A 144,179-nucleotide genomic window follows, 5' to 3' on the forward strand; every position below is an offset into this window, starting at 1 on the left:
CTTCCCAAACAATTACAGACTCAGATAGAAGTTTAATTTCTGCATATGCTTCCCTAACTTTGCCTTCATGCTACCACGAAAATGAACTTCTTGCACAATTGATCTTGCTATGTCTTCTGGTGTCCTCTTTTTTTGTTGGAATATATTGTAGTTCCTCTCTTACCATATGTGATAAGTAGTACAAGCCAAGCTCATTCTATAGATTTCTACCAGTGAGTTTTTGGCATTAGCTTGCATTCTAGCCCAGCTTATCTCCTCCCTCCATCCCACAGGACTTCTTCTGATGCCGAGCCACTTTAAAATATACATCCGTACCTTTGCGGATATGCAGCAGTTGAAAAATAAGTGTTGGTGACTCTCTTGCTCAACTTCACACGTTGCACAAATAGTATCATTCCGTATACCCCATTTTATTAGTCTATTTTTGGTGTACATCCTCTCTTGTATCGCTAGGAATAATATGAATATCTACTTTGGGTTTGCTTGAGTGTTACAGATCAACTTCTTCCAGCTTACTTTAGGGAAGTCCCCACTAAGCATGTTGTACATTCTCCTTATAGAGTATTTTCCTTCTACCACAGCATCTTCAATCTTCAAGGTTGCCTTCTCCAGATATTTCTTCGTATTAATAATCTTTCGAATGGTCCACGAGGCATTCTTAACATCCATAGCACTAATATCCCTACCTTTCACATAATAAATGTGCACCCACTTAATTCATAACTTGTCCATCTTTTGAGACAAATTCCAGTAATGTTTCAGAATTGCAGCTCTATTCCATACTTGCACATCTGTGATGTTTAGTCCCCCAGATGTCTTAGGTAAATACAATTGATTCCATGCCACCAATGCCTTTTTCTTAGATTCTGTATTTCCCATCCAAAGGAAAGTTCTACATACTGCTTCCACTTTGTTAATGACCTTCTTAGGCAGTAGAAAAATCTGAGACCAGTAAGTGAATTACTTTTAGCACACTTTTAATTAATTGCAACCTCCCTGCATATAATAGAAATTTTACAGTCCAATTGGTTATTCTTCCAAGCATTTTGTCAATCAATGGTTGGCAATGTGCTACAGTCAGCCTTGTAGAGCTTAATGGCACTACAAGGTACTTAAAAGGCAAGGTACCAACAGAGAAACCAAGTTGTTGTACTATCTCATGCTGCACCTGGTTAGGCACCCCTCCAAAGTATATGCTACTTTTGTTTATGTTTGCTATCAGACCTGATGCCTTGAAAAACTGTTGAAAATATTCAAATAGCAGCTTAGCTGATACCACATCACCTTTGCAGAACATAAGGAGGCAAAACCTAGTTGTATTATGCCTAGTTTTTCACATCGAGGATGATAACTGAAGTTTGGCTCCTCCTTTAGTGTTCTGAGCAGTCTAGTAAGATACTCCATGGCAAGTACAAATAAGTATGGGGATAATGGACCCCCCTGCCTGAGTCCATTTTTATCCTCAAATGGTGGTGTTGGATTTCCATTTATAACTATCGAATAGGAAACTGTTCTGATGCAGCTTCTAATCCATGTGATGAACCTTTCTGGAAAATTCATACTTGATAAGATCTGCTCTAGAAAACCCCATTCCAATGAGCCATAGGCTTTTTGCATATCCACTTTGATCATAATCCTTGGTGATACTCCTTTCCTCTCATATCCTTTAATAATTTTATGGCTTAGAACCACATTGTCATGTATCACCCTTCCGGGAACAAAAGCATTTTGGCTGCAATCTACTAGTGAATCCATGACCTGTTGTAATCTGTTGGTAATCATTTTGGAAATGATTTTGTACAATATTGTGCAACAAGAGATTGGTCGATACTCCTTGATAGTGGCAGGTTCTTTACCTTAGGTATCAATGTGACTGAAGTGCAGTTTATAGGTCTATACATATCAGCTGTTTCAAAGAACCTAAGTACTTCAGTTGTTACCTCCTCTCCCAGTATGTGCCATATTTTCTGAAAGAACATTGAATTAAATCCATCACACCCTGGAGCATTCAGAGTGTCTATCCCTTCCAATGCTTGATACACTTCTTCTTTTGTGAATGGACTTATTAGTTGAAACTGTTGAGCTCTGTTCAATATTGGTCCCTCCTTCATGATCTTTGGATCGATGGCATGTATGCAATTCTGGCTTGAGCCTAATAGGCCTTTGTAGAAGCCAATTATCTCTTCTTTGATCTCCTCTGGCTTTTGCAATATCCTTCCTTCCGTGGAGGATTTAAGTTGCTTTATATAATTTTGTGCTCTTCTTCCCTTCATGTTGGCATAGAAGTATGCTATATTGGAATCACCCAGCTTGAGTCATTGGACCCTTGACTGTTGCCTATAAATGCTTTCTTCTATTATACTCTACTTTTCAAGTTGCTTTTTTAGTTCCTTCTCTTCCTCAAACTTTCCTATAGAATAGCTGATTTCCCTCATTTGTGCTTGCAATTCCTTCAGCTTGTCCCTAATATTCTGAATTTTGTTCTCCATTCCTATAAACTCCTTGATGTTTAAGCTCTTCAAGGCTTCTTTAATTGTCTTCAGCTTTAACCATATGCTCATCATGCCTTGTGCATGCCTTTGACTTGACCACCTGCTCTTGACTTTATCTGCAAACTCAGGATGGTTTGCTAGGTAATTCAGAAATCTAAAAGGCTTCTTACTTTTATTGTTGTCCTCTCCAATCTCAATACTTAGTGGAGTAGTCCGAGAAGTATATATCCTTGATATGGACTTGCAAAGGAGGCATGGTATTCATCCACTGTGCATTCACTAGTGCTCTATCTATCTTACTATAAACATGGCTATTGGTCCATGTAAATGTTCTTCCAGTGGTTTGAAGCTCTGCAACCCCACATTCTTCTATGAACCTTCTGAAATCCCTGGTTTCATATTCTTGTACCTCATTTCCTTGTGTTCTGTCCTCCACATCTAGGACTGAATTAAAGTCCCCATTATCATCCCAGGGTAGATCATTAGCTCCTCTATTTCCTTCAGTTTCCTCCATAGGTCTTTCCTAGCCAGAACATTATACAATTCATACACTGGTGAAAATTGAATGATTATATTAGTATGTCTAGATTGTATTATCCCATGAATTAGCTAATCATGGATCTTCATGACGGTAAATTTAACTTCAGTAGGGTCCCATATTATCCATATATGATCTCTAGTTATATTAGATCCGCTGGTGCACCATTCCCAGCCATAAGCTATTTTGCTTACTATCTTGGCAGCCTTATTGCTATTAACTCTATGCTCTGAGATAGCTATTAAATTTACTTTATTCTCATTCAAAAACTCCTTCAACTCCTTTTGCTTGTATACTTTGTTTATTCCCCTAACACTCCATGTGACGATCTTCATGTGGAATGCTGAGATGATTGGGGTCTTCCTTCATTCCTACCATAATTACATAGCCCTTCCATATCTACTTTCCCTTTGTCTGCTTGTGTATTGGTTTCTCACAGTGGATCAAAACCATTGTTAGTAGGCATTTGGCTTGTTGCTATACTAACATTTTTATTGCCTTTGTTTGCAGACTTCCTTCTTACTTCTTGCCATCCTTCATCATCCTTGGGATCATGCTGTTGAGTTGGTTCAATACCCTCTCCAATCCCATGTTTCTGTACTATCACCTGGCTATGTGGCTGTTTGGTCTGCCATATCCATTGCTTGGTCTGATTCTTCTCCCTTGGATTTTGATTTCTCTGCTTTAACTCCTTCCTTGTCTGATGTTGTTTATTTTTTGCACAATAATGTCCAGCTTGCAGGCAGGACTCACAAAATTTCGGCACCCAGTCGTATTGTATCTCCTGCATAAACATCTTCCCATGTGGATCCTTCACGATAATCTTATGTGGTAAGGTCTTTGTTACATCCATCTCAACCAGTATTCCAACATATGATATTCTGTCAATTTTTGTGGTGCAATCATCTATGTACAGTGGGTTCCCAATAGCATTCCAATGCGACTTAGAGTCTCCATTTCCCAGCAATTCAATGGGAGATTTAGCAGCTTAACCCATAGGGGAATTGTTTTTAGGATCTCACTATTGAAATTGAAGTTTGCCGCCCATGCTTTGATGATTATTGGTTTGTTGTTCATCATATGTGGACCCGATGCTATCACTTTATCTCTTTCCCTCAAACTATTAAATCGAAAATATCCCTCATTTTGGTAGTAGATTTTAGGTTTGGGCGTAAATCCCCATTGACCTTCTATGAATCGTTCTACAGTTCCAATTGAGGGATCATCTCCAACAACATAGAAAATCTACTACCATAATGAGGGATATTTTGTAATTTGATTAAATGCACTTCTCCGTGCCTTTCTCAATTTCTGCCAGTTGAAGTTCTACAATTTGTTCACCATTGTGAATCGTTGGAGCTATGAAGCTTAGGCTCATTCCCCTGGTAGCAAATCTGGTGTTGCGCTTTTGCATCAGTGAGGCCTAATCCTTTCCTCACCGCTTCGATTATCAATCCTACATCTATCGCTTTGTTGTTCATTTTTCTCGGCCGCCCTCTCGGCATTTTCTGGTGGTGCGCACGGTAGTTAACTCTAACATGCGCCTGGAGAATTTAACGCTTGTTAATAAAATAAATATGATATTTAATTTTTCATGATATGTTAAGCTACACTAATGTGTAAAAAATCTTTGCACTAACAATTTAAGTCATGTACTCTTACCTAGTAATGTACTCTCTATATTTTGAAAATGGTTAATGACGCTTTTTGGTCCCTCGATTGTTGATAAATTCTGATTTTAGTCCTTGTGAAACCTCACTATGCACATTTAATTTTCAATCAATTGAAATATGCACTTTTGATCCGTTTGCTTGTGAATATTCACCCATTTACCATAAAAATTAACCCTTCCACCACGTAATTGCCCGTGTATTATGTTTAACTTGTATTTTGCTCCATATTTGATGGTAATATAGTTTACCTTTAATGAGGAAATACAAAGACCAAAATTAGAATTTATGAATAATGAGGGACTAAAAGTACTATTTTTCCTTTTGAAAATTTTGTGTGATTACTCATTTTATTATTCAAAGACGATTATAATGTTGTTTAATGCATAATAAACCCCAAAAATATCATAAAAATATAAAAAGCCAAAACCGAGATCCCCAACACTCATACTTAGGGCATCTCTAATGTTAAGCACTACTAGTATCCGTACCCGTGCGATGCGCGGATCGATTCAAAAAAAAAAAGCGAAAAGAGATACATGTATATTGCAGATTAAATTTAGCGATCGCAATCAAAACAATTAAAATAAAAAATAAATAGATGAATTTCATCATATTGTCTCTATATTATTGTTGGCAAGGACTACCAATTCGAAGTGACTTGTTAAAAATGGGCCTAAGCGTGAAATATTTGGTCTTGTTTTTTTATGTAAAACATTTGTTCCTCATTATGAGTTAAAAACTTAGCAGCAGAAGAAGAATCTAAAAGCTTAATTTTTTTCGCGAAAAATCAGCTAACTCATTTAGCTTTGCTAATATATCCAACGGCTTGCTTCTTCCTTTTAATAAGCTACATGACAAAAAAAAAAATTAAAGAGACACCAAATATATACTCCTACTAATCCATAAGGACTTAGAGTATGTTCTACATTTCAATAGAGTTTTTAAATACCTCAAATATCATGGGTTAAATTAGATAAGAACTACTTCATTATAGTGTGCTCTATTGAAGGCAATAGTCTGGTCATAATCTTGTAACCAGAAAAGTTGCTACTGGCATATGGAGCTTATCCGATATTAAAGAATAGATGTGATTTAATGAAGAGGACGAATCTCCAGTAAATTATCCAATCTCCGCAAGAAATAATAGTACTTCTTTCCAATCCTTTCTTCATCAAGGATATCAACTAACGCCGAAAGAATAGTACTTGTTTGCAAGAAATACTTTACAATTTGTAAAAGCAAAAAATGTGATTAAATGACAAATAATATAAGATTGCAATTTGCAATCCAGTCTAGAACATAAGATTTACATCACCTTCGTCTATTAGAATTACTAAAAACATGAAGCAAATGAACTGCTTTAATCGAATTCAATACTCACTGCTACAACCGCAATATCTTAAATCAGAAATGTATAATTACAGTCTGCATGATCAAATTCATATCTTAATAAGCAATTCTTCTCGCGAGAGTAAACGGAAAATCAAAAGCAAAAAGTAAACATAAACTATGAGGAGGAAGTTATATTCTTAAATCTTATTAGCCTTATGCTCTGTTTCAACTACCATTCGCTGCCAATTATTTATTTCCTCTCTTAGAAGATCAAGCCCACCTTCCTTCCTTGGTGCGGTGGGGGAAGGGTGGGAATGAAAGCATTATGGACAATGAAAAAACATACTCATGAAAATATCATTTTCTAACAATATGACATTTGCTTGATATTTTGTAAAATAATTAAAAGCTCACTTCTATAAATACTTCGTATATAATAGAACACATAGATGAAGTTGTGCATGATAATCATAGTCCTATTTCTGATTATATTTCATATAATTGAGTAAAAGAAAAGAGACTATTAAAATGTAAAATGTGAGATAACTTGGAGGGAGAAGTCTGGGTAAAGAAAGTTATAACATAAACTTGAACAAAGAGTCAAAGAGATCATGGCTAAACTTGGAAAGTAAAAGAGTAGAAATCCTACTATGGCATACATAATGTTCAAAATAAAGAACACCACCCTGAGCTAGGGTCCAATACAGAGTGAAAGATAGAAGTTTAAGGGGAAAAGAATGTAGACGGCAATATTTGCAACCAAGATTTATAGCAAATTGACCTGAAAAATCAAGCTGAAAATGAAGAAGTTGTTACTAAAAAAAATGTACTATAGTTTCTGAAAAATCAAGCTGAAAATAAGCAAATTGATTCACCAACTCCAACCTCTAGCAATTCTTTTATCAAGATGCTATATGGAAAATCTAGTTTCTACAGAAAAAAGTGCAAGCAGAATATCAAGAGTGGCCTAAGATTCACATAGTTGACTTCGTGGGTTTATCAAAGAACTTTTCCGTGAGACTTATCCTCTGATTGTGGTGAATGGAAGGGAAATTAGAAAGAGGGAAAATAGAAAATGACTTTTACGTTCGAAACTTGTCGAAGGAAAAAACTTGGTATTTAAATGAAGGGTAGACAACAACTTTGCTTCAAAAAGTTGGTTAGTAGAAGTATGTCTAATGGCTGCTATAAATATTTTGTACTGCTTCTACAGATCACAAAAGAAGAAAAAAAAAGAGGAAAAAGAGCAACCCTCTTTTGTACTGTTTTACTTACTAATAGTAATGATGCAAGCCAAAACAACAAAGAGATTCACAAAGGACACCTAAAAGTAATATAAGTTCAGAATAAAAAGGTAATATTTTTAGTACGTGTCCAGATCAAGGATTGGACTATACACAAGTATTTCCGAAGTAGCTACAATAAAATACCACGCTTGATTGTAGCAAAGTGATTCTGCAAACCAAAACATCCTTGTATATGTTTCTAAGAAGATAAAGAGAAGGAGAAAGAATGATGCAACTTTGCTTTAAAAAGTTAGTTAGGAGAATTATGTCTAATGGTTGCTATAAATATTTTTGTACTGCTTATACATATCACAAGAAAAAAGAAAGAAAATAAAGAGGAATAGGATCAAGCCTCTATTGTACTGTTTTACTTACTAACAGTAATGATGCAAGTCAACATTCTAAACATCAGCATTCCTAGGGAAATAGCAATATAAATATAAAGTAGCTAAATACTTTCAAATAGCTATATTGCTATTTGAAAGGATCTGATAATTCTGTATCAAATAGCTATGTTGCTAAACACTATATATTTATAATATGTCCTTATTTAACTGATTAAGAGGGTACATGCACTTTATAGAATTCCGAAGGAATAGAATTTGCTAACATTTCTTTTCGTTTAGTCCTTCTCATATGTCAGCTTTATTCCAAATAAATGTTTACATTCTGAATTATGCCATGAAAATAATATGAAAATTTAACACCATAACAGTTTGATTTTTAAATTCAAATAATTCCATTATATCTTTACTAATAAAACTTATTCTGACTACTATGTCATACCTTGAAGCAACCAATGAAAAGTGAAATGATGGTTGCTAGTCCTTCCTGCAACTGTACAATTTAAATAAAGTGATTGCCTGCAAATATAGATAAATAATTTAACATTAAAAAAATATCATTTTACTGAAAATTTTCAATAGAGATTTGTCAGATTACACATTCATATACCAACAAAATAGAACGATGTAATATTATCAAGCTATTTTTTTAGTCTACAAAATTTATTTTTATGACGTTGTTTATTCTCCCAAGAAAAGAAAAGTAAAAGATAAAAGTGAAGATGAAGATTCAACAAATTATCTACACAATTGTAAGAGGACCAAACAACTCAAAACACCAAGTCATCTACTAAATTACGATATATGAAAAAGCATAGTACAGCAAAAACAGAATACTAAAGCTTAAAAATCATAGCAGAAGGAACTTTAAATGATAAACAATAGTAACCATGTAAACGGCCTATGTTACTGTCATTCATCATACGCAAGAATTCATAAGAAGCATCAAATTTTCCCATTTTACAATACCCATCAATGAAAGCAGTATAGGTAAAGTTTCCCACTTCAAGTGTCTTTCCTAAAGAAATCCTATGTGTCTGTTCATTCTATAGCCTTCCAAACAATGAGTTGTATACCACCATAGTAAATATAGGATGGGGAATTAAGTTCCTAAAAATTTACTAAAAGATGTGTAACTAACAAAATAAAAATTATCAATGTTCCTTTGTTAGAGTTTTCATTTGTCATGTGATGTCATTCTGATCATTAGCTAAAATAGATGTACAAACCCATTTCCTTAAGTTGTTGCTTGAACTTTTGGATAAGAGATCTGCCAACACTTGCGTGAATGTGGTCGCCCTACAAAAATACTCAATTAGTTAAATGAAAAAGTTATTCCGTATATGACTTTTATAGATGAAACTCAATTCTTAGTAGTGTATTTCTAATTTTATTGAACAATTTAGAACAGAAAAGAAAGAAGCAAAAAGAACGAAAAGCGAAATATTGCTTGTGAAGTGGATAGGGGCAGTGAGATAAAGAATTGACTTATTTCCCCACAACTGTGATATCCCACAATAGATAGACGTCTACCTGCTACGAATTAGGCATTGTGTTTAAATTAAAAATTATAAAAGCTATTGAACTTTGTGGCTGTGTCGACGACAAAGCAAACATACCTTCATAAACGCATATCAAACATTGCAGCATCAATTAGTAGGAGAACCATAATATGCTTATAATGTACCAAATCATCTATGATAACATGGTTCAGTGAACTTACAATGAAAAAGATAGAATAGCTTCTATCCAGAATTCCCACTTGATGTTGTCACAACCCGAAATTTCCCACCAACGGGACCGTGATGACACCTAACATTTCACTTGCTAGGCAAGCCAACGTTAGAGATTATTAAACCAATTCCTTATTTCCATTCAGTAATTAAAAATACTTAACTAAAATGAAATATAATGAGTGCGAAATATCATAAAAACTGTACTAATCACTACCACCCGGATCTGGAGTCACAATTCACAAGCATTTTAGAATTTACTACAAATAGTAGTCTGAAGAAATACAACTGTCTAAATGAAAGAAACAGAAGAACACAAAAGAAAGACGGGGACTTCAAGATCTTTGAACGCCGACAGGTCTACCTTGAGTCACCGGACAGCGGACAAATAGCAAAATCTCGATCAACCCGAGCCGGTATCAAAATCTGCATAGAAAGTGCAGAATGCAGTATCAGTACAACCGACCCCATGTACTGGTAAGTGTCGAGCCTAATCTCGATGAAGTAGTGATGAGGCAAAGGCAAGGCACCTACAAATCAACCCGTATAATTTAACAGTATATATACAAATAACATAAATGAAGAACTAAACAGGAAACGTTGGGAGGGAAACATACTGAGGGGAATACAAAATAAAAAACTACAACAGAATGATCACCGGAGCAGTCAATATACCATGAATCAATAGGAATAGTGAATACATTAAGGAAAAATGCACGGCATCACCCTTCGTACTTTTACTCTCAATCTCACCATAAAATTAATAGAAACGGCACGGCATCACCCTTCGTGCATTAACTCTCAAAATATGGCACGACATCACCCTTTGTGCATTAACACTCACAATATGACACGGCATCACCCTTCGTGCATTAATATTCACAATATGGCATGGCATTACCCTGCGTGCATTAATACTCACAATATGGCATGGCATCACCCTTCGTGCATTAATACTCACAATATGGCACGGCATCACCCTTCGTGCATTAATACTCACAATATGGCACGGCAAGACCCTTCGTGCATTAACACTCTCCCTTACCATAATACAATACATAAATAACAACAGGGAGATAGAATAACAAGTACAAACCTTACTTCCACATTTGGTTCCATAACATCAATCTCAACTTTGAAATAAAAACTCAATTATCACAAGAAAATCCGTAAACATGATAATGACGATCAATTGAACAACACTTGTATAACACATCGCAATTAGGCATAGGAATGAGACAATATAAGAAAAATTGAGAAACATGAAAAATAGATAAATTGGCAGTGCATAAGTACTCGTCACCTCACATATACACCGCTCACATGAATTTCACTTAGGAAGTAATCTAAGGTTCCTAATTCCCTCAAGTCAGGGTTAGACACAACACTTACCTCGCTCCGAAGGCCACTTAATTCTCAATCACAGCTTTTTCTTTGGAATTCACCTCCAAACCACTCGTATCTATTCAAATATGACTCAATAATATCAAATATTGCTAAAGGAATCAATTATATTGCATAAATTAAATTTCCTAAATTTCCCTCCAAAAAGTCGTAAATCGACCCCGGACCCGCTTGGTCAAAACCCGAGTTTCGGACCAAAATAAATTTATCCATTCACCCCCGAGTCCGAATATATAATTAGTTTTGGAATCCGGCCTCAAATTGAGGTCTAAATCCCCAAATTTCTGAAATTTCTAGTTTCTACCCAAAACCCCTAATTCTACCATGAAAACCTTAGATTTTAGGTTAAAATCTTGTAAAATGTAGTGAAAGATTAAAAGAAACCAGTTTAGAATCACTTACCTATGATTTGGGGAAGAGATGGTCTTTGGAAAATCGCCTCTTGTGTTTTAGGTCTTGAAAATTTGGGAAATGAATAAAAATTCCCGTCCAAAAGTCATTTTGTTCAGCTGCAGACGTCGCATTTGTGACTTGAGCTGCGAAGCTCACAATTGCGAAAGGGCTATCGCAATTGCGAAGCCTTCATCCCGCTGCCCTTCGCAAATGCGAGGAAAGTGTCGCAATTGCGATCACTGACCTCGCAAATGCGGACAAAAGATCACATTTGCGATCCATACCCCTCCGAGACTCCCTTCACAAATGCGAAGAAAAGTTCACAATTGCGAACACAGGCTGGCCCAGCTTCTCTTCGAATTTGCGATGAGAAGTTCGCAAATGCGACCTCAACAGTGATCGCAAATGCTAACCCTGACCTCGCATTTGCGAGGTCTGAGGCCTGCAACACAGCTGAAGCACACTAGCTATTTTTCTAAATCCAAATCACTCCGTAGCCTATCCAAAACTAACCAGAGCCCTCGGGGCTCCAAACCAAACATGCACGCAAGTCTAAAAATATCATACGAACTTGCTCGCGCGATCAAATCGCCAAAATAACACTTAGAACTATGAATTTAGTACTAAATCAAATGAAATTCTCAAGAACACTTTAAAATTTCTATTTTCTTAACTGGACGTCCGAATCACGTCAAATCAACTCCGTTTCACACCAAATTTCATATACAAGTCTTAAATATCATAATGAACCTGTACCGAGCTCTGAACTAAAATACGGACCCGATACTAACAATGTCAAATATCAATAAATTCTTAAAAATAAATAATTTTCAGACTTTCAATTTTCATTAAAAATTCATAACTCAAGCTAAGGACCTCCGAATTCAATTCCGGGCATACGCCCAGGTCCCATAATTTGATACGGACCTACCGGGACCGTCAAAATATGGATCCGGGCCTGTTTATAAAAAATATTGACCGAAGTCAACTAAAATCAACTTTTAAGGCAAAAATTCTTATTTTTATTAGTTTTCAACATAAAAGCTTTCCGAAAACCTCCCCGGACTGTGCACGCAAATCGAGGAGGGTAAAATGAGATTTTTAAGGCTTAAGAGCGCAGATGCGAGTTCTAAAACATAAGATGACCTTTTGGGTCATCACAATCTCCACCTCTAAAACAATCGTTCGTCCTCGAACGGACATAGAAAAGTACCTGGGCTGGTGAAAAGGTGGGAATATCTACTCCGCATATCGGATTCGGACTCCCAAGTAGCTACCTTAATAGGCTGACCTCTCCACTGCACTCGAACTGAAGGGCAACACTTTGATCTTAACTAGCGAACCTGCCGGGCTAGAATAGCCACCGGCTCCTCCCCGTAAGTCAAATCCTTGTCCAATTGGACAGATTTGAAATCTAACACGTGGTACGGGTCACCATGATATTTTCGGAGCATAGACACATGGAGCACCGAATGAACCGCTGATAAACTAGGTGGTAATGCAAGCTTGTAGGCTACTTCACCCACCCTTTCAAGAATTTCAAAGGGTCCAATATACCTAGGGCTCAACTTGCCCTTCTTTCCGAACATCATTACACCTTTCATAGGTGAAACCCGGAGCAATATTCTTTCTCCAACCATGAATGCAATATCAAGATCTTTCCTGTTCACTTCAGTTGTGCTCCTTCAGAGGACCCCTAGGAGTATCTTGACAGTTGTCACGAGGTTCTATGAAACATGGGTATAGTGGAGACCAATAGGGTCGATTTTGCTGCATTTCAGATGACTGATTCCGCCAAGAAATGGTGGAGAGATTATTTGTTGACTAGACCAGTTAGGTCGCTTGCTCTTACTTGGGACCAGTTCTCTCAGCTCTTCATAGAGAAGTTTCTGCCTATCACATTGAGAGAGGAGTGTCACCGTCAATTTGAGCGTCTCCAGCAGGGCAGTATGACTGTTACTCAATATCAGACCCGTTTTGTGGATTTGGCCCGTCATGCTATTCTTCTGCTTCCCACCGAGAGAGAGAGGGTGAAGAGGTTTATTGATGGACTTGCTCAGCCTATCAGATTGCAGATGGCTTAGGAGACTGGGAGTGAGATTTCCTTTCATGCGACTGCTAATGTCGCCAGACGAGTCGAAATGGTTCTTACTCAGGGAGGTCAGGGGTCTGACAAGAGACCTCTTCATTCCGGTGAGTTCAGCGGTGCCTCACCTAGAGGCAGGAGTACTTTTGGTAGAGGACATCCTCCCAGGCTATTTCATTCAGCGCTTCAGGCATCCCACAGTGCCTCAGGTGGTCGTGGCCCCCAGATGCATTATTCCGACTAGCTAGCCTATAGTGCACCACCAGCTCCTATTAGTGCACCTCCACTCCAGAGTTATCAGGGTGGTTATTCGGGTCGACATGGTCAGTTTCAAGGTCATCAGTCACCGCAACTGAGGCTATGTTATACTTGTGGTGATCCGAAACATATTGCTAGATTTTGCCCTCGAGCAACGGGTAACTCACAACATCAGAGTTCTTGTGCTATGGTTCCGGCACCAGTTGCTACACCACCTGCTCAGCCAGTCAGAGGCAGGGGTCAGGTAGCCAGAGGTAGGGGCCAGGCAGTTAGAGGTGGAGGTCAGGTCGTTAGAGGTGGAGACCAGCCAGTTAGAGGCCGTCCCAGGGATGTAGTTCAGGGTGGTGGGGCCCAGACCTGGTGTTATGCTTTCCCAGCCATGCCTGAGGCTGAGTCATCTGACGCTGTTATCACAGGTACTATTTCAGTTTGCAGTAGAGATACTTCAGTTCTATTTGATCCGGGATCTACTTACTCCTATGTGTCATCCTATTTTGCTTCCTATTTGGTTGTGCCCCGTGATTCTTTGAGTGCTCCTGTGTATGTGTACACACCAGTGGGAGATGCTATTGTTGTAGATCGTGTTTATAGTTCATGTGTGGTTGCCATTGGGAGTCTTGAGACTCATGTAGATCTTCTACTTTTTGACATGATTGATTTTGATGTCATACTGGGTATGGATTGGCTGTCACCTTATCATGTTATATTAGATTGTCACGCCAAGACGGTGACCTTAGCCTTCCAGGGGTTGCCTCGATTAGAGTGGAGAGGGAATCTTGGCCATTCTGCCAGTAGGGTTATCTCTTATGTGAAGGCTCGGCATATGGTCGAGAAGGGGTGCCTAGCTTATTTGGCTTATGTCCGCGATTCTAGTGCGGAGGTTCCTTCCATAGATTCAGTGCCGGTTGTTCGTGAGTTTCCAGAGGTGTTTCCTGCAGACCAGCCGAGGATGCCACCCGATAAGGATATTGATTTCTACATTGATTTGGCTCTGAGCACTCAACCTATTTCCATTCCGCCATATCGCATGGCCCCGCCAGAGTTGAAAGAATTGAAGGAGCAGTTGCAAGATTTGCTTGATAAGGGCTTCATTAGACCTAATGTCTCACCCTGGGGTGCACCCGTGTTGTTTGTGAAGAAGAAGGATGGATCGATGAGGATGTGTATAAATTGCCGAGGATTGATGATTTATTTGATCAGCTTCAGGGTGCCAAGGTGTTTTCAAAGATTGATTTGAGATTTGGCTACAATCAGTTGAGGATTAGGGCATCCGATGTTCCTAAGACAGCTTTTCAGACTCGGTATGGGCATTATGAATTTCTAGTGATGTCATTTGGGCTAACAAATGCCCTAGCAACATTCATGGATTTGATGAACCGGGTGTTCAAACCCTACTTGGATTCCTTTGTGGTTGTGTTTATTGATGATATCTTGATCTACTCCCACAGTCGAGAGGAGCATGAACAGCACCTTCAGATCGTTCTGCAGACTCTGAAAGACAGCCAGTTATATGCTAAGTTCTCAAAATGCGAGTTTTGGTTGAGTTCAGTTGCTTTCTTGGGTCACGTTGTATCAGCAGATGGTATTCAGGTGGATCCTAAGAAGGTTGAGGCAGTTCCTAATTGGCCTAGACCTACATCAACTATAGAGATCCGTAGTTTCCTGGGTTTGGCGGGCTATTACCGTCGATTTATGGAGGGGTTTTCATCCGTAGCAGCCCCGTTGACCAGATTGACCCAGAATGGTGCCTCGTTCAGGTGGTCAGACGAGTGTGAAGCGAGCTTTCAGAAGCTCAAGACAGCTTTGACTACGGCAACGGTATTGGTATTACCCACAGGTTCAGGATCTTATACAGTATATTGTGATGCATCTCGTATTGGTCTGGGTGCGGTGTTGATACAGGATGGCAAGGTTATTGCATATGCTTCGCGGCAGCTGAAGGTTCACGAGAAGAATTACCCTATTCATGATCTAGAGCTGGCAGCCATTGTTCACGAGCTGAAGATTTGGAGGCACTATCTTTACAGAGTGCCATGTGAGGTATTCACTGATCATCGAAGCTTACAGTATTTGTTCAAGCAGAAGGAACTCAATTTGAGGCAGAGAAGGTAGTTGGAGCTATTGAAAGACTATGATATCACCATATTGTATCATCCCGGGAAGGCTAATGTGGTGGTCGATGCTTTGAGTAGGAAGTCAGTCAGTATGGGCAGCCTTACATCTATTCCAGTTGGTGAGAGACTGTTTGCATTGGATGTTCATGCCTTGGCCAACCAGTTCGTAAGGTTGGATGTTTCTGAGCCCAGCCGTGTTCTAGCTTGTACAGTTGCTCGGTCTTCTTTGTTTGAGCGCATCTGAATCGGCAAGATGACGATCCTCATTTACTTGTCCTTAGAGACATAGTGCGGCACGGTGGTGCCAAGCAGGTTACTGTTGGAGATGACGGAGTTTTGAGGATGCAGGGTCGTATTTGTGTGCCTAATGTGGATGGGCTTCGTGAGTTGATACTTGAGGAGGCTCACAGTTCTCGGCATTCTATTCACCCGGGCACTGCCAAGATGTACCAGGACCTACGGCAACATTATTGGTGGAGGAGGATGAAGAAAGATATAGTTGCTTACGTAGCTCGGTGCCTAAATTGTCAGCAGGTAAAATATGAGCATCAGAGACCCGGTGGTTTGCTTCAGCAGATGGAGATTCCTGAGTGGAAGTGGGAGCGTATCACTATGGACTTTGTTATTGGACTCCCACAGACTCAGAGGAAGTTCGACGCCATATGGGTTATTGTGGATAGGCTGATTAAGTCAGCGCACTTCATTCTTGTGGCAGTTACCTATTCCTCGGAGCGGTTAGCAGAGATTTATATTCGTGAGATCGTCCGTCTTTATGGTATGCCCGTGTCCATTATATCTGACCGAGGTACGTAGTTTACCTCACATTTTTGGAGGGCTGTACAATGTGAGTTAGGCACGCGGGTGGAGTTGAGTACAACATTCATCCACATACAGACGGACGGTCAGAGCGCACTATTCAAATATTGGAAGATATGCTCCACGCTTGTGTTATAGACTATGGAGGTTCTTGGGATCATTTCTTGCCACTTCGGAGTTTGCTTATAATAATAGCTACCAGTCGAGCATTCAGATGGCTCCATATGAGGCATTATACGGAAGGCGATACCGATCGCCAGTTGGTTGGTTTGAACCGGGAGAGGCTCGGTTGTTAAACTTGTCCAATCTCCATAAAGCCTCAGAAGACATAGTTGGCCCATCTCTGAACTGTACCCCAATAATTAGCTGAACTAATCTGACTGGCTGAGCTGCTGGAGCCTGATACTGGGGAGCTATTTGCTCCGGAGCGAGGGTGGTAGGAGTCTGGGCTCTTCCTCCAGCATGAGAGATCGTTGGTGCCATGGGAAATGCGCCAATCTGGGCCACACTCTCCATAAAGCCCACCAAACGGACCAAAGCATCCTGAAGTACTGGGGTAGCAATGAATCCCTCCGGAACCTGAGCTGGTCCGGTAGGAACAGTCTGGGCTGGAACCTCCTCGTCAAGCTCTATCTGAGGCTCCATTGTTGGGGCTGCTGCTCGGGCTCTAAGCTGAGCCTTGCCCTTGCCTCGGCCTCTGGCACGACCTAGGCCTCGACCTCTGCCCCGCGTAGAAGCTGCCACTGGAGGCTCTGGCTGCTGCTCAGCTGAGGAAGCGATACGTGTTCTCGCAATCTGTGAGAGAATATGAGTAGAAGAGTTCAATCAGCATTGAGGGAAAAAAATCGCACGACAGAGAAGAAAAGAAGTGAAACTTGTTCCTAAACTTCATAGCCTCTAGAAGATAAGCACAGGTGTCTCCGTACCGATCCCCAGACTCTACTAAGCTTGCTCGTGAATCGTGAGACTTAGGCAACCTAGTGCTCTAATACCAACTGTCACGACCTGAAATTTCCCACCAACGGGACCGTGATGGTTCCTAACATTTCACTTGCTAGGCAAGCCAACGTTAGAGAATTATTAAACCAATTCCTTATTTCCATTCAGTAATTAACAATACTTAACTAAGATTAAATATAATGAGTGCGGAATATCATAAAAACTGTATTAATCACTACCACCTGGATTTGGAGTCAATATTCACAAGCATTCTAGAATTTACTACAAATAACAGTCTGAAGAAATACAACTGTCTGAATGAAAGAAACAGAAGAACAGAAAAGATAGACGGGGACTCCAAGGTCTGTGAACACCGACAGATCTACCTTGAGTCACCGGACAACGGACCAATAGCAAAATCTCGATCAACCCGAGTCGGTATCAAAATCTGCACAGAAAGTGCAGAATGCAGTATCAGTACAACCGACCCCATGTACTGGTAATTGTCGAGCCTAATCTCGACGAAGTAGTGACGAGGCAAAGGCAAGGCACCTACAAATCAACCCGTACAATTTACCAGTATATATACAAATAACAGAAATGAAGAACTAAACAGGAAACGTTGGGAGGGGAACATACTGAGGGGAATACAAGATAAAGAACTACAACAGAATGATCACCGGAGCAGTCAATATACCATGAATCAACAGGAATAGTGAATATAGTAAGAAAAAATGCACGGCATCTCCCTTCGTGCTTTTACTCTCAATCTCACCATAAAATTAATAGAAACGACATGGCATCACCCTTCGTGCATTAACTCTCATATCATGGCACGACATCACCCTTCGTGCATTAACACTCACAATATGGCACGGCATCACCCTTCGTGCATTAATACTCACAATATGGCACGGCATTACCCTTCGTGCATTAATGCTCACAATATGGCACGGCATCACCCTTCATACATTAATACTCACAATATGGCACGTCATCACCCTTTGTGCATTAATACTCACAATATGGCACGGCAAGACCCTTTGTGCATTAACACTCTCCCTTACCGTAATGCAATGCATAAATAACAACAGGGAGATAGAATAACAAGTACAAACCTTACTTCCACATTTGGTTCCATAACATCAATCTCAACTTTGAAATAAAAACTCAATTATCACAAAAAAAAATCCGTAAACATGATAATGAGAATCAATTGGACAACACTTGTATAACACATCGCAATTAGGCATAGGAATGAGACAATATAAGAAAAACTGAGAAACATGGAAAATAGGTAAATTGACGGCGCATAAGTACTCGTCACCTCACATATACACCGCTCATATGAATTTCACTTAGCAAGTAATCTAAGGTTCCTAATTCCCTCAAGTCAGGGTTAGACACAACAATTACCTCGCTCTGAAGGCCACTTAATTCTCAATCACAGCTTTTCCTCTGGAATTCACCTCCAAACCACTTGTATCTATTCAAAAATGATTCAATAATATCAAATATTGCTAAAGGAATCTATTATATTGCATAAATTAAATTTTCTAAATTTCTCTCCAAAAAGTCGAAAATCGACCCCGGGCCCGCTTGGTCAAAACCCGAGGCTCGGACCAAAATCTATTTACCCATTCACCCTCGAGCCCGAATATATAATTTATTTTGGAATCCGACCTCAAATTGAGGTCTAAATCCCCAAATTTTCGAAATCTCTAGTTTCCACCCAAAACCCCTTAATTCTACCATGAAAACCTTAGATTTTAGGTTGAAATCTTGTAAAATGTAGTGAAAAATTGAAAGAAACCGGTTTAGAATCACTTACCTATGATTTGGGGAAGAGATGGTCTTTGGAAAATCGCCTCTTGTGTTTTAGGTCTTGAAAATTTGGGAAATGAATGAAAATTCCAATCCAAAAGTCATTTTGTTCAGCTGTAGACGTCGCATTTGCGACCTGAGCTTCGCAAATGCGAATCTCACAATTACGAAGGGGCTATCGCAATTGCGAAGCCTTCACAATCCTACTGCCCTTCACAAATTGAGGAAAGTGTCGCAATTGCGATCACTGACCTCACAAATGTGGACAAAAGATCGCATTTGCGATCCATACCCCTCCTAGACTCCCTTCGTAAATGCGAAGAAAAGTTCGCAATCGCGAACACAGGCTGGCCCAGCTTCTCTTCGCATTTGCGATGAGAAGTTCGCAAATGCGACCTCAACAGTGATCGCAAATGCCAACCCTGACCTCGCATTTGCGAGGTCTGAGGCCTGCAACACAGCTGAAGCACACCAGCTATTTTTCTAAGTCCAAATCACTCTATATCCTATCCAAAACTCACCTGAGCCCTCGGGGCTCCAAATCAAACATGCACACAAGTCTAAACATATCATAAAAACTTGCTCGCGCGATCAAATCGCCAAAATAACACCTAGAACTACGAATTTAGTACCAAATCAAATGAAATTCTCAAGAATACTTTAAAATTTTTATTTTCTCAACTGGACGTCCGAATCACGTCAAATCAACTCCTTTTCTCATCAAATTTCACAGACAAGTATTAAATATCATAACGAACCTGTACCAGGCTCCAAAACCAAAATACGGACCCGATACTAACAATGCCAAATATCAATAAATTGTTAAAAATAAATAATTTTGAGACTTTTAATTTTCATCAAAAATTCATAATTCAAGTTAGGGACCTCCGAATTTAATTCCGGGTATACGCGCAGGTCCCATAATTCGATACGGACCTATCGGGACTGTCAAACTACGGATCCGGGTCTATTTACCAAAAATATTGACCGAAATCAACTAAAATTAACTTTTAAGGTAGAAATTCTTATTTTCATTAGTTTTCAACATAAAAGCTTTCTGAAAACCTGCCCGAACTGTGCACGTAAATCGAGGAGGGTAAAAATGAGATTTTAAAGGTTTAAGAGCGCAGATTCGAGTTCTAAAACATAAGATGACCTTTTGGGTCATCACAGATGTGCACAAAGGAGAAAGAATTACTGATTGTTAAAGTAGAAAACTGATTTCAAAAGGAAGTGAAATCATATTACTGAGAATCCCAGCAGAAGAATGGGTGGGTTAGGAGTTAGAAATCGTGGTGTGAGATTGTGGAAATAAAAGTCGAATCTGTAGGAATTGATATGTTTCAGGTTTCACGCGTGGAGGGAGGAGTTATATTAAGCGTGGGTTTCAGTATATAATTTTAATTTGAAAAAACTATTTCCTTAAAAAAAACATAATATTTAATTATTTTGAAATTCAAATTTTAAAAATAAACTAATTTTACCTAACTTAACTAATATTGTCTCAAAACTGTCACATAACATTTTCTTCACACGACACTTGGCAAAATCTCATGGCTCACTTCATTCCTATTAATAATAGATAGATTATTTTGAAATTCAAATTTTAAAAATAAATTAATTTTACCTAACTTAACTAATATTGTCTCAAAATTGCCACATGGCATTTTCTTCACACGACACTTGGCAAATTCTTATGGCTCACTTCATTCCTATTAATAATAGATAGATTTTTTACACCAAAATGATATAAACACCAATATAGTGAAAATTAACTCCAACCCATTACACTATTTTTTACATAAAAAAAGAATATCCCTTTTATGTACTTCTCTCTTCTATATAATATTATTTTCTTTTATTTAAATTTTAATTTCTTACTTCATAAAACAAATCCTTTTTTTTACATATTCATCCCATATAATTCATATTCCTTTCTTATATAACCATTTAATATAAAATTATTTATAACATAAAATTTTAAATAATATAAATTGTGAGCTAATATTATACATTATACATATTAACGGATAATTCAAATAAAAGTAAAATTATTTATAAAATATAATTAAATTTATAATACATTATGGTAAAATGTATTTTAATTTTTACATAAATATTCAACTTCCAGGACTAGTATATTGCTCCCATAAATGCTCTATTCATTTTTGTGATGGTTATATTTTTTTATACAATTATAACTTATAATAAAATTAACTTACAACTTTATATAAAAGTAATATATATGAAAATTAGTTTATAAAAATTATACACCAAAATTAAGATGTAAAATTAATATTATAAAGATATTACATAAAAAATAATTAGAGACCTAAATGAAAAAAGTAAAATTTATAATATGTTAAATTAAAAGTGTTATATAATAAAAAAATAAAAAAAATATTGATAAAGTGTAACACTATTTACACACTAAAATAGTGTAGGAAATGATATTGGGTTGGAGCATCAAAACATCAAATATTACACCAAAATAAGATTTGGTGTAATATTTAGGGTAAGGTTGGAGATGGTCTTAAAGTTGCAACTTTAACCATAACTTTACTGTACGTTGCATCACCAGTTTCCCTCAAATGGGCTCTCTTTTTCAACTCCAAAAAGCTTAAGAAACTCAATGTGCTTAATAAGGAAACACAAGGACCACAATTAAAATGTACGAATAATGAAGGACTAAAAGTGCAAAAGTTTCTCTTTTGGGAAATTAGTGCGATTACGCAATTTACATTGGAGGCGGTTATAGTGCTGTTTAATTCATAACAAACCCCAGAAATATCAGAAAAATATATAACAACCCCTAAATATTCAAAAGCAACTTCTAACAACGAAAAACAGGATCCGTTTCATTTTGCGACCTGGAAAACGGGATCGATGGCGTCGCCGGTGGTGGCAAAGGCGGCGGAGAGAATCGGGAATGCAGTGCGGCGGCAAGCCATAACTCTTACGGACGCCGCCGCAGCTAGAATAAGCAATCTCCTTCAGCAACGGCAGCGCCCTTTCCTTAAGCTCGGCGTTAAAGCTCGTGGCTGCAACGGCTTATCCTACACCCTCAATTACGCCGGTAAAATTATCTTATTTTATACTGTATTGTGAAATTTCTATGTTTAAATTAAATGTTTATCTTTTGTGTTACAATAAATCAGCTTTCATTTTGCCAAAATTTGGTCTTAACTTTGTTGGAAGTTAGAGATGTTGAATATTTGGCGTAGGTTTTTAGAGGCGAATTCAGGACTTAGGTGTTGCAAATGTGATCCTACTGCTAGTCATCAACAACAACAACCACAACCACGTTACCCTAATATTAAACTTATCTTATGCCAATATTATGCAAATACAAATAAAAAATATTAGAAGAATAAAACGTATTAGAAATATTAGAAGTTTTAGAAGAAAGTATATTAAACAAGAACATGTTGAAACACTATGATAGTCATTTACTTAATAATGGTGGTGTCCGTGCTCTTTGACTATTCCATTGGGTAGCTGATACTCCCTACAGTACATGTGCTGGATAACTCAACCCAACAAGGCTGAGCCAGATTGGAAGAAATTACCTACTAATATTTGCCTCTGCTGGATGAACTCTGCTCTTCCATGATTTTCACGGACTTTATTGATTGATAGGCTACACCCTTTGATGCAGTGATTTAGTGATTTATTTATCCGTTAAACAGTTATAGCAGGAAATTAATCTAAGGAAAATGGAATAATCTCTGTACTTTGCGTAAAAGATCCAGCTGATGTTATAATTCAAGACATAAGGAGAAGTTACAGTAAATAGTGTTTAGACTGGGCAGACTATGATCATGGATGTAACTCTGGCAGATGGTATAACATGATAATACTAACACCTTTCGTCTTGACAAGAACCTTGTTTAACAATGCTCATCCGTTATTGCAACTCCGCTTTCAAAGACGTCGCGCATGGCATCAAAAAGCCTTGGCTGAATGCCTTTGTTACGGAATTGGTTTCCCAGTGGATATGCCTACAACAAAATTTGGCATATGAAGTGGGTCAGTTGATAGGGACTAAGTTTTTTTTATTGTCAAAAGAGTGAAAATAGTTAATAGCAGGCATGAAGCTAGTGGTCGCCCCTTGAATTTTAAAATTTTTGTCTATGATCAGTAGTTCCTTACTTCCATTAATGTCAAGTAGAATATATCTTTTTGATAAGTACAACAACAACAACAACATACCCAGTATTATCCCACACTGTGGGTCTGGAGAGGGTAGTGTGTACGCAAACCTTACCCCTACCTTGTGAGGATAGAGAGACTGTTTCCAATAGACCCTCGGTTCAGGAAAGTATAAGCACCACATTAATGAAAATATAGACAAGAAGGGACAGCACCAAAAGCCATATAAAAGCAGAATAAAGACAACAAGATAGTAAGATATGTTTGTACTTCTTTCGTGATAAGTAATTTAAAAAAAAAGTATTTTTGTACTTCTTTCGTGATAAGTGATGTTCTCGATATGGCTTTTCTTCGTTAGGTTGATCCTTCTATATCAGTGTAGTGAAGCAGAAACACGGCTTACCATGACATATTCTGCCCACACCTCTTCAGGGGTACATACTGCATTAGTTCTTCTATCCCATTGGACTCCTTTGCTGGCCAATAAAGTTGAAAATAACCTGTATTTTCTCTTGAGATGTCTTAGTTTTGCCTTCATACGACTAACCGTAAAGTGTGGATGCTTTCTCCGTATCTGCTCATTTACGAACTCCCAGCTTTCCTCTCTGAATGTAGATCCCCATATATAATCTTTATTGATCACCACCGCCAACAGTTTAAGTAACTCGTACTGCTGTTCCTGAGACCAAACTGTATACACTATTGGGCCCGGTAGGTCCATCTGTAGTAAAGTAGGGAAAAGTGTACTCATTATGAAGCATTTTCTTGCAGGAATAATGAAATAGATTGCAAAACTTTTGGTTGCGTCACTGTCTGGTTATAAGATGATGTTTTTACTCTTTCTAATATAAATGCTAAGAAGGAGCTCATTGCTAACCATCAAGAAAATAGAAGAACCTCGATCTGGTTACATAGTACTGACAGAGCAGATTTAGGCTCATAATATGCCCTTGCTACAGCTTTGTTCTTTTTGAGCTAAATGCATTTGAATTTTGACGCATAAGCTACATTTGGGTCTGTTTGTGTCGGGCATCCCTGACTTTGTTCAAGCTTCGCGTGTTAGGTGTAGAGGAATAAAGAAGTTGGCATTAATGGGCTATTCAAGTGGTATGATGTAAGCTACTTTAAAGAACTTGAATGGCATTTAATCAGGTAATACCTCTGCCTAGCTCCTTCCCAAAGAAAGCACTAAGGCGCAAAAAACAAATGCCAAAGAAAAAAAGAGGAACAAAAAGGAATGTGTAACATTTTGAAGTAAATTTTACTTCATGATGGAGTCCACAAAACTGTTCTGTAGCTTTCACAGAAATGAAACACTTATATATGGAAAATTTAAGGGAATTTGTGTAAAGTTGCTATCATGTGACCAGGAGGTCACGAGTTCGAGCCGTGGCAACAACCTCTTGCAGAAATGCAGGGTAAGGCTGCGTACAATAGACCATTTGTGGTCCGGCCCTTCCCCGGACCTCGCGGATAGCGGGAGCTTAGTGCACCGGGCTGCCCTTTTTTTGTGTAACTACTATTTGCTTAAGAACTTGATGCTTGAGGTAAGAATTTAAGGTTTTCGTTTGATGGTCATTTTTGCCCCCTCGTGGCTCTAAGTCCTTTGGGTTTTTTTCCAAGCCAAGTAAAACTAGTAGAAAAATATGAAATGATGTAAATATTTTTGTAATTGTAATCTGAAGATAATCAATGGGTGATAATACGCTTAACCAATGAAAAGAATAAAAGGCAGTGCGGTAAATATAATTTTAAAAAATTACAGTATGAAAAAAGGAACAAGGACAGCATATAAGATAGTGGTGCAAACAGAATATGAGTATCACATACAATTTTTTATAAATATGTGTATCACATTCATTAATGGCTAGATATAACATTAAGTTATTGCTCAATAGGAAGGGAGGTTTATAAGCTGGCTTCCTTGAATAGCTCTGGCACTTGGGGAAGTAAATAATTTAAATACTTTAATCAGAGAAAGCAAATCAGAACACAAGGAGCAAAAATTCCTTCTATCCTGGAATTATCATTGGCCAACCTGAAAAGGAAAAAAAGAACAAAACACGGGGAAGCATAGAAGTGTATGCACTAAAATGTTGAGAAACCATTCCCACCACCAATGAGATTGAAGCTTTCGAAGCAAGAATCTGCTGAATATTTTTTGCTTGAAGCCCTTTATTTGTTTTTTTTGGGGGGGGGGGGTTAGCGTTCCATACCAAAGGGGACTCCATTTTCAGGACTCGATCCGAGATATCTGGTTAAGGGTGTAGGAAGCTTTAGCATTCCACCACTCTTTTGGTGGTAAATATGTAGAATATTAAAAATTCTCATAAAAGAATATATAGAATATTAAAACCCTATGATGCGCATACCAAATGAGTGTAACATAGATTGAGCAAGGAATTTTATCAATATCCTTTAATCGATAATAAAGAGTTGTCTTTGGTAGTTAAAGAAGGAGATCTTGCCAATTGTATAGGATCTATATTGTGGATTTTCATATTGGAAAAGCCTATGCTAGGGTTGTCGTTTGGCTGGGGCATGGATGTATATATTAATGGAAAGCATGATCTAAGGTTATCATGAAAACATGTTGAGATGTAGGAGATATCATTCATTAAGAATTAAAGTCACATTTGGAGAAATATGGTAAAAAAGTGAATAAACGAAAGGAGAGATCCTGTGTCTTATCTAACAAAGATTGTAGAAAAGAAATCGTAAAATGGGCATTGATCAGAAAAAGAAAGCAAAACATTCTTAGCAAAAGGAGATCAATAATTTAGTTACATTCTAAAATACCCTAGATTTCATTTGGATCGTTAGAATGCTGAGAAGAGAAAACTCAGATAACTCACCTTGTTCAGTCGAGAGGTCCTTTCTTGTTGGCTGGAAAGATGATAGGAGTGCGGTTGCAGCCTGTGGACTCCTTGGTTCGATGTGTTCAATTGAAGTCACCGGCCTCGTTTTTATCGCTTGCAATCATTGTATTTTGTGAGCTTCCAAGATTGGTTACATGTTAATAGTAGCAGTCCTGGTCGTAATTAATGCATGATGGAATGACAAAATCCATCAAGATTACAGCACACGCTCTAGAAGAAATTCGTGAGGGCCCTACAGGAATTTTGAAATGCAACATTTTGGTTTTGTAAAAGATTCCAAATGGAATATATTAGAAATATTGGTTTATTGGTAAAAATTTTATCTTCAACTAGCAAATTGTGAAGCAAGAATTTCATGAAACCGAAGTGCCAAAGGAGAATTGGGTATTCTTGTTTTTCCTTTTTCTGTGAGATAGGAGAGCATTGGCATTTGCCTTTTTGTTTCAAATAGCGCATTACATTTTCCTTTTGAGATGTAAATCTGCTGACCAAGTTTTCTTGATTTGCAAAATATTTATCAATCAAATAATAGAATGAAATTTGCTGAGGAAAAGCATGTAACTGAATCTTTCTAATTTATGCTCAACCTTTTATCTTTTTTATTTTTATACTAATTATGCTCCTTCAGCGGTACTTGCTCTGCTCGATAAGGGGTTTCCAGACTGTTATGATCAACTAGCATAGCTTCCTTGTGTTTCTCGACATTAGAAACAACATACGCTTAATAAGTCATTAACTTCTTGTTTCCTATAGGACCGGACTTTCAAAATTCCCAACTTCCATGGCACAGTTAATTTCGCTGTAAAAACTCAAGAACAATAAATAAAATATTGGAGAACAGAACAAACGGCATAAAAAACAACTTATATAGAAGAGCACATGATAGAATCTGAGTTTTGGCCTTGGTTTCTCTGGAGATAAGAATGCTCCCCAGTCTGCTGCACCCGGCTTGAAATAGGTCCTATATCGTAACCAATTTATCTTCGTTCCGTTTCTGGCAGATAGCAAGTCCATCCGATGATTAATAATCATAACTATGAGCTATCAATCAAAGGCGAATCCATGATATGGAGGTTCTAGGTGCTACACTGCTTTGAACAGAGATGTTGCTATTTACATTGTCCATATAGGGTATTATTACACACACACACACACACACACACACATATATATATATATAGAGAGAGAATTTTCCCCGAGGTTTACGGGTGCCTGTGCACCCTCTCCCTCCTTAGTAGATCCACCCTTGCTATCAATATTTTGTGGTCTAAGATTTTTACTGTTATTAAAGATTACTCAGGACCTATATTTGCCGGTTACTAACAGATTATTTGAGATTAAAAAAATCGTAATGGATCATGTGTTATGGTAAAACATTTAAGAGGACTTTCATGACTTCATTTAGTGCAGATAATTTTCATCCATGTCAAGAATGTCAATAACTTAATTTCATTTCGAGTTGTTTTCACTGACTAAAAAGTCTTTGGACTTTCATAAAGCATGTTCAATTATATCATATTTTTGCCTTGCACTTTAGAGTGGCTTTCAAACTTATTTTTGCTCAGTTTACGACTATTATCGTCTACAAACTTTAAAGCAAATCATGCAAATACCTCCTCTCCCCTCCCCCCACCTAACCAAAACGTGGGTCGATGGGAGGAGTGAATTCTGCCTCCAATATTATGTGGATTTTGTCCTGGAATTAGTACTTGCATGAAAAATATGCTTCTTCATTTGTTTGCGAACTAGTGGATTTAAAGGTTTGCTTGAGGCACATGTAAACTCTTTAAGTATAGGTACAGGTCAGGTGTCTCCGTCATTAAGTGGCGTTAAGTGCATGCAGGCAGCAAGGCACTAATGTCTTATTTCTCATTGACAAGCTTAACGTAGGTATAAATCCGCTGAATTTGTGGATTCTGGAAGAGTAAAACATCAAAAAATCAAAATAACTGGCAAAGTGGTATATTAATTGTAAAACGTTACGAACTTAGGAATATAGAAGAAATTTATAAGAAATTATTTGTTAAACTTGAATTGTAACTTAACTGCATTTTGCATCAGATCATAAATTTGAAATGACTTTTAACTTAAATCTGTATGAATTTTATTTCACGTGTTTCATGTAATAGCAGTATCAGTTCCTATATATTTATAAGTGTTTGTTTGTGACTTTGTGTTTATATCAGCTCCTATATGTTTATCTTATTCCTATTTGCACCATTCTTTACTGAAGTTCATGCTTTAAATTGGTTTATACTTGTGCCATCGCAAACCTTAGTTCTTCTATGCTCTTATTGATAACATTGTTGCAAATTGTCACTTACCTTCTTCTTTTTTTTTGGGGGGGGGGGGGGGGTGCTGAAGTGTCAGGTATTTGGTTTTTTATTGCGCTCTCTCCTTTGAGCCTATTCAATGTCGTATGCACACAAAAAAATCCATCAGCAAGACTAATTAGTCTATGGCGTTGGGGGATTCTAATGTTGTTATACAACTTCAAACTGATTGTTATATGGATTTTTGTTGTGGTTTCGTTTCTAATCACAATCCTTTGAACATTCTAGATGAGAAGGGTAAATTTGATGAACTGATTGAAGATAAGGGAGTAAAAATACTTATTGATCCTAAGGCACTGATGCACGTGATTGGTACCAAGATGGATTTTGTAGATGATAAATTGAGGTAAGGGATTTACTTGTCGATATCTGTATTGCTGGTTGCTTTTATTAAGTCGACTCTCAAACACTTTAGGTACGAATCCTGTTAATTTTGTGGACAAGTGGTTCATTTTGCTATTTTGGATGAAATGCACTGAAAGGTACTTAGTATTAGTAATCTCGCACAATGAGTGGATGGCACAATTTGACCCCTCTGCAGCTTTGTCACTTGCTGCTTCATCCAACTCCTACCTGTTGCCGCTAATTTTTCTTAGGGTGTTTATTTTTGTGTTTTTTTTTTTGCTTTAGTTTATACTAATTCCATGTAACAAACCTTAATAAATGTTCTAATGTCATTTAGGATCTGATTATTGTTTATTTATGTGCAAATTATGCTGGGAATATTTGCAATTATAAATATAGTTTTGAGAAATATGAAGTTGTCAGTCCAGAAATCCTTTGTGTGAAGACTTAAAGTGGGATAAGGGAGACATTCTTTTGTATCTTCTAATTTTCTGGATTTTCTAGTTCAGGTTAGTTTTACTCTAACGAAGGATCATTTTGTGGTTAGCTAAACTATGTAACTGTGAGATATGCTGGCGCAGAAGATTTCAGGGGGGCCGGGGTCCAGAAAAGAATTAAAACATTTCTGGCATCAATTGCTCAGTTGTGGCAGTCCTATGAACCGCTGCTACAAATCTTTTTATGACATTTTGACTTGTCCAAAGCTGTCTGAGTTAGTGACTTATTTTAACATCTTATGCGCAGGTCTGAGTTCGTATTTATTAACCCGAACTCCAAAGGGCAATGTGGTTGTGGCGAGTCTTTCATGACAGCAGCTAGTAGAGGAGCTGGAAAGTGAGATGATTTTCACTGAGACATTGATGTTTATAATCTACTTTCACGAGGATAGACAAAGGATGAAATAAAGATTCTGCTGGAATTATTTGCTGTACTAGTACATATGTTCCTATTGTATCTATTGGATGTGAGAAATGCCAGTTTTGGCGGTTGTATAATCTACTGATCCTACAGAAGTGGAAAGATTCTTTTGGCAATCCTTGCTTTGAAGTTCTGGAGTTACGAACTGCCAAACAGTAAAACTTGCATCTTGTCTTAGCGGTCACGTGGATGAAACGAGACCTTAGAATCTAGCAAAGACAAATTAAACATATCAACAACAACAACAACAACAACAAGAAGAAGCCTAGTATTTTCCCACAAGTGGGGTCTGAGAAGGGTAAGATGTACGCAGTCTTACCCCCACCCTAGAAGAATTCAAATTAAACATATATGTATAGTTCTTTTTAGTAACATTGTGAATCTTACCATTGATCAACCAAATGATTACACCTATAGAGCACTTTACATCATAATCACCTTCTCAGTAAGGTACTATGAATGTTCAATCTCAGCATAAGTGTATACATCAGTGATATTCCTCAAGAAATCTCTACATCTACTTGCCTTCTTTGACATATGTATATCATTTAATCTAACTAATGTTTCCTTCTAACTAATGTTTCCTTCTTTATCTGCTCCGCAACCTCTGCAATATTTACACTTACTCCTTTAAAGATTTTCCAATTTCTTGCCTTCCACGTATGATAGAAGATAGCTCCCATTGTAGCTGCAACCACTTCTTTCTTTAACTGTTTCCATTGCTTCTTTTTAATGTTGTTCATTGTGCTCCCTATGTTCCCTTCTTGCAGTTGTACACCAAACCATTGCAACACCTCGGCACGATCATTCTTTATCCAATTGCATTCCACAAATAGATGCTGATTGGTTTCAGTTGTTTGTTCTTCGCATAAACAACAATTCATATTTTCTACTTGAATCTGCAACTTCACCAACCTCTCCCTTGTAAGTAGTCTCCTTTGAGCTCCAAGCCACAGAAAAAACCTGTGTTTTGATTGTGCTACGCTGCTCCATATCAGATCCGCTATATGTAGTCTTTGCATTCCCCCTAATAATGCAATATAACTCCTAGTTTACTCAGTTTGTATACTCCTTGTTCATACCACCCATACATGTCCTCCTTCAGAGAATTAATTTTCTTCCAATACCAACTGCAGTCAACTTCTTATGAGTCCAAATGTTAGTATACGTTTTCTTATAGAATCCATGCACCCACTTCACCCATAGAATTTCTTTATTATTAAGCAACTGCCATAATAATTTTTCCACAAAGGCCACATTCCATAGTTTACTGCCTTTAACATTTAGCCCACCAAACTTTTTAGGAAAACATATTCTTTCCCATGCCACCAGTGCTAGCTTTTTTCTATCTTCAGTACTCCCCCATAGATAGTCCCTGCATATATTGTCCACATCTTTTACTACTGCCTGAGGTAAAATAAAAATAGAACTCTAGAAGTTGTAGATGGAGAACAACACAAAATTAACTACTTGCAATCTGCCTGCATATGACAGTTGCTTAGAGTATCCAATTTTTATCCTCTTAGTTATTCTGTCTACTAGTTGAATGCAATCCAATTTGTTCCATTCCTTAGATGAAAGGGGAAGCCCAAGATATCTAATTGGGAAAGAGCTTTGAGTGAATCCTATTTTTGCTATCAACTGATCCTTAGTCAATTCATCCACCCCAGCAATAAAAATATTAGATTTATCTTGATTAGCAATAAGTCCTGATGCATCACTAAAATGATTTAAAGCTTCGACCACCCTAATAACTGATGCCAAATTTGTTTACCCATAAAATGGTACAATTGAATTTATACGTGGTTTCTAGACAAGTGAATTAATTTGATCCTGAAATAATAAAATAACCGAAGAATTATGCAATACTTAGCCTTAGGATGTAGACAAAACAACAGAAGAAACAGTTCCCGGAACATGGTTTCTGGACACAACAACAACGAAATCAAAAAGCAAGAAGATAAGATTGTATTAAGCTTTGTATAGAATGTAGCATAAGTTTGTCAGAAAATTTGTATCCCTCTACAATGATAACTGAGCCCACTATTTATAATTATGTCTTGGGAAGGAGGTCCTAATATCGTGCCCTTCTTTAATGTCAATTATGAGGGTCATTGATGAAGATATAACAGTGAACATACCAAATTCCATGTAACGGGTAATCGCTCTTAATGTCATGGAATATTCTCTATTAAATACTATCGGGCGAAAAGCATTTATCATATCTTTATGAGCATTATTCTTTCCGGTGACAAATGAAACAGTTGCCTTCAATCTTTAGCCATCCCCCCATCTTGGGTTTCACGTGTCTTTTTTTTAGACGGTCACGTGTCATAGCATATTTTATCCTATACAGATAGTCCCCCTGCTATCTGGTGACATAACTTTGTGTTACCGAAAAGTTGGTAGAAATACTCTTTTGGCGGGAATTACTACAATTCCCTCTGAAAGCTTCTGATGGTTGATTAGACGCACGTCTCTCTGTATTTAATGCCCCGAACATGTGTCATCCCACGATTCAGCACACCTTTTGCCGATTATCGAGGTAATCACGGCCATGAATTTAGCTGCCAAAACTTTTACTTATACGCATCAACCTTCTCCCTTATACTCCATAATTATTCAAGCTTCATGTATCTGACTTGCATCTTGCTCTTCATCTTTTCTTTAATTCTCTTCAAACAAAAACCTTCTCCTTCTTCCATACAATGGCTTCTTCCTCAAAGCGTACCGATTTTTCCAAGAACAAGAAAAAGACCGAGGATTCCGCTCCTCCAATAGTGGGCTCCATCATCCCTAGAAGTCTTATTACCACAAAAGACTTCGAAGAGAAATTCTCTACTGCTAACTCTCGTACATGGGTCGTCAGTAGGTATCCTTCTTCCATCTGTCCTTCTAACATTCCTGCTGTGAAGGAAGACTGTCACTGCCATGACTTGGATATTATTGCTCTTGATCTATCGGAGCAAGTGACCCTACTCAAGGAGGGTTTTACATATTTTTACACGTATCCCTTTACTTTGGGTGCATTCTCTTTGAGCATAGAGCTTGACTCCGTGATTGTGGAGTTTTGCCTTCGCTACCAAGTGTGTTTGGCACAAGTAAGTCCTTCTGTGTGAAGGACGGTTTCTTGCCTTCGGCGTTTGTGCCATGAGGCTGGAGAAGAGCTAACCTTAGCTCATATGATGAATCTCTATTCTCCCAAGATCTTCCACATGGGAATAATAAACCTCTTCAAGCGTGGCCACCATGCTCTGTTGTCTAACATGGATGATGACAACGATCGTGGGTGGATGGAACTGTTCGTTGCAGCTGCCACCAACGACATCATTCTAGCAACGGCTTCATCCTTTCCGGTAGCTTGGAATCGCACTTGTAAGCTCTTTGTTTAATATTTCCTTTTACTAAATATTCTTCTATAGCCATATTGATACTCCATCCTTTGCCTGTTTCAGCAACTTAATGGATCCCACCGGCGGTTGAAGGTTTGGATAGGTGGGTAAAAAGGATCTTAGACGTTACGACGCCCGAAACTCGCTTGTGGAAAGAACTGGCCCTTAAATACGGTGGAAGGCCAAGAATCACGGTAATTCAAACTCACCTTGTTTTAATTTTTCATGTGAAGAACTTGATTGATCCCTTCTAACTTTTCTATGAAATTAGGTCTACCTGTGGGCTCTGTTGCTGTTCCCGAGGAGGACGTCTTGGCTGATTCTGCTGATGCAACGAAGCTGCTTTATGAGGCGCTTACTCGAACTGGTGTCTCCGGGCCTGCTTTAGGCGTAAATGTTTCTTTATGTAGTCCCCGATGGGAGGACAAACAACCAAAGAGAAGGCGCTCATCCGCGGCCGGGGAAAAGAATAAGAGGGCGATGACCGATGCCCCTGAGTCATCTCCGGTAGCGATGGTGACTGGTCCTCTTTCCGGGCCGGTCATAGACACTATGACGATTGGCGATAATGAAGAATCTAGTGATGAGGGAGCTTCTCTACATAGAAGAAGGTGATCCTCATCATCTCAATAGGATGCTCGACCTGTTGAGATAGTTACACCAACCGAGGACGATGCCTCGGCACTTTGGGGAGAGTTTGATTTGGTAGATAATGTCAATTCTCGTTTTCAAGCCCCGATTGTTGTGCCCGGTGCTGCGAGGCTGAGTATCGGGTCCCTGCCGTCTTTGGTTGGCGAGTATCCAACAACCAGCACTGCATTTGATGCAGCTGCTTCTCACTCTTCAACTCCATTAGCTTCATCTCCATCTTCACCAACACTAACAACTGCTACATCACTTTCATCTCCATCCACTTCTCCACCAGCAACTGCTATATCATTTCCATCTTCATCCACTCTTCCACTAGCAACTGCTACATCATCTCCACCGGACGCACCTGACCACGAAGAAGGTGTTCCTCTTTCCCAGTTCCAGTTCATGGGAATCTGGGACAAAATTATGCTGCCCCTTCTGAAGATCCACCGAATGCAACTTGCTATCCCGACCGGTGGAGCTTGCTAATTATCTGAAGTCTTTGGCTTCAGAGAAAGATTGGGAAAAGATTCAGGCACTCTCGGGAGAGTGTTTGTTGAACAACGCCATGCACAACACCACAGCGGTACGTTCCTTTCTTCCTTTATTACTTCTTCTATTTTTGGTATAAACATATTCTGAATTTTACCCTTCTTGCTTTGTAGGCCAACTTTCTTGCTTCTGAGGGCCTTCAAAGGTTGATTTGTGAAAAGGAAGAGACTGCCTCCGCATGGGATTAGCTTTTGGCAAAGCAGGAGCAAAATGTCGCTCGCCTTTCGGAGCTGGAAGCTAAAGCTGCTGAGGTTGTTGTATTGGAGGCTCGTTTGCAGCAAAGCGAACAAGAAGTGGTAACCCTTAGCCAAGAAATAGGTCCGCTGAGGGTTAGATTTGATGAAGCCAGGGCCAAATGGGCTGAAGTCCATAACGTCGTTCTTGCTGCAACCGAATGCGAGGCTGCCTCCCCTGAAAGAGTGACTAACTTAGAGGCAGCCTTGAACTCCAAAATTGAAGAACTTGCTGCTGCGGGGGCGAAACATGCCCAGCTGGAAGAGAAGTACAAGAAAACTATCGAGCATAATAGGCTCTTTAGTTCAACTGTCTGTGACCTTGATGTTAGCCTCAGATCTGTTAGGTCCTCCTGAGAAAGCCTTTCTGCCGAGGTAACCCAACTCAAAGAAGAACTTAAGCGCCGAGCGACTTCCCTCGTTGTTAAGAAAACTTACGCTATGTACAACATGAGGAGAAAAACCTTGGAAGAGGCCAAAGCTAGTGTCATTGATTTTGATGCCGAAATTGCTAAGGCCCTTGAACTTGAGTTAGCTGCTAAAAGTGGACTCCCAGTGAGGTCTGATGCTCCTGGTCCTTCTGGTTCCGGTTCCAAGTTCTCGGGAACTGAAGAAGAATCAGAGGATGATGATGCTGAAGGCCAAACTGGAGAAAATGTTGAGCCATCGGTTGATCCATCTACTTCTCCCGGGGGCGCGGATACTTATCTTCCTCCTGGTTCTGGAGATACCGCAGTTTAGCTTTTCTTTTCTTTTTCCAATCTTGTACCTGTGCCGTTTTGGCATTTTTTGTAAATAAAAATATTTTTGCTTAAGTATTGTTTGAGTCTTTCTTTTGTTTGAATATTCATGCAAGTCTTTAATCTTTGCATTTTTTTCCTTTTGCTTAAGAATTTTGCGCAAGCGTTTTTGTTTTGCGTCTAATTATATGAAGCCTTGGATGTATTCTCCCCGAAAGTATTTTTGGCTCTGGGCATTAGCCCTTTTTCGTGAGGGCTTTGATAAGTATTTGCGCAAGTTTAGTTTTTGCGTCCTTTCGTACACGGCTTCGGGTGTATCTTTCCCCGAAGGCATTTTGATTCCGGGCATAAATTCTTCCGAAAATCCTTTAACGTGAGGGTTTTTATAAGAGGGGGCCCTCTTATGTTTACGGTGCTCTTGAATAGGACGTCTCCTGTTCATTACGGCACTAGCATTTGAAGTACTTGTTTAACTTTCAAATGACAAAGTTAATTCATCATTCATACAAGAAACAAGATAAAAACAAAAGGATTTCATTTCATTTTATTCCTTCTATTTTTAAAAAGTACATAAGCATTTGCTATGATGAAAAAAAATTGCCATTACTTGTGGCTAACTTGTACAACTTGTTTCTACGGGGCTAGCCGCACTGTCCCCGGTCCCGATGATGTAATTATGTTTTCGGTTTTTTGTTTTTCGGTCGACATGGCAGTCATTGTTGCTGTATCCTCATATCATTCCCCCAAGTGTTCGAATGTGAAGAGTGCGAATTGGAATAGTAGAAGTCTTGTATCTTCGAAGATTTCACTAACGAATTGCTAGATAATCCTTAACTTGGTAACATACTTTACTTCCTCTCAGGAATTTATGCTATCGAGCGAAGGACTATCTAACAACCCTCTAGTGGTTTGTGCTCGTGAACGGTCAGGTAACCTTTGCTCAATAGCAAACTTAACTTCCCGGTGGGAATTTGCTATAGAGCAAAAGATTATCTAACCCTCGCTGAGTGGATCTTTGCTTGTGTGCCTTGCTATTAAAGGTCTTATTACTGTTGTCTTCGTAATATGCTTTCTGTTGCTGCCTCGTTAAAAACCCTACCAGAAAAACCCAATTAGGACAAAAACTGAACTAAGGGAAAAAAGAATGCAGCACATACTTTCTAATCAGATAATGTTTATTAGCAATAATATCTTTTAAGGCGCGCCACATTCCAATTGTTGGGCAACTTTTCTCCATTTTGGTTTTCCAACTCGTATGAACCTTTCCCGGTGATAGTTGAAACCCAGTAGGGGCCTTCCCACGTTGGACCTAGCTTCCCCGCATTGAGCTCCCGGGTGTTTTGAGTTAATTTCCTTAGGACCAAGTCTCCTACTTTTGAAATAATAGAGGTTGGCTCTTCGATTATAATACTACTCCATTCTCTGCTTTTGAGCTGTCATTCTTACATGCGCCAAGTCTCTACGTTCATCAAGCAGCTCCATGTTGACTAACATTACTTCATTGTTCGATTCTTCATCTGTTTGGAAATATCTCAAGGTGGGTTCCCCTACTTCCACCGTGATTAAATCTTCTGCACTGTACATGAGGGAAAAGGGAATTTTCCCTGTGCTCGACTTGGCCGTTGTTCGATATGCCCATAGAAATTCGGGTAATGCCTAGGATAGTTACCCTTAGCCGCTTCCAACCTTTTCTTGAGGTTTTGAATAATCACTTTGTTCGTTGACTCTGTTTGACCGTTTGCACTCGGATGATGGGGGTGCAAGTGTGATCCTCTTTATTTTTAAATCTTCGAGAAACTTTATAACTTTTGCGCCGATAAACTGTGGCCCATTGTCGCATGCTATATATTTTGGTATTCCAAAATTGCAAATTATATTTGCCATAAGAAATCTACCATTTCACGTTCTCCGATCTTCTGATAAGGACCTGCTTCCACCCACATAGAAAAATAGTCAGTCAAAATTAAAAGAAATCTTACCTTTTCGGGAGCTGGTGAAAGTGGTTCGACGATGTCCATTCCCCATTTCATGAACGACCACAGGGACAGAACCGAATGTAAGGGTTCTGCCGGTTGATGCACCAGTGGTGCGTAGCGTTGGCACTTATCACATTTTCGTACGAAGTCTTTGGCGTCTTGTTCCATGCGGGGCCAATAATATCCTACCCTTACCAACTTCTGCACTAAGGAATCTGCGTCCGAGTGGTTTCTGCATATCCCTTCATGAACCCCTCTCGTGACATAGTTAGCTTCGGATGCCCTTAAGCATCGGGCCAGTGGGCCTTGGAAAGATTTTCTATACAATTGGCCTCTCTTGAAGCTATATCGCGCTGCTTTGGCGCGCAGCACTCTGGATGCTTTGGGGTCTTCGGGTAGCTTCCCGTGTTCGAGATAATCGATAATTTCATTTCTCCAGTCCCAGACCAAATTAGTCAAATTTACCTCAAAGTAACCATCTGTATCCAGGACTGAGTTCATCAGTTGTACTACCATCCCGGACTCCGATCCCTTTATTTCCATCGATGATCCTAGGTTTGCCAATGCGTCTGCTTCTACGTTATCTTCCCTTGGTATATAAGTAACTAACCACTCTCGAAATCGCACCAACAGAGCATGCACCTTTACCACGTATTGTTGCATATACTCATCTTTGGTCTCGAAGATCCCGTAGACCTGATTTACCACCAGTTGTAAGTCGCATTTGATTTCGATGACCTCAGAGTCAAGTCCCCGGGCCAATTCAAGCCCTGCAATCAAAGCTTCATACTCTGCTTCATTATTAGTTAAAGGGACCGTTCTGATGGCCTGCCTTAGGGTTTCCCCCGAAGGCGTGATTAAGACTATACCGAGCCCAGAACCTTTTACATTGGAAGCTCCGTCCGTAAATAAGGTCCAAACCCCTGATGTCGATTCCGACACCATTACTGCCTCCTTGGTTGCCAAAGGCAATAATCCTGGACTAAAATCAACCACGAAGTCAGCCAAGACTTGCAACTTAATTGCAGTTCATGGTTTATATTCTATGTCGAATTCACTCATTTCGACAGCCCATTTGGCTAATCTAACCGAGAGCTCTGGTTTATGGAGGATGTTTCACAAAGGGAAAGTAGTCACCACGGCTATAGGGGCATTGGAAGTAGGCCCTCAGCTTTTGAGCGACGACTATGAGAGCTAATGCCAGTTTCTCCAAATGGGGGTAGCGAGTTTCTGCTCCCGTTAAAATTTTACTAACATAATAAATGGGGGATTTCATACCTTTGTCCTCTCAGACTAAAACTGCACTTACCGCAACTTCCGAGACCGCGAGGTAAACTAGCAATGTTTCACCTTCTTTTGGTTTTAAAAGCAATGCAGGGCTTGGCAAGTACTTCTTTAAATCCCTCAAAGCCTTCTGGCACTCCGGGGTCCGTTCGAAATTATTTTTCTTTTCGAGCAGTGCGAAGAAATGATGACACTTTTCTGATGACCGGGAAATGAACCTGCTCAAAAGCTGTCAATCTCCCCGTAAGCCTTTAGACTTCCTTCACGTTTGATAGTTGGTCCGGGATGTCTTCTATGGCCTTGATCTTATCGGGGTTTACCTTAATTCCCCTTTGCGATACCAGAAATCTCAGAAACTTACCAGAGCTGATCCCAAACGCGCATTTCTCGGGATTAAGTTTCATATTATTCTTACTTAGGATGTCCAAAGATTCATGCAGATGTTTAAGATGATCACCTGCATTTAAAGACTTAACGAGCATATCATCTATATAAACTTCCATAGTTTTTCCTATTTGATTTTCAAACATCCCGTTCACGAGCCGTTGATAAGTGGACCCGGCATTTTTAACCCGAAAGGCATCACATTGTAGCAATATATATCAAAATTCGTTATAAACGAAGTCTTTTACTGATCCTCAGGGTTTATCTTAATTTGGTTGTACCCGGAATAAGCATCGAGAAAACTCATTAACTCGTGCCCGACTACGGCATCAATCATTTTATCGATGTTTGGCAGTGGGAACGAGTCTTTTGGGCACGCCTTATTAAGATCTTTATAATCTACACACATGCGAAACTTATTATTCTTTTTAGGAACTACTATTACATTGGCTAGCCAGTTTGGATATCTTACCTCTCAGATCGAACCGATATTAAGTAAGCGGGTTACCTCTTATTTGACGAATTTATTCCAGGCTTTGGCAATTGGGCGTTTCTTTTGTCTTACCGAAGGTATATTGGGATCCGAGCTTAACTTGTGTAAGACTACCTCTGTTGGGATGCCTGTCATGTCCTCATGTGACTATGCAAAACAATCTGCGTTATATTTAAGGAATTTAATAAAGTCAGACCTGAGTTCTGGGTGCAGTCTTGTCCCAAAGTGGAATTTCCTTTCTAGGAATTTTTCGAACAATGCCACTTGCTCTAGCTCTTCCGCTGTGGACTTCGTTGCATCTGTCTCTTCTGGAACTTGGAAATATCTCGGCACCTGATAATATTCCGACGCCTCTACCCCCGGGCTAACTTCATCTAGTTCGGGAGTAGGTGTCGGTCCCTATAATTGCTATGCCACATGTTCCTTTCCTTTGCTACTGGAGACCGAAATTGCATTCATCTCCCTTGTCGCCGGTTGATCACCCTTTTTTTGCTTAATTCCTTCGGGCGTTGGAAACTTCAGCAATTAATGAAGTGTTGATGGTACGACTTTCATCTCGTGCAACCATGGCCTTCCCAGAATGATGTTGTATCCCATATTACCATCTACCACTTCGAAAAGAGTTATTTTCATTACTCCTTCGACGTTCGTGAGTAATAAAATTTCTCCTCGGGTTGTCACGCTTGTGAGGTTGAATCCGGCGAGGAGCTTTGTGGCCGGAATAATGCTTTTGGTGAGTTTAGCTTGCTCCAATACTCTCCATTGTATGATATTAGTCGAACTTCCTGGATCCGCTAGAACACGTTTAATCTTAAAATCTAACACATTTAAAGAAATTACTAGTGCGTCGTCGTATGGTAGCAGCAATCCGTCTGCGTCCTCCTCCGTAAAAGTGATATTGTCTTCCCGAAGCCTTTTGCTATGAGTTATTGATACTTTTATCTTCTTTGCTGATGAAAAGGTGACCCTGTTAATCTCGTTCCCTCCGAAGATCATGTTGATTGTTTGACGCGGGGGATCTTCTCCTGCTCTCGAGGGTTCTGCGTTTTCCCGGTTACGACCATAATTGTTCTTAGCTCGGTCACTCAAGAATTCTCTGAGGTGACTATTCTTCAATAATATTGCCACTTCTTCCCGGAGGTATCAACAGTCCCCTGTCTAATGGCTATTCGTCCTGTGATATTCATACCACAAGTTGGGATCCCTCTGGCTAGGATCAGATCTCATTGGTTTCAGAACCGTGCTTCTTTGATGTTTCTCATGGCTGACACCAATTCCACTATACTGACGTTGAAGTTGTATTCCGATAACTTGGGGTAAGAAGGATCCCGTGACCCTGACGCTTCTTTATCCTGCAATGATCTATTGTTATGACCGTGATCAGTACTCCTATCAACGACGAACCTGTCCGCTGTCCGAAAACCTCTGTTGCGGCCTTCAGTCCTTTCGTAGGGCAAAAATCGGCCCCTCGAAGTCCGTTTGTCCTTGTCATAATCATCCTTTGATTTTTCTTTGTTCTTTTCCCGTCCTTTGGTCGATAATGGAAAACCAACCTGATCATCTTTGATCCTTATTTTTGATTCGTACCGGTTCTGGACATCCGCTCAGGTCGTTGCTTGAAACTCAAGTAGGCTTTCCTTCAATTTTCGGGAAGCTTATGAACTCCTTGGATTCAATCCCTTGGTGAATGCTTCAGCCGCCCATTCATCCAAGACAGCCAGGAACAATATTCTCTCCTTTTGGAATCGGGTAAAGAACTCTCGTAGAAGCTCGGGCTTTCTTTGTGCAATCCTAAATATGTCGGCCTTTCGGGTATGTATTTTTCTGGCTCCGGCATGAGCCTTGATGAAAGAGGCCACGAGCATTTCAAAGGAATCTATGGAATGCTCGGATAACAACGAATACCACGTCAAGACTCCCCTCATTAGGGTTTCTCCAAATTTCTTTAGCAACACAGATTCAATTTCATGAGGAGCTAAATCATTTTCCTTCACCACCGTTGTGTAAGTGGTAATATGCTCCTGCGGGTCTGAAGTTCTGTCATATTTTGGCACTTCAGGCATTTTGAACCGCTTCGGGATTAATTCTGGTGCCGCACTTGGCTTGTATGGCAATTGAGTATACGTTTTTGAGTCCGGGCCTTTCAACACTGGTGGCATTCCCGGGATCTGGTCCATGCGGGCGTTCACTTTTCTCATAAACCATAAAAGTTTATTCTTGAAAGGATCATTCTCATTATTGAGGCCGGATCCGCTCCCCCTGCCCAATCAGAGACAATTTTACCCATGGGAGTGTTGTTGTCGACCCTCTGTGTTGTTTGATTCGCGGGAGCCCCGGGAGGAACCAGATCTCGTTTGTTTGCATTATTCGCAGCTCCCGACAGCGCCTGCTTCAACTCTGCCATAACCTTTTCATGTCACGTGAGGTGGCCTAGAATGATCGCATGTTGCTCTTGCAAGACCCTTACTGTGTCGACGATATGTTCCTCATCAGCATCATCGGGAGTTGTCTCTCGAACATATTGAGGATATTGCCTATCATGCACTGGTATGGCGCCATTCCCCTCATTTGTGGGTGTCGCTGATTGAGTCCTCGAAATGAGATTGATCCCCTCAAATCTCGGGGTTGTGCGTGTTGTTAAAAGTGTTATCTGCCATTTTTATGATTTTTTCAAAGACAAAATAATCAAAACACGTTAGTAAAAAAAGTAAGGATCAATTTAACTGCACGACTGTCTAGGTCCCACGGTGGGCGCCAAATTATTTACCCATAAAATGGTACAGTTGAATTTATACGTGATTTCTAGATAAGTAAATTAATTTAATCCTGAAATAATAAAATAATCGAAGAATTATGCAATACTTAGCCTTAGGATGCAGACGAAACAACAGAAGCAACAGTTTTGGGAACAAGATTTTCGGGTACAACAACAACGAAATAAAAAGCAAGAAGATAAGATTATATTAAGCTTTATATAGAATGTAGCGTAAGTTTGCCAAAAAATTCGTATCCCTCTACAATAATAACTGAGCTCACTATTTATAGCTATGTCTAGGGAAGGAGGTCCTAGGATCGTGCCCTTCTTTAATGTCAATTATGAGGGTCATTGATGAAGATGTAACGGTGAACATAAATACCAAATTCCCTGTAACAGGTAATCGCTCTTAATGCCATGGAATATTCTCTATTAAATGCTACCGGGCGAAGAGCATTTATCACATCTTTATGAGCATTATTCTTTCCAGTGACAAACGAAACAGTTGCCTTCGGTCTTTAGCCATCCCCCGTCTTGGGTTCCACGTGTCCCTTTTCTGGACTGCCACGTGTCATAGCATATTTTACCCTATACTAGATTATCTTTGCAGGAGATCATGAGATCATCTACAAAGATCAAGTGAGTTAGCTTCCACTGTTTGCACATGGGATGAAACTGAAAATCTGAAAGTTCACTCATAGTTGAAAGAACTTTAGACAGGTATTTCATTACTAACACAAATAGTAGAGGAGACATATGATCTCCCTGCCTTAGTCCCCTTCTCCCCTTAAAATAACCATGTCCTTCACCATTTACTTTGATAGAGAATTTAGTAGTTGTTACTCATACCATAATCAAGTGAATGAATCTCTGTGAGAACCTAAACCCAACCAGAACTTCTTCAAGAAACCATAGGTCCACCATATCATAAGCCTTCCTTAGGTCAATTTTCATAAGGCACCTTGCAGAGGTCTTCCTACTGTAATACCTCAAAAGATCATGGCATATATATGTGTATACATATATATGTGTGGAGTTCTTGGGCTCCTTATATGATCTTGGGCAATCCTCACCCCATGAGCTAGCTTTTGAGATTGAGTTAGGTCCAAGGTCCATTTATCATGGTATATATATATATATATATATACACACGAAGAAGTAATAACTGCACCAATTTTCGGTAATCACTATTCACTAATACAACATACTATTTCCCTTCCGTTGGGTATAGTAATGGAGAGCAGAAGTGTTTGAACATAACTATTAGTAATTAGTGCCAACTAGAGTTCAAAACCTGTCATTTAGGGGTGGGTATAGTTTGGGCAAACCCGAAATCCAAACCGAAATACGAATATTTTGAAATTTTGGTTTGGATTTTCGAATTACGGGTTAGATTTTGAATTTAATTTTTAAAAATTTTGGATTACGGATTGGATATTGGATTTGATACTTCAAATTTTTGGATATCCGAAAATTCAAAATTCTTATACTTTATATTTAGTCCATTATCTATTAGATATTATCTCATATTCAATATTAATTACTAAGTTACTGTAAGAATACTTTCTATTTGGACATGGTTTTACTATTTCTACTTCTTATCGGCCGTATTAATGTCTCTATTGTATTTTTTTGATAATAATTTCATTACTTGAATACTTCATTTGGATGATTGTGACGAGAATGAGGAACTTTTCAGGCAATTTAATATGAGTACCTAATTTGGATATTCATTTTTTGTAAAAAGAAGAAACACATCAATTTATAAACTCAAAACCGAAAATTCAAAATATCCAAACCGATTAATCCGAAACCGAACTTAAAATCTGATCCAATTTGAACTTATTTGGATTGAATTTGAATTGTCATTTCTTCAATTAGAAAATCAAAAATCGAAACTGAAATTTTTATATTCTATCCGAACTGTCCGAACGCCACCCTACGGTGTCATTTTGTCACGAGTATGCCTTTTACTTTCTTATGCTGATTCATTTGAAGTTTGTCTTTCTCCTTTAGTTGGACTTTTCTATGAAAGGCCACCAATAAAAACCATCCACTAACCCATCTTTCAAAATGTAAAGAACCCTCCAATCGTATCTCTTATCCTTTTCCATTAGGTGTAATTTCATTGGTGTGCGTCAACTTCCATTTTTGTTATTTAATTTTGTTAGTTCCTATGATTATGCACTTGGACGATTTTTTTTTGTTTTTTACGTGACTAAGTCATGCATAACTCGACTAATTTATTAAATATTTATTAATTTTTTTCGAGAAAAGATACAAAATAACTATGTCGAAAAAAATTCATCAATTTAAAAAAAAAAAAAGTATTTCTTACATAAATTTTTGAACAATAGATTGATTATTTTTTAGAAAATGGTGACGGTTGAAAAGAATAGGAAAAATGATACTATATAATCGCTGTAAAAATAATAGTAAAAAAATAAAATAAAATTTGTATATTTTTTGTATATATATACATTATGTATGTTATATACAAAAATCATATAAGTTTTATACACTTTTTCGGTTACCAAATATAAATAGTTTCTGACGCGGGCTAAAAATGATAATACCCCCAAAAGTATAAAACATAGTATAAACATTTAGTCATGGTATTAAGTTAAGTTCTATACTAAAAAGCTCTTATTAAAAAGCAAAAAGAAGAAAGATAAATTCATTCCTAGTTATTACTGCTTTATTTACATAAATGATTTTCAATTCCAGGAGTGGGTTTCTACTGTTGTGTACTATGATTGGGAGGTTGAATGTCCAGAGTGACATAGATTCTCACGTGCCACCCACTTTTCACGCACTAACACACAGTACTGTGTGTGTCTTTTGTCTCTCCCACCACCCCCACCATCCTCTCTATTCTCTGTACCTTCTCTATTTCTTTTTTGATCGAATGGTTTCTTATTCCTTGTCTTGATCATAATCCGGTGATGATTCATGTGGTAAGCTTCTTAAAGTTCTTGGATTTTTGCATTTTACAGTTTATTTATTTATTGTGTTGTGTTATGGTTTTTCAGGATTGGAAATTGATGAGTTAAAGCTGAGATCTTTTTGCTCCTCAAATATTGCTCCAAAGGTCAAAACTTTAACTTGGTATCCTCTGTATCTTTTGAGAAACCAGATTCTTGATTTAGTTATTTATTGTGTTGTGTTATGGTTTTTCAGGATTGGAATTTGATGACTTAAAGCTGAGATTTTTTTGCTCCTTATTGCCCCAAAGGTCAAAACTTTAGCTTGGTGTCCTTTGTATCTTTTGAGAAACCAGATTCTTGATTTAGTTACTTATTGTGTTGTGTTATGGTTTTTCAGGATTGGAAATTGATGAGTTAAAGCTGAGATTTTTTTTCTCCTCAAATATTGCACCAAAGGTCAAAACTTTAACTTGGTAAATTTGTATCTTTTGAGAAACCAAATTCTTGATTTAGTTATTTATTGTGCTTTGTTATGGTTTTTCAGGATTGAAAATTGATGATCTAGGCTGAAAGAGCGTAGTTTTGACCTAAGTTCCTTACATTTAAGGTTCCTCTCCTTCGCGGGATAGGGCACATTCGGCCATAACCACGCTTTAAACCTCGATCCAGTTCTCAAACTATATGAAAGCTGAGATTTTTTTGCTCCTCAAATACTTCCCCAAAGGTCAAAACTTTTACTTGGTATCCTCCTCTATCTTTTGAGAAACAAGATTCTTGATTTGGGGTTTTGCCTGACTTGTGGTTGGAATCAAGAAAATCTGTGTGGTTTTATTACCATTTGCTAATTGACTAAAAAGGGTCTCTGATTGTTCCATTTTTTGGTTGATTTTCCCTCAAGATTATCTGGGGTTTGATTAGCTTTTGAAATCTTTCCCTTAAGAGATTACTGAGAATAACCAGATGTTGGGATTTAGATTCCTTGAAAAGTGTCCCTTGGATAATATGGTAATGCAGTTTGGAGATATAAGCTGTGTAATTGTATTGTTTGGATTATAGCATTTGTTTTCTTGGGACCCTTTTGAGATTGTTGTTTTATTTGAGGGTATGATGGAGTACCTTCCTGTTGAGGTCATTGGTAACATTTTATCCCGGCTCGGAGCTGCGCGGGATGTTGTAATTGCATCATCTACTTGTCGGAAGTGGCGAGAGGCTTGGCGGAATCATCTTCATACACTCACCTTTAACTCGAATGACTGGCCGGTTTATCATGAGCTCACAAGGAGCAGACTTGAGATAATTATAACTCAGACTATTTTCCAGACTAATGGACTGCAGTGCCTTTCAATCATAATGGACGACGTCGATGAGTTCACTGCTGCTCCGGTCATTGCTTGGCTAATGTATACCAGAGAAACGTTGCGCCAGTTACATTACAATGTTAGGACTACCCCGAACATTAATATACTCGAAAAATGTGGTCGCCAGAGGCTTGAAGTGTTGGCTCTGGCCCACAACACAATCACGGGTGTCGAACCTAGTTATCAAAAATTCCCTTGCTTGAGGTCTCTTTCACTGAGTTATGTTAGTATATCGGCTTTAGACCTGAGTCTTTTCCTTACAGCCTGCACGAAAGTTGAGGTTTTGAATCTTGTCAGTCTAGACATTGTTATGTCTGATCCACAGGCAACAATGGAGCTGAGTAGTAACTCTTTGAAAGATATCTATGTTGAAGCCATTAGTTTGGATAAAATCATACTTGAGGCAGATAGTCTCGAGAAGCTGCATTTGAAAGATTGTACGCTCGAGGTCTTTGAGCTTGTCAGCAAGGGGAAGTTAAGACTCCTTAAGATCGATGACGTTAGCGTCATCCATCTTGATATCGGCGAGAGTGCTGAAAATCTTGAGATTGTGGACGTCAGCAATTTCACGATCATGTGGTCCAAATTCCATCATATGATAGCGAAATCGTCAATGCTGAGAAGACTGAGGCTATGGGGAGTTGTATTTGATGATGATGATGAGGTTGTCGATATTGAGACAATTTCTGCTTGCTTTCCTCAACTAAGTCATCTATCATTGAGCTATGAACTAAAAGAGACAGCACTTCAATATGGATTGCAAGATTCTTTTCGATTGGAAAATGTGGTCGTCTTGGAGCTAGGCTGGACAGTGATTAGCGACCTGTTCTCGCATTGGGTAGCAGGACTACTTGAAAGGTGCCCTAACTTGAGGAAGTTGGTAATTTATGGGGTCGTCTCAGAAACCAAAACGCATGAAGAATGTCATACATTAGCCAACTTCACATCTTTCATTGTAAGGCTTATGAGGAAGTATGCGGATGTAGATGTTCAGTTTGAATATGAATAGACTTTAACAATTGTTCCCTACGGTGGAGTTCAAACCTTTGTCTAATCTCGGCAATGCAAGGATGTACATGATCCTTAGTGGTGATTGTCTTTTTCTTATATTAGTACAACACTGTAATTTATGATAAATTTTGCACTCGTCTTATTCCTTCAATTCAGGTAAACATAGCATTTGTATTTCTTGTTAGCCTCTTGTTATTAGTTTGTGCATTCATGCGCACTCTTTCCGTTATTACGAATTTTCCTCAATTCTGGTTTTTTTTTTTTTTTTTTTTGGAAGCTTCCTGACAGTTCATGTTGTAGTTCATTGGTACATATGCATGATGTCAACATGTTAAACTGACTGAAGAAATGAGAGAAATAGAAGAAATATTGGTTAATTATTTGACAAAGGGAAAAAACCATAGAGCTAACATTACTGTTCAACTACTCTGAACAATAGCACTGCTCAAGGTAAATGAGCAGTGCTTATGCCTCTGTGGTATTGGTTAGAAAAGCTGTTAGAATTTCATCTTTCATAAGATCCTCTTCCTAAAAGAATGGTTGAGGTTCATTTAAGAATGGTTCATTTAACTAGCCAGAGAACTACTCATGAACGTTTAGATTGAAAAAATCTGGTACAAGTGTTCGTATTCAGTAGGTTGGTTGTTTTTGTGCAACTTGAAACCCAGAGATTAGAAAGCTTCGGAAGAATGGATTCTCTCTCTACAGCTGCTTTGCAAGTTCCAGCTTTCATGGTGCCCCTTATTGTTGGTATTGTTCTCTCTTTCTCTCTGTTTTTTTATACATTGAATCTTTTGGTAGTGTCTTAACCAACAAATATTACTGTGAAGGCATGCTAGAAATCGGTACTGTGGTGGGAGACGGATATGTGTAGATATGCATTTTTGAAGAAAAGGCATAGCTTCTGATTCCTAACTTTTATCTGGAATCTGTTGCATCATTAAGGATTACCCTTAACATTTGAAGACCTAATTCAAGTGAATTCTACTGCTGATCAGTTTTAGAGCCTCTTTTTTTTTTCTTCCTTTTACTCCTATTTGTTAGTATAAAAATTGCATATGGAATTTGGCGTGCAAAAGTTGGTCCAGACACCACTATTATAAAAAAAATTATTGCAAAATTTGTATTGGGTAAAATGCTGAAGGGAGATAAAGAAAGAGCGAAAGATTTCTTGGTAAATGTGAATTAACTAGAGGAGTCGGCCTTAGTATTCTTGGAATGTTGTTTTCTAGACTTTGAGTGAGCTGAATTAATTCAGCATCTAGCGTAGGAAATATAAGTTATTGTGCCCTCAAAAACAGAACCCATCATTGAAGGTGGACGCGCCTTAGCACCTTGATACCTACACCAGAGCGCCAATTAATCTAAGACAAAGCGCACAACCTGAACTTCACCGAGCTTCAGGGCTTAAGCGCACTTTAAGCGAGCACAACAGTCAATCAACTACAAAAACATCTTAATTTTCTGTTTAGATTGACAAGATATATATTTTTTCTAATCTAGTTTTGTTGACTAGTTTTATTTCTAGTTTTTGATTTCCTATTCAATCATTTACATATTCATATATCATGTTTCCTTAACAATTGATGTAACATTTTGTCGGCTACTTCAAGTGGGGGCTCATGAGACTCATAGATTAACTAATTTCTTAAAGTTGTTTGTTGGCTGGTTTCTGCTGAGGCACGCTTGGTGTCAATTTGCAGTCTTTGCTGAATCACCACTTAAGAGACATAAAGTGCTCAACCGATCTCAAGTACACGCTAACAACACTCAATAGAACAAATAAACAGCAACAGATGAATATTTATAACATGAGGACCTTGTGTAAAGCTTGAGTTGTTAAACGAAATAATCTATGAAACCTGTGAAGGTTGGATAAAATATTATTAGTTGTAGAAGCACGTCAAAGATTTTGAGATGCTTAGAAATGGAATGTGTACCTAAATTAGTAATTGGTCCTTCCCTGCCAGTTGAGTTCTTTTTGGTTTTGGTTGCTTTTAAATATCGAGACCAAGTTGCTTTTCCATTCAAGAAATCATCTGCACTGCAGTGTTAAGGTGCGGTTTCTTTTATTTTGTCTTAGCCTTAGAGGGTGCTCCCCCTTTCTCGCGTAAAAGCAATCAGAACTCGAATACGCCGCGTTTTACTGGGAAAGATCGAACCATGGGAATGAATCCACAGGGCTATCACGTTTTACCTATGCCATGATGCTCATGGGCAGCTTATCTCTAATTGAATTTCCTTTTCTAACTTTCGTAAATTCTCTGTTGCTTACATGTCTGTCTTAAGAGTTTTGAGCAAATGATTGAAGCCATACAAGTCCTTGCTGGGATTGGATATATCCTGTTGTATCATCTTCGGTTGTTAGTAATTTATGTGGCTCTTGGTTTTCTTCAGTTTCTATCCCACTTGACTTCCCAATTGGAGAAATCATGTCTTTGTTACTGTACTGAGTACCTAATTACTCCACTTAACAGCACTTTCTGCTTGAGTAAATTACAACAACTACATGCCCAGTATATTCCCACATGTGGGGTTTGGGGAGGGTAGTGTGTACGCAGACTTTATCCCTACCCTATGCAAGTAGAGAGCTGTTTCCAGAGACCCTCAGCTCAGACAAGCACAGTTAGAACAGTAAAAGAAATTGAAATATAGCAATAGTAAAGAGTCATTAGGAGCAGAGATAGTAGCACAACGAGCTAGTAACTAAATCGATTCTGCTTGAGTAAATTGAAATGCTGAAAGTTAGAATTTTTGAAGGCAAGACTTGAATGAAAGGGAGACAGGATGAAGGTAAATTCTTGTAATAATGTGCTTGATTTTCATCACTACAGTAGCTTTTGCTGCTCCGTCATAGTACGAGTTTTCAGTATTTTCTGCTCTCTAAATTGTTCTAGAGCAAGATCGACCTATCAAAAAAGAAAAAAATGTTCTGGAGCAAGATCTTTTCCCTATCCCAACAGCATAATATGAAGCCTTTTCTTTCCCAGTGATCTGATGAACCAAAAGGTCTCTCGGACCTATTGTTAAGAATAATGAGATACTATTTTCATTAGTAGCATTTAACCAACGCTGCAACCAGATGCTTCGACCTGCATTAAATGCTAGCTCATATCACTTTATCCGGATGTAGCAGAGTAGTAGCAACTGCTAGTCGGCATGAGATGCCGGTTTTTTATTAACAGTCTTCCTTACTCCTAATGATGTGGGAATGCCACATTTTCTGTACAATGTTGTGTATAAACAATGTGCAATATAGGAATGAGATCATTAGAATGTAGACTTTATCTTTTACTTTATCAAAAACAAAAATGGATTTGTTTCTAATTCAAGTGTCATTTTGTATGCCTGCCTTTTGGATATTGTATCTTATTTTTGCATTCTTGCAACTCTCCTACTTGCTCGGAAACAACCTCTCTACCTTCACAAAAGGTAAGGGTAAGGTCTTCGTACTCATTACCGTTCTCAGACTCCACTTGTGAAATTACACTAGGTTTGTTGTTATTACAACTCTCCTCCTTTTCACGCAGAGGATACTTAATGTGAGTATAGTTTTCTGATAAAAAAAACATAGGGATATCAGTACTTTCTTTATTATGTATCTCTTTATATATGTCCAGTTTTCCCTACAGGAAATTGACTAACAGGGGAAGGCATAAGATCCATCTGCAAAATTTAGAGGATGTCACCCCTTTTTTCTTTGTGAACATTTGTGGTTTCTGCCCACGGTTTGATGGGTACAGTTATTCAGTATCTTTGTGGGTGGAAATACAAATACTCTATTGAATTGTCAAGGTGCTTGCAAGCTGCCAAGGGCTTACACACCTTGGCCGAAGCAGTGTCACGTGATACTGCTTCGTCGAATTGGCAAATACTCTCTGCTGGTGTAGATGCAAATACTCTATTGAATTGCCGAGGTGCTCATAAGTTGGCAGGGGCTTACACACCTTGGCCGAAGCAGTGTCACGTGATACTGCCTCGTCGAATTGGCAAATACTCTCTGCTGGTGTAGATGCAAATACTTTATTGAATTGCCGAGGTGCTCATAAGTTAGCAGGGGCTTACACACCTTGGCCGAAGTAGTGTCACGTCATACTGCTTCATCCAATTTTTTAATTAAATATGTATGTATAGATAAAAAGCAATACGAAAACATTGGGTATCATTATAGTGATATAATTTTTTGTTCACCTTTTCAAATGTTGGCACTACTTACAGAAATTCCTGCGTACGCTCCCGACACTATTGTTATAAGAAAACATTGGTGGCTTCTGTACGGTATCTACTTATGGTGGCACTAGCAGAGTTTAGAGAGAATCAAACACTAACATTTTAATATTTATTTGGTAGGGCATAAAACATCTTTTACCTAAGATATTTTTTCCTAAAACATGCTTTGAAATAAATAATTTTTAGTTTATTCTCCAAGTTTAATTGGCTCAAATAAAACAATTTGTTTGAGACCGAAGCATAATTGTTGTTGTTATGTCCAAGTTTAATTGAATGTAATGTGTAACAGTAGTGGGGATGTGGGGAGAGTCTTGTTTATTCCATTTGTTTATGATGTTTACAGAAGAAAAAAATTCAACAATATAAAAAAACCAAAATTTAATATAAATAGATTCGGCAAATATTTGACTTAAGTCATGTTTGGTGAACTCCAGATTTTTAGCTGAAATTTGAAGAAGCAGCCACTTGATTTTCTGCTGAAATTTTAAATAAGAGCAAAAGAATTTTAAATATGAGCAAAAGTACATCTCAGATTTATATTTGTTTTGGATCCGAACATTAAGGTAAGAGTTTAAATTATATTATTATCTTAAACGAAGCAGATCCAAAATGGGGATAAAGTCCAAATTTTGCAAAATTTGAACATTATTTTATTCTGTAGTGACAGTTTCTCTGTTGGAAAATAGATGCAACTTTAAACTAACCAAAGCAGCAAATAGTATTATTTATTATACTTCATATATGGGGTTTTTATCTGTCGTGGTTTAGTGGACAAAATTATTAAAAGATAGTAATAGCTAATGAATAAAATTAATATGGTTCGATGTAAATATCAAGTCCGAATAATATTTATCTACTTTATATATAAGGATTAATCTGGCATGTCTTAGTAGAGAGAACTCAATTATTTATATACTAATAAAAGGTGATAGATACCGAATAAAATTTCTAAGCATGTATAAATTGATCGGGGCGTTATAAAAGAATTACATATATATATATATATATATATATATATATATATATATATAGTGATATCCTAGGCGAACTTCACATTGTAAAACACGGGAGATATGCTAGGTATATAAGTAAACAAACCTTAGACCCTAATGACGCGTTTTAAAGTTGTGCAAGCCTAGGCCCAAAACGGGCAATATCACTAGTGAGCTGAATTGTTACATATGATATCAGAGTCACTCCGCGTGTAACCTTGAACAATGATGGGGCAAACCTCGGCGATCAATTGACTTTAAGCGAATATCACATCTTTGAAAAGGTGGTGGGGCAAACCTCAACGGGGACGCTAGGTCCCTAATGGGGGGTGTATGTGACACTCCGGGCGATTCCCATATCAACAAAACACGGAGAAGATGCTGAATATATAAGTAAATAAGCCTTAGACCTTAGTGTCGCATTTTAAAACCATATAAACTTTGGCCCAAAACAAACCATATAACCTGTGGATTTGACCGTTAGAACATGAGACCTTATTGTACACTTTAGCTAAAGTATCTTCTAAATTACTTGAACGTTTTTTGGGTGCTTTGTTTGCGTAAGCAATCAAAGTAGATTGTGAATGGAATTATTGGTGAGATGGAGGTAGGTGTGCGAATGAATGATAAAGACAAAAGAAAACAAAATGACAAAACTATTTCATTGACTAGAAAAATATTCTGAAAATATCTTCTTCTTTTTTCCTGATAAAAAGAGAATCTTTCAGAATCTTTTATTTTTTTATAATCAACGAAACAGATCCAATATTTGTTTTCGACATAATTGTTCCTTAGCTAAGATAAATAATAAAGAATACGACATCTGTTTCTATTTGGTGATATAATTTGGATTGCGACGGAATTTAAAAAAGAAATATATAATATTAAATAAGTTATATTATTTGTGTGACTATAATACTTTTAAAATTGTAACCTTTAAATATACAATAACATTTATTTAGCTATAAAAGTCACTTATTGAGAATAAAATGAAAAATAAATTTCAAATATAAAAAGTGCGTTTAAAAAAAATTAAATTAATAAAAAATAGTGTCAAATAAACCGAAATAGAGCGAAATATTAAGAATTAGTAAGAATCAGATAGAGATTATGTCACGACCCAGAATTTTCACCGCCGGGATCATGATGGCACATAACATTTCACTTGTTAGGCAAGCCAACGTTAGAGAATCATTAAACCAAATCCTTATTTCTATTCAGTAAATAACAATAATTAGCTAAGATGAAATATAATAAGTGTGAAATAATATAAAATTGTATTAATTACTGCCACCCGGATCTGGAGTCACAATTTACGAGTATTCTAGAATTTACTACAAGTAATAGTCTGAAAGAAATACAACTGTTTGAATGGAAGAAACAGTAGAACAGAAAATATAGCCGGGAACTTCAAGGTCTGTGAACGCCGACAGATTTACCTTGAGTCTCCGGATAGCGGTCCAATAGCAAAATCTTGATCAACCTGAGCCGGTACCAAAATCTGCACAGAAAGTGCAGAGTGCAGTATCAGTACAATCGACCCCATGTACTGGTAAGTGTCGAGCCTAACCTCGACGAAGTAGTGACGAGGCTAAGGCAAGGCACCTACAAATCAACTTGTACAGTTTAACAATGTATATACAAATAACAGTAACAAAGAATTAGACAGGAGATATCGGGAGGGAAAAACATGCTGGGGGAAAATACGAGATAAAGAACTACTGCAGAATGATAACTGGAACAACCAATATATTATGAATCAACAGGAACACGAATACAGTAAAGGAAAAATGTACGGCATCACCCTTCGTGCTTTTACTCTCAATCTCACCATAAATCAATAGAAACGGCACGACATCACCCTTCGTGCATTCACTCTCATAATATGGCACGGCATCACCCTTCGTGCATTAACACTCACAATATGGCACGACATCATCCTTCGTGCATTAACACTCTCCCTTACCATAATGCAATGCATAAATAACAACAGGGAGATAGAATAACAAGTCCAAGCCTTACTTCAATATATGGCTCCACAATATCAATCTCAACTTTGAAATAAATTCTCAATTATCACCAAAAAATCCGTAAACATGATAAGAACGATCAATTTAACAACACTAGTATAAACACGTAGCAATTAGGCATAGGAAAGAGACAATATAAGAAAAACGGAAGAAACATGAAAAATAGGTAAATTGGCGGCGCATAAGTACTCGTCACCTCACATATACGCCGCTCACATGAATTTCACATAATAAATAGTCTAAGGTTCCTAATTCCCTCAAGTCATAGTTAGACACAACACTTACCTCGCTCCAAAGGCCACTTAATTCTCAATCACAGCTTTTCTTCTAGAATTCGCTTCCAAACCACTCGTATCTATTAAAAAATGACTCAACAATATCAAATATTGCTAAAGGAATCAATTATATTGCATAAATTAAATTTCTCAAATTTTCCTCCAAAAAGTCAAAAATTGACCCCGGGCTCGCTTGGTCAAAACCCGAGGTTCTGACCAAAATCCATTTACCCATTCACCCCCGAGCCCGGATATATAATTGCTTTTGAAATCCTACCTCAAATTGAGGTCTAAATCCCCAAAATTTTGAAATCTCTAGTTTCTATCCAAACTCCAAATTCTACCATGAAAATTCTAGATTTTAGGTTGATAATTCATGAAACGTAATGGGTAATTGAAAGAAAATGGTTTAGAATCACTTACCAACACTTTGGGGAAGAAAATGACTCTTGAAAATCGCCTGTCACCGTTTGGTTTTTGAGAAATGATTTTTTTTGGCTAAATCCCGTGTTTGGATTCTGTTAAGTGCTGGGCGACACTGTGCATCGCGTTCGCGAAGCCACTATTGCGTTCGCGAAGAGCATTGACTGCCAAGCCTTCGCGTTCATGAGTCAGTGTTCGTGTTCACGTAGGCTACCCCCTGGACTTCGCGTTCGCGAGACATTGCTCGCGTTCGCGATGAAGGAAAGGCTGACTCCCCTTAGTGCCTAACACTATGCATTTGCGATGAGCTTGTCGCGTTCGCGAAGGGTAGTGCCCCCATCGCTTCGCGTTCGCGACCAAGCCTTCACATTCGCGAAGAAGAAAATTTCGGCCTCATCAGTTTACTCTTCGCGTTCGCGAGAAGACCTTCGCGAACGCGAAGAAGGACATGCCAGAACACCAGAATCTGCAGAAAACCAGATTTTCCAAAGTCCAAAACATCCCGTGACCTATCCGAAACTCACCCGAGCCCTCGGGGCTCCTAACTAAACATGCACACAAGTCTAAAAATATCATACGAACTTGCTCGCGCTATCAAATTGCCAAAATAATACCTAGAACTACGAATTTCGCACCAAATCAAATGAAATTCTCAAGAACACTTTAAAATTTCTAACTTCTCAACTGGATGTCCGAATCACGTCAAATCAACCAATTCTTAAAAATAATTAATTTTTAAACTTTTAATTTTCATAAAAAAATTCATAACTCGAGCTAGGGACCTCCGAATTCGATTTCGGGCATACGCCCATGTCCCATAATTCAATACGGACCCACCGGGACCGTCAAAACACGAATCCTAGCCCATTTACCAAAAATATTGTCCAAAGTCCATTAAAATTAACTTTTAAGGCAAAAATTCTTATTTTCATCAATTTTCAACATAAAAGTTTTCCGGAAACACGCCCGGACTGCGCACGCAAATCGAAAAGGATAAAAATGAGATTTTTAAAGCTTAAGAGCGCAGATTCGAGTTCTAAAACATAAGATGATCTTTTGGGTTATCACATTCTCCATCTCTTAAACAACCATTTGTCCTCGAACGGACATAGAAAAATACCTGAGCTGGTGAAAAGGTGGGGATATCTACTCAGCATATCGGACTCGGACTCCTAAGTAGCTGCCTCAACAGGCTAACCTCTCCACTGCACTCGAACTGAAGGGTAACTCTTTGATCTCAACTGGCGAACTTACCGAGCTAGAATAGCCACTGGCTCCTCCTCGTAAGTCAAATCCTTATCCAACTGGACAGAGCTGAAATCTAACACATGGGACAGATCGCCGTGATACTTTCGAAGCATGGACATATGGAATACCGGATGAACAACTGTTAAACTAGGTGGCAACGCAAGCTTGTAAGCCACCTCTCTCACCCTCTCTAGAATCTCAAAAGGTCCGATATACCTAGGGCTCAACTTGCCCTTCTTTCCGAACCTCATTACACCCTTCATGGGTGATACCCGAAGCAACACTCTCTCCCCGACCATGAATGCAACATCATGAACTCTGCGATCGGCATAACTCTTCTTCCTGGACTGAGCTGTGCGAAGTCGATCCTGAATAATCTTGACCTTATCCAAGGCATCCAGTACTAAGTCTGTGCCCAACAATCGAGCCTCTCCCGGCTCGAACCAGCCAATTGGCGACCGACAATGCCTACCATAAAATGCCTCATAGGGAGCCATCTGAATGCTCGACTGGTAGCTGTTGTTGTAGGCAAACTCCACAAGGGGCAAGAACTGATCCCACGATCCTCCGAAGTATATAACACATGCGCAGAGCATATCCTCCAAGATCTGAATAATGCGCTTGGACTGCCCATCCATCTGAGGATGAAATGATGTACTCAACTCAACCCACGTACCCAACTCATGCTGTATTGTCCTCCAGAAGTGCGAGGTAAACTGCGTACCTCGATCAGAAATGATAGACACGGGCACACTGTGAAGACAGGCGATCTCACGAATGTAAATCTCTGCCAACCGCTCCGAAGAATAGGTAACTGCCACAGGAATAAAGTGCGCTGACTTGGTCAGCCTGTCCACAATGACCCAAACTGCATCGAGCTTCCTCTGAGTCCGTGGGAGTCCAACAACAAAATCCATAGTGATACGCTTCCACTTCCACTCAGGAATCTCTAACCTCTGAAGTAAACCACCAGGTCTCTGATGCTCACACTTTACCTGCTGGCAATTTAGGCACCGAGCTACATATGCAACTATGTTTTTCTTCATCCTCCTCCGCTAATAATGCTACCGCAAGTCCTGATACATCTTGGCAGCGCCTGGATGAATAGAATACCTGGAACTATGGGCCTCCTCAAGAATCAACTCACGAAGTCCATCCACATTAGGCACACAAATATGACCCAACATTCTCAAAACTCCGTCATCTCTAACAGTAACCTGCTTGGCACCACCGTGCCGCAATATGTCTCTAAGGACAAGTAAATGAGGATCGTCATCCTGTCGATCTCTGATTCGCTCAAACAAAGAAGACCGAGCAACTGTACAAGCTAGAACACGGCTGGGCTCAGAAACATCCAACCTCACAAACTGATTGGCAAGGGCCTGAACATTCAATGCAAGCGGTCTCTCCCCAAATGGAATATAAGCAAGGCTACCCATACTAGCTGACTTTCTACTCAAAGCATCGACCACCACATTGGCCTTCCCGGGATGATATAATATGGTGATATCATAATCTTTCAATAGCTTCAACCACCTTCTCTTCCTCAAATTGAGTTCCTTCTGCTTGAACAAATACTGCAAGCTCTGATGATCCGTGAATACCTCACATGGCACGCCATAAAGATAGTGCCACCAAATCTTCAGCGCGTGAACAATGTCTACCAGCTCTAGATCATGAACAAGTTAATTCTTCTCGTGAACCTTCAGTTGCCGCGAAGCATATGCAATAAACTTGCCACCCTGCATCAATACCGCACCCAGACCAATACGAGATACGTCATAATATACTGTATAAGATCATGAACCTGTGGGTAATACCAATACCGGTGCCGTAGTCAAAGCTATCTTGAGCTTTTGGAAGCTCGCCTCACACTCGTCTGACCACCTGAACGGGGTACCCTTCTGGGTCAACCTGGTCAACGGGGCTGCTATGGATGAAAATCCCTCCACAAATCGACGGTAGTAGCCCGCCAAACCCAGAAAACTACTGATCTCTGTAGCTGATGTGGGTCTAGGCCAGTTCTGAACTGCCTCAATCTTCCTAGGATCCACCTGAATACCCTCTGTTGATACAACGTGACCCAAGAAAGGAACTGAACTCAACCAAAACTCGAATTTTGAGAACTTAGCATATAACTGGCTGTATCTCAGAGTCTGAAGAACAATCCGAAGGTGCTGCTCGTGCTCCTCTCGGCTGTGGGAGTAGACCAAGATGTCATCAATAAACACAATTAAAAAGGAATCTAAGTAGGGCTTGAATAGCCGGTTCACCAAATCCATGAATGTTGTTGGGGCATTTGTCAGCCCAAATGACTTAACTAGAAACTCATAATGCCTATACCTAGTCCGAAAAGCTGTCTTAGGGACATCGGATGCCCTAATCCTCAACTGATGGTAGCCATATCTCAAATCAATCTTCGAAAACACCTTGGCACTCTGAAGCTGATCAAATAAATCATCAATCCTCGGCAATGGATACTTGTTCTTGATGGTGACTTTGTTCAACTGCCGATAATCTATACACATCCTCATCGATCCATCTTTCTTCTTCAAAAACAACACAGGTGCACCCCAGGGTGAGACACTAGGTCTAATGAAGCCCTTATCAAGCAAATCTTGTAATTGTTCCTTCAATTCTTTCAACTCTAGCGGGGCCATGCGGTATGGCGGAATGGAAATGGGCTGAGTGCCCGGAGCCAAATCAATGTAGAAATCAATGTCCCTGTCGGGTGGCATTCCCGGCAGGTCTGCAGGAAATACCTCTGGAAACTCACGAATAACTAGCACTGAATCCATGGAAGGAACCTCCGCACTCGAATCGCGGACATAAGCCAAATAAGCTAGACACCCCTTCTCGACCATATGTCGAGCTTTCACATAAGAGATAACTCTGCTGGTAGAATGGCCAAGAGTCCCTTTCCACTCTAATCGAGGCAACCCCTTCAAGGCTAAGGTCACCGTCTTAGTGTGACAATCTAATATAGCATAATAAGGTGACAGCCAATCCATACCCAATATGATATCAAAATCAACCATTTCGAGAAGTAGAAGATCTACACGAGTCTCAAGACTCCCAATGGTGACCATACACGAACGATAAACACGATCTACAACAATACATCTCCCACTGGCGTGGACACATACACAGGAGCACTCAAAGAATCACGGGGCACAACCAAATATGAAGAAAAATAGGATGACACATAGGAGTAAGTAGACCCCGGATCAAATAGAACTGAAGCATCTCTACTGCAAACTGAAACAGTACATGTGATAACAGCGTCAGATGACTCAGCCTCAGGCCTGACTGGGAAAGTATAACACCGGGGCTGGGCCCCACCACCCTGAACTACGTCCCTGGGATGGCCTTTAACTGGCTGGTCTCCACCTCTAACGGCCTGACCTCTACCTCTAACAGTCTGGCCTCTACCTCTAGCTGTCTGACCCCTGCCTCTGGTTGGCTGAGCAGGTGGTGCAGCAATTGGTGCCGGAACCATGGCACGAGAACTCTGAAGTTGTGAGCTGCCCTTTGCCCGAGGTCAAAATCTAGCAATGTGCCTCGGATCACCATAAGTATAACATAACCTCGGCTACTGTGACTCCTGACCCTGAAACTGACCCTGTCGACCTGAAAAACCACCCTGATAACTCTGAAGTGGAGGTGCACTAATAGGAGTTGGTGGTGCATTGTAGGCTAGCTGGTTGGAATAATGCATTTAAGGGCCACGACCACCTGAGGCACCGTGGGATGCCTGGAGTGCTAAATAAAACGACCTGGGAGGATGGCCTCTACCAAAAGTACCCATGCCTCTAGATGAGGCACCGCTTAACTCACCAGAATAACGAGGTCTCTTGTCAGACCCCTGACCTCCCTGAGAAAGAACCATCTCAACTCGTCTGGCAACATTAGCAGCCGTCTGAAAAGAAATCTCACTCTGAGTCTCCTTAGCCATCTGCAATCTGATAGGATGAGCATGTCCGTCAATAAACCTCTTCACCCGCTCTCTCTCTCTCTCTCTCTCTCTCGTTGGGAAGCATAAGAATAGCATGACGGGCCAAATCCACGAAACGGGTCTCATACTGAGTAATAGTCATACTGCCCTACTGGAGACGCTCAAACTGACGGCGACACTCCTCTCTCAATGTGATAGGAAGAAACTTCTCTATGAAGAGCTGAGAGAACTGGTCACAAGTAAGAGCAGGTGACGCAGCTGGTCTGCTCAACAAATAATCTCTCCACTATTTCTTGGTGGAACCAATCATTTGAAATGCAGCAAAATCGACCCCATTGGTCTCCACTATACCCATGTTCCGTAGAACCTCGTAACAGCTGTCAAGATACTCCTGGGGATCCTCTGAAAGAGCACCACTGAAGTGAACTAGGAAGATCTTGGTAAACCTGTCCAACCTCCATAAAGCCTCAGAAGACATAGCTAACCCATCACCGGTCTGTAGCGCAACAACCGGTTGAACTACTCTGACTCGATGAGTTGTTGGAGCCTGATACTGGGGAGCTATCTGCTCCAAAGCGGGAGTAGTGGGAGTCTTGGCCCCTCCTCCAGCCTGAGAGACGGTTGGTGCTATGGGAAATGCGCCAGTCTGGGCCACACTCTCTATAAGGCCCACCAAACGGACCAAAGCGTCCTGAAGTACTGGGGTGGCAATGAACCCCTCCGAAACTTAAGCTGGTCTGGCAGGAACAGCCTGGGCTGGAACCTTCTCGTCAAGCTCTATCTGAGGCCCCACTGCTAGGGCTGCTGCTCGGGCTCTGGGCTGTTCTCTGCCCCTGCCTCGGCCTTGACCTCTACCCCGCGTAGGAGCTACCACTGGAGGCTCTGGCTGCTGCTCATCTGAAGAAGTGGTACGTGTTCTCGCCATCTGTGAGAGAATAAAAGTAGAAGAGTTCAATTAGTATTGAAAAAATAACATCGCACGACAAAGGAGAATAAAAGTGAAATTTGTGCCTAAACTTCATAGCCTCTGGAAGATAAGCACATATGTCTCCATACCGATCCTCCAAACTCTACTAAGCTTGCTCGTGAATCGTGAGACCTAGGCAACCTAGTGCTCTGATACCAACTTGTCACGACCTAGAAATCCTACCGTCGGGACCGTGATGGCGCCTAACATTTCACTTGCTAGGCAAGCCAACGTTAGAGAATCATTAAACCAAATCCTTATTTCCATTCAGTAAATAATAATAATTAGCTAAGATGAAATATAATAAGTGTGAAATAATATAAAAACTGTATTAATTACTACTACCCAGATCTGGAGTCACAATTCACGAGCATTTTAGAATTTACTACAGTCTGAAAGAAATACAACTGTCTGAATAGAAAAAATAGTAGAACATAAAATATAGACGGAGACTTCAAGGTCTGTGAACGCCGACAAATCTACCTTGAGTCTCCGGATAGCGGTCCAATAGCAAAATCTCGATCAACCCGAGCCAGTACCAAAATCTGCACAGAAAGTGCATAGTGTAGTATCAGTACAACCGACACCATGTACTGGTAAGTGTCGAGCCTAACCTCGACGAAGTAGTGACGAAGCTAAGGCAAGGCACCTACAAATCAACTTGTACAGTTTAATAATGTATATACAAATAACATTAATGAAAAATTAGACATGAGATATCAGGAGGGGAAAACATGCTGGGGGGAAATACAAGATAAAGAACTAATGCAGAATGATAACTGGAACAACCAATATATTATGAATCAACAGGAACACGAGTACAGTAAAAGAAAAATGTACGACATCACCCTTCGTGCTTTTACTCTCAATCTCACCATAAATCAATAGAAACGGCACGGCATCACCATTCGTGCATTAACTCTCATAATATGGCACAACATCACCCTTTGTGCATTAACACTCACAATATGGCACGACATCACTCTTCGTGCATTAACACTCACAATATGGCACGACATCACCCTTCGTGCATTAACACTCTCCCTTACCATAATGCAATGCATAAATAACAACAGGGAGATAGAATAACAAGTACAAGCCTTACTTCAACATTTGACTCTATAATATCAATCTCAACTTTGAAATAAATTCTCAATTATCACCAGAAAATCCGTAAACATGATAAGAACGATCAATTTAATAACACTAGTATAAATACGTAGCAATTAGGCATATGAAAGAGACAATATAAGAAAAATGGAAGAAACATGGAAAATAGGTAAATTGGCGGCGCATAAGTACTCGTCACCTCACATATACGTCGCTCACATGAATTTCACATAATAAATAGTCAAAGGTTCCTAATTCCCTCAAGTCAGGGTTAGACACAACACTTACCTCGCTCCGAAGGCCACTTAATTCTCAATCACAACTTTTCTTCTAGAATTCGCTTCCAAACCACTCGTATCTATTTAAAAATGACTCAACAATATCAAATATTGCTAAAAGAATTAATTATATTGCATAAATTAAATTCCCCAAATTTTTCTCCAAAAAGTCGAAAATCGACCCCGGGCTCGCTTGGTCAAAACCCGAGGTTCAGACCAAAATTCATTTACCCATTCACCCCCGAGCCCGGGTATATAATTAGTTTTGGAATCCGACCTCAAATTGAGGTCTAAATCCCCAAATTTTCGAAATCTCTAGTTTCTACCCAAACCCCAAATTCTAACATGAAAATTCTAGATTTTAGGTTGATAATTCATGAAATGTAATGGGTAATTGAAAGAAAATAGTTTAGAATCAATTACCAACACTTTGGGGAAGAAAATGACTCTTGAAAATCGCCTCTCACCGTTTGGTTTTTGAGAAATAATTTTTTTGGGCTAAATCCCGTGTTTGGATTATGTTAAGTGCTACGCGACAGTGTGCATCGCGTTCGCGAGGCCACTGTCGCGTTTGCGAAGAGCATTGGCTGCCAAGCCTTCACGTTCGTGAGTCAGTATTCGCATTCGCGTAGGCTACCCCCCGGCCTTCGCGTTCGCGAGACATTCCTCGCGTTTACGATGAAGGAAAGGCTGACTCCCCCTAAGTGCCTAACACTACGCATTCGCGATGAGCTTGTCGCGTTCGCGGAGGGTAGTGCCTCCATCGCTTCGCATTTGCGACCAAGCCTTCGCGTTCGCAAAGAAGAAAATTCCGATCTCATCAGTTTACTCTTTGCGTTCGCGAGAGGACCTTCGCAAACGCGAAGAAGGACATGCTAGAATACCAGAATCTGCAGAAAATCAGATTTTCCAAAGTCCAAAACATCCCGTGGCCTATCTGAAACTCGCCCGAGCCCTCGGGGCTCCAAACCAAACATGCACACAAGTCTAAAAACATCATACGAACTTGCTCGCGCGATCAAATTGCCAAAATAATACCTAGAACTACGAATTTAGCACCAAATCAAATGAAATTCTCAAGAACACTTTAAAATGTCTAACTTCTCAACTGGACGTCCGAATCACGTCAAACCAATTCCGTTTCTCACCAAATTTCACAGACAAGTCTTAAATATTATATTGGACCTATACCGAGATCCGAAACTAAAATACCGATCCGGTATTAACAAGGCCAAACATTAACCAATTCTTAAAAATAATTAATTTTCAAAAATTTAATTTTCATAAAAAAATTCATAACTCGAGCTAGGGACCTCCGAATTCGATTCCAGGCGTACGCCTATGTCCCATAATTCAATACGGACCCACTGGGACCGTCAAAATATGAATCCAGGACCGTTTACCAAAAATATTGACCAAAGTTAACTAAAATCAACCTTTAAGGTAAAAATTCTTATTTTCATCAATTTTCAACATAAAAGTTTTCCGGAAATATGCCTGGATTGCGCACGTAAATCGAGGAGGGTAAAAATGAGATTTTTAAAGTTTAAGAGCGCAGATTTGAGTTCTAAAACATAAAATGACCTTTTGGGACATCACAGATTACCGCACATACATTTTGACTTTCAAATGCATCTTGCGGAATAAAATTCATTATATCAAATCATTGAATATTTTTTAATGATATTCAAATGTTTTCGTGACTGAAATACAAAGGTATTCAGAAGTATTTTTCTACTTATTTTTCTATTTGCATCCTGGCGTATATAATGTTTTCTCAACTTGACATAGATTGCAACCTAAATTCGTTGTATAACAAAGGCATGTTTCTTGATTTTTTTTGGTAGTTGGGAGATGGGGGCGTGGGATGGGCCCCAAAAAAAACCTTTAGTGTTTATTATATCAACTAAATTAATATTATGGTTCGTAATATCGAACTCGGTGTGCTTTTAAAATTATGATTCACATGTAAATATTTACTAAATAATTTTGTAGATTTTCAAATTAAAATTTATACTTCATGTCAGAAATACTAGGTTCGGATGAATCTAGGGCCGAAACACTGGATACAATAACAACAAACTCAGTGAAATTTCATAAATATGATCTGGGAAGGGTAGAGTGTACGTAGACCTTACCCTCACCTTTGTAAAGATAGATAGACTGTTTTTCATAGACCCTCGGCTCAGATGTCGAAACATGGATCCGTCCCTAATTAAGTAATAAGAGAGTATGTAAATGACACATGTTATTTATTTATCGGATTAATGAAGTAAACATCCGGGGAGACTAAGCAAGCGTTTGAACATAGATTTGGTTGAAACTTGAAAAATAAATTTTTTAAGATAAGATGAAAAATAATTTTTGAAAGTTGAAATTGTGTTTAGACATGCATTTCACTTGAAAAGAATTTAAAATTTTGTGAATACAAAATAACAAAAACTATTCTAGAGCTGTTTTGGGGATTTAAAATTTTTGTTTTCAATCTGCAAAAAAAAGAAGTTAAAATCTATAAACAAACATATATTTGAAAATAAAATTTGAAATAAAAACTCCAATTTAAAGGTCAGGATTAGAGCATATATAGAAGACTTTAAGCAACTGTGAGGTCACAATTAGACAAATCATTTTCTCTTTACTTGCAAGCAGCTAGCAAAATGGAGGGATCTTTTACAAATTTTGATCAACTTCCAGAAGATATAATCATGGAAATATTCTCAAGATTGCCTGTGAAATCTCTATTGAAACTCAAATCTGTTTGCAAATACTGGTACATACTAATTCAAACTCCTATTTTTATTACCAAACATTTTTGCCACAAAACCAATCATGCAATTCCTTTTATTCATCTCTATTTCTTAGACAAAAAACAATTATCTCTCTCAACTAATGAATACCCTTTATTCCAAGATCTTTATATTCATAAATCCACATCTTTAAAGCCAGTAATTGGCCCCTTAAATGGCTTATTTTTTGTCTACAATCTTGATATGAATGAAATGGCTATATGGAATCCAGCAACAAAGGAAATCAAGAATATAATAATACCAAGTCCATCTTTTTATCCTTATTTTAGGTCATATGCTCATCATTTTGGATTTGGAATTGACCCTTTGAGTAAAGATTATAAAGTTGTATGGATAAGAGATTATTGGAAAGAAGAAACATTTACAAGAAGTAAATCAGCTGTTGTTTCAGTTTACACACTAAGTACTGATTCTTGGAAACATTTTGAGGATAACACATTTTGGAGTAGTCATATAGTTATGTCTTATTTTGGTACATATTTAGATGGATTTTATTACTGGAAGATGATTAACAGCGAACAACAACATACTCAGTGTATTAACGGCCGACAAAACTGTGAAATTCTTGCATTTGATTTGACAAATGAGGTTTTTCAAGTGATTCAAACTCCTAATTTGTTCAATTCAAATTTTGGAACACTTGGTTTATATGATGGTTTTGTTTCTATGTTCTTTCATTTTCTTGTTCAAGGCAAGACATGTATTGAGATTTGGGTAATGGAAAAGTTGGGATTTTGGACTAAAAGATTGGTTATTGAATCCCATTTTATTGTTAAGAGACCAATTGGATATGGGGTTAATGGTGAGATTTTTCTTGAAACTACAACTTCAAATCTTGCTATGATTGATCCAACAACACAAGAAATTATTAAGTGCACTGGACCATGGGAAAATGGCTACCCTTTGCAAGTTCTCGTTTACAAAAACAGCTTAGTTTCAATCAAGAAATTGAGTAGTGGTGACTTGGGAAAAATATAAACTTCTGGTATTTTCTTGTAATCTTATTTTGTTTTACCTCTATTTATTATATGGTTGTTTCTGAAGGGGAGTCTTGAAGTAACGGTAAAGCTGTCTCTATATCACCTATAAGTTACGGGTTCGAGTGTGGAAGCAACCACTAATAGTTGCATTAGAATAGACTATCTACATCACACCCCTTGAGTGCGACCCTTCTCGGGATCCTGTGTGAACGCGGGATGCCTTGTGCTTTCGCACTATCCGTGTTACTGTATGGTTGTTTCTAGGTGTAATTATCGATAACTAATTATATGGTGCTCAATTTTTAATGTACGTGTAACTCACATATAATCGCTGCGCTCTTGCTACTATATCAAATTTAAATTATTGATCTCAATAGTTTTGATTAGTTAGTAAAGGAAAACATGTTATGTATGCTTCCTACCATGGGCGAAGCTACGTGCAAGCAAGGGTGGTCAAGTGACCACCCTTCGCCGGAAAATTATACTCCGTATAAGGTAAAATATTATTTGTTATTGATTAAAAATAAACTTTGAATACTCTTACATCGCTCACTGGCAAAGGTTTGAACACCTTTGTTGAATTTCCTGGCTTCGTCACTGCTTCCTACAACTATCCTAATAATTTCTTCTATTCAATTAGGATAAATTTTCATATATTTCCTCGTATGTTGGAGTATTAGCATTTTATCGCCTTTACTTTCACCTTTTCACCTTTAACAGTAAAACTTTTCGTTTTCACACCATTAACCAAATGGTAAAAATTAAGGTAAAAAATAGGAGTGGGAAAACTAATGAAACAAAAAACTTGAATACCTCTAACATAATGACACAAGTTGCAAATCCTTTCAGCAAGTAGGATTTTGTTCAAAATATTTGTAGTCTTTTAAATTCTTTTTTAACTTTTTAAGAGAACCTTGGCGCAATAAGTAAAGTTGTTGTCATGTGATCAGAAAATTACGAGTTTGAGCCGTAAAAATAATATCTTACATACTGTGTATAATAAATCTTTGTTCGATTCTTCTTCGGACATAAAAGCACACAAAATTATTGATGTTTATCTTGATTCTTGGATTTAGGCTGTAAATAAAATAAGTGGAGCAACGACAAATTTGTATTAATGATATGGTCCTTTTTTTCCCAATAAGTTTAACTTGTCAGAAAAAATCTTAACATATGGGGCAATTTTTTAACAATAAATTAATCATATATTTAGATTATTGCATGTATCATAATCAAAAGAAAAAGGGATCCTCTTCTTATGTAAACACAACACATACATTTTAACTTTCAAAGTCATCTTGCGAAATAATATTCATTATGTCAAATCATTGAATAATTTTTTTAATGATATTTAAATGTTTTCGTGACTGAAATACAAAGTTATTCACAATTATTGTTCTTCTTATTTTTCTATATAATTAACAAAGGCACGTGTCTTGATCTTTTGGTAGTTGGGAGATGGGGGGGCGTGGGATGGGCCCGAAAAAGATATCAACTACATTAATATTACAGTAGTTTTTAGCACCGAACTCATTGTACTTTTAAAATTATAATTCACATATAATCTTTACTGAAAAATTTAGTCGATTTTCAAATATAAATCCATACTTTACGTCAAAAATATTGGGTTAAAATGAACTTAGTCCCGAAGCACTAGATACAACAGCAAAAACCCAGTGAAATCCTACAAATGAGTTCTGAGGATGGTAGTGTATTCGCGGACATTATCCTCACCTTGTAAACGTAGAAAGACTATTTCCAATAGACTCTCGGCACAAATGCCGAAGTATTTGATACGCCCCTAATTAAATAATAAGAGAGTATGTAAATGACACATGTTATGTATTTATCGGATTAATGATGTAAACATCTAGGGTGACAAAGCTATCGTTTGGACATAGATTTGGTTGAACCTAAAAAAAATAAGTTTTTGAAGATGAGATGAAAAATAATTTTTGAAAGTTGAAGTCGTGTTTGTACATGCATTTTACTTGAAAAGAATTTGAAATTTTATGAGTACAAAAGTTTAAAAACTTTAGAAACTATTCTAGAGATGTTTTTGGGATTTGAAAATTTTGTTTTCAATATCTACCAAAAAAAGTTAAATTTTATAAACAAACAAATATTTAAAAATAAAATTTGAAAAAAAGCTCCGAAATTTTATAGCCAAACGGGAGCTAAATTCTTAAAAGGTCAGGGTTGGAGCATATATAGAAGACTTTAAGCAGTTCATTTCCTCTTTACTTTCAAGCAGCTAGCAAAATGGAGGGATCTTTTAAAAGTTTTGATCAAATTCCAGAAGATATAATTATGGAAATATTCTCAAGATTGCCTGTGAAATCTCTACTGAAACTCAAATCTGTCTGCAAATATTGGTACATACTAATCCAAACTTCTACTTTTATTACCAAACATTTTTGCCACAAAACAAATCATGCAATTCCTTTTATTCATCTCTATTTCTTAGACAAAAACCAATTATCTTTCTCAAATAATGAATACCCTTCATTCCAAGATATTTATATACATAAATCCACATCTTTAAAGCCAATAATTGGTCCTTTAAATGGCTTATTTTTTGTGTACAATCTTGATATGAATGAAATGGCTATATGGAATCCAGCAACAAAGGAAATCAAGAAAATAATAATACCAAGTTCACCTTTTTATCCTTATTTTAGGTCATATGCTCATCATTTTGGTTTTGGAATTGACCCTTTGAGTAAAGATTATAAAGTAGTATGGATAAGGGATTATTGGAAAGAAGAAACATTTGCAAGGAATAAATCAGCTGTTATTTCAGTTTATTCACTAAGTACTAATTCTTGGAAACATTTTGAGGATAATACATTTTGGAGTAGTCATATAGTTATGTCTTATTTTGGTACATATTTGAATGGATTTTATTATTGGAAGATGATTAGCGGTGAACAACAACAACATACTCAGTGTATTACTGACGAACAAAATTGTGAAATTCTTGCGTTTGATTTGACAAATGAGGTTTTTCAAGTGATTCAAACTCCTAATTTGTTCAATTCAAATTTAGGAACACTTGGATTATATGATGGTTTTGTTTCTATGTTCTTTCATTTTCTTGTTCAAGGCAAGACATGTATTGAGATTTGGGTGATGGAAAAGTTTGGATTCTGGACAAAAAGATTGGTTATTGAATCAAATTTGATTGTTAAGAGACCAATTGGATATGGAGTTAATGGTGAGATTTTTGTTGAAACTACAACTTCAAATCTTGCTATGATTGATCCAACAACACAAGAAATTATTAAGTGTATTGGATCATGGGAAAATGGCTACCCTTTGCAAGTTCTTGTTTACAAAAAGAGCTTAGTTTCAATCAAGAAATTGAGTAGTGGTAACTTGGGAAAATTGTAATCTTACTTTGCTTTACCTTTATTTAGAGTATGGTTATTTCTGGAGGGAAGTCTTGGAGTAACGATAAAGTTATTTTCGTGTAATTTATAGATTACGAGTTATAACCGTGGAAGCAGCCACTTATACTTGTATTAATGTAGATTGTCTACATCACACCCTTTAGGGTACGACACTTCTTGGGACCCTATGTGAACATGAGATGCCTTGTGTTTCGGGCTGTCCTTTTTACTGTATGATTGTTTCTAGGTGTAACTATCGGCAACTAATTGTATGGTGCTGAACTTGTGATGTATGTCTAATCCACATATAACGTTGCGCTCTTACTATTATACCAAATTTAATTTATTGATCTCAATAGTTTAACTATTGCATAATTTCATGATCAAAAGAAAAGTGGATCCTCTTCTTGTTTTTAAATACAGGTTGTAAAAACATAATTATTGGAAGCTTATGTAAACACAACACGTGTATCTATTAAATACACAGATTCAATCATCAGTGTCTACGATGTGCTTCCCAATATCAATAAACATTTTTATAGTCAGCCTGCATTGAACATTGGCTAAGCATCTATTGTTACACATTGTTTAAGAGACCATTTGAACTTTTTCAATTTGTTTATTTAAAACAGTGTTTGGTTATCAAAATTTTATAATTTTTTCAATCTCACTTAAAAATATATTTTTAAATTTGAAAAACTGGTGAGAAGCAGTTTTTCAATTGAAAATGGGAATGTTGCTAGTTTTTAGTTGCAAAATATATTGAAATAAGACATCCAAATATGTTACAAATATTATAACCAAAAACACTTTCATCTTCAATTCAAATTTTAGTGAAATTCTAAATTTGAAAAAAAAAAATGGAATTCTTGTCCAAACGCCTACTAAATTACACCCACAAAATAGATCTGGTTTGCTTTTAATAAAGTGCATTTTGATCAAATCTCTTATTCGAATTACAAAATCAGCCTTATGATATTATTCAATCTCTATGACTTCTATTGAACTTTATTCTACAGTAACCAAATACGAGATGAAACATTCTGTAGAACTTTCCCAACTGGAATTATTCATCAAATGTACTACTTGAGAATGGCAGAAATAGGATATTTTGGTATTATTATTAATTTTTGACCTCTGAAGTTTGAGAGAAAAGCCCTATCAGAATTTTAAAGTCTGCTCGCAAGGATTTTTCTTTGATCACTAGATTTTTAAATCACGCAACAGTTATGGTGATCGTCAGGAGTTTGTCATAAATTCTGATGAATCATCGGAATTTTTCAGTATTGTGGTTGAAAATTGCGGTGCTTCAAAATTCTGAGCTGAAAATTCTGGTGTTGTCAGTACTTTTGGTGCTTCAAAATTCTAGCGGATACTTTAAAATTCTAGCGGATACTTCAAAATTCTGGCAAGCGTGTTTTAAAATTCTGACACGGGATACTTTTTCCAAAACTTTTCTTAGTGAGGTCAATATATAAATAATGGTTTAGAAAAGATCCATCCAGCATAATTTTTAGGGGTATTATCATTTTTAGCTCGCGCTAGAAACTATTTACAATGGTTGCCGAGAAAGTATATAAAAAATATATACTTTTTTTGGGGAGAAATTAAAAAATAGCCAGATTTACAAGTGGTAATTGAAAAATAGTCACAGTTTCAAAAGTAATCGAAATTTAGCCACTTTTCATGTAAAGATAAATCTGAACGAAAATATTATTCAAAATCCGAAAAATATTTCAGCATAATATGCTGGAGTTCCAGTATAATATACTGGAGTTCCAGCATAATATGCTGGAGTTCCAGTATAATATATCAGTCCAACATAATATGCTGAAAGTTTATACACAGGTGATCCAATCTCCAGTATACTATGCTGAAACTTTTCGCTTGTTGGAGTTCCATCATAATATGTTGGAAGTTCATACACATATGTATCAATCTCCAGTATATTATGTTGGACCGGTCCGTGTTGCAGCAAAATAGTGGCTATTTTTCAATGACTTTGCAAACGCTGGCTATTTTTGAATTACAAGTCCGAAAGCTAGTTAGCCCGTGCTATTTTTAATTTATTTTATTATTATTTTGAGAGCGACTATACAATATCATTTTCCCTAATTTTTAGTCTACTCTATCCCGTTTGCCCAGGACAAAAGCCCAATAAGTTGGTATAGAAGTAACAGCCCATTTTGTAGAACACTGGGAGGGGACTGGGCTAAACCCCTTAATCCAAAAGACCCAAAATTAATAAGCTGGTCTAGAAGACATTAGCCCGTTAGACACTTTTTCCCAAGGAATTTGTTTTCCTTCCTATACAATTTTTGAAACTTATTTACCAAAATTATCCAAATTTTATATATTACCCGCCCTAAATAAGGATTACTTACAAACTATATACAATCCATTATTAATGCCTTAAATTAGGGGATTTAGTTATATATTTTTCCTATTTTCTCTCCTCTTTTCTTTCCCTATTCTCTGTCACCTACTCAGTTACATCTCCTTATCATTGGCAACCCCAATCTCCTCCTGCCCGTAATTAGCTATAGAAAAACTAAAACGAACATTTAGATGCAAAGGAAAACTCTACGTACTAACTTTAGAAACAATAACTCTACTATCTATCTCTACTTGGAATAATATTGCGTGACACAACAATTAAGCCTTCCTCATTACTTGTCAGTATAGCTTTGCCCAATTCATCCCCATTCAACTTGGTCTCATAACAATTCAAAATCCCAGCAGCTTTCTTGTTGTAACTGGAATTTGCAGCGTAATTCATGCCCAACTTCTTTTTTCTTTGGTTCAATTTATTAGGAGAAGTAGACCTAGGTTGCCGATCTTGCAACTATAATATCATATAACTTAAATATAATATCATACAACTTAAAGCATAATTGAGGAGATTCAAAGTTTTAGCAGATTTCAAATTAAATTCAATCGCCTTCAAACTTCGGATTCAATTTTGTATTAGTATTTCTAACAAGAATCTATACTACCCAGTTAATTTCTCACACAAAATTCAAATCTCACATAAAACTCAGTTTCGCCGAAGTGCGACGATGACGCTTTTAATGTAAAACTCAAAATTTCTCCACCAAATTCATTCAGTTCCCATCAATATTCAAGTTTTTTCCATTCAAACAAATGTGAATCAGTGCACATGAGTAGATTTGGAATTCATTCTTTACTTTTCTTTCCTTAATAAATCAATTGAGAAAGAACAATATATGGTACATCAACATATAAATTAAAAATAAAATCCGTACAAATTTAATACAAATTTGAATATCTACAACAACATACATAGTAAAAATAAATTTTATACAACTAATTATATGATGTACAACTTATATACAACTTTCATACATTATTTCTACCCAGTTAAATACAACTACATCATACAACTTAAAAATAATTTTCATACAGATTTATACAATATATCTTTTGTATGTATTTTATATATAATTTGTATATATTTTGTATGCGGTGTGTGCTTCTTCCTCTCTAAAACTCCAATCAAAACTTTTTCTCTTAATACAATTTTGATACATATCAACAAATTTATGTAAAAAGATAGTATTGATAACTTAAATACAAACTTTATATAATGATTCATACATTATACAATATATATATATATACACTACTATAATAGAATACAATTATAATAGAATAGAATACAATTTACATACAATTATAATATAACTTTACTACAATTTCGTAAGTGTATTGTATGTCATGTGTTCTTCTTCTTCTTCTTTTTCTTCTTCTTCTTCTTCTTCTTCTTCTTCTTCGAGTTTCAATCTGAAATTCAACCAAAATTAAGTCTAATATTCATCAAAACACCCTCAAAATTGAGAAATAAACTCCAAACAATATTCCCAATTGTTTGCAAAAACACCCAGTCCAAACAAATAATGATTTTTGAAAAAACAAATTCGGTTTCAAAGCTTTCTAATGGCTGTCAATGGTGGAGAGTCAAACACCTTCAAAATTTATTGATTGACAATTTTAATTTGAACACCAATTGTGCAACATGAAAGAAAATTGCTAAGTTAAAACGATTGAAATCCATTGATGAATTCTATTAAAACCCTATACAACAAGAAAACATAAAAAATAAGGAACATCAAATAAAGAAAAATGGGAAAAAAAGAGAGAAGGAAAGTAAAGAGACGAAGAGAGAGAGAGAGAGACAAAGACAGAGACAGACAGAGAGAGAGAGAGAGAGAGAGAGAGAGTCATAGACAAAGAGAGAGAGAGAGAGACGGAGAGAGAGAGAGAGAGAGAGAGAGAGAGAGAGAGAGAGAGGGCAAGTATAAAGGGATAAGAAAATAACTAATATTCCTTATTCAATTCCTAATATAAAGGGATACTTATTTAAAACTTATTTGTACATAATTGATAAATTGTATATGACCATGTAATTAAATTGAAACTTGAGTAGGAATGGTAATAAGGTTTCAAATAGTATATAGGAAGGTCAAAATTCCTCGATATTTTTCGGAAGAAAAGACAGAAATTGGAGGTGGAAGCTTGGGCCCATTAGGCCGCCTAGCCCTATCGAAGTTGGGTTTCCACATGAACTTATCATAGTTGGGTTGGATCAGCACAAACTAGAGGTAACTCTGAAGCCCAACCAAAGCACATCCTCTTGTCTACTAATGATTTGGACCTTGTGTTTCCTCTCGCTTTATTTCAAATATTTTACACAAATAGCCCTCCAAATTTAGTGTTTACTTTTTCTAGCCGGTATACAAAGATTATACATTGATTATACATGATAATACATATATTTTACATGGATATATATTATATATTTGATGGTTATACATATATTAACCAATAAATATATACTATACATCTGCTGGTTATTTTTAGTTTAAGCAATTGAGTGAGGGGCCGCTTCGATTAGTTCTTCCCTTTTGTTTTGTGATGAGTTCGGGTTGGGTTTTCTGAAGTGGACCAGTGGTTTCTACTTCTGTAAATTGAGGAACCAAATGAACTTGCCCAATTATTAGAGGCAGACTACAAAATTGAACGATCGATCAAAACTAATTGTATTTGTCAAAAAGCATATAAATTATATATATTATATGTATATAATACACATATATACAAAAAATATATATATTTTATCGGCTATTTGCAGGGAGCGACTAAAAATATGTATTTGTCACTTATTTATTAGCGTGTATAGTGCAATGGCACCAATGTGAGATTTTCACATAATAGGTATGGATTTGATTTTTTACTATCACCTTCTTCCTTCCCTTTCTTGATTATCCACTGTAATAGAAAATTTTGAAGAATCTTTGCTTAATTTAAACTTGTTGAGACGCAACCATTGAAGTTTCTAGATCCAGAGAGAAGAGTGAAACAAAGAAGAAGGGAAAATATCAGAGAATCTCATTTTTCACTATATCTGTTATGACCTGTACACATATATTTATACACAACTAACTTCCACTAACTAACAACTAATTCACATAATTAACTATAGTTATCACTAATCAATCGTCTGACTAACCCACGTCATTATTCCTCCTAACACTCCCCCTTAAGTTGTGTAGTGAGAAGAGATTGAACACTCCCAGCTTGGACAATAAGAAATCATGTTGTGATTTACCAAGCCCTTTTGTGAGAATGTCAGCTAGCTGCAGATTTGATGGCACATGAATTGTTTGAATGAGACCCTCATACACCTTCTCTCTAATGAAGTGACAATCAGTTTCTATGTGCTTAGCCCGTTCATGGTATATGGGATTTACTGCTATTTGAATTGCTGCCTTACTATCACAAAATAGCTTTACTAGCAAATCTACATAAAAAATCAGCTCCTTGAACAATCCTACTAACCAGACTATCTCTGCCACAACATTTGCCATGCTTCTATATTCTGCCTCTGCTGAATTCCTTAAAATGGTGTTCTGCTTCTTCGATTTCCAAGAGATCAAAGAATCTCCCAGCTTCACTATAAAACCACTGACTTACTTCCTTGTCATCGGACAAGTTGCCCAATCTGTATCACAATGCACTATGAGTTATGATGAAGCCTCAGCTAACAATAGTATACCTAGCCATGGTGCATTCTTTAGATACCTTACCACCCTTAGAGCCACTTCCATATGAGACTTCTTTGGTTTGTTCATGAACTGACTCAAATTCAGCACATCATAAGCTATGTCTGGTCTAGTCATAGTGAGATATAGCAGCTTTTCTACCAGCTATTGATAACTGGTGGGTGGAGGTGTTCATAAAAATCCGAAAAATCGAACCAAACCGACTAAAAAATTGATACTTTTTAGGTTTGGTTTGATTTTGGTTTTAAATTTTAAAAACCGATCAAATTTGGTTTGGTTTTGGTTTTAATAAAAAAATAACCAAAAAAACGAACCAAACAGACTATAAAAGTAGCTATATAAAATTATTATATATATATATATATATATATATATATATATATATATATATATTTGTATATAAAGTTTTTGAAATTTTATGGTACATATTAGTCATTTGTATTTTTAGTCTAGTTCTTTGCTATTATAATAATCTAATCATTTGCCTTCTAGTTTGATTGGTAGTTTTGTTTTGCTAAGTATAAAAATTTATTTCATGTTAAAAATAATCGATTTTTAATTGAATACTTAAATTATTCATCACTATTTGAGTCAATTATCATCAATATATCTTGTTAAATGATAAATTTCTCAAAGAACAATTAGTTTGATAGTGTTACGTTGAAAATGTAATTGCTGGAATATGCGTTTGGTAGTGTATGTTTCATATTTAAGAAAAAATCGATAATAACCGAAAAAACTGAAAAGCTGACAAAACCCGACAAAAACTGAATCGATAAAAAATTAACTTAATTGGTTTGGTTTGGTTCCAATATTTAAAAAATCGACTTACTTTGTTTGGTTTCTTTTTAGGGAAAAACCGACCCAAACCAAACCATAAACACCCCTACTGGTGGGATCAGACAACAGTTCATCATGGTAGGTACTACAGGTTCCTCCTTTATCAAACTCCACACTAGTAAGCCTTTGATTCGCCTCCAGTGGTGTACGTGCTGGTTTAGATCCAGCTAGACCAAGATCACTGATCAAGTCAAGAGCAAACTTTCTTTGACGAACTAGAATTCCCTGTTTGCTTCTAGCAATTTCAAGACCAAGGAAGTACTTCATCTGCCCCAGTTCCTTGATCTTGAAATGTTGTTGCAGCATGAGTTTAGCAGCCTCTACCATGGTAGGATTAGATCCAGTGGTCAGAAGATCATCAACATACACTAGCACAAGGACCTGATCATGGCCAGAGTGCAAAGTGAAGAGAGAATAATCATGAAGGCTTTGGACAAAACCAGAAGTTGTTAAGGCCTCACAGAGTTTGAGATTCCATTGCCTAGAGGTTTGCTTGAGGCCATATAGGGACTTTTGAAGCTTGCATACCTGATGGGACTCCCTCTGGATAACAAGGCCAGGTGGTGGAATCATATATACATCCTCCACCAAATCTCCTTGCAAGAAAGCATTGAATACATCCATCTAATGAAGCTTCCATCCATGCATAGCAGCCACTGATAAAACTGCTCGTACAATCACCATCTTGACCACATGGGAGAAGGTTTTCTGATAATCAAGGCCTTCCTGTCGCGTGTAGCCCTTGGCCACCAGCCTTGCCTTGTATCTTTCCACCTCACCTTTGGCATTATACTTGACCTTAAAGACCCACTTGCAACCTATTGTCCTTTTTCCTACTGGCAGATTCATCATGCTCCAAGCGTTGTTGTCATTCAGGGCCTTCAGTTCTTGATCCATAGCCTCAATCCACTTAGGATTATGCATGGCCTCTGCATAAGAATTTGGTTCTTTGACTGCTGAAAAGTTGCACACAGACTTGAAGTAGGAGGCTGACAATGAAGTATAGGACATATATGATGAAATAGGATATAGGGAAGCTGAGCCTGCAGTAGAGTCTCCAGAAGGCATTCCTGTAGGCACTTGGTGCACAAAACCATGAAGCCAGCCTGGTGTCTTGGTTGGCATGGAGGATCTCCTAACTGCAGTAGGTGGTGCATCAATGCTCCTAATGCTTGTTGTAGGAGTAGCAGCTGGTGTGAATGGCACTGGTGATTCTACAGGATAAGGAGCAACTGCTGACTCTCTGTGAACTGAAGCATGATGAGTAGCAGGTGAACTTTCAACTAGTTTAACCATAATGGGAGAACTACCACTGTGATCAACCAGTGCATTGTCTGTGACAGGAATGGACAAAAAAAACTCAGAATCTGCTGCTTGAGAGAAAGGAGTTAGAGTTTGTGGGTTCGAGATTCTAGTTCGTTTATGTTACTGGATTCTAAATTAACATTTTATTCATATTCAATGGATTTTTTAAGATAGATACAAGATTTGTACCAAAGTTATTGATTTCGGTCGAACCACAAATCCTATGCTAGCTCCGTCCTGAGTAAAATATATAATAAATCAAAAAAAAAAGTCTAGATTATAGTTCTGCAATTATAAACACCTCAACAAACTCACACCCATATCATTTATCCAAAGGCAACTCTCAACTAAAATAGTAAAAACCCCTCCTCATCCACCACCCTTTCTCTCTTTCTTTTTCTTTTCTCTATAACTTTCTGTTTTCGCCAACTTTAGGAAAAGGTCCCCTTACTTTCGACCTTCGGCCTACTTAGCTTCTTCCAAAAGACTTATTTCTACTACTTATCTATAAGCGGTAAGATGTAATAATTTGTAAGATTGATAGAATCTCTCCACGTATGCTCTAAAAATATTGAATTGTGTATTTGGTTGAATATTGAGTTGTTTATTCAAAGAAACATGATTGAATTTATCTCCCTTTCTTTAATGGTACACTCATGTTTTAAAAGTTTTAGATCCGCCTAATATACATAGAGATTATAAAAGAAAGCAAAGAAAAAGGTATAGAGTTCCTAATAGGTTGTTTGGATGGAATTTGGACATCGAGTAATAAGCTGGATTTCAGTATCTCAAGGATAATACAGCCAAAAGATCCCTTTTATCTAATAGAATATGGCCACTAACCCTACATTTCCTAGACCTTTAAATTTGCCAGTGGAGCTTTGCTCATATCTGTGTCATCTTGCGTTCATCCTATAACATATTGTAATATGTTATAATAATTATATTTTTAATTTGAAACTAGTTTGAAACCGATTTAGATGAACAATAGTTATCTATTTAAATTGGAAAAAGATATCCACAATATTTTGCAAAAAAAAAAAAGATTTAGCAGCATGACGATGTAGTTTTCCACGAGAATTCGTATCACAAAAATAAAGCTTGCTAATATTTGTATCTCTTAAACGAGAAACGATGTAGGAAATATGAAAATGATAACTAGGAAACCGTTTTCAAATATAGAGGACAAACATAATAGATTCAAAACTGGAGGATGCCGTTTAGATATTCCCTAGTTAACATAAATAAATAAGAAAAAGAATCATATTTACCCTTTTTTTAGTGGAAACTTGAACATCGTTACCAGAAAAGAATTGTAGCAACAACTAAACTAAGGGAACTTTTTTTGGGTGTATCACATGGTTTACACAAAGCAGCGCGCATTATAGCCAAATCATTTTTTGTTAAAATAATTCTAATTGTACTTTGTTTTATGTAAAAGATACAATACATAAATGACTGAAATTCAAAAATGGCCAGATTTACAAGTGGTAAAGTCACAGTTTCAAAAGTAATTAAAATTTACCCATTTTTCATGTAAAGATAAATCTGAATGAAAACACAGTTCAAAATCCGAAAAATATTCTAGCATAATATACTAGAGTTCGAATTTTTTACATGTGAACTTCCAGCATAATATACTGGAATCGCATAATATACTGGAGTTCAAGTATAATATACTGAGTTCGAGTATATTATGCTGGAACTCCAGTATATTATGATGGAGTTCCAGTATATATGCTGGAAGTTCATACACATGTGCTCCAATCTCCAGTATATTATGCTGGAACTTTCCATGTGTTGGAGTTCCAGCATAATATGCTGGAACTTCATACACAGATGCATCAATCTCCAGTATATTATGCTGGAACTTTCCGTGTTGCAGCAAAATAGTGGCTATTTTTCAATGACTTTGCAAACACTGGCTATTTTCAATTACCAGTCCGAAAACTGACTAGCTCATACTATTTTCATAAATGTACTGTTACAAGTATTATTATCAAATTAAATGGTACTCCTAGCATAATGTTAGATCTGACACAATCTATGGAGTTGTACTGAATAGGCTTTTTAGACTATAAAAATACTGGTAAAAATGGTGTGTGGTAGCCACTAAATAAGGTGGTGTTTATTTTTTATTCACCAATTCTAATGTTGAGAAAAAATAGTCACTACTCTATTAAAATTAATATGAAAAGATATTTTTACCCTTTCTTCTATTTCTTTTATTCCCAAACCCTTCCTTTATACTCTTCCTTTATACCCTCCTTTATACGCTTCTCTCATTTAAGTTCAGAGCCAAAATTTTATAGGCAAAATTTCGCTCCCTCAATATAGTTCCTGCATACAACTCTCTTCTCTCGATTGAAGTTCAGAGCCAAAATTTGCTAAGCAAAATTTCGCTCCCTCAATATCGCTCCTGCCCAGCCCATAATAATTTTTTACGTATACTTTGTCCAACTTAATCTCTTCTCATTTGTCATCTTCTCTGCAGCGAACCAACGTACTGGTATATTTTCGATTTTGCTTTTATGCATTTTTCTTTTTGTATATCTCTAATCGTGATCAATGCTATATTTGTTATCAAGTATGTGTGAAATATCCAAAATAATGATTATAACTTGATTCACTGAGGAATAAGGTGCAGATTTTGTGAGAAAGTTATTGAGAACCTTTTGGTATTGAAATGTGTTTGTGGTTCAATCAATATATTGATTATGTAAGGACATTTCAGAAAAATAGTCCTAAAAATTTATAAGCTAACTATGTTTAGAAATTTTAGTTAACTGTGCTTCTATTAAAGATGCATCTAATTAGGTCCTGGATTTTAGTTTAAATATTAAGGACATTTCAGAAAAATAGTCCTACGAATTTGTAAGCTAATTTTAGTTAATTGTACTTCTATTAAAGATGCATCTAATTAGGTCCTGGATTTTAGTTTTTTAGTTTAAATATTAAGGACATTTCAGAAAAATAGTCCTAAGAATTTGTAAGCTAAGTTTAATTAATTGTGCTTCTATTAAAGATGCATCTAATTAGGTCCTAGATTTTAGTTTTTTAGTTTAAATATTAAGGACATTTTAGAAAAATAGTCCTAAGAATTTGTAAGCTAATTTTAGTTAATTGTTCTTCTATTAAAGATGCATCTAATTAGGTCCTGAATTTTAGTTTTTTAGTTTAAATATTAAGGACATTTCAGAAAAATAGTCCTAAGAATTTGTAAGCTAATTTTACTTTATTGTTCTTCTATTAAAGATGCATCTACTTAGGTTCTGGATTTTAGTTTTGTAGTTTAATTATTAAGGATATTTCAGAAAAATAGTCCTAAGAATTTGTAAGCTAATTTTAGTTTACTGTTCTTCTATTAAAGATGCATCTACTTAAGTCCTGGATTTTAGTTTTGTAATTTAAATATTAAGGACATTTCAGAAAAATAGTCCTAATGTTTACGTTCTATTTCCTTCTTTGTAGTGTGCTAATGGAAGGAAATCGTGTTTTCGAGTTTGATGATTGGCATAATTCGATGAGCTATTGGAAAGGAGATTTTCAGTATAAGGAAACAATAAAAAGTTTCTTGTCGAACACGCAATGGAAGAAGTTGAGGGATGGTATTTCCGAAAACTTTTTCCGATTACAAGGTGTGAAGTTCTATGGTAGATTTATTCATTGTGTGTTGCTTTCAGAAATTATAAGCAATGACTCGCATTCAATGACATTCAAGGTTTTTGATCATGAAGTGAAATTTACACGTAAAGCATTCCAGATAATTACTGGGTTGAAATGTTCTTCTTCAGTGGACTTCAAAGTTTTACGTGAAAGAGAGAATAGGCTTTCGAAAGTCTACTTCCCTGGAAAGGATAGAATCGAGTTAGTCGATTTGTGGCATTTTATTACTAGTCACTCATATGGTACAATTGCATCATTTGTAGGCAGCCATGACGATGTGGTGAAGTTGGCAACAATTTATTTTGTTGAAATTGTGTTGATGGGGAAGCGCAAGAATCGGAATGTGTCTGAGCGGGTAATGAAAATCGTAGATGACGATGAACTCTGCTCTTCTTTCAATTGGGGCTCTCTTTGTTATAAAAAGTTACTAAAATCATTGAAGAGCTTCTTGAAGCCCAAACAAAATACTTCAGACAATGAGAATGAGAAAGAGAAAGATAAAGAGAAGGACAGTTATACTATACTTGGCTTTCCTTTCGCCTTCTGTGTTTGGATTATGGAAGTATTCCCAATTTTTCAGGAAAAACAATTTGTGAACTTTAGAGAATGTGGGTTCCCCCGGATGCTATGTTATTCAGATATAAAATCTCCACATTATGACACTCTTCGAAACCCATTTGCACACAACCAAGCTATCTGAACCGAATCTCTCTAACTCAACCCAACCACGTAGGTTGCTAAAATCCAAGAGCATTACCATGAAACATCTGTAGAGTCCTACCACGTCATAAGTACCCAAAGAACCGATCATACCCATTACTGTGCTAACCCAACCTACTACCACGCTGTCCTATTTCTCTAAGTCCCTTCCAAATTGCCTTTAAGTTGATTCTTCTCCTTGCTGGAGCACCACGATCCTTAACCAAAATTCACCACACAAGAGGCCCTAGTATAAAACCACCACGCCCTAAGGGCCCATAAGCCGCTAACTTCCCTAATAAGCACCCCAAAGCACCACAACCGAGATACCCACTCTAAAGAGACCTTATGTAAACCTAAAACTGTTTCCTTCACCTCCTTAATACTGAAATGCATAATCCACCATGATATAAAAATACCACAAGTCTCGACACCATCCCATGCAAATATCAGATCCTAGCCATATACCAATCCAAAATTCTCAATTTCTACATATAATTCTTGAATCCATTAGAACCATTCTCGAGATTCATCCACTCTACTCAAATCTCAATTGAACTGATCAAATGGACCGAATGACGTGTTCCCCATTAGTACACCAGCACCCAAGGGAGCAGGCTATACTCCTAAGCAATCGAGCAAATTCCTACTCCATGTACCCTATATCCTTCGCGAATAACCACTGAATTATTTTATGATTCCCATATACCCATAGAGCGTAATATAACCTGTATCCAAAAATTCCTTTACCTGAGTCATCCTCGATCTCGACCTCTACAAGTCATAACTAATTCACCAGTATACCCCAAACTGAAACCAATACGACACATAACCGTGCAAATAACTCGTCGATAGCAGACTCCCCCACTTAGCTCAAAGCCATAGAACAAAATAGTCGATAACATCACGATACCCATACTCTATTACTTCCAGAATCCTGCACTGAAACTTAACTAAATCCTTCGCAAGCCCATGTAACACAAACCATATAATACCTCAAATCGTCTGCAAATCTCGCATGCACCCTTGTAATAGTCAAGCCAACTTCCACAAGCGATCCAAACTCAAATTGCAACATATATCATTCACTGGTAAAAGAGAACTCTCTACAAAACATCATAAGGACCACAAAACCTTAGGACACCTCGCAGGAGATAACCTGCCTGCTCTGCCTCAAACCGATATCCCTCTATATCCTTCCACAGTCACGACTACTATGCAATCACTTAATCCTTTTGATTCTTAACTCATCAACAAGACATGAGAATCTACTTTACTCCACAACTAAACAACACAACACACCCATAACTCGAGACCATACGCCAAATCAAGACATAAATTAAACACCACATAGTCCTTGATAGATCTCAAGTAAACTCTTCTCGTCACATTCGAACTATCCGAACACATCTCGCAGTCACATCATACTCACCACATAGCCATTTCACCGCTCATCGAGCCACATAGTCACATCATACAAGTTACCACTGAAGATACTGAGCTCAAGGTCTGGTCTAACCATTGACTCAAGTCCTCCAGACTGACCCACCACCAAAACAAAGAATACACATCTCGAACCTCGTTCATAGAATCACAAGCCGCCTGCGCACAACCGATTATGAGTGCTCACATATGTATACGAATGCGTGGAAGGAATTCAAAGAGTTACGCTTCAAGTTGAATCAATGCTGCACGATAAGGAAAGAAAGATGGGAAGTATATCCTAAATGTCATGTAGCCTCTCGAAGATAGGTATGGACGTCATCATACCGATCCGCAAGACTCTACTAGACACTTGCTTATGACTTGTAGAGTCTATGAACCTAGAGCTATGATACCACCTTGTCACGACCTAAAATCCGACTAGTCGTTATGGCACCTAACCCAGCCCGCTAGGTAAGCCAATTAACCACTAACCAATTCCAATAACAATTAATAAATCAATTAAGTAAAGAAATATCTGAATCTAATATATTCCCCAAGAACTGGTAGTACAAATCATGAGCTTCTAAGAATAAAGTTTACAAAGCGAAAATGAAATAAATACATAGTCTATTTGAATAGTACATAAACAGAGTTTTACAGATCTAAAGCTACCACGAACAAGAGGCAGCTACAGCCGGAACGCAGGTACTTCTTCAATCCAGCTCCCATCGAACACAGCAACATCAGCAACCAATATCTGCACACAAGGTGCAGAAGTGTAGTATGAGTACAACCGACGTCATATACTCAATAAGTAACAAACCTAATCTTAGGTTGAAAGTAATGACGAGCTAACAGAAAGGTCGGGTCCAACATCAATATTCCACAACAGTTCATAACAGTATATACACGTAACAAAAGAGTATCTCAGAATAAAAGTCTCAGTTCGTTCACAGTTCCAGAAAAATAGGCATTTCTTTTCAAGTATCTCAGTGAAAATCCAAATCTTTTATCGAAAAAGCCAAAATACGAGTAAGTTCGAAAACTGTGATTTTTCCCAAAACTCATTTCAACAAATAGTGAGATGTTTTATTTTCAGGTAGCATGAGGGAAGTACTTCTCTATGCCTACATGTCAAGATACAGGTAAAATCATAAATGTCCCCAAAACCGAGTAGCGGAAGGAAATGCTCCTTTATGCATGTATCTCAAGTACGCATGTCAAATGAAATGTATCTCGATGATGAGCTCATGTACTCACACTCTCAGAGTACTCAATGTCACTGTCTCGCATCCTTTTTCACTATGCTCAATGCTCAGCACACTCAATCACTCAACGATGTACAATACCCGTTGCAGCGTGCAGCCCGATCCACACACACACACACACACACATATATATATATATATATATATATATATATAGTCATTTGCGCTCACTGGGGGTGTGCAGACTCCGGAGGGGATCCTTCAACCCAAGCGCTATATTATTGCGGTGTGCAACCCGATCCAATATTATTGCGGCATGCAACCCGATCCAATATTGTTGTGGCGTGCAACCCGATCCATTATCAACAAATTTATGTAAAAAGATAGTATTGATAACTTAAATATAAATTTTATACAACGATTCATACATTATACAACTATTTTTCAACTTTCATACAACATTCAAATAAAATATATATATATATATATATATATATATATATATATATATATATATATATATATATATATATATATATATATATATATATATAACTACAACAAAATACAATTTACATACAATTATAATATAACTTTACTACAATTTCATAAGTGTATTGTATGCCATATCTTCTTCTTCTTCTTCTTCTTCTTCTTCTTCTTATTCTTCTTCTTCGACTTCTTCGAATTTCAATCTGAAATTCAGCCAAAATCAAGTCTACTCTTCACCAAAATACCCTCAAAATTGAGAAACTCTAAATAATATTCCCAATTATTTGCAACAACACTCATTCTAAATAAATAATGGTTTTCGAAAAATCAAATTCGATTTCAAAGATTCAAAGCTTTTTAATGGTTGTCAATGGTGGAGAGTCAAACACCTTCAAAATTTATTGATTGACAATTTCAATTTGAACACCAATTGTGCAATATGAAAGAAAATTTCTAAGTTAAAACGATTGAAATCCATTGATGAATTCTATTAAAACTCTATACAACAAGAAAGCATAAAAATAGAGAACATCAAATGAAGAAAAATTGGGGAAAAACAGAGAAGGAGAGTAAGGAGACGGAGTGAGAGAGAGAGAGAGAGAGAGAGAGAGAGAGAAAGACAGAGAGAGACGGAGAGAGAGAGTGGGCAAGTATAAAAGGATAAGAAAATAATTGATATTCCTTATTCAATTCCTAATATAAAGGGATACTCATTTAAAACTTATTTGTACATAATTGATAAACTGTATATGACCATGTAATTAAATTGAAACTTAATTAGGGAGGGTAATAAGGTTTCAAATAGTGTATATGAAGGTAAAAATCCCTTGATATTTTCAGAAGAAAAGACAGAAATTGAAGGTGGATGCTTGGGCCCATTAGGCCGCCTAGCCCTATCGAAGTTGGGTTTCCACATGAACTTATCATAGTTGGGTTGGATCAGCACAAACCAGAGGTAATTCAGAAGCCCAACCAAAGCACACCCTCTTGTTTACTAATGATTTGGACCTTGTGTTTCCTATCCCTCCAAATTCATTGTTTATTTTTTCTAGCCGGTATACAAAGATTATACATTAATTATACACGATAATACATATATTTTACTATATATATATATATATATATATATATATATATATTACATCTGCTGGTTATTTTTAGTTTAAGCGGTTGAGTGAGGGGGTGCTTCGATTAGTTCTTCCCTTTGTTTTTTGATGAGTTCGGGTTGGGTTTTCTGAAGTGGACCAGTGGTTTCTAATTCTGTAAATTGAGGAACCAAATGAACTTGCCCAATTATTAGAGGCAGACTACAAAATTGAACTATCGATCAAAACTAATAGTATTTGTCAAAAAATATATAAATTGTGTATATTATATGTATATAATACATATATATACAAAACAAAATATATATTTTATCGATTATTTATAGGGAGCGACTAAAAATATGTATTTGTCACTTATTTATTAGCGTGTATAGTGCAATGGTACCAATGTGAGTTTTTTACATAATATGTATGGATTCGATTTTTTACTATCACCTTCTCCCTTCCCTTTCTTGATTCTCCACTGTAATAGAAAATTTCGAAGAATATTTGCTTAATTTAAACTTGTTGAGACGCAGCCATTGAAGTTTCTAGATCGAGAGAGAAGAGTGAAACAGAGAAGAAGGGAAAATATCAGAGAATTTCATTTTTAAATATAGTTGCCATGCTTCTATATTCTGCCGCTGTATAACAACTAACTCACATAATTAAATATAGTTACCACTAACCAATCGTCTGACTAACCCATGGCATTATTCCTCATAACACTCCCCCTCAAGCTGTGTAATGAGAAGAGATTGAACATTCCCAGCTTGGACAATAAGAAATCATGTTGTGATTTACCAAGTCCTTTTGTGAGAATGTCAGCTAGCTGCAGATTTGATGGTACATGAACTGTTTGAATAAGACCCTCCTGCATCTTCTCTCTAATGAAGTGACAATCAGTTTCTATGTGCTTAGTTCGTTCATGGTATATGGGATTTGATGCTATCTGAATTGCTGTCTTACTATCACATAATAGCTTTACTAGCAAATCTACATCAAAATTCAGCTCCTTGAACAATTCTACTAACCAGACTATCTCTGTCACAATAGTTGCCATGCTTCTATATTCTGCCTCTGTTGAACTCCTTGAAATGTTATTCTACTTCTTCGATTTCAAAGAGATCAAAGAATCTCCTAGCTTCACTACAAAACCACTGACTAACTTCCTTGTCATCGGACAAGTTGCCCAATCTACATCACAATGCATTGTGAGTTGTGATGAAGCCTCAGCTGACAGTAGTATACCTATCCGTGGTGCGTTCTTCAGATACCTTACCACCCTTAGGGCCCCTTCCATATGAGACTTCTTTGGTTTGTTCATGAACTGACTCAAATTCTGCACAGCATAAGCTATGTCTGGTCTGGTCATAGCGAGATATAGCAGCTTTCCTACCAGCTGCTAATAACTGGTGGGATCAGACAACAGTTCATCCTGGTAGGCACTGCATGTTCCTCCTTCATCAAAATCCACACTAGTAGTGTGCCTGCTGGCTTAGATCCAACTAGACCAAGATCACTGATCAAGTCAAGAGCAAACTTCCTTTGACAAACTAGAATTCCATGTTTGCTTCTAGAAATTTCAAGACTAAGGAAGTACTTCATCTGCCCCAGGTCCTTGATCTTGAAATGTTGTTGCAGCATGAGTTTAGCAGCCTCTATCAAGGTAGGATTGGATCCAGTGATCAGAAGATCATCAACATACACTAGCACAATGACCCGATCATGGGCAAAGTGCTAAGTGAAGAGAGAATAATCACGAAGGCTTGTGACAAAACAAGAAGCAGTTAAGGCCTCACAGAGTTTGAAATTCCATTGCCTAGAGGCTTGCTTGAGGCCATATAGGGACTTTTGAAGCTTGCATACCTGATGGGACTCCCCCTGGCTAACAAGGCCAGGTGGTGGAATCATATATACATCCTCCACTAAATCTCCTTGCAAGAAGGCATTGAATACATCCATCTAATGAAGCTTCCATCCATGCATAGCAGTCACTGATAAAACTGCTCGTACAATCACCATCTTGACCACATGGGAGAAGATTTTCTGATAATCAAGGCCTTCCTGTCGCGTGTAGCCCTTGGCCACCAGCCTTGCCTTGTATCTTTCCACCTCACCTTTGGCATTATACTTGACCTTAAAGACCCACTTGCAACCTATTGTCCTTTTTCCTACTGGCAGATCCATCATGCTCCAAGAGTAGTTGTCATTCAGGGCCTTCAGTTCTTGATCCATAGCCTCAATCCACTTAGGATTATGCATGGCCTCTGCATAAGAATTTGGTTCTTTGACTGCTGAAAAGTTGCACACAGACTTGAAGTAGGAGGCTGACAATGAAGTATAGGACATATATGATGAAATAGGATATAGGGAAGCTGAGCCTGCAGTAGAGTCTCCAGAAGGCATTCCTGTAGGCACTTGGTGCACAAAACCATGAAGCCAGCCTGGTGTCTTGGTTGGCATGGAGGATCTCCTAACTGCAGTAGGTGGTGCATCAATGCTCCTAATGCTTGTTGTAGGAGTAGCAGCTGGTGTGAATGGCACTGGTGATTCTACAGGATAAGGAGCAACTGCTGACTCTCTGTGAACTGAAGCATGATAAGTAGCAGGTGAACTTTCAACTAGTTTAACCATAATGGGAGAACTACCACTGTGATCAACCAGTGCATTGTCTGTGACAGGAATGGACAAAAAAAACTCAGAATCTGCTGCTTGAGAGAAAGGAGTTAGAGTTTGTGGGTTCGAGATTCTAGTTCGTTTATGTTACTGGATTCTAAATTAACATTTTATTCATATTCAATGGATTTTTTAAGATAGATACAAGATTTGCACCAAAGTTATTGATTTCGGTCGAACCGCAAATCCTATGCTAGCTCCGTCCCTGAGTAAAATATATAATAAATCAAAAAAAAAAGTCTAGATTATAGTTCTGCAATTATAAACACCTCAACAAACTCACACCCATATCATTTATCCAAAGGCAACTCTCAACTAAAATAGTAAAAACCCCTCCTCATCCACCACCCTTTCTCTCTTTCTTTTTCTTTTCTCTATAACTTTCTGTTTTCGCCAACTTTAGGAAAAGGTCCCCTTACTTTCGACCTTCAGCCTACTTAGCTTCTTCCAAAAGACTTATTTCTACTACTTATCTATAAGCGGTAAGATGTAGTAATTTGTAAGATGGATAGAATCTCTCCACGTATGCTCTAAAAAGATTGAATTGTGTAATTGGTTGAATATTGAGTTGTTTATTCAAAGAAACATGATTGAATTTATCTCCCTTTCTTTAATGGTACACTCATGTTTTAAAAGTTTTAGATCCGCCTAATATACATAGAGATTATAAAAGAAAGCAAAGAAAAAGGTATAGAGTTCCTAATAGGTTGTTTGGATGGAATTTGGACATCGAGTAATAAGCTGGATTTCAGTATCTCAAGGATAATACAGCCAAAAGATCCCTTTTATCTAATAGAATATGGCCACTAACCCTACATTTCCTAGACCTTTAAATTTGCCAGTGGAGCTTTGCTCATATCTGTGTCATCTTGCGTTCATCCTATAACATATTGTAATATGTTATAATAATTATATTTTTAATTTGAAACTAGTTTGAAACCGATTTAGATGAACAATAGTTATCTATTTAAATTGGAAAAAGATATCCACAATATTTTGCAAAAAAAAAAAAGATTTAGCAGCATGACGATGTAGTTTTCCACGAGAATTCGTATCACAAAAATAAAGCTTGCTAATATTTGTATCTCTTAAACGAGAAACGATGTAGGAAATATGAAAATGATAACTAGGAAACCGTTTTCAAATATAGAGGACAAACATAATAGATTCAAAACTGGAGGATGTCGTTTAGATATTCCCTAGTTAACATAAATAAATAAGAAAAAGAATCATATTTACCCTTTTTTTAGTGGAAACTTGAACATCGTTACCAGAAAAGAATTGTAGCAACAACTAAACTAAGGGAACTTTTTTTGGGTGTATCACATGGTTTACACAAAGCAGCGCGCATTATAGCCAAATCATTTTTTGTTAAAATAATTCTAATTGTACTTTGTTTTATGTAAAAGATACAATACATAAATGACTGAAATTCAAAAATGGCCAGATTTACAAGTGGTAAAGTCACAGTTTCAAAAGTAATTAAAATTTACCCATTTTTCATGTAAAGATAAATCTGAATGAAAACACAGTTCAAAATCCGAAAAATATTCTAGCATAATATACTAGAGTTCGAATTTTTTACATGTGAACTTCCAGCATAATATACTGGAATCGCATAATATACTGGAGTTCAAGTATAATATACTGAGTTCGAGTATATTATGCTGGAACTCCAGTATATTATGATGGAGTTCCAGTATATATGCTGGAAGTTCATACACATGTGCTCCAATCTCCAGTATATTATGCTGGAACTTTCCATGTGTTGGAGTTCCAGCATAATATGCTGGAACTTCATACACAGATGCATCAATCTCCAGTATATTATGCTGGAACTTTCCGTGTTGCAGCAAAATAGTGGCTATTTTTCAATGACTTTGCAAACACTGGCTATTTTCAATTACCAGTCCGAAAACTGACTAGCTCATACTATTTTCATAAATGTACTGTTACAAGTATTATTATCAAATTAAATGGTACTCCTAGCATAATGTTAGATCTGACACAATCTATGGAGTTGTACTGAATAGGCTTTTTAGACTATAAAAATACTGGTAAAAATGGTGTGTGGTAGCCACTAAATAAGGTGGTGTTTATTTTTTATTCACCAATTCTAATGTTGAGAAAAAATAGTCACTACTCTATTAAAATTAATATGAAAAGATATTTTTACCCTTTCTTCTATTTCTTTTATTCCCAAACCCTTCCTTTATACTCTTCCTTTATACCCTCCTTTATACGCTTCTCTCATTTAAGTTCAGAGCCAAAATTTTATAGGCAAAATTTCGCTCCCTCAATATAGTTCCTGCATACAACTCTCTTCTCTCGATTGAAGTTCAGAGCCAAAATTTGCTAAGCAAAATTTCGCTCCCTCAATATCGCTCCTGCCCAGCCCATAATAATTTTTTACGTATACTTTGTCCAACTTAATCTCTTCTCATTTGTCATCTTCTCTGCAGCGAACCAACGTACTGGTATATTTTCGATTTTGCTTTTATGCATTTTTCTTTTTGTATATCTCTAATCGTGATCAATGCTATATTTGTTATCAAGTATGTGTGAAATATCCAAAATAATGATTATAACTTGATTCACTGAGGAATAAGGTGCAGATTTTGTGAGAAAGTTATTGAGAACCTTTTGGTATTGAAATGTGTTTGTGGTTCAATCAATATATTGATTATGTAAGGACATTTCAGAAAAATAGTCCTAAAAATTTATAAGCTAACTATGTTTAGAAATTTTAGTTAACTGTGCTTCTATTAAAGATGCATCTAATTAGGTCCTGGATTTTAGTTTAAATATTAAGGACATTTCAGAAAAATAGTCCTACGAATTTGTAAGCTAATTTTAGTTAATTGTACTTCTATTAAAGATGCATCTAATTAGGTCCTGGATTTTAGTTTTTTAGTTTAAATATTAAGGACATTTCAGAAAAATAGTCCTAAGAATTTGTAAGCTAAGTTTAATTAATTGTGCTTCTATTAAAGATGCATCTAATTAGGTCCTAGATTTTAGTTTTTTAGTTTAAATATTAAGGACATTTTAGAAAAATAGTCCTAAGAATTTGTAAGCTAATTTTAGTTAATTGTTCTTCTATTAAAGATGCATCTAATTAGGTCCTGAATTTTAGTTTTTTAGTTTAAATATTAAGGACATTTCAGAAAAATAGTCCTAAGAATTTGTAAGCTAATTTTACTTTATTGTTCTTCTATTAAAGATGCATCTACTTAGGTTCTGGATTTTAGTTTTGTAGTTTAATTATTAAGGATATTTCAGAAAAATAGTCCTAAGAATTTGTAAGCTAATTTTAGTTTACTGTTCTTCTATTAAAGATGCATCTACTTAAGTCCTGGATTTTAGTTTTGTAATTTAAATATTAAGGACATTTCAGAAAAATAGTCCTAATGTTTACGTTCTATTTCCTTCTTTGTAGTGTGCTAATGGAAGGAAATCGTGTTTTCGAGTTTGATGATTGGCATAATTCGATGAGCTATTGGAAAGGAGATTTTCAGTATAAGGAAACAATAAAAAGTTTCTTGTCGAACACGCAATGGAAGAAGTTGAGGGATGGTATTTCCGAAAACTTTTTCCGATTACAAGGTGTGAAGTTCTATGGTAGATTTATTCATTGTGTGTTGCTTTCAGAAATTATAAGCAATGACTCGCATTCAATGACATTCAAGGTTTTTGATCATGAAGTGAAATTTACACGTAAAGCATTCCAGATAATTACTGGGTTGAAATGTTCTTCTTCAGTGGACTTCAAAGTTTTACGTGAAAGAGAGAATAGGCTTTCGAAAGTCTACTTCCCTGGAAAGGATAGAATCGAGTTAGTCGATTTGTGGCATTTTATTACTAGTCACTCATATGGTACAATTGCATCATTTGTAGGCAGCCATGACGATGTGGTGAAGTTGGCAACAATTTATTTTGTTGAAATTGTGTTGATGGGGAAGCGCAAGAATCGGAATGTGTCTGAGCGGGTAATGAAAATCGTAGATGACGATGAACTCTGCTCTTCTTTCAATTGGGGCTCTCTTTGTTATAAAAAGTTACTAAAATCATTGAAGAGCTTCTTGAAGCCCAAACAAAATACTTCAGACAATGAGAATGAGAAAGAGAAAGATAAAGAGAAGGACAGTTATACTATACTTGGCTTTCCTTTCGCCTTCTGTGTTTGGATTATGGAAGTATTCCCAATTTTTCAGGAAAAACAATTTGTGAACTTTAGAGAATGTGGGTTCCCCCGGATGCTATGTTATTCAGATATAAAATCTCCACATTATGACACTCTTCGAAACCCATTTGCACACAACCAAGCTATCTGAACCGAATCTCTCTAACTCAACCCAACCACGTAGGTTGCTAAAATCCAAGAGCATTACCATGAAACATCTGTAGAGTCCTACCACGTCATAAGTACCCAAAGAACCGATCATACCCATTACTGTGCTAACCCAACCTACTACCACGCTGTCCTATTTCTCTAAGTCCCTTCCAAATTGCCTTTAAGTTGATTCTTCTCCTTGCTGGAGCACCACGATCCTTAACCAAAATTCACCACACAAGAGGCCCTAGTATAAAACCACCACGCCCTAAGGGCCCATAAGCCGCTAACTTCCCTAATAAGCACCCCAAAGCACCACAACCGAGATACCCACTCTAAAGAGACCTTATGTAAACCTAAAACTGTTTCCTTCACCTCCTTAATACTGAAATGCATAATCCACCATGATATAAAAATACCACAAGTCTCGACACCATCCCATGCAAATATCAGATCCTAGCCATATACCAATCCAAAATTCTCAATTTCTACATATAATTCTTGAATCCATTAGAACCATTCTCGAGATTCATCCACTCTACTCAAATCTCAATTGAACTGATCAAATGGACCGAATGACGTGTTCCCCATTAGTACACCAGCACCCAAGGGAGCAGGCTATACTCCTAAGCAATCGAGCAAATTCCTACTCCATGTACCCTATATCCTTCGCGAATAACCACTGAATTATTTTATGATTCCCATATACCCATAGAGCGTAATATAACCTGTATCCAAAAATTCCTTTACCTGAGTCATCCTCGATCTCGACCTCTACAAGTCATAACTAATTCACCAGTATACCCCAAACTGAAACCAATACGACACATAACCGTGCAAATAACTCGTCGATAGCAGACTCCCCCACTTAGCTCAAAGCCATAGAACAAAATAGTCGATAACATCACGATACCCATACTCTATTACTTCCAGAATCCTGCACTGAAACTTAACTAAATCCTTTGCAAGCCCATGTAACACAAACCATATAATACCTCAAATCGTCTGCAAATCTCGCATGCACCCTTGTAATAGTCAAGCCAACTTCCACAAGCGATCCAAACTCAAATTGCAACATATATCATTCACTGGTAAAAGAGAACTCTCTACAAAACATCATAAGGACCACAAAACCTTAGGACACCTCGCAGGAGATAACCTGCCTGCTCTGCCTCAAACCGATATCCCTCTATATCCTTCCACAGTCACGACTACTATGCAATCACTTAATCCTTTTGATTCTTAACTCATCAACAAGACATGAGAATCTACTTTACTCCACAACTAAACAACACAACACACCCATAACTCGAGACCATACGCCAAATCAAGACATAAATTAAACACCACATAGTCCTTGATAGATCTCAAGTAAACTCTTCTCGTCACATTCGAACTATCCGAACACATCTCGCAGTCACATCATACTCACCACATAGCCATTTCACCGCTCATCGAGCCACATAGTCACATCATACAAGTTACCACTGAAGATACTGAGCTCAAGGTCTGGTCTAACCATTGACTCAAGTCCTCCAGACTGACCCACCACCAAAACAAAGAATACACATCTCGAACCTCGTTCATAGAATCACAAGCCGCCTGCGCACAACCGATTATGAGTGCTCACATATGTATACGAATGCGTGGAAGGAATTCAAAGAGTTACGCTTCAAGTTGAATCAATGCTGCACGATAAGGAAAGAAAGATGGGAAGTATATCCTAAATGTCATGTAGCCTCTCGAAGATAGGTATGGACGTCATCATACCGATCCGCAAGACTCTACTAGACACTTGCTTATGACTTGTAGAGTCTATGAACCTAGAGCTATGATACCACCTTGTCACGACCTAAAATCCGACTAGTCGTTATGGCACCTAACCCAGCCCGCTAGGTAAGCCAATTAACCACTAACCAATTCCAATAACAATTAATAAATCAATTAAGTAAAGAAATATCTGAATCTAATATATTCCCCAAGAACTGGTAGTACAAATCATGAGCTTCTAAGAATAAAGTTTACAAAGCGAAAATGAAATAAATACATAGTCTATTTGAATAGTACATAAACAGAGTTTTACAGATCTAAAGCTACCACGAACAAGAGGCAGCTACAGCCGGAACGCAGGTACTTCTTCAATCCAGCTCCCATCGAACACAGCAACATCAGCAACCAATATCTGCACACAAGGTGCAGAAGTGTAGTATGAGTACAACCGACGTCATATACTCAATAAGTAACAAACCTAATCTTAGGTTGAAAGTAATGACGAGCTAACAGAAAGGTCGGGTCCAACATCAATATTCCACAATAGTTCATAACAGTATATACACGTCACAAAAGAGTATCTCAGAATAAAAGTCTCAGTTCGTTCACAGTTCCAGAAAAATAGGCATTTCTTTTCAAGTATCTCAGTGAAAATCCAAATCTTTTATCGAAAAAGCCAAAATACGAGTAAGTTCGAAAACTGTGATTTTTCCCAAAACTCATTTCAACAAATAGTGAGATGTTTTATTTTCAGGTAGCATGAGGGAAGTACTTCTCTATGCCTACATGTCAAGATACAGGTAAAATCATAAATGTCCCCAAAACCGAGTAGCGGAAGGAAATGCTCCTTTATGCATGTATCTCAAGTACGCATGTCAAATGAAATGTATCTCGATGATGAGCTCATGTACTCACACTCTCAGAGTACTCAATGTCACTGTCTCGCATCCTTTTTCACTATGCTCAATGCTCAGCACACTCAATCACTCAACGATGTACAATACCCGTTGCAGCGTGCAGCCCGATCCACACACACACACACACACACACATATATATATATATATATATATATATATATATATAGTCATTTGCGCTCACTGGGGGTGTGCAGACTCCGGAGGGGATCCTTCAACCCAAGCGCTATATTATTGCGGTGTGCAACCCGATCCAATATTATTGCGGCATGCAACCCGATCCAATATTGTTGTGGCGTGCAACCCGATCCATTATCAACAAATTTATGTAAAAAGATAGTATTGATAACTTAAATATAAATTTTATACAACGATTCATACATTATACAACTATTTTTCAACTTTCATACAACATTCAAATAAAATATATATATATATATATATATATATATATATATATATATATATATATATATATATATATATATACTACAACAAAATACAATTTACATACAATTATAATATAACTTTACTACAATTTCATAAGTGTATTGTATGCCATATCTTCTTCTTCTTCTTCTTCTTCTTCTTCTTCTTATTCTTCTTCTTCGACTTCTTCGAATTTCAATCTGAAATTCAGCCAAAATCAAGTCTACTCTTCACCAAAATACCCTCAAAATTGAGAAACTCTAAATAATATTCCCAATTATTTGCAACAACACTCATTCTAAATAAATAATGGTTTTCGAAAAATCAAATTCGATTTCAAAGATTCAAAGCTTTTTAATGGTTGTCAATGGTGGAGAGTCAAACACCTTCAAAATTTATTGATTGACAATTTCAATTTGAACACCAATTGTGCAATATGAAAGAAAATTTCTAAGTTAAAACGATTGAAATCCATTGATGAATTCTATTAAAACTCTATACAACAAGAAAGCATAAAAATAGAGAACATCAAATGAAGAAAAATTGGGGAAAAACAGAGAAGGAGAGTAAAGAGACGGAGAGAGAGAGAGAGAGAGAGAGAGAGAGAGAGAGAGAGAGAGAGAAAGACAGAGAGAGACGGAGAGAGAGAGTGGGCAAGTATAAAAGGATAAGAAAATAATTGATATTCCTTATTCAATTCCTAATATAAAGGGATACTCATTTAAAACTTATTTGTACATAATTGATAAACTGTATATGACCATGTAATTAAATTGAAACTTAATTAGGGAGGGTAATAAGGTTTCAAATAGTGTATATGAAGGTAAAAATCCCTTGATATTTTCAGAAGAAAAGACAGAAATTGAAGGTGGATGCTTGGGCCCATTAGGCCGCCTAGCCCTATCGAAGTTGGGTTTCCACATGAACTTATCATAGTTGGGTTGGATCAGCACAAACCAGAGGTAATTCAGAAGCCCAACCAAAGCACACCCTCTTGTTTACTAATGATTTGGACCTTGTGTTTCCTATCCCTCCAAATTCATTGTTTATTTTTTCTAGCTGGTATACAAAGATTATACATTAATTATACACGATAATACATATATTTTACATATATATATATATATATATATATATATTACATCTGCTGGTTACTTTTAGTTTAAGCGGTTGAGTGAGGGGGTGCTTCGATTAGTTCTTCCCTTTGTTTTTTGATGAGTTCGGGTTGGGTTTTCTGAAGTGGACCAGTGGTTTCTAATTCTGTAAATTGAGGAACCAAATGAACTTGCCCAATTATTAGAGGCAGACTACAAAATTGAACTATCGATCAAAACTAATAGTATTTGTCAAAAAATATATAAATTGTGTATATTATATGTATATAATACATATATATACAAAACAAAATATATATTTTATCGATTATTTATAGGGAGCGACTAAAAATATGTATTTGTCACTTATTTATTAGCGTGTATAGTGCAATGGTACCAATGTGAGTTTTTTACATAATATGTATGGATTCGATTTTTTACTATCACCTTCTCCCTTCCCTTTCTTGATTCTCCACTGTAATAGAAAATTTCGAAGAATATTTGCTTAATTTAAACTTGTTGAGACGCAGCCATTGAAGTTTCTAGATCGAGAGAGAAGAGTGAAACAGAGAAGAAGGGAAAATATCAGAGAATTTCATTTTTAAATATAGTTGCCATGCTTCTATATTCTGCCGCTGTATAACAACTAACTCACATAATTAAATATAGTTACCACTAACCAATCGTCTGACTAACCCATGGCATTATTCCTCATAACACTCCCCCTCAAGCTGTGTAATGAGAAGAGATTGAACATTCCCAGCTTGGACAATAAGAAATCATGTTGTGATTTACCAAGTCCTTTTGTGAGAATGTCAGCTAGCTGCAGATTTGATGGTACATGAACTGTTTGAATAAGACCCTCCTGCATCTTCTCTCTAATGAAGTGACAATCAGTTTCTATGTGCTTAGTTCGTTCATGGTATATGGGATTTGATGCTATCTGAATTGCTGTCTTACTATCACATAATAGCTTTACTAGCAAATCTACATCAAAATTCAGCTCCTTGAACAATTCTACTAACCAGACTATCTCTGTCACAATAGTTGCCATGCTTCTATATTCTGCCTCTGTTAAACTCCTTGAAATGTTATTCTACTTCTTCGATTTCAAAGAGATCAAAGAATCTCCTAGCTTCACTACAAAACCACTGACTAACTTCCTTGTCATCGGACAAGTTGCCCAATCTACATCACAATGCATTGTGAGTTGTGATGAAGCCTCAGCTGACAGTAGTATACCTATCCGTGGTGCGTTCTTCAGATACCTTACCACCCTTAGAGCCCCTTCCATATGAGACTTCTTTGGTTTGTTCATGAACTGACTCAAATTCTGCACAGCATAAGCTATGTCTGGTCTGGTCATAGCGAGATATAGCAGCTTTCCTACCAGCTGCTAATAACTGGTGGGATCAGACAACAGTTCATCCTGGTAGGCACTGCATGTTCCTCCTTCATCAAAATCCACACTAGTAGTGTGCCTGCTGGCTTAGATCCAACTAGACCAAGATCACTGATCAAGTCAAGAGCAAACTTCCTTTGACAAACTAGAATTCCATGTTTGCTTCTAGAAATTTCAAGACTAAGGAAGTACTTCATCTGCCCCAGGTCCTTGATCTTGAAATGTTGTTGCAGCATGAGTTTAGCAGCCTCTATCAAGGTAGGATTGGATCCAGTGATCAGAAGATCATCAACATACACTAGCACAATGACCCGATCATGGGCAAAGTGCTAAGTGAAGAGAGAATAATCACGAAGGCTTGTGACAAAACAAGAAGCAGTTAAGGCCTCACAGAGTTTGAAATTCCATTGCCTAGAGGCTTGCTTGAGGCCATATAGGGACTTTTGAAGCTTGCATACCTGATGGGACTCCCCCTGGCTAACAAGGCCAGGTGGTGGAATCATATATACATCCTCCACTAAATCTCCTTGCAAGAAGGCATTGAATACATCCATCTAATGAAGCTTCCATCCATGCATAGCAGCCACTGATAAAACTGCTCGTACAATCACCATCTTGACCACATGGGAGAAGATTTTCTGATAATCAAGGCCTTCCTGTCGCGTGTAGCCCTTGGCCACCAGCCTTGCCTTGTATCTTTCCACCTCACCTTTGGCATTATACTTGACCTTAAAGACCCACTTGCAACCTATTGTCCTTTTTCCTACTGGCAGATCCATCATGCTCCAAGAGTAGTTGTCATTCAGGGCCTTCAGTTCTTGATCCATAGCCTCAATCCACTTAGGATTATGCATGGCCTCTGCATAAGAATTTGGTTCTTTGACTGCTGAAAAGTTGCACACAGACTTGAAGTAGGAGGCTGACAATGAAGTATAGGACATATATGATGAAATAGGATATAGGGAAGCTGAGCCTGCAGTAGAGTCTCCAGAAGGCATTCCTGTAGGCACTTGGTGCACAAAACCATGAAGCCAGCCTGGTGTCTTGGTTGGCATGGAGGATCTCCTAACTGCAGTAGGTGGTGCATCAATGCTCCTAATGCTTGTTGTAGGAGTAGCAGCTGGTGTGAATGGCACTGGTGATTCTACAGGATAAGGAGCAACTGCTGACTCTCTGTGAACTGAAGCATGATGAGTAGCAGGTGAACTTTCAACTAGTTTAACCATAATGGGAGAACTACCACTGTGATCAACCAGTGCATTGTCTGTGACAGGAATGGACAAAAAAAACTCAGAATCTGCTGCTTGAGAGAAAGGAGTTAGAGTTTGTGGGTTCGAGATTCTAGTTCGTTTATGTTACTGGTTTCTAAATTAACATTTTATTCATATTCAATGGATTTTTTAAGATAGATACAAGATTTGCACCAAAGTTATTGATTTCGGTCGAACCGCAAATCCTATGCTAGCTCCGTCCCTGAGTAAAATATATAATAAATCAAAAAAAAAAGTCTAGATTATAGTTCTGCAATTATAAACACCTCAACAAACTCACACCCATATCATTTATCCAAAGGCAACTCTCAACTAAAATAGTAAAAACCCCTCCTCATCCACCACCCTTTCTCTCTTTCTTTTTCTTTTCTCTATAACTTTCTGTTTTCGCCAACTTTAGGAAAAGGTCCCCTTACTTTCGACCTTCAGCCTACTTAGCTTCTTCCAAAAGACTTATTTCTACTACTTATCTATAAGCGGTAAGATGTAGTAATTTGTAAGATGGATAGAATCTCTCCACGTATGCTCTAAAAAGATTGAATTGTGTAATTGGTTGAATATTGAGTTGTTTATTCAAAGAAACATGATTGAATTTATCTCCCTTTCTTTAATGGTACACTCATGTTTTAAAAGTTTTAGATCCGCCTAATATACATAGAGATTATAAAAGAAAGCAAAGAAAAAGGTATAGAGTTCCTAATAGGTTGTTTGGATGGAATTTGGACATCGAGTAATAAGCTGGATTTCAGTATCTCAAGGATAATACAGCCAAAAGATCCCTTTTATCTAATAGAATATGGCCACTAACCCTACATTTCCTAGACCTTTAAATTTGCCAGTGGAGCTTTGCTCATATCTGTGTCATCTTGCGTTCATCCTATAACATATTGTAATATGTTATAATAATTATATTTTTAATTTGAAACTAGTTTGAAACCGATTTAGATGAACAATAGTTATCTATTTAAATTGGAAAAAGATATCCACAACATTTTGCAAAAAAAAAAAAAATTTAGCAGCATGACGATGTAGTTTTCCACGAGAATTCGTATCACAAAAATAAAGCTTGCTAATATTTGTATCTCTTAAACGAGAAACGATGTAGGAAATATGAAAATGATAACTAGGAAACCGTTTTCAAATATAGAGGACAAACATAATAGATTCAAAACTGGAGGATGCCGTTTAGATATTCCCTAGTTAACATAAATAAATAAGAAAAAGAATCATATTTACCCTTTTTTTAGTGGAAACTTGAACATCGTTACCAGAAAAGAATTGTAGCAACAACTAAACTAAGGGGACTTTTTTTGGGTGTATCACATGGTTTACACAAAGCAGCGCGCATTATAGCCAAATCATTTTTTGTTAAAATAATTCTAATTGTACTTTGTTTTATGTAAAAGATACAATACATAAATGAGTGAAATTCAAAAATGGCCAGATTTACAAGTGGTAAAGTCACAGTTTCAAAAGTAATCAAAATTTACCCATTTTTCATGTCAAGATAAATCTGAACGAAAACACTGTTCAAAATCCGGAAAATATTCTAGCATAATATACTAGAGTTCGAATTTTTTACATGTGAACTTCCAGCATAATATACTGGAACCGCATAATATACTGGAGTTCAAGTATAATATACTGGAGTTCGAGTATATTATGCTGGAACTCCAGTATATTATGATGGAGTTCCAGTATATATGCTGGAAGTTCATACACATGTGCTCCAATCTCCAGTATATTATGCTGGAACTTTCCATGTGTTGGAGTTCCAACATAATATGCTGGAACTTCATACACAGGTGCATCAATCTCCAGTATATTATGCTGGAACTTTCCATGTGTTGGAGTTCCAACATAATATGCTGGAACTTCATACACAGGTGCATCAATCTCCAGTATATTATGCTGGAACTTTCCGTGTTGCAGCAAAATAGTGGCTATTTTTCAATGACTTTGCAAACGCTGGCTATTTTCAATTACCAGTCCGAAAACTGACTAGCCCATACTATTTTCATAAATGTACTGTTACAAGTATTATTATATAATTAAATGGTACTCCTAGCATAATGTTAGATCTGACACAATCTATGGAGTTGTACTGAATAGGCTTTTTAGACTATAAAAATACTGGTAAAAATGGCGTGTGGTAGCCACTAAATAAGGTGGTGTTTATTTTTTATCCACCAATTTTAATGTTGAGAAAAAATAGCCACTACTTTATTAAAATTAATATGATAAGCAAAATTCAGCTTCTCTCATTTAATTTCAGAGCCAAAATTTTATAGGCAAAATTTCGCTCCCTCAATATAGTTCCTGCATACAACTCTCTTCTCTCGATTGAAGTTCAGAGCCAAAATTTGATAAGCAAAATTTTTCTCCCTCAATATCGCTCCTGCCCAGCCCACAACAATTTTTTGCGTATACTTTGTCCAACTTAATCTCTTCTCATTTGTCATCTTCTCTGCAGCGAACCAACGTACTGGTATATTTTCGATTTTGCTTTTATGCATTTTTCTTTTTGTATATCTCTAATCGTGATCAATGCTATATTTGTTATCAAGTATGTGTGAAATATCCAAAATAATGATTATAACTTGATTCACTGAGGAATAAGGTGCAGATTTTGTGAGAAAGTTATTGAGAACCTTTTGGTATTGAAATGTGTTTGTGGTTCAATCAATATATTGATTATGTAAGGATATTTCAGAAAAATAGTCCTAAAAATTTATAAGCTAACTATGTTTAGAAATTTTAGTTAACTGTGCTTCTATTAAAGATGCATCTAATTAGGTCCTGGATTTTAGTTTAAATATTAAGGACATTTCAGAAAAATAGTCCTACGAATTTGTAAGCTAATTTTAGTTAATTGTACTTCTATTAAAGATGCATCTAATTAGGTCCTGGATTTTAGTTTTTTAGTTTAAATATTAAGGACATTTCAGAAAAATAGTCCTAAGAATTTGTAAGCTAAGTTTAATTAATTGTGCTTCTATTAAAGATGCATCTAATTAGGTCCTAGATTTTAGTTTTTTAGTTTAAATATTAAGGACATTTTAGAAAAATAGTCCTAAGAATTTGTAAGCTAATTTTAGTTAATTGTTCTTCTATTAAAGATGCATCTAATTAGGTCCTGAATTTTAGTTTTTTAGTTTAAATATTAAGGACATTTCAGAAAAATAGTCCTAAGAATTTGTAAGCTAATTTTACTTTATTGTTCTTCTATTAAAGATGCATCTACTTAGGTTCTGGATTTTAGTTTTGTAGTTTAATTATTAAGGATATTTCAGAAAAATAGTCCTAAGAATTTGTAAGCTAATTTTAGTTTATTGTTCTTCTATTAAAGATGCATCTACTTAAGTCCTGGATTTTAGTTTTGTAATTTAAATATTAAGGACATTTCAGAAAAATAGTCCTAATGTTTACGTTCTATTTCCTTCTTTGTAGTGTGCTAATGGAAGGAAATCGTGTTTTCGAGTTTGATGATTGGCATAATTCGATGAGCTATTGGAAAGGAGATTTTCAGTATAAGGAAACAATAAAAAGTTTCTTGTCGAACACGCAATGGAAGAAGTTGAGGGATGGTATTTTCGAAAACTTTTTCCGATTACAAGGTGTGAAGTTCTATGGTAGATTTATTCATTGTGTGTTGCTTTCAGAAATTATAAGCAATGACTCGCATTCAATGACATTCAAGGTTTTTGATCATGAAGTGAAATTTACACGTAAAGCATTCCAGATAATTACTGGGTTGAAATGTTCTTCTTCAGTGGACTTCAAAGTTTTACGTGAAAGAGAGAATAGGCTTTCGAAAGTCTACTTCCCTGGAAAGGATAGAATCGAGTTAGTCGATTTGTGGCATTTTATTACTAGTCACTCATATGGTACAATTGCATCATTTGTAGGCAGCCATGACGATGTGGTGAAGTTGGCAACAATTTATTTTGTTGAATCTGTGTTGATGGGGAAGCGCAAGAATCGGAATGTGTCTGAGCGGGTAATGAAAATCGTAGATGACGATGAACTCTGCTCTTCTTTCAATTGGGGCTCTCTTTGTTATAAAAAGTTACTAAAATCATTGAAGAGCTTCTTGAAGCCCAAACAAAATACTTCAGACAATGAGAATGAGAAAGAGAAAGATAAAGAGAAGGACAGTTATACTATACTTGGCTTCCCTTTCACCTTCTGTGTTTGGATTATGGAAGTATTCCCAATTTTTCAGGAAAAATAATTTGTGAACTTTAGAGAATGCGGGTTCCCCCGGATGCTATGTTATTCAGATACAAAATCTTCACATTATGACACCCTATGTAAAAAGTACTTCCATAATAAAAAAGTAAGTTAACAGGATTACTAGCTATTTTTTTGTTTATGTGTTTTAGTTCTGAATACTTACGTTTTTTTTCCTTATATAATAGTTGTATCAGTTGCTCGAGATGGTACCATTTCTTTCTTCTGAAGTAGATGCGGAGCCCACTAGTGTGCATGTGTTATTGTCTCAAGATCAAAGTTCAATGCCTTCAACACAATTTGATGAAGTCTTGCTTAAGAAAATTGTTAACGTAGGTTTTCTGTCTTTGAATACCATTAGTTTTTTATTTGCTTATTTTTGCTTAAGAGACTTTTTTGTTTTTATAGTTTTTGATTCAGAGATTATCGGAGAAGTTCAAAAAGGATATGGAGGTAGAATGTACTGGAATATATCAAAAAATAGCTTTATCAGAAAAAAGGATTCAAAATGACATCAAGGTAATATCCTTAATTTTCGTGCTTGTAACTCTAAGTTAAGGATACCATGTCCTTAATTTTTGAGCTTGTAACTCTCAGTTTAGGACTTCCTATTCTTAACTTTTGAACTTGTAACTCTAAGTTCAGGACTACATGTCCTTAACTTTTAACTTATAATTCTAAGTTCAGGACTACATGTCCTTATTTTTTGAACTTGGAACTCTAAGTTAAGGACTACATGTCCTTAATTTCTGTGCTTGTAACTCTAAGTTAAGGACCAAGTGTCCTTAATTTGTGAGCTTGTAACTTGAAGTTCAGGACTACCTGTCCTTAACTTTTTAACTTGTAACTCTAAGTTCAGGACTATATGTCCTTAACTTTTTAACTTGTAACTCTAAGTTCAAGACTACATGTCCTTAATTTCTGTGCTTGTAACTCTAAGTTAAGGACCAAGTGTCCTTAATTTGTGAGCTTGTAACTTGAAGTTTAGGACTACATGTCCTTAACTTTTTAACTTGTAGCTCTAAGTTCAGGACTACATGTCCTTAACTTTTTAGCTTGTAACTCTAAGTTCAGGACTACCTGTCCTTAACTTTTTAACTTGTAACTCTAAGTTCAGGACTACATATCCTTATTTTTTTAACTTGGAACTCTAAGTTCATGACTACCTGTCCTTAATTTCTATGCTTGTAACTTGAAGTTTAGGGCTATTTGTCCTTAACTTTTTAACTTGTAACTCTAAGTTCAGGACTACATGTCCTTAATTTCTGTGCTTGTAACTCTAAGTTAAGGAACAAGTGTCTTTAATTTGTGAGCTTGTAACTTGAAGTTTAGGACTACCTGTCCTTAACTTTTTAACTTGTAACTCTAAGTTCAGGACTATATGTCCTTAACTTTTTAACTTGTAGCTCTAAGTTCAGGACTACATGTCCTTAACTTTTTAACTTGTAACTCTAAGTTCAGGACTACCTGTCCTTAACTTTTTAACTTGTAGCTCTAAATTCAGGACTACATGTCTTTAACTTTTTAACTTGTAACTCTAAGTTCAGGACTACATGTCCTTATTTTTTTTAAGTTGGAACTCTAAGTTCAGGACTACATGTCCTTAATTTCTTTTCTTGTAACTTGAAGTTTAGGACTATTTGTCCTTAACTTTTTAACTTGTAACTCTAAGTTCAGGACTACATGTCCTTATTTTTTTTTAAGTTGGAACTCTAAGTTCAGGACTACCTGTCCTTAATTTCTGTGCTTGTAACTTGAAGTTTAAGACTATTTGTCCTTAAATTTTTAACTTGTAACTCTAAGTTCAGGACTACATGTCCTTATTTTTTGAACTTAGAACTCTAAGTTTAGGACTAACTGTCCTTAATTTCTATGCTTGTAACTCTAAGTTAAAGACCAAGTGTCCTTAATTTGTGAGCTTGTAACTTGAAGTTTAGGACTACCTGTCCTTAACTTTTTAACTTGTAACTCTAAGTTCAGGACTACATGTCCTTAATTTCTATTCTTGTAACTCTAAGTTAAGGAACACTTGTCCTTAATTTGTGAGCTTGTACCTCTATGTTAAGGACCAATGTCCGTAACTTATAAGCAGCTAACATTCTGGTTCTTATTTTTTATACTATCTCACAGGCTTTAAAGAAAAACCTAGGATCAAAGATTGATACTTTATTGAAGCTTCTTGACAAACCTCATGAAAGGACTATAGAGAGAGAACCTAGTGTTCCAATTAGAAAAGATGCAGTTGATGATCAATGTGATGATATAGATGTGCATGTAGAAGATCATTATGAAAGCGATTATAGAGATGTGCATCTAGAAGATGAAACTGATATTGGCATCGAAATTGGAAAAGGTTAGATACAGTTTTTGAATTTGTTATCATTGAAATTTATATTCAATAGCATAATACATATAAACTTTTTTGTGATTAAAAATGTGTGTAGAATCTTTTGATGGAATGGAATGTCAAGACCAGGAAAATCCAAAAGAGACAAGTGTAACAGACATAATTTGTAAATCTAGAGTGCAATCTCAGGATTTAGAAAATCCATTGGGAACAAGTATAAGTGAGATTGTATGCAAATGTGTTGAAACAATATATGATCTATTTACACCTCTCTCACTTAAAGAGAAATTTGAAAATCAAAATGATGCCAATCAAGGTTAGATGGAATTTTCATGACATGTTAAATGTTAGTTTTAGTAAACTATTAGTAACAAGTATTAATTGTAAATGTTACAGAATCTTTTGAAACTGCAAGGAAAGAAGATGGAGTGGTCTATCAAGATGATAAAATTTCAAAAGAGAGAAGTGGAGGACAATCTCAAGACATAGAAAATACCCAAGGAACAAGCATAAGTGAGATTGTTTGCAAATGTATAGAAGGAATGTATGATATCTCTACACCTCTCTCTCTCTTACAGACAATATTGGAAGCTAAAAAAATGCTTGTCAAGATAATGATTTAACTGGCATGATCTTGACAGTTGCAAAAGGTTAGACAGAGTTTTTTTTTCATCTTATACATGTTTGTTTTAATCAAAGATTAGTAACAAGTACTAATTGTGTTAGCTCCTGTAAATATTTTGCAGAATCTTGTGAACTTGCAATTGAAGAACATGGAGAACAGTTGCAAGATAAAGAAAATACAAGCAATATGTCAGCACTATTATCTGTTAAAGAAATACAAGAAGGCAGCGTGGCCAACACAAGTATTGATAGTGTCCTTAATATTGTATTCATAATTCAAATTGTTAGGACATTTCAAAAATTATGTCCTTAGTTTTTGTCTCTTTATTTGACAATTCATAGAATTGACGACTTACAACAAACTAATGTATATGTAGTGTTGCTTGCAGAGCAAAATAAAAATGAAGCCGTTAACCAATATACTAGGAAAAGGAAGAGAGATAGTATTGGTTTTGATGGTCCATCATTTGCTATTCTTACTCCTACTCCTCCGACTACACAAATGAGCATTGATGAGGGTTTGTCTATGGAGGTTGAAGGAAATGTTGAAGAAGATCTTGGTCGAGGGAAAAGGAATAAGAAGCTTAGTTAGCAATTGAAATCTCCTTTTGAACAGAAAAGAAAAAGAGGAACATCGATGGCGCACAATGAAAATACTCCTAAGTATACAGGCTGGATAAAATCAAAATATACTCGTACATGTATTTTTCATTATGCCAAAGATGATGAAAACTTATTGAAGAAATTTATTGGGTGGTTGGGCAAGGAGAAATGGAAAGGTCGCAAAAAAGTGTAAGTCCCTAAATGTATTCATTATTTCTTAATTGCTTATATTTGTGTCTTGAACTTGTAATTTTAAATTCAGGACTAAGTGTATTGAGCTTCCAACTCTAACTTCATGACTAAATGTCCTAAATTTTTGAGCTTGTAACTCTAAGTTAAGGATTAAGTGTCCTTAACTTTTGAGATTGTAAGTCTAAGTTCAGGACTAACTGTCCTTAACTTTTAAACTTGTAACTGTAATTTAAGGACTACCTGTCCTTAATTTTTGAATTTGCAACTCTAACTTCAGGACCAAGTGTCCTTAATTTTTGAATTTCCACTCTAAGTTCAAGACCAATTGTCCTTAACTTATGGGCTTGTTACTCTAAGTTGAGGACTTTAATTTATGAGCTTGTAAGTCTAAGTTCAAGACCAAGTGTCCTTAACTTTTGAACTTGTAACTGTAAGTTAAGGACTACCTGTCCTTAATTTTTGAATTTGCAACTCTAACTTCAGGACCAAGTGTCCTTAATTTTTGAACTTTCACTCTAAGTTCAGGACCAATTGTCCTTAACTTATGAGCTTGTTACTCTAAGTTCATGACTAATTGTTCTTTAATTTATGAGCTAGTAAGTCTAAGTTTAGGACCAAGTGTCCTTAACTTTTGAACTTGTAACTGTAAGTTAAGGACTACATGTCTTTAACTTTTGAATTTTCAACTCTAACTTCAGGACCAAGTGTCCTTAATTTTTGAACTTTCACTCTAAGTTCAGGACCAATTGTCCTTAACTTATGCGCTTGTTACTTTAAGTTCATGACTAATTGTCCTTTAATTTATGAGCTAGTAAGTCTAAGTTCAGGACCAAGTATCCTTAACTTTTGAACTTGTAACTGTAAGTTAAGGACATCCTGTCCTTAACTTTTGAATTTGCAATTCTAACTTCAGGACCAAGTGTCCTTAATTTTTGAACTTCCACTCTAAGTTCAGGACCAATTGTCCTTAACTTATGCGCTTGTTACTCTAAGTTCGTGACTAATTATCCTTTAATTTATGAGCTAGTAAGTCTAAGTTCAGGACCAAGTGTCCTTAACTTTTGAACTTGTAACTGTAAGTTAAGGACATCCTGTCCTTAAATTTTAAATTTGCAACTCTAACTTCAGGACCAAGTGTCCTAAACTTATGACCTTGTTACTGTAAGTTCAGGACCAAGTGTCCTTAATTAGGAATTGAGAACTAACTTATAAACTTTCTAACTTTGATATTTTCAAAATTTCAGGGGACAAATTGATATATATGCTGATGATAATGGTGTGAGAAAGAATCCATATAAATTGTACCATCAAAAAATTAGTAGAAAAATATTCTTCCTTGAGCTTGCAGATAGTAGCTTTGTACTTGATGATAAAGTTTGATAATTCATAAGGCATTTGTTTTCTTTCTTCTTAATGTATTGTTTTTATTTATTTATGACTGATGGATTTTTTTTTTTGTCTTTTTATGAAGCATATTGACATTGTCCTGTATTATTTGAGAAAGAAGGAATGCTACCACCCCTGCGCCCATCCTTTTCGTTGCACAACTACAGATATATTTTTTGATAACTATATGCTAATTGTGTATAAAGATTTCAATGAAGATGCTTCAGATTTATTTTGGTGTGATGATAATCAGTTGGTTCTCACACCATATGTGTGGGGTGACAATCATAGATGTGGAATTGCTTGGACAGAGGTTGACAAAATCTTTTTTCCATATCGGCTTCCTTTAGAAGATAATGATGTTGTGACACATTTTCTTTTGGGGGTATTGGACTTGAATGAGAGAAATATTGATGTGTACGATTCCATATATAGTGAGCCATATGAGCAAGGAATGAAACACATTGAAATGTATGCACGCATGATCCCCCACTTGCTAAAGTTCTCACAGTTTGAGAAAAATCACAAGTCTTTTGGAAATGCATTCAACAAATTTGATATTCAGTGGCAAAGATCACCACACCAAACTGGATCGTACGTGTTGTCATTTGCTATATAATTTATATGTACTTTAGATTTATTTTATTAAAGATATTATTTAATTGACTCCATATTTTTCTTAGGACTGATTGTGTGCATTCCTAATCAAGTATGTGGAGTTGTTGATGATGGGAAAGGATGTGGAGAAATTCCAACCTGAGGACATAACAAACTTCAGAAAAGAACTTGCAGCAAATCTTTGGGCACATGGAGAGTGAAAAAGAAATTCTGGTTATGATACACCACCAGAAAATGTCGGCGATGACTATGATAGTGAAAATGAAACTTCCTGCCCAAAGGAGCTGTAGTGTAGTTGTAAAGAAAGTCAGCTGTAGTGAAATTGGTATAAAATTGCTGTAAAGAATCCATATGAATTCTGAAATATCCTGTAAATTGTCACAAGGCACTTTATCTTGTTTGCATAGCATAATTTTTTGGTCACAGCTATGCTAAATTACAGTTTCAGCAGTAATATGAAGGTATCGTGTTATTAATTTCTTTCTTTCTGTTAACTATTGATTTGTCTATTTTTTCACAGTTTTAAAGGGCCAATCTTTGATTAAATTATCTTGAAATTTTTAGAAATTCAAAGCAACACACATTGATTGTTGTAGAACTTCAGAATCTATTAACTACATCCTTATTTGTTGAAAGATAAAAATAATATTCAAGACATATTTTTTAAAATATGCTAAACTTCTGAAATATAGACAATAAACTGAGATTTCCAGAAGTTAAGGACATTTTAGAAATTTATGTCCTATATATTAGATTCATACTTCAAATCTTCAGGACGTTTCAAAAAATTATGTCCTGAAGTCTACATGTACCAATCTCATTTTAAAAATAAGATGTAGCAAGTTGTGTTTAGCAAGCTGTAGATGTCAATTTTATAACTACTGATTTGTCCATTTTAAATTGCCAGTTTTTTATTAAATCTGTAGAGATATAGCAAAAGATACATTGATTGTTGTAGAACTTCAGGACATTATGTTCATAAACATCCTGATTTGTTGAAGGATGAAAATAATATTCAGGACATATTTTTCTGAAATGTCCTGAACTTCTGGAAATCTAGATAATAATCTGAGATTTCCAGAAGTTAAGGACATTTTAGAAATTTATGTCCTTAATATTAGATTCATACTTGAAATTTTTAGGACTTGTAAAAGATTATGTCCTTAAGTTTTACTTGTACCAATCTCATTTTAAAAATAAAGATGTAGCAAGTTGCCGGCGTCAAATTATATAAAGAAAAGGACTTTCTTGTTTACTTACGGCAAGAATAAAATCCCATAAACAATAATTGGTCTGACAAAGGTAAATTGAACTCCCAGAAAAAGAAAAAGAAACAAAGAGCAAGTAAGTGCAAAGAAACTTTGAAAATTCAGGACATCTTTTATATAACCATCTGCTAATGTTTACTTGTTAAAATAAAAACAATCTAAATGAATTCAATTTATAGCAAAAATTTAAAAGAGTAGATAAACATAAGTGGATATATCTATTATTCTCTATGCTTCCTTGAAAATGGATGGACTGCCGGAGAATATATACAAGATGTTCTATTATGACCAATTCTTCTGCAACGACCATATTTGAATGTTATTTTTGATGATTCGGTAGTTGGAATATGCCTTTTCTTCTGCCTTCTACCTGGCGGGACTTTGAAATCTGGAGGTTTAATAATTTGTGACTTAATACTCTCTGGTACAATCCAAGAATCCGTATGTCCTACAGGATGTATTTGTCTTTCATATGTTTTCAGCCAAGATTCCTTTAAGTACCAGTCCGAGCAAAAATTGGACTTCTTGATGTTTCTCTTCTCGATAGCTGCAATTGCATGTATACATGGTAATTTATAAAATTGAAACTGAAAACAATCACATGTTCTTTTGTTTAAGTCCACCAAGAAAGTAATTCCTTCTTCCTCAGCTCTGGAACGCCATAAATCAACAGGGAAGACCTTCAAAGTTGAAAAACTATAAGTTAGTACATTATGTTAAATTATCATTAAAATAATAAGCTAAAGTAAGAACATAATACTTACATTTAAAGTAAAAGCTAAATCTATCTTTTTTTTCAATTCCTCTTCTACCCAACAAGAAACGTCATAAAAAGTTCCTTCTGCTTCATTTCTTCTTTCATAAAACCAATGTTGTAGCTTCACTTGGATGAAATCCATCATTCTTAATATAGGCAACTCCCTTGCTTCTAATAGCATAGGATTCATTGACTCAACTATGTTTGTTGTGAGCATGTCATATCTTCGTCATGGACTACAAGAACGTGCCCACCTTTCCGGTGGTTCTTCCATCAAGTAGTCAAAAGTCTTCTTATCAACTTTTGCTATATCTAACATGTATAGATCAAATTCTTTGCGCCTGTATACTCTTGCAGCACTTTGGAAAAGTTTTATGACCTCACTTTTCACTTTCCTTCACTTTAGGTTCTGCTCCAAATGATAGGTACAAATCCCATGGTAGCTTTCAGGATATACTTTTGCAATGCCATGTGCAATAGATAGATGCCTGTCCAATAAAAAAATTAAATTGTCATGGCTCACAATTGCATTGCGAAGCTCACTAAAGTACCACTCATAGGAATTGTTATTTTTAAATTCTGCAATTCCAAAGGCTAGTGGGAATATTTGGTTATTTGCATCCTTTGAAACTGAAATCATTAAAACACCACGATATTTTGACTTCAAAAAAGTTGCATCAACAACAATCACTGGTCTACAATGATTCTAACCAGCTATTGATGATCCATATGCATAAAACATATAAAGAAACCTGAAAATACAGTTTAACATAAGGTTAAAAATACAGGACACCAAATCCTTAATATTTTCACTGCACATATCAAAGTTAAGGACAAAATGTCCTTAACATTTTCACTGCACACATCAAAGTTAAGGAGAACTTGTCCTTAACTTTTAGAATGCATACATCATAGTTAAGGACACCATGTCCTTAGCTTTTACAATGCACACATTAAAGTGAAGGACACCATGTCCTTAACGTTTTCACTGGATACATCAAAGTTAAGGACACCATGTCCTTAACATTTTCACTGCACACATCAAAGTTAAGGACACCACGTCCTTAACATTTTTACTGCACACATCAAAGTTAAGGACACCACGTCCTTAATGTTTTCACTGCACACAGCAAAGTTAAGGACACCGTGTCCTTAACATTTTCACTGCACACAGCAAAGTTAAGGACACAATGTCCTTAACTTTTTCACTGTACACATCAAAGTTAAGGACACCATATCCTTAACTTTTTCACTGCACACATCAAAGTTAAGGACACCATCTCGTTAACTTTTTCACTGCACACATCAAAGTTAAGGACACCATGTCCTTAATATTTTCACTGCACACAGCAAAGTTAAGGACACAATGTCCTTAACTTTTTCACTGCACACATCAAAGTTAAGGACACCATGTCCTTAAGTTTTTCACTACACACATCCAAGTTAAGGACACCATGTCCTTAACTTTTTCACTGCACATATCCAAGTTAAGGACACCATGTCCTTAACATTTTCACTGTACATATCAAAGTTAAGGTCACCATGTCCTTAACATTTTTACTGCACACATCAAAGTTAAGGACACCATGTCCTTAACTTTTTCATTGCACACATCCAAGTTAAGGACACCATGTCCTTAATTTTTTCACTGCACACATCAAAGTCAAGGACACCATGTCCTTAACATTTTTATTGCACACATCCAAGTTAAGGACACCATGTCCTAAAGTTTATAAAACATACTAATAAAAATCTTTTTGATTGTTTACCTGTTGTTGTCGTCTATCTTTATGTTAGTGTATGTTCCTGAATTTTTACTTTTCATCATATACAAGTATGAAGACAATAATTCATAATTCTCTTCAGGAGTTCCTCTTATTAAAGCTGAAGCACGTTGAATAGCACGACATGCTTTGTGATAACCAATGTCTAGTCCATGCAATTTTTGCATTTCTGCCATGACAAAGGCTGGTGTAACTTCAAACCTTGGGTCTCGAAGATTGTCGATAATGTAACCACTAATCAACTTTGAAGTTGTATGCCTTTGATCAACTTTCATAGTGTTAACTAAGCAGTCATGATTTTTCTCAATCTTTACTATCTTGAATAGTGTTGAATCTTTAATTCTGAAAGCACGCACACACCACCCACACCACCCACACCTATCATCATTGCATTTCAACGAATATCTTGTTGAGCTTGATCTAACAACCTTGAATTCAAAATGTCCTTTAATTGCTATATTGGAAAAACGGTTAATTATACTCTTCTTTTTGTCAAATATTGATCCCATTTTTATTTCATCCAACGTAGTATTTTCTCTTAATATCGTAGTTGGGGATTCTTTTTGTTTCGAATTTGAGCTTTGTCTAGTTAGTTGAGTAAAGGTTTTTTCAGCAACTTCTTTTATTACTGGTGCACTCTCTAAGACTTGAATACCCAAAGCTTGTTCATTGTCAATCTCTATAATGCTTTGTCCTTCTACTTGAACAGAATCAAATGTTTGAAACACCTCTTCAGTTATTGGTTGAGCTTCAACCATATCTATTTCCATTATCTGTTGGCATTTGTCTTGATTGTCTTGTTGTGTTTCTGTATTGACATGTTCAAATGTGCTTGTAGAATCAAAAACTCTTTCCGAAATATCAACAATGAAATGACAGCCCTTGAAGAGTGAATGACTTTTTAGTAACTCTATACATGTGTGAAGATCTAATTATTTGGATACAAGCATTCCCTTGCTTGTTCCCAGATTGATATCAAACCATATCATTGCTTCAAACTTGTCTCTATCCAATTCAATAACTTCAAAGACCTAGTTAATGAAATCTTCAAATCGAATTACCTTAGGTACTAGAACAAGCTTTGTTTGATGATCAAAATACTTATAGTCTGCAGTCCATCTACCATTAAAAGCAACTATAATACATATTGTATCCATCCTGCAAGTCAAGAAAATGGAAAATTCAGGACATATTTATACAACAATCGTGAAGTTAAGGACAAGATATCCTAAACTTTATCAATACAAGTTGCAAAACACAGGACACTATATCCTTAATATTTAGAACAACAGTCATGAAGTTAAGGATATCATGTCCTAAACTTTATCAATATAAGTTGCAAATACAGGACACTATGTCCTTAATATTTACACAGTAGTCATGAAGTTAAGGACATCATGTCCTAAACTTTATTAGTATAGGTTGCAAAAACAGGACACTATGTCCTTAATTTTTACATAGTAGTCATGAAGTTAAGGACATCATGTCCTAAACTTTATCAGTACAAGTTGCAAAAACAGGACACTATGTCCTTAACTTTGATGTGTGCAGTCAAAATATTAAGGACATGGTGTCCTTAACTTGGATGTGTGCATTGTAAAAGTTAAAGACATGATGTCCTTAATTTCGATGTGTGCATTGTAAAAGTTAAGGACAAGTTGTCCTTAACTTTGATGTGTGCATTGTAAAAGATAAGAACAAGTTGTCCTTAACTTTGATGTGTGCATTGTAAAAGATAAGAACAAGCTGTCCTTAACTTTGGTGTGTGCAGTGAAAAAGTTAAGGACATTGTGTCCTTAATATTTAGAACAACAGTCATGAAGTTAAGGATATCGTGTTCTTAACTTTATTAGTATAGGTTGCAAAAACAGGACACTATGTCCTTAATTTTTACACAGTATTCATGAAGTTAAGGACATCATGTCCTAAACTTTATTAGTACAAGTTGTAAAAACAGGACACTATGTCCTTAACTTTGATGTGTGCAGTCAAAATGTTAAGGACATGGTGTCCTTAACTTGGATGTGTGCATTGTAAAAGTTAAGTACATGATGTCCTTAACTTCGATCTTTGATGTGTGCATTGTAAAAGATAAGGACAAGTTGTCCTTAACTTTGATGTGTGCGGTGAAAAAGTTAAGGACATTGTGTCCTTAACTTTGCTGTGTGCAGTAAAAATATTAAGGACATGGTGTCCTTAATATTTAGAACAACAGTCATGAAGTTAAGAACATCGTGTCCTTAACTTTATTAATACAATTTGCAAATACAGGACACTATATCCTTAATATTTAGAACAACAGTCATGAAGTTAAGGACATCGTGTCCTTTACTTTATTAATACAAGTTGCAAAACACATGACACTTTATCCTTAATATTTTTTAGAACAACAATCATGTTAAGGATACCAAATCCTTAACATTATGTCCTCAATATTTACAGAACAATCATAGAGTTAAGGACGCGATGTCCTTAACGTTATCAATACAGAAAAAAAAAATTCAAATTCCTAGCATCTTATTCTTCAGCAACGAAATAAAAATCCACACAAAAGCATATAGAGATATCTGAAACTTTAGAACTTACTGTAATTTTATGGTGAATTTTGGACGAGAAAGTTGAATTCTGAACTTAGACAAAAAGTTTGAAATCGGAAGAGAAGCTTCTGCAATTTTGGACGATCACAACAATTCTCTGCACGTAAGTTTGAGCTGCTTGAGCTGCTGCTGATCGTGAATAAGGAGCGTATGTATCAGCAAAATCCTATATAGCAGAAGGGTATTTTTGTTCGGGCGGGTAAAAATTTATTAAAGCAATGGCTAAAGACTAAATACATTTAAAACAGTTGCTTAAAAGTAAATACATGTGTTATTACTGGCTATCTGTGCACATCGCCCAAAATACTGTGCTTCGGAAAGGAAATCATAAAAGACTCAGAAAATCTCGTTGATTTAAAATTTGGGATTAAAGTTATCTCATGTTTGATTTGGGATATTAATTAAAGACAGTATAAAATTATACCACAATCTTGGAATTATCTTATCCCATCTCCTATGTGGGATATAACTAATGTCAGAATTAATTATCCTTGGATAAAATGTAATAACTTGAATTTTTTTTTATAGACTTATAAATTGTGAGACTAGAGAAATTAATTTTATTTATAGCTATTGGGTCAAATATTAAGCCAGTAAAACAAAATATATATTATGATATATAAATTACTATACGAAATAAGTGGTTAGTGGGCCAATGTAATAACTTGAATTATTTTTTTATATACTTATAAATTGTGAGACTAGAGAAATTAATTTTATTTATAGCTATTGAGTCAAATATTAAGCTATATATATATAATGATATATAAATTACTATACGAAATAAGTGGTTAGTGGGCCTAATTTATAATTCACATACTGTAGTAATTTTGGATAGGAATAGAGATGAAAGAAGTGGGCATTATACGTGTTTGGACTTAGGGTTTGGAGTATATAATTTTATGGCTTAGTTCCCTGATAAAGAATAGTAACCCACACTGTATCCGTCAGGAGACAATAGAAGGCAAGCTTGATTATTTTCACGACAGAGTCATTACTCAAATGGTCACTCAATTATCCCAAATTATTTGCTAAAGTCATTTTTCTTTCTTTTATAACAACAAAGTCACTTAACTATGTCTATAGCACTCAGAATGTCACTCAACTAGATTTTTCAAATTTTGGATTGTCAAATACCTATTTTACCTTGTAAATTATAAATATTTATCTTCTTTCTTTTTTTTAACTTTTTAATATTATAATTTTTCCCTTTTTAATTTATATTATGGACTTACCTATATAATAAATAAATTTTATTTATAAATTAAAAAATAAAAAGTATTTAAGCATATATAATTCTGGAATAACAAAATAATGAGCATAGTAAAAAAATTAATTAGAATAATTTGTTCGTAATAATCTTAATATTAACAACAAAAATTAAAAAAATTATTTACTCAATTTCAATTGAGAATGAAAGAAAATAAAGGTTGTAAAATATATATTCCATGCACATAATATAAAAATAATTACTTAAATAAAGGTATTTTTATAATTTATATTATATATGGTTGAAAATTATGCTAAATTATATTATTATTCCGTTATTATATGAGCTGAAAATTAATTTTTTATTTTTTATTTTATAAATAAAATATATTTTTCTATAGGTAAGTCCACAATGTAGATTAAAAAGAGAAAAAACTTATAATATTTAAAATATTTTAAAAAATTAATAATTTAAAGGGTAAAATAGGTATTTGAAATCAAAAATTTGGAAAATCTAGTTGAGTGATCTTTTGAGTGCTATATGCATAGTTAAGTGACTTTGTTGTTACAAACGAAAGAAAAGTGACTTTAGCAGATAATTTGGGATAGTTGAGTGACCATTGAGTAATGAACTCTGCAGACATGGCTACCAGAGCTACCTTCTCTAATGCTGTCACGACCCAAAAACCTAACCTGTCATGATGACGTCTATCGTAGAACTAGGCAAGCCGACTCATTCCAAAATAAACCGATATTTTTATTTCAAGGCTATTTAGCGTAAAAACCTTCGTAAAGGAGTTCAAATCAAAACAAAAGTGCGAAAAAGAAAAGCCTGACATCGAGATGTCACTAGTCATGAGCATCTACTACAATCTGTCTAACAATAACAAGACTAACTCAGCCTGAAAAATAGCTAAATACAACTAAAGAAAGATAAGAGGGAGAAGAGCAGGGTTGCGATCGTCAGGCAGCTACTTTGCTATCCCCGAAAAAATCTGCAACCGGAATAGTCAACAGCCGCTACCGTATCCAGCTGCACCTGGATCTGCACACAAGGTGCAGGGAGTAACGTGAGTATGCCAGCTCCGTAAGTAACAACAATAAATAAAGACTGAGCAGTAGTGACGAGCAATAAGCATATAAAGTTCATATCATGAAATTTCAGTAAAATACCACATGCGATATGAAATTTCAGTAAAATACCACATGCTTTAAAAATCAGGGTTTGAATCAAAACATCTCATTTAAACCCAGTTCCAGTAAAATCATTTAAAGATATTTTTCAACAGCTTTCAAACAAAGGCTCAATGCAAGGTAAGCAAAAATGATAGAAATCATAAACAGCCCCTCGGAAAAAATATCACTCATATACAGCCCCTCGGGCATACCTCACAGTCACTCGTAAACAGCCCCTCAGGCATACCTCACCATCACTCATGCCTCCCAGTCACTCAGCACTCGGCACTGCACTCAGTAGGTACAGACTCCGGAGGGGCTCCTAGAGCCCAAGCGCCATAATCTGCACGGACAACTCACGTGCTATAATATCATATCAGAATCCGCACGGACAACTCACGTATCATAATAAGCCAATAAGGCCTGTTACAGGCGGGCAGCCCCGATCCATATAATAGTAATAATATATATAAAGCCAACATGACCTGATGCGGCGTACAGCGCGATCCCAAAAATATCCTCACAATCAGGCCCTCGGCCTCACTCAGTCATAAACCTCTCAAGCCACTCGGGCTCTCAGTAAAACAGAGTATTCAGCTCAAAACAACTTTTACATGCATCAAAACAAAGTAATGAAAACTGAGTTATGCAGTAAACATGTATAACCATGACTGAGTATAGATTTTCAATCGAAAACAGTGAGAGAATAGTAAGAAAAAGCCCCTAAGGGTCCAAACAGCACTGGCACAAGGCCCAAACATGGCATTCAGCCCAATTTACAGAAACTCTTTCTAAAACACATAAGTATCATATAGTTTCAACAAAATATACAACTTTACAGTTGCTACAGGACGGACCAAGTCACAATCCCCAACGGTGCACGCCCACACGCCCTTCACCTAGCATGTGCGTCACCTCAAAATAGTAAAATGATACGAAATCCGAAGTTTCATACTCTCAGGACTAGATTTACAATCGTTACTTACCTTAAACCGGTCAAATCTCTACCCCGCAATGCTCTTGCCTCTCGACTCGGCCTCCAAATGCTCTGAATCTATTCACAATCAGTATAAACCATCAATATACGCTAATGGAATGAATTCCACAAGAAAAACTACCAATTCAGACCAAAAACCCGAAATTGGCTCAAGCCCGACCCCCATGCCCACGACTCGGAATCGGGTAAAAGTCACAAATTACGAACACTCATTCACTCACGAGTCCAACCATACTAGTTTCACTCAAATCCGACTTCGAATCAACATTCAAATCCCGAAAATTCATTTTATGAAGTTTCTACAATTTTTCCCAAATTTCCACCTCAAAGTACTAATCAGATGATGAAATTATTGATATATTCATGTATATTAACCAAATTCGAGTTAGAATCACTTACCCCGATGAATTTCTTGAAAAACACACGAAAAATCGCCACAAACCGAGCTCCCTAGGTCCAAAATGTGAAATAATGCCCTAAACCCTGTTTATATAGTGCACCTCTGATCTCCGACTTCGCGGTCCGCGAAATTTTGAGCGCGGCCGAGCCTCCCAGGTCCTGCGGTCGTGAAAAACTGGTGCGGCCGCACTTTTTGTTGGTTGCACTGCCATGCTTTAGTATTTTGGCCATAATTTTCTCTACAGATGTTCAAATGATGACTTCTTTACCTTTCTGGAAACTAGACACGAATGGCTACAACTTTTGTTTTTGAATCATCTTAGAATTCCTTGTAGATCAAGAGATATAGGCTTTCGAAGTCGGACCAGCGGATCTGCAGAACTTTTCCCCAGAGTACGGCCGCGGCAAAATTATGCGGTCCGCGAAATTCCAAGCTGAGGTCCGCGAAATTTAAAGCACCAGAACCATAACTGAGTTCCGGAAATGCCCGGACTCGCTCAAAACTCACCCCGAAACACACCCGAGCCCCCTGGGACCTCAACCAGACATACCAACCAATCCTAAAACACCATACGAACTTAGTCGAACCTTCGAATCACTCAAAACAACATCAAAATACCAAATTACCCTCGGATTCAAGCCTAAAAACTTCTAAACTTGTGAATTCCACAACCGATGCTGAAACTTATCAAACCACATCCGAATGACCTCAAATTTTGCACACACGTCACAAATGACACTACGAACCTACTCCAACTTCCAGAATTCCATTCCGACCCCCGATATCAAATTTTTCACTGCCGACTGAAATCGCCGAATTTTCAACTTTCGCCAATTCAAGCCTAATTCCACTACGGACCTCCAAATCACATTCCGGATGCGCTCCTAAGTCCAAAATCACCTAACGAAGCTAATGTAACTATCAGAATTCCAATCCGAGGTCAAATGCTAAAAAGTCAAACTTGGTCAACTCTCCCAATTTAAAGCTTCAACAATAAAATTCTTTCTTCCAATTCGATTCTGAAATACTTGGAAACCAAAAACGACGATTCACACAAGTCAAAGTACATCATACTGAGCTACTCATGCCCTCAAACAACCGAGCGAAGTGCAAATGTTCAAAACGACCGGTCGGGTCGTTACAAATGCTTTTTTTCGATAAGTTCAAGTGACCTCTATTATATAATATTTGAGTACAGGCAGGCAATCCTAAAGTCAAAACCAGCTGCCTGTTGAATGCTATGGTCAAGGCAATCCTCCTTCAGTCTACCTCCATATCCGAAATAGCTTCATTCAATACATTCTGAAGCTCTTTCACTCTACGTCTTGCCAGCGCAACACAATCCTGAAGACATAATGAACGTTTCTTGTAAAAAGTGGTCAAGATAGAATCTTTGAACTGATATTTATAGGAATATCGTAGGAACCATTTCAGATCATGTAGATCAATAAGGAACCACGGAATGCAAGTAAAAAAGTGTCTCCAAGATCAATTGCTAACTTAATGCAGATCAGGTATGTAAGCTTCATTAATAAGCAATGGAACTTTTCTTTTTGTTCAAGGGTTTAGGTAAGCATTAGGATTAAGGCGCAAACTAACCTGGATAACTGATGTATGGCCAAGAACTGGTCCACCTGGCTTATAAAGTGAAACAAGCTGGTAAGATGAATCCAATACCACAGCTACAGCTGTTTCCATTATAGATTCTTCCTCTGCTGTAGGATCTGCTAAGATGTAGTTCTTGTGAAGTATGCATGTTAAGGAGAATGGTGGAGAGTTCAATTTCAGGTTTCTTTTCTCGTTATTGACAGGCTCCTTCTCCAGTTTCCCTCTGACATTGTCCTCAGACACGAACTATTCGCCCATCATCATTCAAAGACACTACTGGAATGTTCACTGCAAGAAATCCAATTTCTATGTAAATTTCCATGATCATTTAGCAATCAACTTTTCCAAATTAATCACGTACAACTATAAATAACCTAAGTTACTCGTCGAGTGCGGGTGCCTGATACGGGTATGGATCTAGATGTCCGATCCTTCATGATCAAAATTTTAAGATTTGGGAGTATGAATCCAGGTACGGATATGGGTGTGGGGATTCGACTAAATTAATTCAAATACCTAAAACTAGAGTTACAAAAATGTATAAATAATGTGATATTATGCGGAAAACTTACAAGTCATTCCGAGAGAGGAGAAAATATTGATCAAGAATATAATCCAAGAAGGAGATAAGATAGAAATTTCTATATACAAGCCATTTTCTTCAAATTCACACTAGCTTTTGTTTTGATTTCAAAAATTAGAGTATGCCCCGAATTTCTCCGTCGATTTTGGTCAAAGTACCCAAAATCGGTTGACCAAATCCGGTACAGATCCCACACCCACCACCCACGTCCTGCCGACACCGGTGCGGCACCAAAAGTGAAGAGTTTGAGCAACTTAGTAAATAACCCAGACAATATTGAACACTTAAGAGGTAAAACACCCACCGTTCACTTACCCCACAATAATAAAAGAGCAATTGACCTCGTGGGACGGTTGCAACCATAAAATCTCTTTTAAATAAATCACATGAATGTGGAAGCTGCAACCCTTGTTCAGGACCGAAAACTTGGAATGTACACAGAGTACACCCAGATTCAATCAAGACAATCCACCATCACACCTTGCAACACATTTAAAGTAGTACAGTTATACTCATGCATTCTTATCTTTCTAGTATACCCCATACTATTTGTATTGTCTTCCCTCAAGGGATAGTGAATAGAATTGATGTCCAAAAATATGCTATCTTCTACAAAGGAAAGGAAGAATATTTTGGAGAGACAATTTACACAACAGAGATCTCTGGGTCATCAAAATTGAGGAAGGATGGTAGCTTAATTAGGTGCTTCGAAACTTGTTTGGAGTGAAAAGTTTGTGTTCTTCTATGTTGGAGCTTAATTCCTTGAGGCATAAGGGAAATGGAAGCACTATGGTCCTGAGCATTGTAATTGATCAACTATTTCAAACATCGTGAACCATTCCATGAAATTCACCTAACGCGTGCATTCTTCTCCATCCCCTTCATCTTTTCTCAAGAATGGTTCCCTAAATTTATTGCATGATATTCCTCTAACAAACCGAAACTAAGTGGAAAAGATTGATCTTTTGATATATTACTAAAACTAAGAACAGTTTGTCCTCTTTCTTCTTATTCTCTTCAAGACTGGCCTTCCTCAAGGTTTATTACATATAGGAATACTTACTAAAAAATCCAAGTGATAGCAAACTTACAATGCGAAAAGGTAGCAACTGCAGATAGTAATGCAGTATCAAACAGGGCACCATCTGCATCCAAACAGTATATGTCCTGCAAATATTATATGCCCTAGGAATAAATATCAACAACTTGGCACACAATCTAAAAGCATAGTTATTAGCATAAAATGAAGAAATTAAGGTGGGGGAGATTTGAAGACCAAAGATGAATAACTAACAACCGTATAGTCCAAATCTACATTCTGAGAGACATCACTACGGAGTTACTCTTCAATTAACTTACAATTATGGGACAAACTTTTCCTTTTCCTACAGACCCTGAGAAAAATGCAAGAACACAAGAAAGATCTTCAGATTTGTTACCAGGTAGGCCATCCATGCAGCTTTTCCTCCAACCGAGCACAACTCTTTCAAGTCAATCATGCCAGAACTACAAACATTCGAATTGCTTATTAAGGAAATTGTACAGGAATACTTATCGGAAAGTGAAGAAAAACAAATATTTAAAAGATACAACAAGAGCAAGAGCAGAGCTACAATATGAAGCTAACAATTAAAGCATCTCTCTCTTACTTCTACCTTTAGAAAAACAATAGAAAATTTAGAGACTTCCTCAACAATCAGAGATACTTCTTGGTATAAAGATTTTCATCAGAGAAGTATTAACAGTTATGATTAAGTTCCTAACAGAGCGAATGGATTCAGATCATTCATACGGCCGACCACCAACTAGTGTGGGATTGGGGTTGATCGAACGGTGATTATGTTCCAAAATTCTCATAGGAGGAATCAGAAGAAGAATTCCCCTATTGTAACGTAAAGTTCTCCAGAGACTGCTTCTGGTTATCTGGCAATACCATAATAGTTGCCAGAGATAAGAAACCTTCACTCTTGTGACGTAAAGTTTTTCAGAAACTTCTTCAGGTAACAATAGCTACTATTTATTTATCAATAAGTAGAAACACGGACAAGATGCCTGAAGCGGGAGTATTTTTCCCATTTAGTTTGTTATGTTTGCTGCGAGATCATTAATGGTTTAGTTGGACCTTAAAATATAACCTATGTTGTTGTATTAGATTAATGGTTTAGTCGGACCTAACACAAGAATTAGATGATGACGAATATTAGACTCCACATTTTGGGCATCTGCAAGCTATTATTATATACCTGAAGATAGTGTCTGACAGCTGCTTCGAAATTACTTCTGCTGCCTCTGCAGGCCTACCAGGTCGAACCAGGGGAGAACAAATGGGAGGCATGTGAAATTCGATAGCTGTATTCACAATATAAATCATATCTATAACAAGAAAATATATGGGTAATAAAATAATAAGAGCTGAGAAATGGAAGTTTTTTTTACCTATGGATCCCTCATCTGGACATTCCACTGTCGGTGTCATGACTTCCATTTTGATGGCAGCCAGTATTGTCTGCGATTGCAAGATAACCAATCAACTTAGAAGCATTTTGAGTGAAAAAACGGAAGCTCTAATCTTTGCTAGTGCTGATCCATCAGCAGAGGAAACGGCACCTGCAGTGAAACTACAGATTTAAGTTTGGACAACTCCTGAAAAGGGATAATATAATTACAACTGATCAGTTGAAATGATTATTAGTCAAACCAAGTGCAAGTGTTGTATCTCTAGCACTTCCAAGCTTTCGGGCATCAGGTCGGACAGATTTAAGAAGATGATATTCATGATAGCGCAAAGGGAAGAGGCGTCTAAATGCATCCACCTCCATCTCTGAAGACAAGTCACTTGAGCCATTGACAGCAGCCATTCTGTAGAAATCAGATGTCTTTGCAATCAATCTTACCAACCAGTGATTATCCAACTATCTGACTGCAAGAAAATCATAAATTCAAAGAAAATGCATGACCCTAGTATCCTTCTATTCAGTGAGAACACTCCTTTTGAACTTAAAAAATTAAAATAAAACAAGCAAGACATGCAGAAATTATCAATTATAAACAAAATGGGAATGAGGAAGTAATGCAAAATCCTCAAACCAACCACGCGAATTTATATTAATTCTTATGTTCCGATGATTCCGGCAGCTATTCATCTTTCAGGTTCCGATGATGTCAAGTATATATGTGTATTTGCTGAAATTGATACAAGTATTTGAGAATCAATTGCAATTGAATGAGCACTACAACAGCCTTGATCTCAGCTTGTATCAATTTCAGCAAATACACATATACTTGACTTCTGCAGCAACAAAAAAGGAAAGAAAAAGAAAAGCACAACTTTTGGCAACAAAGATAAAATTTTCGGAATAATGGGACAGTAAACTAAAAATTATAGAAACAAGGTACTCCCTCCGTTTCAAATTACTCCATTTCAAATTAGACGAGTTACTTTACGTTTTAGTCTGTTCCAAAACAAATGACACATTTCTAAATTTGAAAATAATTCAACTTTAAACTCTTTCATTTTATCCATTTTATCCTTAATGGTAAGCTTTTATACCAGCAGAAGTGTTATGGCCCCCACAAAGTTTTTGAATAAAAAATTTTAAGAGCACAAATTTTAAAAATCTTTTTTTCCCTTAAAAAAAAAAGTACCGAGTCAAACTAACTAAATTGAAACGGAGGGAGTAATAACGATAGCAAAAGAATAATAGAGTGGAGGAGAAACAGAGAGAGGCTGAAAGGTACATAGAAAGCAATGGCAATATAGGGCTAAAGCAAATCAATTTCAGTATAGAGTTTGAAAATTTCAGCAAATACTTACACACACATATATAATTGACTTCTGAAGCCCACAAAATAGAAAAAGCAACTTTCAGAAAGAAAAACAAAACTTTCGACAACGGGAGAATAAACCAAGCGAAAGAATCATAGGAGAAGAAACATAAAAGGGGGAAAAGCAAGGATGGCGTACCAAAGACACTATGCAGTTGCGTAAGGAGGGGAAGAAAATGGTGGCGAGTGGAGTGACTCAGATAGTAGACCTAAGGGCGAGTAGCGAACCAATCTTTGCTTTGTTATACAGTCGTTTCCACACTAAACTAAACTTATTAGTGTAACTTTAAGGGGTCAAGTTGTAATATGAACTAGTAATATATATATTATTTATTAGGAGTTTGGTTCGTTGCCTTAAAATCAAATATAAACTATTATGAAAAATTATTTATTTATTTTTTAAAATTAAAAATCAATGAACTTACAATTATTCTGCTGGATACTTGACTTTCATTGGTTTCTAATAAAAAGATAAGGGCAATTTTATCCTTTTTATTCTTTATCCATTTATAAATTATATATGGATTGGTTATTCCATGTTGGTGGTATAAGATAATATATCAATTGGTGGATTAGTTATACATGATTAAAAATATAAACCAAACATTGGATAAAGTTACAAAAATATATACCATGATTATTTTTCTTATTGTAGCACCTCGATTTTTTTTATAATTCGAGCTCATTTAGAGTCTAATGGATTTTTAAATTCTCGTTTTGCGATCCAAATATTGCTCAATGATAAAATTATTTACCCGTAAAATGATAGAATTGAATTTGTAATGTGGTTTATAATTAAATTGATCCAAAAATATAAAATAACTATGAACATAAATAGATTAATTCAGAAAACTTGAAAAAAATACAAGTCTGATTGTGAGGTAAGCTTCTCCGGAAGCAGAAACAAGAACAAAGTATAGAGCTCAAAGAATATTAATAAAACAAGATTAAGTTTAGTCTTTTTTGCATACAAGTATTTCGTGCTTACAATGAGTGTCACGCCTCCTTTTTCCCGAGGGATAGGGGATTTTCCAATTAAAGTGACACTATTCGAAATAGGATTATTTATTTAATTAGAGTCGCCACTGAGAATAATTATTATGGTGTCCCAAGTCACCAGATTATTTTAAAATCCTAAATCGGAAAAATTGACTCTATTTTATAGTTCGCGAATACAGAAGACCGGGTAAGGAATTTTGTTAACCCGGGAGAAGGTATGAGGCACTCCCGAGTTATGTGATTTTGCCACGGGAATCGTACTCATAATCACGATAATTTATTATTAATCGCGCCTAAAGCAAGATACGGTGTTTGAAAGTCGTTTATTCTAATTTTGAAGTCATTGTGCAGCTGGTGGTTAAACAAAGGTGTTATGGGTCATGCTTGATTTTACCACTCACGTAAACTTCCAATAGCAAAAGGTTAAGGAACGCTCGTCCAGAAGAGCACACACGATTGTCACGCCTCCTTTTTTACGAGAAATAGAGTTTTTCCGATTAAAGTGACATTATTCAAAATAAAATTATTATTTAATCAGAGTCGCTATTTGGAATAATTGTTATGATATTCCAAATCATCGGTTTATTTTAAAGTCCTAAATCGAGGAAATTGACTCTATTTTTGGTCCGCGAGCACAGAAGACCGGGTAAGGAATTCTGTTAACCCAGGAGAATGTGTGAGGCACTCCCGAGTTCCGTGGTTTTAGCGCGGTCGCTCAACTATTAATAATTGGCCTAATTATCAGATTTATTACATGTTTAAAACCTATTATGCATTTTTACTTTTAATTGCTTTTAATTAAATATTTAAACTATTTTAGTATGTATGGAACTATTATTTGAACAAGTTACGATGTCGTACACTTTTCGTTTTGGTACACATTGCAAACTGCGCCACGTGAAACGCATCCGCAATTTACAACATGTTTATTATTATTATTTGAAGTTATGGTCAAGTGTTGGAATTTATGTATCGTGACTATGCCACGAAAATCGTACCCATAATCACGATAATTTATTATTAATTACGTCTAAAGCAAGCTACGAATCTTCATAATTTGTTATTTTCCTAAGATTTGAGATGATTGTAAAAAGTAGCAAAGATTATGGAAAAGAGAAATGCTGCATGTAGGATTCAGCTATTATGAACAGTTGTAGAATTAAGTACATTCAATTCGATTAATCTGCTCACATTCGTTTAAAGCATTGAACAGGCATCATGCATTAACTTTCAAATACAGCCACAATGAACTTGAAACAAAGGAATACAGGACTAAATTAGAATTGAATTTACATAGCTTATTCAATAATCAACTAAAACAATATGACCGCTTTACATCACTTTACACTAACTACCCAATCTCGACTCGTGTTCTTTCACTCTACTTCTCCACATCTACCAATGATGTATTGATTTTAATCTCATTCAATTACACCTTCTCTTTCGAAAATGTGATGCTAAAAGATATTGAATCTCAAATTGAACAAACTGTTTATATTCAAAAGTCAGACCCAATCTGTAAATAAGTTCTATTGATTTCACGAGCAGTTTATTTCTTATGCTAAAACTAAGTCAAGAGTCAATAAATCCAAACAATTATAATAATTAAAAAAAAATACTTCAGAGAAGTGTCAAAAGTAAGCCCTAGATCCGCCATTGTTGAGCTCTTCATAAGCACCGACTTTCAGAGATGAAGGAAGGAGAGAAAGAGAGAAGATAGAGAGAGAGAACTAAGCTCTATTTTCTTATTCACTGAAATGAAATGTACTGTACATACATATATAACACTAACCGACATAACTAATACTATTTACACTTATACATCTTCTAGAAGAGTATTACTTAAATAGCCTTAGGTACAACTGCATTAAACTACTAATTTCTACACTCCCTCTCAAGTTGAGAATGGAAAATATTTTTCATTCCCAACTTGGATACCAGAACTGCATACTGTTGGTGTCCCAAGGCCTTTGTCAAGATATCAGCCGGTTGTTCATTACTTTCAATGTGCCCAGTCTTGATCAATCTCTCTTGAATTTTCTCCCTTATGAAATGGCAATCAATTTCTATGTGTTTAGTTTTTTCGTGGTACATAGGATTTGCAGCAATTTGTAAGGTAGCTTTATTATCGCAAAACAACTCTATAGGTTCTTTAATGTCTACTGTAAGTTCCTTCAGCAAACCACTTAACCATGTCAACTCTGTCGCTGTATGTGCCATACTTCTGTACTCAGCTTCAGCTGAGCTCCTCGAGATGGTAGCCTGCTTCTTTGCCTTCCATGAAATAAGAGAACTCCCCAGTTTGATACAGAACCCTGTAATTGACTTCCTGGACATGGGACATAATCCCCAATCTGAATCACAGAATCCCTGAACTCTTTCTGCACTATTGTTGGACATGAGAAGTCCAAGTCCAGGTTGATCTTTGATATATCTCACAACATGTAATGCAACTTCATAATGAGATTTCTTTAGAGCATGCATAAATTGGTTTAGAATTTGCACAGCATATGCAATGTCAGGTCTTGTGATTGTCAAATACAGAAGCTTTCTAACCAATCTTTGAAAAAGACTTCTGTCCTCCAGGATATTGTCATCTGCATTCTTTTTCACAATGTCATCAAATTATGTGCTTGTAAGCTTCAAGTTTTGTTCCATTGGGGTCTTCTTGGGCTTTGATCCTGAGAGTCCTGCCACTGAAATCATTTCTAAGGCATATTTCCTTTGAGACATAAAGATACCTTTTGCTGATCTAGCAATTTCAATTCCCAGAAAATATCTCAATTCTCCAAGATCTTTCAGCTTGAAGTTTTGATGCAAAGATGCTTTTGATGCATTAATATCCTCTTTATCATTACCTGTAATAAGTAAGTCATCTACATAGACAAGTATGAGAACAAACTTTTCATTAGTTGTTTTAGTAAACAAGGAGTAATCATGTCTTATTTGATGAAAACCAAATTTGAGAAGAGCTTGTGTTAGCTTCAAATTCCATTGTCTAGAGGCTTGTTTCAAGCCATAGTGGGATTTGAGTAGTCTACATACCTTATGCTCCCCCTGGCTACCAAATCCCTGAGGCATAGTCATGTAGACTTCCTCATGCAAGTCACCATTCAAAAATGCATTATGTACATCCATTTGATAGATTGGCTATTGTCTGAGTGAAGCAACTGCAATAACAGTTCTCATTGTAGTCATTTTGGCCACAGGTGAGAAGGTATCATGAAAGTCAATCCCTTCCTGCTGAGTATAGCCCTTTGCTACTAGTCTTGCCTTGAACCTTTCCATTATGCCACTAGCATTGTATTTAATTTTGTACACCTATTTACATCCTATAGGAACTTTGCCAGGAGGCAGATTCACTACTTCCCAAGTGTTGTTTTGTTCTAATGCTTCAATCTCAAGTTTCATAGCCTTGATCCACATGTCATCTTTGACAGCTTGGGAGAAGGATGTTGGTTTAGTGTCAGAAGAAAAAGAGTCAAGGTAGGATTGAAAAGTAGGTGAAAGATGAGAATAGGAAATGAACGGGTGTATAGGGTAGAAGGATGAAGTGGAAGCAGAAGTAGAAGGCATGGAAGGATGTACATAGTCAGTCAGGCAGATAGGAGGCTTAGAGACCCTATCTGACTTCCTAACCTGTGTGGGGTATGTAACTGGGATAACACTTGAGTGTGAGTTTGATTCATCATGAATGTGAGATGATGAATCTGCAAGCAAAGGAGGAGTAGAAGAGGAGGAATGAGTAGGAATACCAGGAGAGCTATCATGAGAATTAGAAAAAGGAACAGGTGAATCTGTTGAATCATTTAAAGGATCAGCTATAATGACTTCTGGTTCATTAGTGGTAGAAAGTTCTGGTGCTATGTTGGAAGGGGGGAAATATGTCTGAAACAGGGTGACTAGGATTTGGATCAGGGATCACTAGGAACCTGTGTTTAGGATATTTGAAAGGAAATATCCCTTCCTTAAAGACAACATCCCTACTAACCATAAATTTGTTAACAGCAATATTATATACTTTATATCCCTTCTGTGTTGATGCATATCCTATGAAGACTCCAGGTGTAGACTTAGGGTTGAATTTATCATGGAAGTCAGTCTTTGTGGCATAACAAAGACATCCTAGTGTTCTCATATGATCAAAAGAAGGAGGTCTTCCATGGAACATCTCATAAGGAGATTTTCCTTGTAGAACAGAACTAGGAAGCCTGTTTATGATGTAAGTTGCTGTTAGAATACAATTACCCCAGAATCTTAAGGGTATATTGGCTTGAAATCTTAAGGCTCTCCCTATTTCAAGAAGATGTTTGTGTTTTCTCTCTATAACTCCATTCTGTTATAGAGTGTACACACAACTTCTTTGATGAATTATTCCTTTGGACTTAAAAAGATTGAAACAAAGAGTATTAAAAAATTCATGTCCATTGTCTGACCTGACACACTTGACAGTAGTGCCAAATTAGTTTTCTACAAGTTGAAGGAAGTCTTTCAAAACAACATACACATCACTTTTGAGTCTTAAGAGAAAAGTCCATGTCATTCTAGTATAGTTATCAACAAGAGTTAGACAGTATTTGAAGCCATTGTAAGTGCATACTCTATAGGGTCCCCAAACATCCATATGGACTAGTTCAAAGGAACAAACATATTTAGAAGTGCTAATAGGAAATGGCAATCAAACTTGTCTAGCAAGAGGACAAATAGGGCAATTACAAGTAGATGACTTAGACAAGTATTTATTTATCTCAGGAATAGTTTATAACGCTATCATAGGGGCATGGCCCAGTCTTTGATGCCATAAGAAGCTTGAACATGGTTGATGTGAAACTGTCATACAATTGGAGAAAGAAGAGGCAGTAGCAGGTGCTGAAGGATTGAAGATGTAGAGACCTCTTTTGAGTCTACCAATCCCCTTCACCATGCCACTAGAGAGGTCCTGAAAGATACAAAAATCGGGATAAAAGTGGACAATACTATTTAACTCTTTAGTGTATTTGGAGATAGATAACAAATTGTACTTGAATTCAGGCACATAGAGAACATTATGAATGGTTTCTGAGTTAAATAGGCTGCAGGAACCAGTATGAGTAATTTTGGTGCTATTACCATTGGGCAGATGAACTGATGATGATTTAGGTTCAGATATTTGGGTGATACTTGACAAGAGATTCAAGGATGATACTATATGATTTGAAGCACCAGAATCAATAATCCAACAGTTATGTTCAGTTAGTGATTTACCTGTCATATTGGCAACTTCTGCTGGCTGAGGTTCTTTGCTTAAGAGTTTGAGAATTTGCTGGTATTGTTCTAGAGTAAACCCCTGCACAGTTGGAACACTCTGCATAGCATATGCATTTCCTGCATTTTGAACCCCATCACCTGCATTCGCATTATGAGCCATAGGTCCACTGTTGTCATGTGTTCCTCTCCTCTTATTATTATTGAACTTAAAACTTGGTGGGTATCCATTGAGTTTGTAGCAAGTGTCCCTTGTATGTCCTTTCATCTTGCAATAATCACACATCAGTATATTGTTCCTTCTAGGTCTCATGTTAGAAGCATTTGTAGTTACCAATGCACTGTTGTCCATGCCTACAGGTGCACCTTCTAAAATCCCACTCTGTATTGCAGAACCACTACTCATCCTTTGACTTTCCTCTTGAACAATCATGGAATATGCTTGATCAAGTGTTGGTGTAGGATGCATCATTAATATCTGACTTCTTTGTGGTGCATAAGTCTCATTCAATCCCATTAAAAACTTTATAAATTTCTGCTGGTGTAGGAACACAACAAATTGTCTGGACTTCTCACAATCACAACCAGGAAATGGGATAATTGACTCAAATTCATCCCATAGATCATTCAACCTAGAAAAATACACTGACACGCTAGAGATTCCTTGTGTCAAGAAACTTATTTCCTTGTTTATATGATAAATATTTGTAGCATTCACCTTATCAAATCTATCCTTCATAGATTTCCATACCTTTTGTGCATCGGCAGAGTACACAATTCCTCTTCTAAGTTCTGGTGCTACTAAACTTCTTATCCATGATTGGACTATTGCATTGCATCGTTCCCATTGTCTTAACCTAAAGTTATCTTTCTCATATTGTTCTCTAGTACAGGTTCCATCTATAAAACCTACCTTATTATTTACCAATAGTGACATTGCCATAGATCTACTCCATTCAGAATAGCTTTCTATTCCTATTAGTAATTCAGACACAAGTGAGATACCTGGTGTGTCCGAAGGATGTACATACAGCAGATCATTGCAATCGAGTGTTTGAGTGTTTGTATGTGATAATTCAGCACTCGCATCAGGAGTATCGATGGCTATTTCAGTAAGAAAATGAAGAATTTTGAAGATTTCACAATCAACGAACAATTTCAAAATAGAGACAAAAAATTGGGGAAAACAGAGATTAGATGCTGAAGCTCGACTGTCAGAATCGCGTGGAGCCGGGCTTTGATATCATGTCAAAAGTAAGCCCTGGGTCCGCCATTGTTGAGCTTTTCATAAGCACTGACTTTCAAAGATGAAGGAAGAAGAGAAGAGAGAAGATAGAGAGAGATAGAGAACTAAGCTCTGTTTTCTTATTCTCTGAAATGAAATAAACTTCATTAGACCTAGTGTGTCTCGCCCTGGGGTGCACCGGTGTTGTTTGTAAAGAAGAAAGATGGATCGATGAGGATGTGTATAGATTATCGGTAGTTGAACAAAGTCACCACCAAGAACAAATATCCATTGCCGAGGATTGATGATTTATTTGATCGGCTTCAGGGTGCCAAGGTGTTTTCAAAGATTGATTTGAGATTTGGCTACCATTAGTTGAGGATTAGGGCATCCGATGTTCCTAAGATAGCTTTTCAGACTCGGTATGGACATTATGAGTTTCTAGTGATGTCATTTGGGCTAACAAATGCCCCAACAACATTCATGGATTTGATGAACCGGGTGTTCAACCCCTACTTGGATTCTTTTATGGTTGTGTTTATTGATGATATCTTGATCTACTCCCACAGTCGAGAGGGGCATGAGCAGCACCTTCGGATCGTTCTTCAGACTCTGAAAAACAACCAGTTATATGCTAAGTTCTCAAAATACGAGTTTTGGTTGAGTTCAGTTGCTTTCTTGGGTCACGTTGTATCAGCATAGGGTATTCAGGTGGATCCTAAGAAGATTGAGACAGTCCAGAACTGGCCTAGACTCACATCAGCTACAGAGATCCGTAGTTTCCTGGGTTTGGCGAGCTATTACCGTCGATTTGTAGAGGGGATTTCATCCATAGCAGCCTCATTGACCTAGAAGGGTGCCCCGTTCAGGTGGTCAAACGAGTGTGAAGCGAGATTTCAGAAGCTCAAGACTGTTTTGACCACGACACCGGTATTGGTGTTACCCACAGGTTCAGGATCTTATACAGTATATTGTGACACATCTCGTATTGGTCTGGGTGCGGTATTGATGCAGGATGGCAAGGTTATTGCATATGCTTCACGGTAGCTGAAGGTTCACGAGAAGAATTACCATGTTCATGATCTAGAGTTGGCAGCCATTATTCATGCGCTGAAGATTTGGAGGCACTATCTTTACGGTGTGCCATGTGAGGTATTCACTGATCATCGGAGCTTGCAGTATTTGTTCAAGTAGAAGGAACTCAATTTGAGGCAGAGGAGGTGGCTGGAGATATTGAAAGACTATGATATCACCATATTGTATCATCCTGGGAAGGCCAATGTGGTGGCCGATGCTTTAAGTAGAAAGTCAGTCAGTATGGGTAGCCTTGCATATATTCCAGTTGGTGAGAGACCGCTTGCATTGGATGTTCAGGCCTTGGCCAACCAGTTCGTGAGGTTGGATGTTTCTGAGCCCATCTGTGTCCTAGCTTGTACAGTTCCTCGGTCTTCTTTGTTTGAGCGCATAAGAGATCGGCAGGATGACGATCCTCATTTACTTGTCCTTAGAGACATAGTGCGGCACGGTGGTGCCAAGCAGGTTACTGTTGGAGATAACGAAGTTTTGAGGATGCAGGGTCGTATTTATGTGCCTAATATGGATGGACTTCATGAGTTGATCCTTGAGAAGTCCCACAGTTCCCGGTATTCTATTCATCTGGGCACCGCCAAGATGTATCAGGACTTGAGGCAGCATTATTGGTGGAGGTGAATGAAGAAGGACATAGTTGCCTATGTAGCTCGGTGCCTAAATTGCCAGCAGGTAAAGTGTGAGCATCAGAGACCTGGTGGTTTACTTCAGAGGTTAGATATTCCTGAGTGGAAGTGGGAGCGTATCATTATGGATTTTGTTGTTGGACTCCCACGGACTCAGAGGAAGTTCGATGCAGTTTGGGTTATTGTGAACAAGCTGACTAAGTCAGCGCACTTCATTCCTGTGGCAGTTGCCTATTCCTCGGAGCAGTTAACAGAGATTTATATTCGTGAGATTGTCCGTCTTCACGGTGTGCCCGTGTCTATCATTTCTGATCGAGGTACGTAGTTTACCTCGCATATTTGGAGGGCAGTTCAGCGTGAGTTGGGTACACGGGTTGAGTTGAGCACAACATTTCATCCTCAGACGGACGGGCAGTCCGAGCGTACTATTCAGATCTTAGAGGATATGCTTTGTGCTTGTGTTATAGACTTCGGAGGATCGTGGGATATGTTCTTGCCTCTTGCAGAGTTCGCCTAGAACAACAGCTATCAGTCGAGCATTCAGATGGCTCCCTATGAGGCATTATATGGTAGGCGATGTCGGTATCCAGTTGGGTGGTTCGAGCCGGGAGAGGCTCGGTTATTGGGCACAGACTTAGTACAAGATGCCTTGGATAAGGTCAAGATTATTCAGAATCGACTTCGCACAGCTCAGTCCAGGCAGAAGTGTTATGCCGACCGTAGAGTTCGTGATGTTGCATTCATGGTCGGAGAGAGAGTGTTACTTCGGGTATCACCCATAAAGGGTGTAATGAGGTTTAGAAAGAAGGTCAAGTTGAGCCCTAGGTATATCGGACCTTTTGAGATTCTGGAGAGAGTGGGAGAGGTGGCTTACAGTCTTGCGTTACCACCTAGTTTAGTAGCTTTTCATCCTGTATTCCATGTGTCCATGCTTCGAAAGTATCACGGTGATCCGTCCCATGTGTTAGATTTCAGCTCTATCCAGTTAGACATGGATTTGACTTACGATGAAGAGCCGGTGGCAATTCTAGCCCGGCAAGTTCGCCAATTGAGATCAAAGAGTTACCCTTCAGTTCGAGTGCAGTGGAGAGGTCAGCCTATTGAGGCAGCTACTTGGGAGTCCGAGTCCGATATGCGGAGTAGATATCCCCACCTTTTCACCAGCCCAGGTACTTTTCTATGTATGTTTGAGGACGAACGATTGTTTTAGATGTGGAGAATGTGATGACCCAAAAGTTCATCTTATATTTTAGAACTCAAATCTGCACTCTTAAGCCTTAAAAATCTCATTTTTACCCTCCTCGATTTGCGTGCGCAGTCCGAGCAGGTTTCCGGAAAGCTTTTATGTTGAAAATTTATGAAAATAAGAATTTATGCCTTAAAAGTTGATTTTAGTTGACTTCGGTTAATATTTTTGGTAAACAGGCCCGGATCCATATTTTGACGGTCCCGGTGGGTCCGAATTGAATTATGGGACTGGGCATATGCCCGGAATCGAATTCGGAGGTCCTTAGCTCAAGTTATGAATTTTTGATGAAAATTAAAAGTCTGAAAATGAATTATTTTTAAGAATTGATTGATGTTTGGCATTGTTAGTGCCGGGTCCGTATTCTGGTTTCGGAGCCCGGTACAAGTTTATTATGATATTTAAGACTTGTCTGTGAAATTTGGTGAGAAACGGAGTTGATTTTACGTGATTCAGACGTCCAATTGAGAAAATAGAAATTTTAAAATGTTCTTGAGAATTTCATTTGATTTGGTGCTAAATTCGTAGTTCTAGGTGTTATTTTGGGGATTGGATCGCGCGAGCAAGTTCGTATGATATTTTTAGACTTGTGTGCATGTTTGGTTTGGAGCCCCAAGGGCTCGGGTGAGTTTCGGATAGGCCACGGGATGTTTTGAACTTTGAAAATCTGGTATTTTGCTGCAGCAGGTGTTCTGGCATGTCCTTCTTCGCGTTCGCGAAAGTACTCTCGCGAACGCGAAGAGTAAACAGGGTAGCTGCAGATTTCTTCTTCGCGAACGCGAAGGCTTGGTCGCGAACTCAAAACGATGGGGGCGTTACCCTTCGCAAACGTGACTAGCCCATCGCGAACGCGTAGTGTTAGGCATTGGGGAGGGAGAGTCAGTCGTTCCTTCATCGCGAACGCGAGCCATGCCTCGCGAACGCGAAGGCCAGGGGGGTGTAACCATCGCGAACGCGAGCTGGGTCTCTGGAACGCGTATGCTTGGCAGCCAGTACCCTTCGCGAACGCGATAGTGCTCTCGCGAACGCGATGAACACTATCACCCAACACTTAACAGAATCCAAAAACGAGATTTTAGCTAAAAATTCATTTTCTCAAAAACCAAACGGTGAGGTGATTTTTCAAGAGCCATTTCTTCCCCAAATTGTTGGTAAGTGATTCTAAACTATTTTCTTTCAATTACCCATTACATTTCTTGAATTTTCAACCTAAAATCTAGAGTTTTCATGGTAGAATTAGGGGTTAGGGTAGAAACTAGGGATTTCGGGAATTTGGGGGTTTAGACCTCAATTTGAGGTCGGATTCCAAAACTAATTACATATTCGGTCTCGGGGGTGAATGGGTAAAAGGATTTGGGTCCGAACCTCAGGCTTTGACCAAGCAGGTCCAGGGTCAATTTTTCGACTTTTTGGAAGAAAATTTGGAAAATTTAATATATGAAAAATAATTGATTCCTTTAGCAATATTTGATATTATTGAGTCATTTTTGAATAGATACGAGTGGTTTGGAGGTGAATTCCAAAGGAAAAGCTGTGATTGAGAATTAAGTGGCCTTCGGAGCGAGGTAAGTGTTGTGTCTAACCCAGACTTGAGGGAATTAGGAACCTTAGATTATTTGCTAAGTGAAATTCATGTGAGCGGCGTATATGTGAGGTGACGAGTACTTATGCGCAACCAATTTACTTGTTTTTCCATGTTTCTTTCGTTTTCTTATATTGTCTCTTCCTATGCCTAATTGCTACATGTTTATACTAGTGTTGTTAAATTGATCGTCATTATCATGTTTACGGATTTTCTATTGGCAATCGAGTATTTATTTAAAAGTTGAGATTTATATTGTGGAACCAAATGTTGAAGTTAGGTTTGTACTTGTTATTCTATCTCACTGTTATTATTTATGCATTGCATTATGGTAAGGGAGAGTGTTAATGCACGAAGGGTGATGTCGTGCCATGATATGAGAGTTAATGCACGAAGGGTGATGCCGTGCCATATTGTGAGTGTTAATGCACGAAGGGTGATGTCGTGTCATATTGTGAGTGTAAAAGCACGAAGGGTGATGTCGTTCCATATTGTGAGTGTAAAAGTACGAAGGGTGATGGCGTGCCATGATATGAGAGTTAATGCACGAAGGGTGATGCCATGCCGTTTCTATTGATTTTATGGTGAGATTGAGAGTAAAAGCACGAAGTGTGATGCCGTGCATTTTTCCTTACTTTATTCACTTTTCCTATTGATTCATGGTATATTGACTGCTCTGTGATCATTCTGTTGTAGTTCTTTATCTTGTATTCCCCTCAGTATGTTCCCCTCCCGACATTTCCTGTTTAGTTCTTCATTTCTGTTATTTGAATATACACTGTTAAATTGTACAGGTTGATTTGTAGGTGCCTTGACTTAGCCTCGTCACATGGGGTCAGTTGTACTGATGCTGCACTCTGCACTTTCTGTTCAAATTTTGATACCGGCTCGGGTTGATCGAGATTTTTGCTATTGGTCCGCTGTCCGGAGACTCAAGGTAGATCTGTCGGCGTTCACAGACCTTGAAGTCCCCGTCTATCTTTTATGTTCTACTATTTCTTTAATTCAGACAGTTGTATTTCTTTCAGACTATTATTTGTAGTAAATTCTAGAATGCTCGTGAATTGTGACTCCAGATCCGGGTGGTAGTAATTAATACAGTCTTATGATATTCCGCACTTATTATATTTCATCATACTTAATTATTGTTATTTACTTAATGGAAATAAGGAACTGGTTTAACGATTTTTCTAATGTTGGCTTGCCTAGCAAGTGAAATGTTAGGCGCCATCACGGTCCCGTCGGTGAAAAATTTCGGGTCGTGACACAATTACATCCAATTAAATCAAGTTCTTCAATTAAATATCTTTCGCATATAATTCTTACGAATAAAACTCTTTTTCAAATATAATTTCCTCAAATAAACATCTATATATATATATATATTATATTTATTTGGTGCTTATTTTTTCTTTAGAACTTGTTTTATTAATATTTGGATGATAAGTCATCATAATTGTTAAGTTTTCAAAGAGTTGCACACCGAATTTTATCGCTAGTGATTAGCATACAGTGGTGCCCATTTTTATCATAATCGCTAGTAAAATTCCGCGATGAAGACATTTAAAATTTGTGGCGAAGACCAATAAAAGTTCTTGCAAAGATCCTTAAAAGCTCGTGGTCAAGATCTTTAAAAGTTCACAGTGAAGATGGCCTTTAAAAGTTCGCGGTGAAGACTTTTAATAGCATGCGATGAAGACCTTTAAAAATTCGTGGCGAAGACCCTTAAAAGCTCGTGGTAGAAATCTTTAAAAGTCGGCAGTGATGACCCTTTAAAGTTCTCCATGAACACTTTTAAAAGTTCAAGACGGGCACATTTAAAAATTTGAGACGTACACCTTTTAAAAGTTCGGAACAAAAACCTTAAAAATTCGGATGCCTTCAAAAGTTAACTACAAACATTTTTAAAAGTTCGTAATAAAACCTTTAAAAGTCCAAGGCGAATACCTTTAAAAGTTTGCAACGAAAACCTTTAAAAGAAAAACTCCGATATGGACATCCCTTTTTTTCCGGTTCAATATCAATATTTGCTTGCTTAACATGATGTATTGACATCCACAAAATAAAAATTGGCTTTCTTTTAAACATCGCTATCGTTCATGTCTCGATGTTTTCTGTATTTGAATATACATCTTCATTTTTCTTTTGAAGATAATATTGTTCATTACCATTGTACTTTTTGTGGTAGGAAATATATATCTCAATGTGAGAACGTAAAAAATATGAGCCATATGATTTCTTAGAAACTAAACTTCAAAATCTAAGACATATCCAAAATTCGGAATCGCCCTAGGTAATATTTTAAAACCAACTTAAGTTTCACCATGTTGAAAATTTTAGATTTGTGCAGTCTCACCAAACAATTCATATCTTTGTGTAAAAATATCAAAATTATGAACCGTTTGATTTTATAGAAACTAGACTTCAAAATCTAATACGTATCCAAAATATGGAATCAAACACTTTGAGAATCGTCCCAAATACTATTTTGAATCTAACTTTAAATTCTAATACATTGATAGTTTCAGATTTGCGTAACTTTACCAAGAAATTTGTGTCTTGGTGTAGAAACGTCGAAATCATAAACCGCTTGATTTTATGAAAACTAAACATCAAAATCTAAGACATATCCAAAATTAGGAATCATAAACCTTCAGAATCATCCCAGATAATATTTTGAAATTAACTTTAGATTCCGACACATTGATAGTTTTGGATTTGCACAACTTCACCAAAATATTTGTATCTTAGTGTAAGGACATCGAAATCATGAACCGTTTGATTTATCGGAAACAAAAATTCAAAATATAAACTATATCATAATTTTAAGATTTAATACCTTAAGGATAGTTTCAAATTATATCTCTAAATCGACATAAAAGTTTGACACACTGACGATTTCAAACTTGCGCGACTTCACCAAAATGTCTATATCTTGATATAAGAATGTCAAAATCATGAACCGTTTGATTTCTTGAAAACAAAACTTTAGAATATAAAACATGTCCAAAATTTAGGATTTAAGACCTTAAGGATTATTTCAGTTCGTATTTCAAAATCAACATCAGATTCTGATATACCTACAGTTTCGAATTGGCGCGACTTCTTCAAAACTTTTATGTTTTGGTATGGAAGCCTCGGGATCACAAGACTTTTTTCTTGCTATCAATCAAATTCAAGAGCTCCATTCTCACAAATATCTTTGGTTCAAGTCTCACTGAATTTGAAACGTTGTGCCAAGCAATCTTTCTTCTTATATTTGTGTTCCCTTTTGACGCCTCTCTTCTCTTCCCTTTTTTTAGGGCATATGAAGACCAATAAACTTGAAGGTTATGCCAACATGAAGACATAGCAAATCCCCAGACTTTAATGCAAATTCTTTATAGCCTCATAAAAGAATATAATCATTTCATTTAAGACACCAATTTACCATAACGGCTTGTCCCCTTTAAATCAAATGGGATCCAAAGTTTAACAGAAGAATGGTATCTCAGCTCGATTTTCATGTGTTGATTGAATGGATTACATTCCATCGTACTTCATTTGAATAACAATTGGGCACTGTGTATCTTTTGAACTCATGCGACTGAACTCAGAATGAAACTCTAAACTGCCTACGTACCTTGATGAAGAGGATCAAGTCATATCGTAGTTCAGAATGGGTGATTTTTTTTTTTAATTTTTAATTTTATTATTTATGTCCTAACTTTTGCCTAGGCCACCTCTTTCGAGGTTTTTAACCTAGCAGACTCTTTTTTTTGGTGGGCCGTACACGGTCTAGACTCATGCGGGCCAGGAGTGTAGGAACATGTAGTTTAGGCTCGTGCGTCAATGAGCGTTGAAACTTCAAGGATAATACTTCTTCGAAAACTTTCCATTGATAGGGTCGATTCTCATGCCATCTGCATCAACCAGCTTGTAAGTTCCACTTGAGTAAGCTTCTTGTACGATATATGGCCCATTTCATTTTGAAGTGAACTTCCCTATAGGTTTATGGGAAGTAATAATGGGTCTTCGTATGGCAATGACTTGATCTCCTACTTGAAAAGATCTCGGTAAACTCTTTTATTGAAGGCGCGAAACAATCATGCTTGATAACATTCAAGACTCTGTTGAGCTTCCAACCTCTTCTCATCAAGAGCCTCCAACTCTGCTAATCGAAGTCGAGCATTTTCTTCATCAGTGATCCCTTCATGAATAGCTAATCGTAATGAAGGTATTTGACGCTCGAGTGGCAAGACGACTTCAACTCCATAAATGAGTGAATACGGGGTCGCTTGTGTTGGCGTGTAGTGAGTTGTCCTATATGCTCACAGAGATTCTTCCATACGGTCATGCCAAACTCGTTTGCATTTGGAGACAAATTTCTTTAACGAGTTGCATAGAGTCTTGTTGAATGTCTCGGCTAGACAATTGGCGGTGACACTGTACATAGAAGAGTAACTGTGATAACCCGATAGGTCATCTTATATTTTAGAACCTAATTCTGTACTTTGAAACTTTGAATACCTCATTTAGCCTTTCTCGATTAGCGTCCACAGTCCGAGTGTGTTTCCAGAAAGTTTTTATGTTAAAACTGAGAAAATATGAAATTTTTGGCTTAAAATCCATTTGGGTAGACTTCAGTCAATGTTTTGATCAAACTGACCCGGATTTATGTTTTGCCGATCCCGATGGGTCCATATCGTAATTTGGGACTTGGACGTATGCCCAGAATCGAATTCCGAAGTCTCTAGCCCGATTTATCGCATTTTATTGAAATTTGAAAGTTAAAGGCTTAATGATTTTGAAATGTTTAACCAATGTTTGACTTTTTAGATATCGGGTCCATATTTTGGTTCCGGAACCCGGTATAGGTCCAATACTAAATTTATGACTTATCTGTCAAATTTGGTGAGAAACGGAGTTGGTTTGACGTGATTCGGACATCCGGTTGTAAAAATAGAAGTTTCAAAGTTTTCTTGAAAATTTTATTTGATT

At 36.9% G+C, this 144,179-nt stretch overlaps 8 protein-coding genes, 1 long non-coding RNA gene and 1 pseudogene across 9 annotated transcripts; 5 read left to right on the top strand and 5 right to left on the bottom strand.

Annotated features, from left to right (window-relative positions):
• Nucleotides 1–3,450: 3,450 nt before the first annotated feature.
• On the top strand, nt 3,451–4,091 carry LOC138895043 (uncharacterized). Its single transcript, XR_011409256.1, has 2 exons — nt 3,451–3,677; nt 3,766–4,091. It is a non-coding gene; the product is annotated as an uncharacterized lncRNA (long non-coding RNA).
• A 17,890-nt stretch (nt 4,092–21,981) lies between these two features.
• LOC104121486 (iron-sulfur assembly protein IscA-like 1, mitochondrial) lies at nt 21,982–29,975 on the top strand. Its single transcript, XM_009633495.4, has 3 exons — nt 21,982–22,308; nt 28,825–28,942; nt 29,686–29,975. The coding sequence occupies exons 1-3, from the start codon at nt 22,119–22,121 to the stop codon at nt 29,777–29,779; spliced, it is 402 nt and encodes a 133-aa protein (XP_009631790.1). The 5' UTR covers nt 21,982–22,118; the 3' UTR covers nt 29,780–29,975.
• Nucleotides 29,976–37,300: 7,325 nt separating this feature from the next.
• LOC138896350 (uncharacterized) lies at nt 37,301–39,172 on the bottom strand. Its single transcript, XM_070181151.1, has 3 exons — nt 39,031–39,172; nt 37,851–38,362; nt 37,301–37,336 (listed from the first exon to the last, which is right to left on the bottom strand). The coding sequence occupies exons 1-3, from the start codon at nt 39,170–39,172 to the stop codon at nt 37,301–37,303; spliced, it is 690 nt and encodes a 229-aa protein (XP_070037252.1).
• Nucleotides 39,173–45,014: 5,842 nt separating this feature from the next.
• On the top strand, nt 45,015–47,781 carry LOC104121487 (F-box/LRR-repeat protein At1g67190-like). The gene is made up of 5 exons (XM_009633496.4): nt 45,015–45,258; nt 45,334–45,392; nt 45,482–45,536; nt 45,626–45,684; nt 45,773–47,781. Exon 5 carries the CDS (start codon nt 46,333–46,335, stop codon nt 47,593–47,595), a length of 1,263 nt encoding a protein of 420 aa, XP_009631791.1. The 5' UTR covers nt 45,015–45,258; nt 45,334–45,392; nt 45,482–45,536; nt 45,626–45,684; nt 45,773–46,332; the 3' UTR covers nt 47,596–47,781.
• A 17,947-nt stretch (nt 47,782–65,728) lies between these two features.
• Nucleotides 65,729–67,176, top strand: LOC104121488 (putative F-box protein At3g16210). Its single transcript, XM_009633497.4, has one exon. It carries the CDS (start codon nt 65,763–65,765, stop codon nt 66,888–66,890), a length of 1,128 nt encoding a protein of 375 aa, XP_009631792.1. The 5' UTR covers nt 65,729–65,762; the 3' UTR covers nt 66,891–67,176.
• A 21,306-nt stretch (nt 67,177–88,482) lies between these two features.
• LOC138896351 (uncharacterized mitochondrial protein AtMg00810-like) lies at nt 88,483–89,052 on the bottom strand. Its single transcript, XM_070181152.1, has 2 exons — nt 88,957–89,052; nt 88,483–88,827 (listed from the first exon to the last, which is right to left on the bottom strand). Exons 1-2 carry the CDS (start codon nt 89,050–89,052, stop codon nt 88,483–88,485), a joined length of 441 nt encoding a protein of 146 aa, XP_070037253.1.
• A 10,642-nt stretch (nt 89,053–99,694) lies between these two features.
• On the bottom strand, nt 99,695–100,264 carry LOC138896352 (uncharacterized mitochondrial protein AtMg00810-like). The gene is made up of 2 exons (XM_070181153.1): nt 100,169–100,264; nt 99,695–100,039 (listed from the first exon to the last, which is right to left on the bottom strand). The coding sequence occupies exons 1-2, from the start codon at nt 100,262–100,264 to the stop codon at nt 99,695–99,697; spliced, it is 441 nt and encodes a 146-aa protein (XP_070037254.1).
• A 4,174-nt stretch (nt 100,265–104,438) lies between these two features.
• On the top strand, nt 104,439–105,215 carry LOC117280007 (uncharacterized). The gene has a single exon (XM_070181155.1). It carries the CDS (start codon nt 104,439–104,441, stop codon nt 105,213–105,215), a length of 777 nt encoding a protein of 258 aa, XP_070037256.1.
• Nucleotides 105,216–111,071: 5,856 nt separating this feature from the next.
• Nucleotides 111,072–113,199, bottom strand: LOC138896353 (uncharacterized). Its single transcript, XM_070181156.1, has 5 exons — nt 113,017–113,199; nt 112,854–112,932; nt 112,623–112,799; nt 111,213–111,352; nt 111,072–111,122 (listed from the first exon to the last, which is right to left on the bottom strand). Exons 1-5 carry the CDS (start codon nt 113,197–113,199, stop codon nt 111,072–111,074), a joined length of 630 nt encoding a protein of 209 aa, XP_070037257.1.
• Nucleotides 113,200–119,334: 6,135 nt separating this feature from the next.
• On the bottom strand, nt 119,335–127,284 carry LOC104108975 (uncharacterized; annotated as a pseudogene).
• Nucleotides 127,285–144,179: the final 16,895 nt, after the last annotated feature.

This window comes from Nicotiana tomentosiformis, chromosome 7 (genome assembly GCF_000390325.3).
Source record: "Nicotiana tomentosiformis chromosome 7, ASM39032v3, whole genome shotgun sequence".
Taxonomy (NCBI): domain Eukaryota; kingdom Viridiplantae; phylum Streptophyta; class Magnoliopsida; order Solanales; family Solanaceae; genus Nicotiana; species Nicotiana tomentosiformis.

Excerpts from the sequence above, each read along its gene's own strand:
- LOC104121486 (XM_009633495.4), top strand. The coding sequence starts at position 22,119 with ATGGCGTCGCCGGTGGTGGCAAAGGCGGCGGAGAGAATCGGGAATGCA. Across the intron at positions 22,309-28,824 it reads CTACACCCTCAATTACGCCG|ATGAGAAGGGTAAATTTGAT; the intron begins GTAAAATTATCT and ends TGAACATTCTAG. Across the intron at positions 28,943-29,685 it reads TTTGTAGATGATAAATTGAG|GTCTGAGTTCGTATTTATTA; the intron begins GTAAGGGATTTA and ends TCTTATGCGCAG.
- LOC138896350 (XM_070181151.1), bottom strand. The coding sequence starts at position 39,172 with ATGGAAGTTTATATAGATGATATGCTCGTTAAGTCTTTAAATGCAGGT. Across the intron at positions 38,363-39,030 it reads CGCGTTTGGGATCAGCTCTG|GATTATTGCCTTTGGCAACC; the intron begins GTAAGTTTCTGA and ends ATTTTAGTCCAG. Across the intron at positions 37,337-37,850 it reads ATACAGATGGTTACTTTGAG|GTCCTTATCAGAAGATCGGA; the intron begins GTAAATTTGACT and ends GGGTGGAAGCAG.
- LOC104121487 (XM_009633496.4), top strand. The coding sequence starts at position 46,333 with ATGATGGAGTACCTTCCTGTTGAGGTCATTGGTAACATTTTATCCCGG.
- LOC104121488 (XM_009633497.4), top strand. The coding sequence starts at position 65,763 with ATGGAGGGATCTTTTACAAATTTTGATCAACTTCCAGAAGATATAATC.
- LOC138896351 (XM_070181152.1), bottom strand. The coding sequence starts at position 89,052 with ATGGATGTATTCAATGCCTTCTTGCAAGGAGATTTAGTGGAGGATGTA. Across the intron at positions 88,828-88,956 it reads GCCAGGGGGAGTCCCATCAG|CACTTTGCCCATGATCGGGT; the intron begins GTATGCAAGCTT and ends CTCTTCACTTAG.
- LOC138896352 (XM_070181153.1), bottom strand. The coding sequence starts at position 100,264 with ATGGATGTATTCAATGCCTTCTTGCAAGGAGATTTAGTGGAGGATGTA. Across the intron at positions 100,040-100,168 it reads GCCAGGGGGAGTCCCATCAG|CACTTTGCCCATGATCGGGT; the intron begins GTATGCAAGCTT and ends CTCTTCACTTAG.
- LOC117280007 (XM_070181155.1), top strand. The coding sequence starts at position 104,439 with ATGGAAGGAAATCGTGTTTTCGAGTTTGATGATTGGCATAATTCGATG.
- LOC138896353 (XM_070181156.1), bottom strand. The coding sequence starts at position 113,199 with ATGAATCCTATGCTATTAGAAGCAAGGGAGTTGCCTATATTAAGAATG. Across the intron at positions 112,800-112,853 it reads GGACTTAAACAAAAGAACAT|CTATCGAGAAGAGAAACATC; the intron begins GTGATTGTTTTC and ends ATGCAATTGCAG. Across the intron at positions 111,123-111,212 it reads GTCATCGCCGACATTTTCTG|GTTGGAATTTCTCCACATCC; the intron begins GTGGTGTATCAT and ends TTATGTCCTCAG.